Source organism: Apostichopus japonicus, chromosome 17 (assembly GCF_037975245.1).
Source record: "Apostichopus japonicus isolate 1M-3 chromosome 17, ASM3797524v1, whole genome shotgun sequence".
NCBI classification, from domain to species: Eukaryota; Metazoa; Echinodermata; class Holothuroidea; order Aspidochirotida; family Stichopodidae; genus Apostichopus; species Apostichopus japonicus.
Genome location: NC_092577.1, coordinates 18,222,138 through 18,366,316, shown reverse-complemented (window position 1 = coordinate 18,366,316; position 144,179 = coordinate 18,222,138). Strand labels below are relative to the sequence as shown.

The 144,179-nt window shown below is 41.8% G+C and overlaps 9 protein-coding genes and 1 pseudogene across 16 annotated transcripts in view; 6 read left to right on the top strand and 4 right to left on the bottom strand.

The window, feature by feature from the left end:
- LOC139954690 (uncharacterized) overlaps window positions 1-212 on the top strand; it is an 8,916-nt gene extending 8,704 nt beyond the window's left edge. The window contains exon 5 of the mRNA XM_071954609.1: window positions 1-212. This exon is cut by the window's left edge and continues 964 nt beyond it. The gene's annotated coding sequence lies outside the window, so the exon portion shown is untranslated.
- A 15,309-nt stretch (window positions 213-15,521) lies between these two features.
- LOC139954799 (uncharacterized) lies at window positions 15,522-18,406 on the top strand. Its single transcript, XM_071954735.1, has 3 exons — window positions 15,522-16,771; window positions 17,128-17,739; window positions 17,868-18,406. The coding sequence occupies exons 1-3, from the start codon at window positions 16,410-16,412 to the stop codon at window positions 18,232-18,234; spliced, it is 1,341 nt and encodes a 446-aa protein (XP_071810836.1). The 5' UTR covers window positions 15,522-16,409; the 3' UTR covers window positions 18,235-18,406.
- An 18-nt stretch (window positions 18,407-18,424) lies between these two features.
- On the bottom strand, window positions 18,425-23,294 carry LOC139954798 (uncharacterized). Of its 5 annotated transcripts, XM_071954734.1 has the most exons (6): window positions 23,108-23,294; window positions 21,505-21,652; window positions 21,111-21,289; window positions 20,528-20,906; window positions 19,973-20,362; window positions 18,425-19,665 (listed from the first exon to the last, which is right to left on the bottom strand). In XM_071954734.1, exons 2-4 carry the CDS (start codon window positions 21,602-21,604, stop codon window positions 20,673-20,675), a joined length of 513 nt encoding a protein of 170 aa, XP_071810835.1. In that variant the 5' UTR covers window positions 21,605-21,652; window positions 23,108-23,294; the 3' UTR covers window positions 18,425-19,665; window positions 19,973-20,362; window positions 20,528-20,672. The 5 variants fall into 5 exon arrangements, with proteins under 5 accessions (XP_071810835.1, XP_071810830.1, XP_071810834.1 ...); XM_071954729.1 differs by having other exon boundaries at window positions 21,111-21,652; XM_071954733.1 differs by lacking the exon at window positions 23,108-23,294 and having other exon boundaries at window positions 21,505-22,210.
- Window positions 23,295-27,064: 3,770 nt separating this feature from the next.
- LOC139954689 (uncharacterized) lies at window positions 27,065-28,955 on the top strand. Its single transcript, XM_071954608.1, has 3 exons — window positions 27,065-28,171; window positions 28,514-28,591; window positions 28,680-28,955. The coding sequence occupies exons 1-3, from the start codon at window positions 28,028-28,030 to the stop codon at window positions 28,953-28,955; spliced, it is 498 nt and encodes a 165-aa protein (XP_071810709.1). The 5' UTR covers window positions 27,065-28,027.
- A 16,625-nt stretch (window positions 28,956-45,580) lies between these two features.
- Window positions 45,581-57,580, bottom strand: LOC139954676 (uncharacterized). Of its 3 annotated transcripts, XM_071954593.1 has the most exons (10): window positions 57,235-57,580; window positions 55,320-55,429; window positions 52,303-52,536; window positions 51,702-51,844; window positions 50,566-50,650; window positions 49,982-50,132; window positions 48,949-49,130; window positions 48,531-48,675; window positions 47,977-48,102; window positions 45,581-47,424 (listed from the first exon to the last, which is right to left on the bottom strand). In XM_071954593.1, coding segments are annotated over exons 1-10 (1,248 nt in total). In that variant the 5' UTR covers window positions 57,305-57,580; the 3' UTR covers window positions 45,581-47,422. The 3 variants fall into 3 exon arrangements, with proteins under 3 accessions (XP_071810694.1, XP_071810695.1, XP_071810693.1); XM_071954594.1 differs by lacking the exon at window positions 45,581-47,424 and having other exon boundaries at window positions 47,531-48,102; window positions 56,893-57,580; XM_071954592.1 differs by lacking the exon at window positions 45,581-47,424 and having other exon boundaries at window positions 47,531-48,102.
- Window positions 57,581-72,244: 14,664 nt separating this feature from the next.
- On the top strand, window positions 72,245-79,353 carry LOC139954615 (uncharacterized). 2 transcript variants are annotated; one of them, XM_071954512.1, is made up of 4 exons: window positions 72,245-73,968; window positions 74,286-74,505; window positions 74,740-75,033; window positions 75,182-75,308. In XM_071954512.1, exons 1-4 carry the CDS (start codon window positions 73,862-73,864, stop codon window positions 75,197-75,199), a joined length of 639 nt encoding a protein of 212 aa, XP_071810613.1. In that variant the 5' UTR covers window positions 72,245-73,861; the 3' UTR covers window positions 75,200-75,308. The 2 variants fall into 2 exon arrangements, with proteins under 2 accessions (XP_071810613.1, XP_071810612.1); XM_071954511.1 differs by lacking the exons at window positions 72,245-73,968; window positions 74,286-74,505 and having other exon boundaries at window positions 74,911-75,033; window positions 75,187-79,353.
- Window positions 79,354-83,817: 4,464 nt separating this feature from the next.
- Window positions 83,818-85,152, top strand: LOC139954688 (uncharacterized protein F54H12.2-like). The gene has a single exon (XM_071954606.1). The coding sequence runs from the start codon at window positions 83,818-83,820 to the stop codon at window positions 85,150-85,152; it is 1,335 nt and encodes a 444-aa protein (XP_071810707.1).
- A 669-nt stretch (window positions 85,153-85,821) lies between these two features.
- On the bottom strand, window positions 85,822-87,979 carry LOC139954616 (uncharacterized). The gene has a single exon (XM_071954513.1). The coding sequence runs from the start codon at window positions 87,121-87,123 to the stop codon at window positions 85,894-85,896; it is 1,230 nt and encodes a 409-aa protein (XP_071810614.1). The 5' UTR covers window positions 87,124-87,979; the 3' UTR covers window positions 85,822-85,893.
- A 13,020-nt stretch (window positions 87,980-100,999) lies between these two features.
- On the bottom strand, window positions 101,000-102,269 carry LOC139984280 (uncharacterized). The gene is made up of 2 exons (XM_071998123.1): window positions 101,824-102,269; window positions 101,000-101,646 (listed from the first exon to the last, which is right to left on the bottom strand). Exons 1-2 carry the CDS (start codon window positions 102,263-102,265, stop codon window positions 101,279-101,281), a joined length of 810 nt encoding a protein of 269 aa, XP_071854224.1. The 5' UTR covers window positions 102,266-102,269; the 3' UTR covers window positions 101,000-101,278.
- Window positions 102,270-113,780: 11,511 nt separating this feature from the next.
- LOC139957858 (U2 spliceosomal RNA) lies at window positions 113,781-113,993 on the top strand (annotated as a pseudogene).
- The last annotated feature ends 30,186 nt before the right edge of the window (window positions 113,994-144,179 follow it).

Here is a 144,179-nt window from a genome sequence, read left to right as displayed (position 1 = left end):
AACCATTTCCTGGAGGTGTTGGAAGAGGTCCTGCCAGGGTAGGGCAAAAACCAAAAATGTCGAAATCGTTCATGGAGCGCAACCTACCGTCATAGAGGTAAATAACACTTCAGTAAACTGAATTTAATAATTTTGACTTAAATATATAAAACGATGACGTTTTCTAGGCCCTATATGAAACGTGAACATTAATACACTGGCATCGCCCAAAGTAAAATCTAGGTTCACTTTTAGGCGCCTATTTGGGGGGGGGGGGGGGGGGTTCAGACGGTCTGCACTTGGCATCAAGTTTCCTTAAAATCAGGATTATCAGGTGGTACACTAAACTACACTGAAGCATTTTGGGCTAAATTTGTGCGGCCAAACAGTATTGGTGGACGAGTCTTTCTTCCCAATGGACACTGCATTGACCCTATTCGCAATTATGGAGGTGTTTCCTCGACTGGGGCCCCTACAACAACATGTTTCCGTATTATAGCGTATACTCATGGGCGTCCGCAAGGAGGAGCAAGGGTTAGGGCACTTCTGCCCCCACCACCCCCGAAAATAAAACAAAATGAACAAAGTCAAGCATTAAAAGAATTATTTAAAGTCAAAATTTGAAGCCATGATATTCAAAATTACCGATGTGTAGATGCAACTTGAAGCGCCAGGGAAGTTTCTTTTCTGACGACCTAGGAGTATTATTTTGGCCACGAATTCTCGGCAGCTGATGGTGGTGATCCGCTTAGATAGCGGAAATCAATATTCGTTACATAATACCACTTAAAATTGATACATTTTGTAGCCGACATTTTTTTTTTCTGCTTTTCGGCGATGTCATAGGTATTTCTTTCGAGACATACTCTTAGCTTCAATCTTAAGTGGCGCTACCATATTAGGGGCAAGGATTGGAAATTTCGGGCAAAGCAGGTTATGCCCCCTCCCTAAAGTGAAATGCTCCCGTAGGCATATGAGCCTCCCCTTGCCCCCTCCTGACAAAACATTGTGTGCCTACGCATACAGAAACGTATTCGAGCGTATACACACATTTAAGCACACATACATAAGCGCACATACGGTAGGATATTTCATTTGTTAATTCCAATATCAATTTACAGACAAATTTATAAATAGGATAAAACAGGTTACAACATATAAAAGTTTATGAGATTAAGTTAATAATGAAACATAAAAAGCGTTACAAAAGTTATCCAAATTCTCAAGAAGCTACAACAAAGGATCTAAGAAGCTAGCTGTCTTTACCAGTTTACAAAAAGGGGCTGCTCTGTACATAAAACGAGTTCTTAAAGAGTAAAAATTGTAAAACATTATCAAGAAGCTACAATAAATAACACACAAATATAAGCACACATGCGTAAGCACACACATAAAGGCACTTACATAAGCACATAAGGGTACATATGCACTGTATATACACATCAATATAGCCCTAGGTACACACATAGGCACTAACTTTCGTAGGTAGGCCTATATAACAATTTGCAAATTGCACTTTTAATACAACTTGTGGCAACTATTACAAACTTCTTTTTTTTTACAATTGGGCAGAACAGGGTGTTCCCCTTACCTTATTGGTCGGTTATTTTTTATGGGAAAGAAAAAGACAGAAGTTTCTTGTGGGAAAATGTAAGGGACATTTTAGCCTACGAAGTATGGACTAGAGTCTTAAGGGATCTTTTACAACACTGGCTTCTTTGATATTGATGATTAATGATTACTGGACTATTCGATTGCAGCCCGTGTTTTTGCGCCTCCTCTTTCCAGGTTACCATTAAACATGACCATGAAGAAGATAATGAACTTGTTTCTAGAGAAGCTGCCTTCCAAGAAATCGAGGTAGGACCACAGAAAACCTCTGAAAAGACTGTACAACGAGGTAGCAGACCGAGGAGAAGACGGGCCTGCATATACTAGCGTCCGAACGAGAATGCATCGAGTGCGCCAAGAAAACATGCCACCAATTCCAAGGCGAGTTGAGGACGTGAGAGTGGAAGATGAATGGGCCAGAACATGGAACGGACGTCATTTTCTTTCCCTGAGAGACAATGTTGCTGGAGTGCTCATTTTCATCACCGTTACCCGCCTTGACATGCTTAGCGGGGTAACAATTCCACAGTGCAAAAACAGATTAGTCTATCAGGAAACTTATCAGCTGGTAAGTAGCACGTTTTCTATAAGAAAACTTGGCCACCTAGTCAACTTTGCAATTGACAGGATACACTTTATTGAACACCCCATTGCACATTGACCAGCTCACCGCGTGGGGTCCACTTAGTTCATTCACCTGTTACCAGTCGTGACAGAAAGAAATTGTAGAAAACAGGTACTTTCAGCGATCGAATGAAGCATAAAAATGGCAGTACATTTTTTTTAGATAGGCTATATCCGTGTTTAAGCTTTCGATAAGAGAGAGTGACATCGTTTACAAGCATGGAAAAGGAGACGTTTGAGTCAGACTGGAACCCTTCAATAAGGGTCACTCTGTAAATTGCCGATCTCGAGACCAGTTCACTACAGTATTATGGTATTAATATTGGTATCATTATTATCATCATTATCATTATTACTATTATGTAATTAGACTAGTATTATTATTGTTGTAGACTTGTAGTCATGTGATCTACATTTATATAATTCATTTGTGTAGTTATCGATATCAGTCATTTATCAGTTATTTCATTCGTTCCTGAAATCATTTTATAGCAAACATTCTTTCACAAATCTTACAACAGATTGAACGTCTGTAAAATAAATTAATAAATAAATATCGGTTACCACTAATTATTGAAAGGGCTCACTAAAATAAATGTTACATTAGTTTCTCTCACCTAATTTTTATCCCTTTTTAATTCATTCTCTTTAGATCAACACGGTTTCAAGTCCACCCCGCGCCCTTCTCTCAACTAGTAACTTTACATGGACGCTTCCACGTAAATGTGCTAACCCTGGCATACATTTTGATGACGGGCAAGCGCCTTGACCAGTATAGAAGAGTACTCCAACATCTGAAGGACGAGGTAGCCGCTCATGGAGGCGTTTTTTCTCCAACCCACGTTATATCAGATTTTGAAGTTTCCATCCGTTCAGCATTCATCAACGAATTCCCAGGAATACACGTTCGTGGCTGCTATTTTCACCTAACGCAGTCGTTATGGAGAAAGGTTCAGGAACTGGGATTAGTCGTAACAACCCCAGAGTACAGAGTCTTATCAGGAAAGTGTTCGCTATTGGGTATCTTCCGGTGGCTGTGGTGAGGAACAACTTCATATTACTCAGAAACAGCCAACAGGCCGCTCGAGCTAACGCAGAGTATCCTGCCATTACTGACTTCCTCGCGTTAATGTACGATACATACATCGTTGGTCTATTTCCAGTTATCTTTGAGAGGAGGATGGAATTTCGTACAACGAATGTTGTCGAAGGTATTTCTTCATTGGCAACAGGGTATATTTGAACGTGCCCTGGAGCAAGCCAGTACTCCAAGGTGATTAACATGTTGTTGCCTCCACGTCGTTTGAAAACCTGATAGGAAATGTAATGAAAGACAAACATCAGATGTTTTATGAATATGGCACTTGCTTGCAAGATTCATGTGTCTTTATTTTCCTTTGTGTTACAAAAGTCCACTTATATCTTAATTTGTAAAATATGAACTTAAGTATGGATAACCAATGCTGAAACGAAGGATCCTGTTTGCAGCTTCACTCTAAACTAATTGGTAACTATGGGGATCCTTCTGAAACCGGATCATAATACGACAACACGCAAGCATTACCTCTGGATAGGTACTACTGTTAATACATGACCATTACTAGCATATTAGTAAATACAATAATAACTGCTGTAGAATATAAACAATACATGGCATGACAGTTCGATTCGAGTTGCATAAAAACAATTAAATTTATGTGTTCCTTTTTGCCTGTTACCATATAGGATTTAACATTACTCCTACAGTGCACAGCGTCACACTGTCTTTATTTTCCTTTGTGTTACAAAAGTCCACTTATCTCTTAATTTGTAAAATATGAACTTAAGTATGGATAACCAATGCTGAAACGAAGGATCCTGTTTGCAGCTTCACTCTAAACTAAGTAGTAACTATGGGGATCCTTCTGAAACCGGATCATAATACGACAACACGCAAGCATTACCTCTGGATAGGTACTACTGTTAATACATGACCATTACTAGCATATTAGTGAATACAATAATAACTGCTGTAGAATATAAACAATACATGGCATGACAGTTCGATTCGAGTTGCATAAAAACAATTAAATTTATGTGTTACTTTTTGCCTGTTACCATATAGGATTTAACATTACTCCTACAGTGCACAGCGTCACACTGTTAAAGTTAAGATACATTTACAAAAGATAATGTACTTGATGACACTTCACCATGAGGATGAACTTCCCCAAGCTAGTACTAGTGACCTTCATCACTTTTAACTGGTACGAACATTAAGGTTAATTGACTCAATTCACCGCATGACGATGGTCTAGTTACCGTAATGTCATTTCAAAGCAACATATTTATGTGCTGTTTTCAATTTCCGTGCAACTGATCGAGGGAGGGGCTAAATTTATCACAGAATGATGAATTAGGAGTTGGTAATCACAAATTGCTTTATCCCCACGCATGGTTGTGGTTAAGCGAGAAAAAAATTCATGGAAAAGGGAGTTACATTGCCATACTTAAACCCATATACCAGTTCCACTACTACTGTTTTACTGAAGTGAGAAAGTACACTAACACTGCAAGTTTCATGGGAGTTCACAATTTTTTTTCCACACCTTGAATGAAATCATAAATGAATTGTGACTGCTAAAATATGTTACCTAATTAACCAATTGGTTAATTACATTAATTACTTAAAACATTGTTAACTAGTTAATTATCTAAAAAGCATTAATTATTAAAAATGCTACTAATTAATTCGCCAGTTAATTAATTAAGAGCATTTTAATCATTTGAAAGGATTGGGTATATATGGTAGAGAACAAAAAGGAAGGAAATTTCAAATAATCTTCAAAACTTCATCCACATCTTTGTTTGTAAAGAAAAGTTGCACTGAGTACGTTGTAACATGGACTTGGTTTAAATAAAGATTTTAAAAATGCTTTGATGTCAGTTATTTGGTGCTTCCATAAATAAATTATAAATACATGAATTTATTAGGATTTGTTTCATTTGGTTACTCTCATGTTACATTAATGTTATTTGAAGGTTTGTGTAATGATTTAAGCAGATGCAAAACTTTGCAAGGGAAGTCACATAATTTTAGTTCCCTAATACACTTATAAAGAGAACAGATCGTGGTGTGCAGTGGTGTGGAATGCGGTGGGGCTGTGCACTACCCCCCCCCCCATAACTTTGAATGTTATCATTAGCTTTATGAAATTTTCAGATGAAAATGGAGTTCTGCCCTGCAAAATTAAACATCTTCCTATGCTGCTGTTGGTGTGAATTGATTTCATTTTATAGCAGATGGTACATATTCAATCAATTTCAATTCAAATAACTTTTGATAACAAACAACATTTAACATAGTTAACAAGAAAGCAATTCTGCTGCAACTGTTCACTAACAATAAAATACCATGTATAAGCAGGTTTTATTCATACAAAAAAAGTCATGGTAGATTTGCTCTTTTTTAACTGAATTAAACAAGTTCACTTGACACATAGTTAAGGCAGTTCACTTAGACACATAGTTAAGGTAAAAGGATCTTAACAATTGTTTTTAAGCCGCCTTGTGGCCTAAGGTGTGAATCATAGTGAAGATGGCTGACATAACACCACCCGTTCACTGTCCGAGCACTTTGTTCATTCAAAAGTAAAATACTTTTCCAAGCCTGATGACTCAAAAGACAGATGCTTATCCACTCTATTCGAGGTGCAAGAAGATGACAGATTAAACCTCCCCTGGACGACACGATACCATTCCTAGTTAACTCCAAGCATTGCTAAAATAAGACTCCCTTTCATCAATTTTCCTGAAAGAATGCTTTACATCCTTCTAAATACAATATTCACTATTAAATACCCAAAAATACTACCACACTCCTGGGTGGGGACTGATACAGCACTCGAAGTAAAATACTAAATTTTCCTGAAATATGGCCACATCATCCCCAAATACATTTTTTTGTAGTAATTTACAACAACAAAAACTTCCAATCTCTGACCATGACCCATTTCCTTCATTCGGACAAATTATATCCTTTCCCATCCTGATGACTGCCAAGGCTGATTGTTCACCACACAAAGTGAAATTATACTGAAAAAGGAAATTTGCTTGTTCTGTTTTATTTCGTTGCTCATCTCGGGGCGTAGAGTGACCCAAGGTGAAAACAATTTCCAAAAAGTTGACCGGAAGTGAGCAAAAATTTTTGTTATGTAATAGGTGCCTAGGTCCCGACCGTCCATTTCCAGGTCCCGAGTGTCCATTTTTTGGGTCCATTTCCAAAAGTGGGGGTCACAGGGGGCCGATATTTGGTGAAAGGGCTGAACTGTTGTCACTGTACACCCACCAACACTTTCGGTCAGTTTGGGTCACAAGACTTTTCTTTACAGCCGAAAAATTCAAGTTAGTTGGTATACTACCTCTGGATTTTATTTGGGTAGATGACCACCCCTGGGGTTATGGTCGAAAATCGTAAACTTTGACCTTTGACCTTCAAATTTCTTGTGGATGTTAAGGGTCAATAGAGCACTGACATATGCAAAGGGCAAGTATATGTCACTTCCGGTTCATGTCTTATGGGGGGTGAAAGGTTAAAAATGTCGTTCCTTCAAATAAATCTCCGAAATCGTGAGAGTGACCGATTTCCACGAAACTTCCAACAATGACGTGTGAGGTCATAAGGAATGGTGACCGGAAAAATTTCGGCCATGAGGTCATCGGGTGAAAGATCAATCACAGGTAAAAAATTTAGTTCAGCACTTTTGAATTTTTTTTTATTGGATATGATAAGTCGGACGACCAATCCAAGATGGCTGCCACTCAAAGTTAACCCCAACCCCTAGGGTTAGCTAGGGTTAGCTAGGGTTAGCTTGGGGTTACCATATTGGACTCCTGTGTGTGCACGATGTGGTTTTTCGGGACACAACTTGGTGTCTTCATGTGTCTCGATGCGTACTATCACGTGATTATCTGAAACTTGTTTCAAGTCGTTTACTTTCTGAATGAGGGCGCTTTAAAGTTTTACCTAGGGATCCGTTTCTGAGACGGGAGGAATGAGCTATCGACCTGTAACTCACACCGAAGACTTATCATTTCAGTCTGTACAAAATAAGTTCCGGTTTTGACCCTTTTTTATTCTGACCGGAAGTGACGTCACCAAACGCAATATTTATTACAAAACCACATAATTGATTGCATTTTAAATAACAGCAAAAATATGTCAGGACATGTTCTATTGATTCTGTGAATTAACCAAATTTTCATCTATGTTTGACAAAATGGCTGCCAAAATAAAATATTAATGAGAAAATATGTAAACAAATATCAGCACAAAAATAAAGACCGGAATTGAATGAAACGACGTTTATATTATTTCTAATTATTAGTTCTACCTTAATCTGAAATTTCGAGCAAATTGGGTGAATTTGAATTTTCGCAGAAAATAGCGCCACCACCCGATGACGTCAGGAATTAAAAATCGCGCGAAATACATGTAAATATTGTTTCCGAATGTTTCGTTGTTGAGATATGGGTAGAGACATGTCGAAAAGTGGGTCGATGTGACGTCACGCTACATCAAAACCGGGGATCCGGTGGGAATGGGACATCCGGTGATAAAAGGTCTCATCCGGTGATAAAAGGTGATAAAAGGGACATCCGGTGATAAAAGGCTATCTATCGCTTATAACTTTGGCTAATTTCGTTTGACCTAAGGTGGTAAAAAAACCTACTCAAATGTTGACGTCGGCGCTGGCGTCCTTGTTAAGGGTTATCATAGCTACTACCGGTGAAAAACACCTATTTTTGGGGGGAGGGGTGTCCAAAACGTATAGACTATACCCCCTTCTCGAAGTTTAATGCTACCGTATCAGTTATCTACACGTAGCTACGACTCTCGTCTCCCAGATAACAAAAAATCAGCCCTGTCACATGTCCTCGGTGGAAAGGAAGGGGTACCGAAAAGAGGTACTTTTTTTACTTTTCAAGACAAAAACATCTATTTTTGGCGCAAATAGAAATCATATAGACAAAAGACCTTTCCGGTCAGATAATAACACGGAATTAATGTATCAGAAAGACGGGGTGTCTTCTACTCCACGTCTAATTTTGATGACGATGGGTGTTTCAGAAAGGACGAGAGAGGGGTGCTGAAAATAGGGGTTTTTGCAACTTTTGCACTTATGAAGAACAGCTCATTCCATCGGCTACTCTGGGACCACGTATCTCCCGAACGAAAGCAGATATTGACCTGGGAGTTGCAGATTTGGGCTCCTTGGCATCGATTACCCCATGTGACGTAATTTTGACGAAATCCATTTTTGCCCAATTTCGGCCAAAACCGTATGGTTTTTTGGGGTGCAAATAATTTTTGTCGCAAAGACGGGCAGTGTGTATCTTTTCTGGTTGTTCTCGACACGCTGATTACGAATCTGAAGTTAATTTTGGAATTGGGTGTTGTGTGGGGGCATGAGGGCCAAACCCATTCGAAGGGGGGCACGAGCCCAAGTGGGTGTCTCCATAAACGAACGAAATACACCTGTTCAGGTGCTTCTTGGGGCGCTGATGATGAATCTGAGATTATTTTGGCGGTTCGGAGACGTGGGGGTTGGTGGGGGAATTTAGTGCCTTCCGGCACTAACAGTTCTGAGAGTTCAGTTCAGTTCTCGTGGAGTGCGGACGTGTTTTCGGCTGCTCTCCACTTTTCGTTGGCCTTTTCTTAGTTTGCAGTTTGTGTTACTGTAGTTTGTGTGTTTTGGGTTTGCTTCGTTTTGGTTTTTGTATAGGTGCGTGGCTTTGCCACACCCCTAGCTGTCATGGCGGCTCGCCGTGACAGCAAAATCGTATTGTTGAGTTTTTCGGGGGAGGCTAAGGTCGTCCCCCGACAATTTGTTTTTTCAGTTTTGCGTTCTGTTGGTTTAAAAGTCCCTGGAGAGGTTGACGCGCTTCAGCGTAAACCTCTCCGGGGTATGTTGTTTTGATGTTCGTTTTACCTCGGAGGCTGCCCGCGTCCGAGGCGTCCATGTGTTGGAGGGAGTCGAGGGACTGAAGGTCACACCGTACGACAGTTCGGTGTGGGTGACAGTCCTCCATCTCCCTCTGGACATGTCTGAACAGATTGTTGTGCGGACACTGGGGCGTTTTTGGAAAGTAACCGGCTACGACGAGCCGGAATTCCTTGAATGTAAGGGTGTAAAGACCGGGACCAGACGAGTTAGATTACAACTCAAGTCCGATATCCCCTCTACCTTGTGGGCTAATGGGCACAGGGCCCACGTGCTTTTTACGTGACCCGCCATGCGGGATACAAAACGTCACGGCCAAACGGCACTACCGAACCATCCCATTCTGACAAACGAAACTAAGGTCTAGCGAGCCAAAAAAACATGCGCCCGCCGACCTGCAGAGACAAAACGCCCAACCCCCCCCCCTGAAACATTCAAAAACGTACAGAAGGACGACCCGCACGCAGCGAAACGAAAAACCCCTCCCCAGCACACCAGCGTCCAAAAAAGGCAGCCCCAGATAAACGGCGAAAATCGCCTTCAATCTGAAGGCGAATGTCGGACTTCACCGACTCCAGGACTGCCTGCCAACTGGCAAATTTCCCCCTAAAAACCAAATTACACCTATTCCGCCAAACATGTTTTTTTACAATAGAGCAAACAAAAATGATGCGGTGCAACACAGCTACCGAACAAACTGGAGGGTCTACCCCATATAAAATAAAGCCCTGCCCTACCGACCATGAACGGTCTCCCGTAACACGGTCGGTCCAGGTCTGGAACCACTCCCATAAGTTTACTACAAAGTAACAATGCCAAAAAACATGAGCAGTACTCTCTAAGCTGTCACAGCCGGTCCTAGGGCACAGTCCATCACCCAATCGCCAATGATATCTTTTTAGGTTGGTCACCAAGGCACCGTGTGCAACTCTCCATGCGAGATCACGGAGCCTGTAACCATTCAGCTTTGAATGCACCGAACGCCATACTTCGGCAGAATGACGTCCCTGGACAAAAGTTGCATTCAAGGCCTTATCCCTCAACGAACTGTGAACGAGGGCCGGCTGTGACAGGTCAACAGGGGGCAACTCAATCAGAGCGGAGCAGATGACACGCACCACCCTGTTTGGAGTACTACTATGCGGTTCTCTGTTGCTAAACAGCGCCGGGACCCATCGACGCAGGTGCAAACCGCCCCAAAAACGTAGAAAATATGAACAAGGCAACCCTGGGTCAGTTACCGCTACAAACAACTGCTTAAATAACAAAAAGGTCAATTTACTTCCCAGATGAACCACCCCTAGTCCCCCCTTCTCCAGTTTTTGGTACAATACCGCCCTCTTGACAAGCTCTGTACCCCCAGACCATATGAATGAAAAAATCGCCCTCTCCAACCGTACCAGGACGCGACGCGGAATAGGGTACACCGCGCCCGGGTACCACAAGATGGGCGAAACGAAACGATTAATAACAGTGACTTTCCCCAAGATCGAAAGCCAGCGGGTGCCAAAGGTTTCGAGTCTGCTCTGAAATACCTCAGCCCTCTCGTTCCAGGTGACATCACAAGGTGCATCGTAGCCGAACCATATACCATTAATTTTGATATTCTGATCCGACCACGACGCACCGAATGGTAAGTCTCTGTATCTCCAGCTACCAAGACGAAGGCCCTTTGTCTTTTCTGGATTCAACTTCGCCCCGGTAGCTCTCTCAAAAATAGATAGATCCTGCGAGAGTGCGCGAAAGGAGCCCAGACTCGAAACAATACATGTCACGTCATCTGCATATTGAGCGCATTTCACTTTGGCACCCCCTGGCACAACGAATGGAACAAGTTTGGAGTCCCTTTCCAAAAGACGAGAGAGGGACTCGCTAAACAAAACATAAAGTAATGGAGACAGAGGGCACCCCTGGCGCACCCCCCTCTCTACGTTAAAAACCTCCGAACAAAACCCATTTACGATAACAGAACTGAAACTTTGTTCATACAAAACAGAAATCCATTTACGAAAATTTGGGTGCAACTGAAACGTCTCCACTACATTCATTAAAAAACCGCGATCCACCATGTCAAAGGCCTTCTGCGTTGCATACCCGGGCCAGCCTCTCACTTGTTGGAGGTGTGGGCTGGAAGGGCATGAGGCCAGGTTGTGCCCGAACAAGCGGTGTAGCCGCTGTTTACAGGTTGGGCATACCCTGGCCGAGTGTAAAGGGGATCTCGTATGTAACTCGTGTGGGAAAACGGGCCATCTCGCTCGTTTATGCCCAGACCGCTCATACGCCGCGAGAGTGGCTACGGGCGTGGTTGAAGCGGTCCCCGTCCCGGCCTTTCAAACCGTATCACCTGATGCTCCTCTCATCGCCCCAGTGTCCGACACTAGCGCCCCGGTGGAGGTTTTCAACTCCCCTTCGTGTTCCACCTCGTCCCTGGAGGAAGTTGCCGCTCCGGCCGAGACTGCCAGCCTGCCCACTAAGGCGGAGCAGGACAAAACGGCGGAGATGGTATTAGCGGAGTGGCATGCGGAGCAGGATGCCGCTTGTACTGGTTCACCGGTAGCTACGCCCGCTATCGGTGACACTAGTCGGCCCTCGAGTCAACCGGCCCAAGAGACATTAAGTGGCCCAGATTCGGACTCGCCAATGGAGGACTGTGCTTCCGCCTTAGTAGTTGTGGCTAAGGAGTCCTCCGATTGGTTTGATGAGACAAAACACGCCACTGATCTCACTGACTCGAGCGGCCCTTCCACCCTGCCCGCAGTCGCTTCCACTATACCGGACACGATGGTCGCTAGTGGACCTCCTGTTCCTTGTGACGAGGAGCTAAGAGGTCTGCTAGGTCGTAGGAAAAGGGGAAACACCGCTAAGGGCCTGAAAAGAGCCGTATTGGGAAAACATCGCAGGTTATGACACCAGACACCTTATCCCTCGTCACCCTTAATGTGAATGGGATGAGGGGTACCCCAAAAAAGGCGACGGATTTTACAGTTCTGCAAGTTGCTCCAAGTGGATGTGGTCCTTTTGCAAGAGACCCACATATCTTGTGAGAGTGATGTTCATCTTTGGTCCTTGGAGTGGGGAGGAGGCCTTTATGCTTCCTTTGGATCAGGGGCATCTTGCGGGACTGTAATTTTGGTGTCCCCAAAACTGTGTCATTGTGTGGGAAAAGTGGAGAAAGACCATGAAGGTCGGGTGGTGTGCATACACTTAAGGCTCACGCGGGGTGAGTTGGTGGTTTGCAATGTGTATGCCCCCAACCGGCCAGCATGTAGGAAAAATTTCTTGACGGTGTTGCCATCCTTTGTACCGGGTAAGGCAAATTGTATCCTTGGGGGGGACTTTAACTGTGTCCCTCACTCTGCGTTAGATAGACGTTCGAGGAAAGAGTCCCCCAATTGTACCACCGGCATGATTGAGCTAGGCTTGTTTGTCAAGCACCGAGATCTTGTGGATGTTTGGAGGTCCCAAAATCCCCAGGTGGTTGCTTTTACGTGGCATAAACCAGATGGAACAGTTTCATCCAGACTCGATGTCCTTTATCTGACCATCACGCTCTTGTTTTGCGCTTGCAGCTGCCGGAGTCCTTTCATGTGGAGAAGGGACTTTGGCGGCTGACCACGGAAATTGTTAAAGAGCAAAACTTCAAGGAGCAATTTGTCGAGAGTACAGAGGATGGCAGTCCCTCAAGCCTGCTTTTCCCAATGCGTTAGTCTGGTGGGACGAGGTCAAGTCCCTCATCAAGCAGTTCGCAATCAGGTATTGTGTTGAGAGAGCTCACCAACGGAGATTCAAGTTCCATTCCTTGTGCAATAGAGCAAGGGATGGTTCATCGTCTGATCTGCATGCACTTGGAGTGTTTCTCGATGAGAAACTGCACGGAGCCAGAGTGCGTGCCAGAATCCAGTTTGTTGAGGCGGACGAGAAGCCCACTATTCGTTTTTACCGGGACGACACCAAGTCTGTGGTTGACCGCAGAATAAGGGCAGTGTGTCATCCTGGTGGGGTCGTCGTGGAGAGCCCGCAGGCAGTCCTAGAGGTATTTGGGTCGTTCTTTTCGAACCTGTACTCCAGGGCTGCTGTTAGCGAGGATCTCCAGGACGACTTGTTGTCTGGTATAGACAAGCCCCCCCCCCCTGAGAGTAAAAATAATAGCTTGGGCTCGAATCTCTCCGTTGGTGAGCTCTGGGCAGCGGTAGCAGCGATGAAGAAGGGAAAGTCCCCCGGTCCCGATGGCCTCCCGGCAGAGTTCTATAGGACCTTCTGGGAGGTCCTCGGTGGGGACTTGAGAGATGTCTTCGCTACCGCTTTCCAGTTGAATTACATGAGCCAAACACATCGGGTTGGAAATATCGTTCTCCTCCCAAAGTCGGGAGACCCTTTGGACCCTAGAAATAGGCGTCCAATAACGCTGTTAAATGTGGACTACAAAATCCTTGCCAAAGCATTAGGAAATCGCTTATCGGACGTGATGCCGGATATTGTAGGTCCTCTCCAGACTTGTGCTGTGCGAGGCAAGTGTATTCAACATAACCTCTGGTTGATGACAGACTTGATCGAGTTTCTTAAAGTTCGTGATTTGCCATGTGCACTGGTCTCACTGGACCAGGAAAAGGCCTTTGACATGGTAGATCACGACTTCCTGTTCAGAACCTTAGAGTCCTTCGGATTGAACTCCGTATATATTCGTTGGGTCTCGTTACTATACAAGGACGTCACGAGCATTGTCACTGTTAACGGATTAATTCTGGTCCCTTCCCGGTTCGAAGAGGAGTCCGTCAGGGTTGTCCCCTCTCCCCGTTGTTGTATGTTCTCTTCAGCGAAACGCTCAGTACCTCGCTGGACAGATGCTTTGGATTTCGACCCTTCAACGTACCGGGTGGGGCTAGAGTTAAATGCGTGCAGTATGCCGATGACGTCACTTGTATTGTGTCGGACCTCGCCTCCTTCAAGCCTTTATCGAAGGTTTTGACCACCTTCCAAGAGGCTACTGGTGCCAGACTGAACAAGTCCAAGACCAAAGGGCTGCGATTGGGAGGTTGGCGCGGCCAATCCCTCCCGTTCGATGCTACTTGGTCGGATGTCATGATCAAGGTAAATGGCATCTGGCTAGGTTATGGTGTCCCGGAGGCCACCACTTGGGCCGAGAAGGCTGATCAGGTGGAGGCAAGGCTCGACACATTCAGTCACAGGTGGCTCTCCCTCCCTGGGAAGGTTACAGTTGTAAATAGGTTTATTGTTCCTCTCCTTTGGTATCCTGGTACGGTGATCGCCGCACCGGATCATGCCTTGGTGCGACTGGAGAGGATCATTTTTGATTTCATTTGGGGAAAGCGCAAACCAAACCTTGTCTAAAGGACCGTTCTGTATAAGACCCCCTTGAGCGGTGGGCTTGGTTTGGTCCACCTACCATCTAAACTGCGTTTTCTCCTCTTGAAAGGTGTTTTTGTTGCTCTTGAAAATCCTTCGTTTCCCATTGCTTTTTTTGTTAGGTACTGGGGTGGGTTTCTTTTTCGACACCACTGGCCCGGATCCTTTTCCAATAACCGGCCAAAGGCGACACGCCCTTCTGGGGTCTATACTCAGATTGGTGACTCTCTTCGTAGAATCAAAGAAGAGGGTGGGCCACATGTTCTGCTGAACGTGGCCCCCTCTGTGTTATACCCAGCATTGTTTCGTTCAATGCTCGCGCCTGTGTGCCCGTCGGCTTGCCGGACCGCCATCTCTCCAGATGTGTGGCGGTCTGTGTGTTGCAAGTCACAAGATAGCCGTCTCAGGGACTTGGCGTGGAGGATTGCACATGGGGTCCTCATCACTAACCATTTTCGCCTAGTCAGGTGGCGATTAAGTGATGGGATTTGTCCCCGTGTGGGCTGTAAAGCCATCGAGACTATGCAACACCTTTTGCTGGAGTGTCCCTTTGTCCGGTTGGTGTGGGATTGGTTTCACGCCTTCGTTATTGGTGTTATTGGTTGCACACAGTGGGCCATTAGTAGTGATTTTGTTTTGTATGGTTTGTTGCCCCCTGTGTGCCCAACCTGGGTTAGGGATCTGCTGTTGTTGTTTGCCGCTGTCATCAGGAGACACATCTGGAACAGCAGATGCCGCCTAGTTTTCGACGGGGACGTCTGGAGGGCAGAGGATATTGTCCCCCTCGTGCAGAGTGACATCAGGTTGCGCATGGAGGCGGACCATGCACGGCTTCCCGACACTGCCTTTCGCAGACGCTGGCGCAAGCCCGTCGTCTACTATCGGGACGGCGTTCCCCGGATGAAATTTGGAGTGAGTTAGTTGGTAGGTGTGGGGGCTGTGTGGTCGTTACATATTATAGGTTGGTTTAATTTTTCTCTTTGTGGTTTGGGGTTGGGTTTTTGGGGCCTGTTTGTAGTGTTTTATTTGTTTTGCTTCTGTTGGCCTTTGGGTCCGTGCCCTTTTCGCGTCACGTTAAACGCTGCGTTAGTGAGAGATTGATGGGTTTCAGTTGTTGCTTTACAGACTGGGTTTGTTTTTGGTTTTGTTGACCTTTGGTCCGTGTCCGTTTCTTAGCACGTAAAAAGCACAGTGCCTTCCGGGCGTTACATGGCGCACGCTACGGAGAGTTTTTTGCTGACTGTTTGTACTTTTTCTCAAAATGACCCCCCTTCCACCCCGGAGAAGTGACACACCTAGGAGTTTCATTGTTTTTTTGGAAAGGAGACACCCTAGCGGTGGTACCCTAAAAAGATGGCCGTAACCGGTCAACCCCAGTAACCATGGTAATGGTGCAGTCCCAGTGGCGATCTCGGGAACTCGACCGACGCGACCCCACAAACTACTTGGCCTGTCTCGACCTGGGGGATATCTCGACCTGAGCCGACCTCATAACGACCTCACAACGACCTATAACGACCTTAGTTCGATTTTAGTTCGACGTAGTCGACCTGTCTCGACTCAGGTCGGCCAAGTTGGATAGACCTGTACTCGACCTATACTCGACCAACTCGACCTGTTTCTCGACCTAATTTCGACCAAATCTCGATTTAAACTCGACCTATATCGACCTAAGTCGACCGACCCGACCTCTACTCGACCCGAGCTCGACCCGGGCGACTGGTTCGCGACGGAAATTCGATTTGTCTGCCGAGAATCCCCTTGGTTTCCAAATTGTATAAATTACAGCGGCAATTTTCACCAGGTACCCATTAAATTTGGGGACTGCAAAGTAGTAACATCACCATCATGAACCTTGACGTAAACCTGTTGAGCCCAGAGAAGCGCAGACTGCTTACAATGTGGGTGCAGACTGCCTGGCACCTGCTTGAACTGGCGGATGAACTTGAGCATGCCAACCCTCCTCCTCAGCCGCAAGCACATCATTCCCAGCAGGGCCGCCGACGTCGGAGGGCCAGGAGGCGAAGACTTGTGGTCAGAGACTGGCTGGCCAGACGACCCCTCTTTGGGCAGTACGAGCATCTATTGGTCGAGCTCAACAGAGAGGACTCCAGATGTTACCGTAATTTCCTGAGAGTAGATGCTGACACGTTTGGGTACATACTCGACAGGATATCTCTAGCTATCACCAAGAAGACCACCAACTTTATGTGAGTACAAAAACCAACCATACTTATGCATGTTGTTTGTTTAAATAGATGTTATGAAATGTTGTATGGAATTGTTACTTGTGATTGTTATCAGATTTGTAGTGAGTCCGTACTCGAGTACACATGCAACGAAGTAATGCTGTACTCATACTCGTGAATTTTAAAATGTTCCCGTACTCGTACTCAGGATTTTTGGAACTTGACGCTAGTGCAACTCGTACTCGTATTCTGGGCTATGTACTCGTATTCGTACTCACGATCAGCAAATAGGTCCTGTACTCGTACTCAGCTATTGTACTCACACTACAAGTCTGATTGTTATTCAGGATGTTTATTAAAATTATCTGTATTTGTAGGTTTCCTTTGGAGCCTGGACTGAAGCTGGCGGTAACGCTACGTCACTTGGCAACAGGGGCATCACACGCTGACTTGCAGTACGGGTTCAGAGTCGCCAGAAACACCATTTGTACATTCATCCCCGGGGTGCTACAGGCCATCATCGACGCCTTCAAAGATGAGTATCTGTCAGATGAGTGGGATCAGAACAGATGGGATGCTGTAGCCCGTGCTTTCGAGGAGAGGTGGCAATTCCCACATTGCCTGGGAGCGCTTGATGGCAAACACATACGCATCAAGAAGCCACCCAAGAGCGGATCCCTCTTCTACAACTACAAGAACTTCTTCTCCATTGTCTTGCTAGCACTTGTGGATGCTGACTACAAGTTCCTGTGGGTCAATGTCGGGGCTGAAGGGTCAGCATCAGACGCCCAGATCTTCAACCATTCACAGCTGCGAGACCTCATCGAGGGCGATGACCTCGGATTCCCCCGTCCCTGCCCACTTCCTGGAGGTGATGTTGACGTGAAAAACTTCATCATCGGCGACGATGCCTTCCCGCTCCGCCCTTGGATGATGAAACCCTTTTCCAGGCGTCAGATGGCCCCCGATCAGCAGATCTTCAACTACAGGTAAATGTTCTTTTCCATAACTAAATCCTAATAAAACTTACTATCTAGGTAAAGATAATATTATGTCAAAGTAAATGTTTTTGAATTTATGCATTTGACTTAAAATGTTTACTTTGTGAATTTTGCAGACTATCAAGGGCACGACGAGTGGTGGAGAACGCCTTCGGGATTATGGCTATGAAGTTCCAGATCATCCTCGGCTTCCTCAATACCACTCCAGACAGAGCTGAACAGATAACCCTGGCCTGCGTCACTTTACACAACATACTGAGGACAAGAAACCGGGACGGCCAGATGAACCTCATAGACCAGGAGAATGAGGACTCTTCATTCACCCCAGGGGAGTGGCGCTTCTGCACGCAGCTGCTTGATGGGGATCACCGGGGTGCAAGGAACGTTACTACACTAGATGGCGCCAACCAAAGAAACTATTTGAAGGACTATTTCATTGGCCCAGGAGCTGTCCCATGGCAAGAGAAGATGATATTCAAGTGACCTTAAAGGGTACTCTAATATTAAGGGCTACTTCACTTACTATATTCATGGGACTTGTGCGTGTCTTAATTATAATGCATTACTTGTATTTATTAGATGTATGTTTAATAAAGCGGAATTCAATGCAACACTTTAACATACTATCCATTGATTTTTGTCTCCAGATGAAACATAATAAGTCATAATTTTCTTTTCCATCTGTTTTCTTTGGTTTTCGTTTTTTCCCCTTACTATTTTTTCTTTATTGGTTCTCCTTTCCTCTGACACAAGTTTATTTAGTGTTATTATAAAAGGACAGTTGTAAATAGTGTTCATAAAATAATAAAGAGAAAAGAACAAATAAAGAGGGAAAAGAAGAATATAAGATTTCATATAAAATATCATGGCAACTAGGTTTTAATTACCTTCTTATTTTCAATCCATACTTTTGCCTTTTTTCTATTTATTTCTTCATTTCTCTTCATTGTTTTGTTTGTTATTTTATTTGCACTATTTACAATGGGCACATGCGACAAAAACCACAATGTAAACTATATACATAATGAACAAAACAAACTTTATAACAACCGTGCAAGATGAAGTTGCATTGACACTTGGCAATGCATGTTAAGAAAAAAAAAATATATAAGATAAAAACAATAATAAAGCCTAAAAACGTTTCCAACTTATTCAAATAAAACAACTGTCTAATCTGAAAGTAAAAATTAACAACAATACAAAGTAGTCATGACAAAATGCATAATGTTCTACTGCCCATTTTCACAGTCCTTGCTGAGAGTCCTAAACATGCGACTGATCTTCTGAGGTGTGTGTAGGGTCCAAGAGGCCGCTTGGCAGACTGAAAGACATACCTGCTGCAGCACTGGAGTCAAAGCTAGGTGTGGGAGTGCTCAGGGCGGACCTCTGGGTGGCGGCAGCAGGTTGGTGTGGAGAGGCAATCCTAGTAGTGGGAGAGGGAATAGGCACAAGCAAGTTACGACTGTTATCACTGTTACCACTGTCACCAACAGCCTGTCTGGTACGTGTGCCCTGAGGCGGAAAGAAGAGAGAATTGCCATCGTCCGTCACTGGTGGCACATTGGGTGGCTGAAAGCTCCTCCAAGGGTAGTAGTTATCACCGACAGGACGGTTGGTGGATGCTAACTGCTGCGCCAAGATGTGGTCCTAAATTTCTTGCCTTTCTTGGACGTTACGGGGCGCAGGCGAGTAGGCTGCCAGTGGTGCTCCAATTGCTTCTGTAGAGGAAACGGGTGCAGGTACACTTCGTGTAGGCTGTCTGAAGGTGCTGCTGTCGGTGCTTGGTGGTAGCGTTGCAAGCTGTGATGTTGACAGCTGTGATGTTGACACCGACGGGATACCGGACTGGTTGAGTACACCCAAGTCTGTTCCTGGCTGTGGTGCTGGCTGTTGAGCTGGTCGCTGCTGTGTGGTCTGTTTGGGTTGAAAAGAGAAACTCTACATTAAATATTTATGCAATTTTACCATGTTCATGTATAAAACGTTAACACTTTTCTAGTTTTGACAAAATTATTTATGCAATTATATTATATATACATATTAAGAATTTTTCTTTTGGCTTTGCACTCTAGTGGTTATGAATTCAACACTTTTCTAAACACTTTTCTGCTACCACTTTGGAAACACTTTGGTGTAAAATTCCTAAACGAGTTAAAACGTGTTTCCAAAGTGGTAGCAAAAAGGTGTTTAATTCCTAAACTCATTTTTAGAGTGTACTCACCATATCCAGACCCATGCTGAGGTACTTGACAACAACTCCTTGTATCTCCTGGCGGCATGCACCGCGCAGATGGGCTGGCATGGACCTGATGGAGGACTTTACAAACTGGGATAACTCTGACCACTCATCTTCATGAGTTACAAGGGCATCCGTCAACCTGTGAAGGTGCTCCTGTACAGCCTTCCGTATGTTGTCAGAAGTGGAGGGGGTGGCTGTGGTGGGGGTGGCTGTGGCAACTGCAGCAGAAGTGGAAGTGGACCCGACAGAACCAGTGAAACTGCTGGATCCTGCAGGAACTGTGGCGGGTGAAGTGAGTGGGTCAACCACATCATCTATGGCCATCTGCTCTGTTTCTGTTTCTGTCTCTGTTTCTGTCTGAGACCGAGTCCCCTAACAAAATGGAACATTTATACCAGTTACTAACATCAGTTTATATGTTTTATATATTTTACTAAGTACACACCAAAGTTTGTACATAATAAGTTTATAAATTGCAAGAATTATTACAAATATTTATGGGTTATTATAGTAAAGAAGTTAAGTTTAAGTGCCTACCTTCAGCTCGGAGCCTCTGCCAATCCTAATGTTATGAAGGTGGGGTGACAGGAACTGGAATTTGTCTATAATCCATTGACGTCGGGCCGTCATCAGAGCCTGTCCTGAACCACTCTTGACTTGCTAAAAAATCAAGTGACATTCATTAAGTTTTATGATAAAGACATTTGAATATAATATTGTTAGTACTTACAAGGTCGCCGGGGTTGAGGCCGCCCAGTTCCTCCTCCTTGTCAGCCCACATCTTCTGTTTCTGGTTGGTCATTTTGAAGCGCTCTGAAGTCTTGTCGTACAAGAACTCATTCTGCTTGAGCCATTCGACCATATGGTCTTCCTCCTCGGGCGTCAGTCTCCTTTTCATCCTGTTCATGGCCCGCTTCTGTGGAAAAGAAATAAGCATTGTAAATATAAAAATCAATAATTATGATAAAACGGATGCCCATCATGATTACATTACATACCAAGCGTAGTGATGTTTTCGTCATGTACAACGTAAAGGTATCATTGGAATATTCATTCAGTTTTTTTCGTAGTGTTCTAAGCGCGTATAAAAAATAAAACCCCTTTTCTACACCATAATCACCTCATTTAAGTCTGGCATGGGAGGAGTTGTGCGTCTGTCTGCAAACTCTGGGTCGTCCAGATCAACAACTGTATCTATGCTCTCGTCATCACTGTATGTTGGAGTTGCAGCTGGACTAGCAGCTATTGTGGCAGATGGAGCGTCGTGCACATCAACCTGCACCTGCTGCTGGCTCTGGGCTTGTGAAAAACGAACGGTTCATTACAAAAACGTTAAAGGAAATTTAAACATTTGTGAGTCTTTTCAAAATATTGTTCAGATTTTTTTTTTACTTTTCACACAATTATAACACACATTCCACATTCCACATGATACTTAGCATAAACATTTTTACAAAATTCCATAGTATACATTCATGGTATCTACATAAAAACAAATAATCTAAATAACATACCATCTGCGGGAAAGGTACGCTTTTTGCGTGACTTCCTGGTGCCCCGCCTGGGTGGAGCTTTCCCCTTGCCCTTGCCGATGTCACCTTGTCCCTTCGGCATTCTGGATGATTCTGAATGTATCTGCTATGGATGTTAACTCTCTAGAGCCTGTTGTTTCAAGAAGAAAAAAAGTTATTTTCGAAACAAAAGGGAATGTTTGACTCTGATGAAGCAGTTGGGAAGTTGACAATCATTTATGCGGTCGGCGCGGACTCGATTAGGTCGAGTTGAGGTCGAGATACGTCGGCTTCAGGTCGAGTTGGTGGACTTCTGGTCGAGCCCAGGTCGAGTTAAGGTCGAGAACAAGTCTGTACAGATCGATTCAGAGGCGAACACAGATCGGCATGTCAGGCCAGCTCGACCTCGAACCCGACCTCTAATCGACCTACCTCGAACCTATTCTCGACCTACCTCGACCTATTCTCGACCTGGTCTCGACCCCATCTCCGACACAAGGTCGATGAGGAAATCGGCCAAAATTTTTGACATGTCAAAAATTTTTCAAAAACTTAGTAGACTTGACTAGACCTAACTCGACCTAACTCGATCTCAAACTCGACCAACTCGTCCTTCAGGTCGAGTAGGTCGAGTAGCGCAAGGTCGGCACTGGGACCGCACCATAACGCTCCCGAGTAGAAGGGTCTTGATTTTCCCGTACATAGTAACACTAATTATTATGACCTTTTCGGATTTTGTCCAAAATGACCCCCCTACCACCCCGGAGAAGAGATGCACCTACGAGTTTCATCCTATTTTGGAAAGGGGACACCCTAGCGGTGGTACCCCAAAAAGATGGCCGTAGTCGGATCACCCCAGTAACCATGGTAACGCTCCAAATTAGAAGGGTCTTGATTTTCCCGTACATAGTAACACTAATTATTATGACCTTTTCGGATTTTTTTCAAAATGACCCCTACCACCCCAGAGAAGAGACCCACCTACAAGTTGTATTCAAATGTGGGAAGGGGACACCCTAGCGGTGGTACCCTCAAAAGATGGCCGTAATCGGACCACCCCAGTAACCATGGTAACGCTCCAGAGTAGAAGGGTCGGGATTTTCCCGTGCATAATAACACTAATTATTATGACCTATTCGGAATTAATTCAAATGACCCCCCTACCACCCCGGAGAAGTGACAAACCTAGGAGTTTTATTCTAATATTGGAAAGGGGACACCCTAGCGGTGGTACACTGAAAAGATTGGGTAATTCGGACTGACCTAGTAACCATGGTAACGCTCAAAATTAGGAGGATAGGAATTTTTTGGATTTATTTTTTCAAAATGACCCCCCTATCACCCGGAGAAGAAACGCACGTAGAAGTTTCATCGTATTTTAGAAAGAGGACACCCTAGCGGTGGTAACCTGAAAAGATGGCCATAATCGGACTACCCAAGTAACCATGGTAACGCTCCAAGGTAGAAAGTCGGAATTTTTAGGATTTTGTTCAAAATGACCCCCCTATCACCCCGGGGAAGAAACGCACCTACAAGTTTCATAATATTTTAGAAAGAAGACACCCCAGCGGTGGTACCCTGAATAGATGGGATAAATCGGACTGACCTTGTAACCATGGTAACGCCCCAAAGTATAAAAGTAGGTATTTCCAGAATTTAGTGTTGTAGGTGCCTGAGTCCCGAGTGTCCATTTCCAGGTCCCGAGTGTCCATTTTTTGGGGTCTATCTCCAAAAGTGGGGGTTACAGGGAGCCGATATTTCGTCAAAGGGCTGAACTGTTGTCACTGTACACCCACCAACACTTCCGGTCAGTTTGGGTCACATGACTTTTTATTAAAGCCATAAAATTCAAGTGATTTACTATACTAATTTACTACTTTTGAAAAATCACTACCCCTAGGGTTCAGGTCGAAAATCGTAAACTTTCACCTCTGTGATTGTTAAGGGTCAATAAGGCACTGACATATGCAAAGGGCAAGTATATGTCACTTCCGGTTCATGTGTTATAAAGGGTGAAAGGTCAAAACTGTCGTTCCTTCCACAAAAGGTCAAAGATCGCGAGAGCGACCGATTTCCACGAAACTTGCAACGATGACGTGTGAGGTCATAAGGAATGGTCACCTGAAAAATTTCGGTCAAAGGTCAAAAATTCAAATCATAAATTTTTGATATTTTTTATTGGATATGGTTAGTCGCACCACCAAAAATGGTCATAAAGATTTTTTTAACCTAAGGTCATACCAATCCAAGATGGCTGCCGCTCAAAGTTAACCCAAACCCCTGGGGTTAGCTTAGGGTTAGCATATTCGACTCCTGTGTGTACACGATATAATTTTTCGGGACACACATTGGTGTCGTGATGTAACTCGATGTGGACTGTCACGTGATTATCTTAAACTTGTTTCAGGTCGTTTACTTTCTGAATGAGGGCGCTTTAAAGTTTTACCTAGGGGTCCGTTTCTGAGACGGGAGGAATGAGCTATGAACATGTAACTCACACCGAAGACTTATCACTTGATTCTGTACAAAATAAGTTCCGGTTCTGACTCTTTTTTATTCTGACCGGAAGTGACGTCACCAAACGCAATATCGTCGATTATTGCAAAACTAGATAACCGAGTGCCATTTTGAATAGCAGCAAAAATATGTCAGGACATGTTCTATCGATTGTGTGAATTTAAAAAAATTCATCAATGTTTGACAAAATGGCTGCCAAAATAAAATATTAATGAGAAAATAATTTAAAAAAATCTAAAAAACTAATCAAAGACCGGAATTGATTGAAACGACGTTTATATAATGTATAATTTATTAGTTCTACCTAAATCTGAAATTTTGAGCATATTGGGTGAATTTCAATTTTTCCCCGAAAATAGCGCCATCACCGATGACGTCAGAACTTAGAAAACTTGGAAACGATCGGATGTTCTGTTCTTGAGATATGGGTACAGATGAGTCGAAAAAGTGGGTCGATGTGACGTCACGCTACATCCAAAGCGGGGGACCCGGTGGGAATGGGACATCCGGTGATAAAAAAAGTCACAGATAGGGCTATCCATCGATTATAACTTTGCCTGATTTCCATTTGACCTAAGGTGGTAAAAAAGCTGCTCAAATGTTGACGTCGGTGCTGGCGTCCTTCTTTAGGGTTATCATAGCTACTACCGGTGAAAACACCAATTTTTTCTTTGTTTTGCTTTCTTGCAGGACACCGACAAGCAATCGACGACGACAGACGGGACGGAAAGCAGTCGGATGTGGACTGGCATTAGGCATAGGACAGAAAAGACCCCTGAGGACGAGACAGTTTGGACACACAATGACGAGACTACTGCGACTTCTTTTTTGCAATTTTTTTGCCTCGAAGTCGACCCCGACGACCAGACAGGTGAACGAGACTTTGGACGAGCACGCGACCACTAAGTTCGTGTTCCTAAAAAACGACAGTGGACGGAATCCGCCAAACACTTGTATATCGAATTAATAAGCTAAAGTAAACAACATGATACTTTTTATGAGACAGCATTGGGGACGGGGGAGGGGGGAGTGGGGATGGGTGAGCGAGGACATTCAAGTTTTTACAGGGGGGTGTGGGGAGTAAAGTTTTAACAGGGGGTGTGTGGGGAGTAGTTTTTACATGGGGGGTGTGGGGAGTACAGTTTTTACAGGGGGTGTGGGGAGTTAACGAGTTACATTTCATTTCAGTCTTTCGTAGTTGAATAGAAGAAGTAACTTCAACATTTCTGTTTCTGTCTTCTTTCAAATGTTGACGTCGGCTCGTCCTTGATTAGGGTTATCATAGCTACTACCGGTGAAAAACAGCTATTTGGGGGGGGGGGAGGACCTCAAAAACGTATAGAATATACCCCCTTCCCGAAAATTAATGCTACCGTATGAGTTGTCTACACGTAGCTACGACTCTCGTCTCCCGCATAACCAAAATTCACCCCCGTCACATACCCTCGGTGGAAAGGTAGGGGTACCGAAAAGAGGTACTTTAACTTTTCAAGACAAAAACACCTATTTTTGACGCAAGTACAAATCATATAGACAAAGAGCCTTTTCCGGTCAGATAATTACACGAAATTGATGTATGACGAAGACGGGGGTGTCTTCTACTACACGTCAAAATTTCATATCGATGGGTTCTTCAGAGAGGACAGGAGGGGGGGTTGACAAGAGGGGGTTTTCCAACTTTTGCACGTATGAAGAACACGTATTTCTATCGGGTCCTCTGGGACCACGTATCTCCCGAACGGAAGCAGATGTGGACCTGGGAGTTGCAGATTTGGGCTCCTGGGCATCGATTACCCCTGTGAGGTAATTTTGACGAAATCCATTTTTGGGCAATTTCGGTAAAAACCGTAAGGGGTTATGGTTTTTTGGGGTGAAACTAATTTTTTTCGCAAAGACGGGCAATGTATATCTTTTCTGGTTGTTCTCGACCCGCTGATCACGAATCTGAAGTTAATTTTGGAATTGGGTGTTGTGTGGGGGCGTGGGGGCCAAAAACCATTGGGAGGGGGGCAGGAGCCCAAGGGGGTGGGGAACGGAAGCAGATAGGGAGCTGGGAGTTGCAGATTTGGGATCCTTGGCATCGATTACCCCCTGTGACGAAATCCATTTTTCGGGCCCTTTAGCGTGAGTAAATTATGTCCATTCAAGGCCACCATTGAAGCAAACACCTCGCTATCAACCACGCGCAGATTAAAACCATCCAGAAAACATTCAATCACCCTTGCTTTGAACCGGAACTTCTGTAGATTTAGGTAGGTACTAGTATAGTTGAAAACAAAGAGATCATTTTTCACTATTTAAACGGAGGATTAATGGTCACGTTCAGTTAGGGATAGGGTAAAGGTTAGGTTAGGTTTTAGGTTTACTGACTAACACACGAGGTCATTAACCTGTAACGTGGTCACGTGACGAGTCTACGGAGCATTTTAACAACCATTTTGTTTTGATCACCGTTTACATATTAGGCACAAATAGCCGATTTAAATACAATTAACATAAAATTAAATACAATTTAATTATCATAAAAAACATAGTTTTGTGGATTCATTTTTTCCAACATTTTCTACACAGAATGTCTGATTCATCTGTAGAGGATGCAGGGAGGCCGGAGAGGCTCAATAGGAATCCCACCGCAAAGGAGTGCCCCATCTGCCAGAAGTCATTTGTCAAGTTACCGAGGCATATTCGCCAGGCCCACAAAATAAACAAAATACTAGAAACGATATGGTTGCGGTGCAGAAGGAGAAAGAGGCACGGGATTTCCACAACCAGGTCGGATTGAAGCAATGCCCAATCTGCCTGGTGTACAGAGGGGACGTGACAAAACATATGTATAGGGTCCACCAACATGCACCAAAGAAAGAGCGCAAGAGGATTCGCCGCAGGATGAAAGACCTGCCGGTGACCTCATCTGATGACTCAGGAGGAGGAGGAGATGGACGAGGAGGAGACTGTGGAGATTGTGGAGGAGAAAGGGGACGACAAGGAGTACGAGGACGAGGATAACGAAGAGCCGGAGAAAGGAGGGAGCAAAGGGGGCATGATACGTACTCACACCTCAAAATACAAGAAATGGCTCCGGGGCGAGGCGACTCGTTAGATGCCGAAAACTCCGCCGAGCACGTGAGGAAAGTCACACGAATGGATCAATTCGGTGATGGGACGATTGCCCAGTTTTTACAAAGGAAACACATAAACGAGATTTTCGCCAAGATGCCGGAGCAACGAGCCTAGCAGCCGGGTACCGTTGCTGCCTACATTTTTTCATTCCTGAAGGTTGCCAAGTGGCTGCGGCTGGAGAAAATATTTGAAAGTGACACATTCGAAGAGGCAGAGAATTGCCTTGCTGGGATCAAGTCCTCTGTGTATAAAAAGAGGAAGATGAGAGAGGGTCGGATGGAGGCGGAGGAGCTTCTAACAGATAGCTCAGACATCGCTCTAAGTAATAAAAGAGGGGAGAATATTACTTATCGATGTCTTCGATCTCACACAATCGAATGCGAATAAAATTTATTTCTAATTTACCTTCCGTTTTATTTTACAGACGTTCAATAAATCCGCCTATCGCAAAACCGTTCAGGCGCAGCTGCGAATCACTGACAGAGAGGGAGAGATAGATCAGAACGTCCACAACGAGGTCAGAAATTATTTAATGCAGGAGGTGGTCCTGGCGAACAGGCAGAGGGCGTCAGCCGTTGCAAACATGACGGCTGAAAACCTCATCCGGGCTCGGCGTCAGAGGAATTCAATGGGAGACGACGTGTGGACGATGTTGGTGTCTGATCATAAGACCGCCACCACATACGGGGCAGCAACCCTCGCTCTCAAGAGCGAGTTGTACATGGACCTTACTTTTTACGTGGAGGAGATAAGGTAAAGCCATGTCCTATTGTAATATGTCATCGGCACCACAATTTGCAAGCTTCGTAACAAACTAAGCACCGTTTTTTTCTTTTTGCTTGAATTCTCCCACAGAGGTAGAATACCCATAAACCAGTTCGAGAAGGTCATGGGACCGAAGTGGTTGTCCTACACCACCGGCGCCCCGATTTTATCAAAGAGGGTAACCAAATGCATAAGTTCGTGTTGGTTGAACGCTGGCCTTAAAAGCCACATTTCAACCACACTGCTGAAAAAAACGATAGTCTCCAAGGTAGGAAAAAATGATGTATTGAAATAGAAAACTTTTTTTTGTATTATATTTCTTTCTTAGCGTTAACATTCTAAACCGGTGTTAATGGCTTTATGTGACTTATTTTTCAGTGCTTTGAAGAACAACCAGAGTCACTGAAAACATTGGCCTCTCACATGACCCACACAGAAAAAGTAAAAAAATATATTATCTGGTGAGCCAGAACGCCGTCGCGGCTGCCGAGGTCATAAGATGCGTGACTGAGAAGGTACGAGTTATAACCTAAAATTTCGTTTTCAACCACACAGAAGGTACCATAATCAAACGTGTTAAACGTGTTTTTTTTTCTTTGTTATTGCACAGAGCAAGACGCCGACATACGGGCCAGGACCCAGTGGCGTTAAGTTTCCACGCGCGGGAACTATGACAAAGACTGACCAGGTAAATAACCCTTCATAAGAAACGGCAACGAGGAAGAGGAATCAGAGATCTTATGGTTATGTTTTTTCTTTGTTTTGCTTTCTTGCAGGACACCGACATGCAATCGACGACGACAGACGGGACGGAAAGCAGTCGGATGTGGACTGGCATTAGGCATAGGACAGAAAAGACCCCTGAGGACGAGACAGTTTGGACACACAATGACGAGACTACTGCGACTTCTTTTTTGCATTTTTTGGCCTCGAAGTCGACCCCGACGACCAGACAGGTGAACGAGACTTTGGACGAGCACGCGACCACTAAGTTCGTGTTCCTAAAAAACGACAGTGGACGGAATCCGCCAAAAACTTGTATATCGAATTAATAAGCTAAAGTAAACAACATGATACTTTTTATGAGACAGCATTGGGGACGGGGGAGGGGGGGAGTGGGGATGGGTGAGCGAGGACATTAAAGTTTTTACAGGGGGTGTGGGGAGTAAAGTTTTTACATGGGGTGTGTGTGGAGTAAAGTTTTAACAGGGGGTGTGTGGGGAGTACAGTTTTTACATGGGGGGTGTGGGCAGTACAGTTTTTACAGGGGGTGTGGGGAGTTAACGAGTTACATTTCATTTCAGTCTTTCGTAGTTGAATAGAAGAAGTAACTTCAACATTTCTGTTTCTGTCTTCTTTCAAATGTTGACGTCGGCTCTGGCGTCCTTGAATAGGGTTATCATAGCTACTACCGGTGAAAAACAGCTATATGGGGGGGGGGACTCAAAAACGTATAGACTATATCCCCTTGCCGAAGATTAATGCTACCGCATGAGTTGTATACACGTAGCTACGACTCTCGTCTCCCACATAACAAAAATTAAACGAGCCCAAGTGGGTGTCTCCAAAAACGAACGAAATACACCTGTTCCGGTCTTTCTTGTGTCGCTGATGATAAATCTGAGATTATTTTGGCGGTTCGGAGGCGTGGGGAGTGGTGGGGGAATTTAATGCCTTCCGGGCGTTCCATGGCGCACGCTACGGATTTTTTTGCTGACTGTTTGTACTTTTTCTCAAAATTACCCCCCTACCCCCCCCCCGGAGAAGTGACACACCTATGAGTTTTATTCTATTTTGGAAAGGGGACACCCTGGCGGTGGTACCCAGCAAAGATGGCCGTAGTCGGACCACCCCAGTAACCAAGGTAACGCTCCAAAGTAGAAGGGTCGGGGTTTTCCCGTACGTAGTAACACTAATTATTATGACCGTTTTTAGATTTTTTTTAAAAATTACCCCCTACCACCCCGGGGATGTATCGCTCCTATAAGTTTCATCCTATTTTGGACAGGTTACACCCTAGCGGTGGTACCATGAAAAGATGAGGGAATTTGGACTGACCCAGTATCCATGGTAACGTTCCAAAGTATAAAAGTCGGTATTTTCCCGTATATAGAGTAATTGAGTTTTAGGCAGATAGGTTAATGATTTTTAATTAATTAACCGAATATGCAAATGAGCTGAAATTTTTATGACGTCATCAATAGGATGTAACGGAAGGGTAAACAGTTTGAAGATGCCCCCAAGTTTTGCACTTGGGGAGGGGTCCCCCACCCCCAAAATTCACCCCCTCCAATTTTTACCAAAATGGCGCCAATTTGTGAAGGGGTTGCAGGGGTAGCTAAAAATATTAATTTCGACACCCCCACCCACGGGGAAGCATTTTTTTATAATATTTTGTCAAGTCCCGACCGTCCATTTTCAAGTCCCGACCGTCCATTTCTAGGTCCCGAGTGTCCAAGTGTCTGAACCTATATATATCCTGACAGCAGGGCATATTTTAACTGGGTTCGCATCGCAGTTTGCGAGTCGAAATAGCCTGTTTACGAATCATTTCCCTACTTGATTCGCAAGTTCTACGAATCAAGAATCGCTACGTTTTTCCATCACCAATATAGCCTAACTGGAAATCGCAATCAAGTTGCTAATGCATGTTTTACACAGCGCCGTAGTATGTACTATATCTATGACAGTCGTAGTCCGCGAACGGGCGCTAGGTATGTGCGGGCAGTAGAAATTACCAGAAGTATGGTCATTGATACATCCGTACTGTACCACTATGATACGGACCATCGCGTAACTGATATTGCTAATGATATATGTTGTGGGATGTGGGCGCTGTTCAAGTATCGGTGCGGAGCTAGGGCAGATGCTTCTTCCAGTAGTTTATACCTCTTTGGGTTATGACGTAACTCAACGTTTGTTGTTGTCACGTACGCCAATCGCATGCTTGGCAGCCACGCGCAGTGCACACAGTTATCATTTTGGTGAACATTGCAATACCATTACCAGTGGCCCACATTGCAATGTGGGCTACTGGTGCTGGCTATAGGCTAACATTACAATAATAATATTGCACTGTGTGTAGTACTGTAGTTTCACTAGCGGCCAGAATGTAATCGGATTATCGGATTTATCGCCATCGGTTGAACAGAAATGACATTGTTACAGAATCAGAAGTTCAGGATTTGTGATCGCGCAGTCTCCACAGATTCCGTTTTGTAATTTACTTCCGAATACTTCGTCATGGCAGTTAAAGGTTTAAAGGAGGAAACGGCTAACAAATGGATTTCGGAGAACAATTGGTCGTGGCTGGAATATCACTTGACTCCCGACGCGAGTAGGTTAGTTGAGCGACTGCGGTGTCGTGTGTGTTCTGATGAGAAGGAGAGGGTCAGGGCCCTACGGAACTATTCCAACTCTTTTGTCGAAGGGATCACAGGATCCGCAATGAAAAAAGACAATGTGAAAAAGCACAGCAGGACGGAGATGCACGTAAAGGCAATTGCCCTTTCAAGAGGAGTCAAGAGAACCCTGTCAGAAATATACAGCTCGACACCATTGGGCAAAGCCTTCAAGAAATCCAATTCGGATGAGGAATCTCGCGTGAGTAAACTCCTTGAAATCTCATATATGCTCGCCAAAGAGGAGCTTCCATTCTCTAAATTCCCTAGTGTATGCAAAACTGAAAAACGACATAAGCACGGTGCCTCTTGGGACGAAATACATAAATGAGGAAAAGTGTAGTGAGTTGACCACATGCATCGGACAGGCATTTGAGGATGAACTAGTGAAGAGCTCAATCAGTCACCGTACATCACAATTCTGACCGACGAATGAACCGATGCAAGTGTTATAGAAAAGGAAGTAATCTATGTTCTATATTTGACGGAATCAGGTGAAACTGCATGTAGATTCTTCAAACTGTCTGATGCACATGATGCTACAGGACAAGGCTTGAAACAGACTATAATTGATGCATTCCAGGAACTTGGTGTGAAAAACATGCAAAATAAGCTTGTTGGATTATGCTGTGATGGTGCTAGTGTGAACATGGGGAGGAATCGTGGACTGGCAGCATTACTCAGACAAGACTCACCTTGGTTAGTCACAATGCACTGTATGAATCGTCGTCAGAGAAAGCGTCTTTCATGGCAAGCTCCAGACGACGATTCATACAGTGCATTGTGACTAACCAAGGTCATATGTTGAACAGATCATTGACATACTAACTGCAATTCACTCCACATATGGGAGAAGTCCCAAGAGGCTTCGGGACTTGAGAACCCTGGCAGAAATTCGGGGGAGGCTGTTGTAAGACTTGTTCGTGTCAGTGGTACAAGGTGGGCACAACACAAAAGCAGAGCATGTGATGCCCTGATCAGGTCTTAAAGTGTGAGTTTCCCATCTGGAGAACCTTGTCACTGAGAGTAATGCCATTGACACAGCAACATTCAGAGGCTACCTCAAGAAGTTGAAGAGCTATAGGTTTGTCCTGAATTTGCTATTTTTTTCGAGAACTTCTGCAGCCTGTCACTCGTTTGTCCTGTAATCTGCAAGGTCATGTGTGTGACCTTCCTTTCGCAAAGGCTGGGGTTGAGGCTCTGCTTGGTAATCTTGACGATATCGTGAATGGAGGTGCAGCAGGTGTGAGCAAATCATCTGGGTTCGCAAAGTTCCTGAGTGAATCTGAAGTCTCATTTCAAGCAGAGCCAAACAATGTTTGTTTCAAAGGTGTACGCCTAACGGATGTAGAGGCTAGCCTACGGACAATTGAGGAGGATGTTAGGGGATATGCTGCCAGCCTCAAACATTGTATTGAGCAGAGGTTCGAAGACGTACAGAATGAGAGGATCTTCAAGGGCCTGGTGCTATTGGACCCTGCTCTCTGGCCCAAGAATAAAGAGTCTCTAACAGAGTTTGGGAAGGAAGAACTCTTACAGGTGAAGACACATTTTGATGGCCTGTTCCAGCTTCAGTGTCAGGACTGATGCATTAGAAAGTGAGTTCACTGAGATAAAGCTGATCTGGTACAGTAACCTGTCCCATCTCAGCAGGGCTGACTTCTGGTCAGCTGGCTACAGCATCTTGAAGACACAATATCCCAATCTACTGCATGTGTTCATTGTGCTGAAACTTCTGCCTGTATCAAACGCCAAAATAGAGCGGGCATTCTCATTCATGAGGAGAGTGAAAAGTGACTGGAGAAATAGCCTCAGCGAGAGCACCCTGAACCATCTCCTCCGCATCGATATAGATGGGCCTGATTTCGATGACTTTGATCCATCTGCTTCAATTAACATGTTCTTCTCTGATAAAGTCAGGAGGAGTGGACCTGCTGGACCATCCACAAGCTAATTACTCACTGTAGAAGACTGTAGTTGTAGAAGGATGGTAGTTGTGGTAAGTACATCAAGTTATCAACCATGATACCAATCATACCACCTTGAGTTCAAATTTGAAAGAAATGAGAAACGGATACCACCTGCATTTTCACACAAGGAATTTATTTATATGTCCTCCTTTTGATGCATACTTTGTGGAATGATAGCATCAGGCGTATCTAGGCTACAGTACATACATTTGTACATAAATGAGAAATGAAGATTACTAGATTCACAAATTTCTCAATGCTAATCGATTTTTATGCAGTGCTAATGAAAATGGCAGTTGGTTAGCAAAACGTGCTAATCAATTAATTTCGCTTCAAATATGCCCTGCCTGACAGTCGACATGCCAGACGGACGGAATCTCAAATTATGTACACCAGGGGGCTTCTAAAGGAAGAACTGTCTAGAAACTAAAATGGTTTGATGATGGGAAATCCTATTGATTTAAAACAGAAGTTTGTAGGGGTGCCTGCTTTATGAGAAATGAAAAGGCGCGCCCTGAGAAAACTGCCATATGAAATTGGAACATAAAAATCCCACTTAATAGGTTTGCCCCTCCAGATACCAGATCATGGGAGCTGATGCGTACTTCTTAACAGGGTTTGATATGATTGGCCAATAGTTTCTTTATGGTTTTTATGTGTGTTATTCTTATAGGAGTCTAGATAAGGAATACTGGATAGCCAATAAAATAAATTCCGGTTAAAATGCTGCGCGCATCGCCCTGGCCTTTAACCTCGACAAATGTGAAAAACAAATACAATGCACATTCCGGTATATTTCCCTTAGTTTCGAAAAGAACGACACCGCCGCGGCTTTCTATTGCATGTTGTACACACGTGTATGTGAAAGTCAAATGTCCCCAAAATCAAAAAGCCTGGTTTATCAGTCGATGATCCAGAATGATTGGTATGCTATTTTATCACTAGAAAACCTTGCAATAATGGTCCGGAATCCCGGAATGTCACAGATAAAGAAGAATATGGATGATAATATTGGATTATCAATTGATGGTCCTGTGTTTTCTCGAAAATATGTCTTGATTATTATTACAAACCATCATTATCAGTCGAGAATCATGGATTGTAGGCGATATTCCCAGGGTTGTCGCTCTGAACACATTGATTATCAGCCGATAAATTTGGAGTATCAACCCCTTTTAGTTACTGCAGGGAATTTTGCTTACCAAATACGCACATCGGTGAATGTTTCTAGTTGGGGTTGTATATGTTCCACGCCGGAAGCCAATGTTGTTCTAAAAAATGCGAAGTGAACTAAAACATACTTATCCTATACTGTTATACTATTCTATGATACATCGTTGCTGCATCTCTCCAGCCCAGACTGCTTCATTAACTGTGTATTACACAAAATGTACCATATGGATGTACCAAAGGACGTAACATTAAATTATTTTTCTGTCTGAAAATAGGAAAATATATCGGGGGGCCGTTTTGAAAACTTCGGTTCAGTTGCATTTCATTTTTTTGGATACAGAAAATATTGTTGTTGATTTTTCCAAGAGCTTTAAGGTTGTTACAAAGGGAACATATAGATATTGTTACGAGAAAGCAACCTACTTTTCTCGTGTGTATGTATTTTCTATCTTGTCTGTTTTACCGTTGTAAAATGTTTCTTACTTTAATGTTGAAGCTGGGAGGTCCCTAGCATGTGTAATTTAAACATCAGTTTATTGCTGGCTGCGAGAGTTGGTTATTGCTTCTGGGCTTTATGTAACATGTCCGGTGGACAAGGCCTCCTTTGTTCTTAGTATACGGGGAACTACTGGGGGTGCATAGACAGTGAGGCGGGGTTAGCTCATATACGTATTTGATGTATATAAGACAGAATGACAAAAATTTCACTCTTACTGGGAGACTAGTCTACTTATTTTGGGTATAATGCAAAAGTTTAGTAGTTACTGTAGAATGTTTAATGTACAGAATATAAGGTTTACAGACTAGCTTTGCTCTCTCAGGTGCATTTAATCCTGTAAATTTAGTAACCCATAGTGAGGGCGTGCTTTATTTTGGACTGGTACGACCCTATGCCAGTGCAACGTACACGATTTACTCAAATTAACAATCTTGGAGGCGTCTATATTCTCCCATCATGTCTACTTACAATGGCAATATTTTACCGTCAATTTAACTGCTTGCAAGAGTTCATTTCTTCTTTAATTTATTTTTCTTACATCCTTCTGGGGGCTGCAGGTTTTCACAATAAATGGAATCGTGACGTTGGAGTTCATCACCCATCTTTGTGGCACTTTGTAAGATGTCTTAAGGATGACGAGAGAAATGAAAGAGTGAAGATCCGGCAGGCACGCAGAGGAGAGCTGGTACCCATTAGACGCCGGAAGTGGAGGCGACTGGAAAAGAGAATTACGAGGCAAAAGGACCTGTATAATGATGGGCAGATTGGACTCATCGAATACTGGCGGGCAATTACATATGCTATCAGAACATACCACTAGAATGGGCTACTAGACTGGCTACCAATTATCAGATCACAGGCTCCTCGTCCATCACTTGGCACTTTCCTGTCTGTCAGAAGTCCATCCGTGCGTCAAATTGGTTTCGCTAACAATTGTTACCCACTTGTCGTTTCCTATTACAACTTTAGCTCTGTCCCTAAATTCACACTGTAGATTGCATCCTTTTCACCTTTTCACATCCCAGGTCGTACCTCGAAGTGTGGGGAAAAGTGTCACAAGTAAAAGTGTGTTACCGTCCGTCCCATCGTTCGACATCATCAGGTTACTGTCCGCCCGTCATGTGTTTCTATCACCTGTAAATATTCTTCACGTATGTTCTTTGTAGGTGCTAAATAAACAATTATTGGGTCTCAAAAGTGTGATTTTTTTCTTACAGATATGATGAGCATTCTCTATTTCAACTTTGTTTGTGATCTATTGTGAAACCAACATAACTTTTTTTTTCTGTCAATTATAACTTGAGAAGATGTGCAACCTTTTCCTATGCATCGGTTCACCCGGCTCATTTAAAATGAACCTGTTCTTCGTGTATTTAGTTTGATTGAAGTAGGCTACAATGAAATAATTTTTTAAGAGAAACTATGAAATTTGAGTGGTCACACTCTTGGTGATTTAAGTGACATAGACCAGTTACTATAGGACTTGGACAAGTAGCGTTACTAACAAGGTATATTCTGATTGGACCTACTGTTAGTGATTACAGGTAAAGAATTTCTTGTTATCCAGTGCGCATCGCCCCGACTTTGAACTTTGGGTGTTGATTCTTACTTTCATTACGATTGCACTGATTGTCATTTTCCCGAATTAACATAGTTGTTTCAAAATATTGTTTGTTTATTTTAAAGGTTAACATTAACCATATGTTGTTTGGTATATGAAAGATACACCCTATTTTATTTCCTACATACCAAAAGCAACGTGATCATCAACATATGTGAAGAAGAGATTTTTGTTGGCTTTTAAGATCCACCTTAAATATACCGCATGGGTTTTCTTACTGTTTCAATCCTTAATGAAAGGGTAGCCTACGTTATGCTAAAAGTTACATATGAATTTTGCTCATGTTTTTGGGTCCTCACACGGACGTAACATTAAATTATTTTTCTGTCTGAAAATAGGAAAATATATCGGGTCCCCGTTTTGAAAACTTGGATCGAAAACAAACGGTTCAGTTGCATTTAATTTTTTTGGATACAGAATATATTGTTGTTGATTTTTCCAAGAGCTTTAGGTTGTTACAAAGGGAACATATAGATATTGTTACGAGGAAGCAACCTACTTTTCTCGTGTGTATGTATTTTCTATCTGTATTGTACACAGTCACGGAGTTACAATGTAACGAAAACGACTGTATTCATTAATTTTGTGTTTTACTCTTCTTTTTTGTTTGAATCAACGGCTGTGGAGCTTATCGTACGCCTTGCGACATTTCATGACACAGCCACGCTCTTCGGTCGTTGATTCACACCTGTTTTCACTGTTGGCATTTTCCATGGAAACTTTCCATATATGCTTATGTTAAGAAAAGCCATGTGCTGGCAGTCGACCAGAAGAACAGCAGCCGGGTAGGTCGTATTTCATGTAAGTAGGCTGATTTGATAAAAGGAACCCCTTATTTTTAGCTTAATTCTGTGCCCAAATTTATCTCTGATATATAGGAAGCAAATCTGAAACATGTTTGTTAGCCCAAGAAACGTTAATTGATATCTCGGAGGTATTTTTGATTGTTCAATTGGCAAAGTAAGATTTTCCCGTAACGTAAACTTTAGAACTGAAACGTACGTTGTCTAGGCTTGTTATGATGTGGTAGGCTGCAACGTCAAAGTATACGGTGTTAGTTTGAGAGCCTTGTGGAAATAATTACAGAGATACTCATTTGTAACTTTGATATATAACGTTATTCGTGGTAATAACTAGATATTTTATGAACAGATATCAGACAGCGGGATTATTTAAAGAATGATAATCGTTCTTAGGGCATTTCGATTACTTTAGTCTAAAGCAACTTCTACGGAATTCCCTGTACTAGGCTACGTTGGAGAAAGAGAAGTTGTGTTATTTAATCCCGACATTCTATGTGCTATCATTTTCTTCTAGATTGACCAATCAGCGTCTTGTAAATTGTTATATGAATCATTATTTTTAGCCTAACGTCACCAATAGTACATTGTTTCTCAATCGAGTAAATTGTAGCCTATTAGACTACGCATTGTGCAGTTAACTGATTTACCTGTAGTGCTAATTCACCGTTTTCTCACGAGAAACCTTCTGACGAGAAATTACTCTTTCACCGTTTTCTCACGAAAAACCTCACGAGAAATTACTCATTCACCGTTTTCTCACGAGAAACCTTCTCACGAGAAATTACTCATTCACAGCTTTCTCACGAGAAACCTTCTGACGAGAAATTACTCATTTACACTTTTCTCACGAGAGACCTCATTATAAATTTACTCAGTCAATAGTGTTGTTGTACGAGCAGCTTTCATGCTCGTGAGTAATATTAATAGTAAGAAGTGTTTTGTAAAACCGCGCTGCTGTTCTTCCGGCTCACCGATCAACCGTAATCACTTGTAAATGACGGATGAATAAACTGATTCAAGAAAATGAATACTACCTCTCTTCATCATTTTGATTGACTGTGCTCTTCACTGAGTAGTGGACCAAGTTCGGCGCTACAATAATGTCGTGCGAGGAGCGTTTTTAGGCAATAAGTTGGGGTATATTTAGTTGAGGTAAATATTTAGTATATTTAGTAAATATTTAGTATATATAGTATATTTAGTTGAGGTATATTGAGTTGGTAGGCAGAATCTATGCCGGTCTTGAGACATGGTGGGGGAGGGTGGTTTAGCAAGGGGGCATGACGTTCTTTGCCCAAAATGTCCAAAACCTTGCCCGAAAAATGGAAGCATAGGTTGACGCTACGGGTGTTTCTTGAAAACAAAAAATACCTGTCACATTGCCGAAAACCACAAGCATTTTTGTGTGTTTGTGCTACAAAATGTACAAATGTTCGGAAGTTAAATGATTTTCAAATTTATTATGAGGAAATTGTGTCAACTGTTACGGGCTAGAGGTTAAAAGTTGACCCCTAAGTGACTTCGGTCTCGCGGAACTTCGGTCTCGCGGAACTTCGGTCTCGCGGAACTTCGGTCTCGCGGAACTTCGGTCTCGCGGAACTTCGGTCTCGCGGAACTTCGGTCTCGCGGAACTTCGGTCTCGCGGAACTTCGGTCTCGCGGAACTTCGGTCTCGCGGAACTTCGGTCTCGCGGAACTTCGGTCTCGCGGAACTTCGGTCTCGCGGAACTTCGGTCTCGCGGAACTTCGGTCTCGCGGAACTTCGGTCTCGCGGAACTTCGGTCTCGCGGAACTTCGGTCTCGCGGAACTTCGGTCTCGCGGAACTTCGGTCTCGCGGAACTTCGGTCTCGCGGAACTTCGGTCTCGCGGAACTTCGGTCTCGCGGAACTTCGGTCTCGCGGAACTTCGGTCTCGCGGAACTTCGGTCTCGCGGAACTTCGGTCTCGCGGAACTTCGGTCTCGCGGAACTTCGGTCTCGCGGAACTTCGGTCTCGCGGAACTTCGGTCTCGCGGAACTTCGGTCTCGCGGAACTTCGGTCTCGCGGAACTTCGGTCTCGCGGAACTTCGGTCTCGCGGAACTTCGGTCTCGCGGAACTTCGGTCTCGCGGAACTTCGGTCTCGCGGAACTTCGGTCTCGCGGAACTTCGGTCTCGCGGAACTTCGGTCTCGCGGAACTTCGGTCTCGCGGAACTTCGGTCTCGCGGAACTTCGGTCTCGCGGAACTTCGGTCTCGCGGAACTTCGGTCTCGCGGAACTTCGGTCTCGCGGAACTTCGGTCTCGCGGAACTTCGGTCTCGCGGAACTTCGGTCTCGCGGAACTTCGGTCTCGCGGAACTTCGGTCTCGCGGAACTTCGGTCTCGCGGAACTTCGGTCTCGCGGAACTTCGGTCTCGCGGAACTTCGGTCTCGCGGAACTTCGGTCTCGCGGAACTTCGGTCTCGCGGAACTTCGGTCTCGCGGAACTTCGGTCTCGCGGAACTTCGGTCTCGCGGAACTTCGGTCTCGCGGAACTTCGGTCTCGCGGAACTTCGGTCTCGCGGAACTTCGGTCTCGCGGAACTTCGGTCTCGCGGACCTTTTTTTATTTTCGGTCTCGCGGACCTTCGGTCTCGTGGACTGTAATCGGTTCATACACGGAAGCTCGTAAGTAGCTTTGCACGTACAGATACATCGTACAACTTACAATAAAACGTTAGCTAACAAAATCTTCAATACACTGGAATAAGTGGAGCGAATCCGTGAGTCGTTACAATTCTTGACGGTGTGGATTTCGTGGCACGGTAATGAGACACAATGTGAAGTGTCATTTGTTAGAGCTTCCGTGTACCAAGCATACTCCTGTATGTATTATATGAAACACTCGTCATTTAACAATAAAGCGTAATGTGCGAAATGAAAAAAATTAAATATAAACAAAAGAATGGGAAAGGAAAAATTTCAAGGACGGCCGGGTTGCTCCAAAAATTCAAATAGGCATATCATCATCACATCATCAATATCAACTTCGATGCTGTTGGCCAAAGGCCATTTCATAACTCCACAGAAAATTCAACTCCACAAATTAAACTCCACAAGTTGAAAATCAAACACTCCAGGTTTATCCTTCCAGAATGAATGAAGCCTCGATTTTAAACAGTTCAAAGAGGGAGAATTAACATGTTCTGGCAAAGAATTCCAATAACTAATAGATGTCTGCGTAAAATTCTGACGAAGCGAAGTGTTCACTCTATGTTTAACTTGTAGAAGTGACCCCTCGTAACTGATCCATGTGATCTTATGAACAGGTCATGGGTACAAATTATTAATCCATTCAGATACTTATATACAAACACCATATCACCTCTCAAACGTCTATGTGACAAGGAAAAAAGGTTCAGTTCTCGGAGTGTCTGTTCATAGGGCAGACTACATAATCCTGGCACTAATTTAGTTGCTATGCGTTGCACAGATTCTATAGCCTCTGTTTCCCGACGATAAATAGGTGACCAAGCTGGCTGACCATACTCCAAAACTGTTCTCACTAAGGCCTTATAAAGAAGCAACACGGTGTCTATATATAAATACCTAAGGTCCGTCTGATTACTCCTAGAATGCTGTTGGCTTTGGAAACAATTGACGCAACATGCTCCCTAAAATTAAGGCCATTGTCAACAACCACACTAAGGTCCCGCTCTGAATTCACGACTTCTAAACTTTGGCTACCTCCATCATACTTTGGCATAGTGTAATGATATTCCAGATAAGAACTACCAACTCGAAGAACATGACAGTTCCTTAACGAGTGCACAGCTTTATATAGTTTGGTATCATCCGGACAAATTTTCACACTACACCCAGCAACGCTACATGGCAGATTAATATACAGAAGGAACAGGATACGACCAAGTACACTACCCTGAGGGATTCCACTTGTAATGTCAGCCCAGTCGGAAAGACTCCCTTCAACGCACACTCTCTGTTTACGCCTATATAAAAATTGTGTAATCCACTGTAGCAAATCACCTGTATTTCCATATGACCTCACCTTTGCCAGCAATCGCTCATGTGGGACCTTGTCGAATGCTTTCATAAAGTCTGTGTAAACAACATCAATACCGCTGCCATCATCCAGGGATTTGGTCCAATCATCCAAAACATCAATGAGTTGTGTGACACATGATTTGCCAGATATAAAACCATATTGCCCCTTAGAAAAGAAATCATTCCTGTTCATATGTGCCACAACACTGTCCCTGAACAACGACTGACAAACTTTGAAGACAACTGACATAAGACTTACAGGGCGGTAGTTACCTGGTGACGACCTACTGCCTTTCTTGAACAGCGGTGCAACATATGCAACCTTCCAGTCACTGGGTAAGGAATGATAACTCAATGACATCTTAAAAAATTTAGCAAGCGTTGGTGCAACCTCCTCGCGTAGCTCATACAGAATACGTGGATGAATTCCGTCCGGTCCCTGGGCCTTTGTAATCTTCAAGTTACGTAACTTTTGGAGGACCATATCAACAGTTATTTCAACATTAACAAGAATGTTAGCATAATTCTGCTTGTCCACATGTGGAATCGAAGCCAAGTCCTCACTGGTATATACACTCCAAAAGAACTCATTCAATGCATCTGCTTTGCCTTTAGCACTGGTTACTTTAGCATTGCTGCTCTCTACTAGTAGGTCATGAACTGGCTGGCGAACAATTGTTTTACTTCTAGTATAACTCCAAAAAGCTTTCGGATTCTTTTTAACTTCTGATGCTATTTTCTTTTCAAAGTCACTCTTAGCTCTTCTCGTCTACCATCTAGCCTGATTCCTTAACTTAGCATACCTTCTATAATCCATATTACCCTGAGTTTTCAAGTACTTCCCTCCATGCTTGCCTCTTATCTTTGCAACCGCCCTCCCAGTCATCCAAACAGGCTTCCTCCGTCTACGAGATCCAAATGACTTAGGAATATTCACCTCCATTGCAGTCAAAAGGTGACTTGTGAAAATATTCCATGAATCATCCCCACATTGATCCCCCAATTCGACATCCCAGTTGATGTCAAAATTTGTCCTAAAGGACTATCCAAAATGGTGTAGCAATCTGTTAATTGGGTCAGACAAAATGGTTTACGTTGATTATCTTTTTCAACATTTTATTAGCTGAATAATGTGCAAAATGACACCAATCAAAGGGGACATGGACATGGACAAGCAAAACCACTATCAAGGACGGATTGCTCCAGCACTTCCAATGTATCAGTTTGTTCCTTAGGGACTCCTCTATTATACTAGTTTTGGAAAATGGTGGAACAATCCGTGCATTGGGTCGAAAAACGTGGTTTTGTCCAGCGTTTTTCCCTTCATATTTAAGGTACTATGCGCATGCATACCTATTGCGCGAAGCAATGGATTGATATTACAACTCCTGATTATAGTTTACTGCAGGATTAAATATTTTGAGCCGAGTCAGTATGTATTGTAGGACTAATGATATATGTTGTGAAATCTGTAGCATCCCGTATTATCAGGATGCACCCTCTAGTTCAGCTGATGACAGTAAACAACGTTGCACTTAAATCCATCTCGTTTCCGTCATTCTCATCTGAAATACCCAAAATGTTACGATATGACAGGCATTCGTAAGGTACTTATATTCTCTTGGTTTTTCACAAGGCATGAAATGTTGACAGCGATTTGGTCAAGTGGTTAATGTATCCAGTCAAGTCTGCAGATTAAGGATGTCATTTTCTATAAATCTTCAAACCTTTCTTAAAACTGATTCTGACTCACGTTGTGTCTAAGAAGCGTTGGAGGCCCCAGAGCCATCCTTTCAAGAAGCATACAAAAAGGTTTTCCGTACAGAATTTTAGATGATGCCATTCAATTTTATTGTGCTATGTGTTGCCTCCCTTTGCATGTGTACAGTACAAATTTATACAAACGCAGCAAGATTTCCCATGTTACTGTTGATGGTTTTACACTGATACGATCAGATCGGACTGAACAATCGGAAAGGAAAAGGGTGGTGGTGTCTGTGTTTATGTGAATAATAAATGGTGTCATGGCAATAACATAACAATCAAGCACACGTCATGCTCTCCGAACGCTGAAATTCTCATACTTGGACTCCGGCCATATTATCTACCACGAGAATTTTCACATATCATAGTCACTACAGTATATGTAGCGAGCAGTTCTGTTGCTAAGCATGCCGCTCTTGAAATCAGTCAGGCTTTACAAGATATTGAATCGACATCCCCGGATGCATTGTTCTCGATCAATGGAGATTTTAACCACTGTAAGCTACTGAGAGGGGCGGTGTTCAATACTACCAACACGTTACCTGCCCCACTCGTGGTACAGCGACCCTGGACTATTGTTACTCCAGCGTTAAGGAGGCTTATTCAGCTATCCAGCTACCATCTTTAGGACAGGCTGACCACAATCTCGTATTTCTTCGACCGAAGTATTGTCCCATTGTGCAGCGAGAGAAACCTCGAGTTATCCAGGTGAAAAAGTGGACTGCAGAAGCATCGAATAATCTTTAGAGTGCCTTTGATTGTACCGACTGGAATGTTTTCATTGATTCTAGTGCGGATATCAATGAATTGACTGAGACGACTGTGGATTACGTTCATTTCTGTGCAGAACTCATTATTCCCACAAAGGAGGTTAAGATCTACTCCAAGAACAAACCATGGATTACCAAACATTGCAAAGGTATTATCAACCGTAAGAAGCAGGTGTTTGCCTGTGGTGACGATGATTTAGTACAAATACAAAAGGAATTAAAGCGAGCCATTCGGAAGGAACGTATTAATTACAAACGGAAAATTGAATCACACTTCAAGGATAACAATATCAAGAAAAGTTTGGCAGGGTATGAAACTGATGAGTGGGTACGCCGGGAAAAACTCAAACTCTGACCAGGCTTTGTTGAATCCGACCATGAACATTTTACTTGCACTGAAGAGGTTCGCCTTGAGTTTCGCAAGCTTGTCCCATGTAAGTCTTCAGGGCCGGACAACCTTTCACCACGACTACTAGCATTGTGCGCCGATCAGTTATGCGGTATTTTTAGTATCATTTTTAACTACTCATTGATTAATCTGACTGTCCCGGACATATGGAAACAATCATGTATTATTCCGATTCCAAAGAAACCAAAGGTTACATGCATGAACGACCTTCGCCCTGTAGCCTTGACCTCAGTTGCCTTCAAAGCATGTGAACGTTTGGTTTTACCACAATTGAAAAGCCGAGCGAAAGATTTGACTGATCATTTCCAGTTTGCATACAGGAGTGATAGGAGCTGTGAAGACGATATTTTAAAGGCACACTTTCAGCTAGGAAATTGCTTATCTTGTCCCAACGTATTCCCCGATTAAAAAATAAAAACAATGCTGCCCTCTTCTCACAGCGGCAACATATTAATTTCTGTAATATGGCATTGTTATCCTTAGCTATAAACAGCATACGCAAATGGGTATCGCTACCGCGAAGGTATCAGGTTTCGGAGATTCGCCGCTCACAGTGTTGCGTAACCTATAGGCATACTGTGTAATTGTACTGTGTGCTAGCTATGCGAGTTTCTTTCCACTTGTTATGTACGCAATTTTTCGATTGGCTATATGGAACAGTGCATATTGTACTGCTGGGAAAACGCTATACCAGCTCGTAGAAGCAGGTAGTTGTTACGGAAGGAGTCATATGGGCCGTATGATCCCGTGCTGCCGATTTTTGTTGGAGAAATTGCTGTAGAAATAAAATGCGAATAGTTTCGTCGTGTAATTCTCTATAAACATGTGACTGACTTATGTACTTTTATTTGACGAAACGACTTGCTTCTGGCCTAACGTTCTTCCATACTTGAGTTCAAAATAAAATAAAACTGAGCAAACAGCTTATCCACTAGAGAGCCTGTGTAGAAAAAACACGCACATAATACAGACAGGTTACACGCTAAGAACGATGTAGCAAAAATTGCCCAACATTGAAGAATATAATTACTAGAAATTGGGGAAACATAGCACGTGAAACTTTTTTAGCATTCTTTGCTTAACTGTGTTTAGCACAGGTTTTTCCTAAACTTTTGGGTAACATTTTTCTTAAAAATTGGGCAAAACTTGAGTTGCTAAACTATGGGCAATGTCACATTTACCCAATATTTATGAAAATTTTTACCAAAAAGTTTAGGAAAAACCTGTGCTAAACACAGTTCAGCAAAAAGTGCTAATCATTCTTACGTGCTATGTTTCCCCAATTTCTAGCACTATTATATTCTCCAATGTTGGTCACTTTTTGCTACAGTTGATTTTTAGATTATACAACAATAACAAACATGCAAATCAAATCACAGAATAGACCAAAGTAAGTTTCTGATTCGCAAACTGCTTTATTTTTCACTTTCTCTTAAGCACATTTGGCAATTTATACAATTTCTCTTGCAGTTACTTATTCTTTTGTTTTCTATCTTGTGATATAAGTTTTAAGTTTATCTGCACATATATAATATGATTACATAAACATTCCCCAAAAGAATTTATCACTTGGGTTTAAATTGAACAGGCAAAAGTGTGATACCAAAAAAATAGAAATTGTTATCATACCGTACTGTAAAATATAGCCTGTAAATTTTGTAGAGTTTGCAAGTAAACCAGGCCTGAAATCTTGACTAACATGGCAAGAGGTTGATGATTTTAATGAAATTCCTGTTCAAAGTGAGGTAATCCCTTTCACTACTCTATTTAATTGAAAAAGCTAATATAAACCCTATAATATCGTTGTTGTTCTTATTATTATAACTGTTTGTTTTTCAGGGGGTGGTAGATGGTAAGTCACAGTTTTAACAAACATATCTTAATCGTTCCAATTAAATTTTCATTGCATGCTAAGTCAGGAAAATCTCAGGGCCTGGAACACAATACATGGAGGGCTTTTGAGATTGAGCTATATATCCAAATGCTTCTTGACTTTGCAATCCCTTCATGTACAGGCAGAGTACCAAAGTTTTTATACCCTCTGCTGATGTCATATGACTTATGATATACTGTATACGTCATATAAAGTATCTATGCCTAAATATAGAATTCATCAAAATGACAAGTTTATCAATACCACTCTATCTGAGGACAAAAAACCTAACAACAATATGATTTCACACCATACTAATTAAGAAACCAATCAAATAAACAACAATGTTGACCAACAAAACCCACCATATTACTGATGGTCAAAGACTTGAATCACTCATGTAGTTAAACAAATAAATCATTATATGGTAATTACATGTTATATTGATCTAACTTACAATGAATAACCCATGAAATATCTTTATGCTAACTGTTGATCAAGCTAATCAATTGTAATTAACTATCATATTATTTGTGATGTCAAACTAGTCAGTCATGTAGCTTACATAATAAATCAGTACCAACAAGGCAATGGTAACCAAACCAATCAGTCATAAACAATGTTACATAATATCACAATCAAGCTATTCAATCATAATCAACTGCTATATTAATGATAATATTCAGGTAAACAATTCAAGCTTAACCATCAAACTAGTCAAATCATGTTGGATGAAAGTGATCAACTAACACATAATATTCATGAAAAGTGAACTTAATCATTACAGCAAACAAAAGTCCATTATATAACTTACAACAGAAAAGTTACAACCAACACAGTAGAACAGGGTTATCAATGCAGGCAGTTACACGTAATAGCAGCTGGTGGTAAAATATCTTACATTAAGTTGTAATAGGCACGGAAAGCCTTCACAGAGCTTATTTCCTTTGTGATAGCTGTGTTCAACTCATAAATAATGCTTTGCAGAAATTGCCATGATACCTCACAGTCAGGCTGATACTCAATATCGAACACAAAGTGCATCTTGAAGCATGTGTCAATGGCTTTCAGCAGTGAGGTTGCAGGAAGAGGCTTTCTCTCAATCAGCACAAAAAATTGACGAGACTTCTGCTTTAAGTCCCAAAGAACTACAGTAAATGGCTGTGGATGTACCGTTTCATCTATATCTCCAGAAAAGGACTTGATGTTTGTCACGTTCTGTAATGATAAAGGATGTATAAATCATTCACATAAATGCTGACTGAAAGAGAGACACAGCTGATCAACAGACAGATGGACAAACAGACTTATGGCAGATATAAGGATGGAAAAAGGGTTGGCCAATAATTTATTTCACAATATCTATAATAAAGTTTTGTTATTAGCATAAATGAATGCATATCAGACAAATTGCTTACTGATATTGGCAACTGAGTAGACATCACTGTAAAGAAAAACATTGACAATACTAAACATTTTTTGACACCAAAATTCATGATATCCCCTGTTGACCGATGATACCATCAAAGATCTGAAAAAGCTTGTGATGTTGACTTTGACATATCAATATCTACTAACTGTGTAATAACAAATAATGCTATAAATATTGTGGGTATGGGATATACTGGACCAGTCTGAAGATAAATCTTGGTTTAACAACATTTTGTGGCATATCACAAGTGTAGGTTCATATGGTCATAGGGTGCCAACAGATATGTATAAATATCCAGCCTACATCATCTATGAACTGAATGAATATTCAATACTTACAGATCGGATGTCTATGAATGCCTTTACACCGGCAGACACTGACATAGATCCTTTGCCCTTCTTTCTCTTGTGCCGACTCTGAAATACATATGGCAGAGCAAAAAATCCCAAGTTCCTCTTCTGTCACTGTCGAAACGCAGAAAATAAATATGTACATTAAGACTGTTATACAAACTTGCAGGGTTTTAAAAATAGTTGCATAAACCCCTCGTGAGTGCACTGCCCTAAATCATGGGTTGCCATTTCCATTTTACTGCAGGGATGGGATACCTAAAATTTTAGGGGTGAAAAATATATGCTGAAACAGAAGTCAAAGGCAGTTGATTAAGGGAATTGCTCAATGTGTGTGTCTCCTGTCTGTGTCATATGAACCTTGAATTTACCAAGGTTTTACAATTGGTAATATAGACATTATTAAAATCACATCCTTCTTCTCACACACATACACACACATACTTCATACTATTAGTCAAAAGCTGTTTGTCTAAATTTTTCTCCTTTGGTAACATAACACAAAACTGTTTTACTGGTTTGTGATGCTTAATCCAACTTACAAAGTTTGCAGTCCCAAGGAAGTTCTTTCATCCATCCTGGAAAGTTCTTTTCTGTATATGATAAAATAACCGGGCAGACAGCTGGCCACTTCTCATACAATTTTTCTGCTGACTCTGGTTGAAGTACCTGGAAATCTTGTTCAATCTGTATATACATTAAAAAGGGAGAGTAAAGAAAACTATTCACTAAAGGAGAGCATTTGGAGAATGGAATGGGAAATAATTTGGTAAATCACTGATTGCACTGACGTAATGCTGAGGTTAGTGCAATGTCAATCACACAAAACCACTAGAAAGACCCAATGCAAAAAGGCATTGAGAAACAAGATCAATAAAGATAAGCTGCAGAGGTAGAAATTAATGAACAAATCCATTCATCCTAGTAACATTTACAATATGCTGATTTTTCAATACTTACCATGCCTGGAAGTAGTATCTTTGGATACTCCACAAGAGCTTCTTTGAAGCCTCTTGATTTGATCAACCTCTGTCTTCTCTTTGCTGTCTTTAGCATGTACTCTTCCATAGTAGCACGTGGCTGCTCATTATGTTCAAGCCACGTCTTCATCTTTTGGGTGTCCTCCTCAGACACAGAATCAGCTGAAATCAGAATGCAAAAATGCATAGCAGTTTCAATTAGGTAATAATAGGGTTCTATGGTCCACCTACAACTAAACATTAGATCTGATAGCTTCTACTCTTGAGCACATACACACATGCATATACTCAAGCATACACACACACGCACACTTAAGCCACTATGAATGCATATGCTTCTTTTTACTTCGAACCTATAAAACTAAGTTGTGATGAAACTTAATGTAAGCACCGAAATTGACAGATACTATTGGTTGAGGAAAGCATTTCTTATTGTCACTCTACTTTTTGAAGACAGCAATGTGATCTGAATGTAGTGAAATTCAATGCACAAACTTTTTCTTGTATTAACACCCCACTACCAGGTTACTCCTATTTGCTCATTCATCCGGGCTTTTTCCAAACATTAATGGAGTGCCAACATTCAAATCCCCAAGTCCACTTTGAACCCTTCCACCCCACCCTTACGCATCAACATCAGGATTAAAAAACTGTGTTGGTGTGAAACATTATTCTTGAAGCACAATGAATCTTTCCTTACATATCAACAAGTTCACTAAAAATTGACCAGCCAATTGGAACCCCCCTCCATCTACCAAGAGAATAAAAACAAAACATTTAGAAAATGTTCAACTGCCTAGTGCGGGTGAATTTTCTCATTCTCTACACTCCCTAACAGCTCCTATAGCCCAAGGGGTTCAAAACCTTTCATAAACCTATGGAACTTCCCAAGTTTGCTACACAATGATGCTTTCTTGTCAAGGTTCTTTCTTTATTCCCCCACCCCTACCCTCCACTGGTGAGGGGCCCTTCAATTCATTGTTGACTAAGTTACTCAAGTGTTTCACACTCACCAGTGTCTTCATCAGTATCATGCTTGCCTTCTGGTGATGTTGCTTCTTCAGTTGTGCTGTATTTCTTCACTCGTTTTCTACTGTATTTAAGATGCTCTTCCAACCAACCGCTCGCTGGTCTCCCACTGGTGCCTTTAGTGTAAAATGCCTCCTGCAAAATGAAATACCACCAATTTCACAATTAACTGTCCCAATCCCTTCAAAAAGTTAAACATTCTGCAATAATGTGTTTACTACAATAATTCCCTTTTTACTTGACACTGGTTATCAAATATTACTTGATGTTTTGTAAGTATGCTCACATTTGGTGCAAAATTTGAGTCTATTTGGATATTTCCTATGGCAAATCCAGCACAGGGGGTACAATATGCACCAACAGATAGTGGCACTCTCCTAACTACTGCCCCCCACACACACACATCCATTGGCCCCCCTCAGTCAACTCAGATGAAAATGTCTGATCACAACAATGGATTTTTCATTAGTCTTCAAGGGAATGAAAATCCATTCACCAGTACAAAAATAAGGCACTACCAACAGTTATTCAGATAGTAAAAATATGAAGATAAAATACTGGCACTAACATGTCCTCTGCCTCTTGAGTCCTTCAAGCATGGAAATGCAACCACTACTGCCTTTGCCAGAGACTCCTTCTGGAATGATGATGGCCTGTATATTTAAAACAACATAGTTACATAAAAATAGTTGAGATGCTTGGACCTGTTTTTCACCATGTAGGAATATAGACGTAAGTGATTGGTGTTCGAGGTATTGCCCCATGGGAACGGTGTATGTTTCAAAGCCCTAGCCCAGAGCAAATTTCACCAGCCTAAGCTGCTCTTCTTTTTATCGTTTCTGCTGTACATGCTGAAGGCCTATAATCATGAGGTGACAGTTGTTTGGAGAATACTTCAAAGGCATTGGAATTAATAACGACATAGACTCTAATAAAGCATGCAATAAAGCCACTAAAGCAAAATCCTCTTACCTCTTAAAAAGGACAAATAACTTTGGATGTGATCAGATTCCCTAGTGCCTGACAAATGCCCCCGAATCACACTTAAGGCAAAATACTGTTTAAACTGTATGTTGTACATTGAGCCCAGTAGATCCAAGTCCACGTCCAGTTCAAGTCCGAATCAAGAAGTCCCAGTCCAAGACTTTTCGAATCAGAGTTTAAGTCTAAGTCCACAGAAAATTAAATCAAGTCCAGAATCATATCTGAGTTAAGCTTAACTATTCTACTAGGCAACTTCTTCTGGAAGTTAAGGCATTCATATCTACTAGTTAAAGCATTCATATCTACTACGTCTTTTGCACTTACACGTAGTCACGTATAGCTATAATTCCAAAATAAACGAGTTCACCATCTTCATTGTTTAACACTGATTTGTTAATTGTCACACCATGCTCCTGCCTCAGTTTTACCAAGTTGACTAATCTCATCCAGGTCAATTTGGTTTCTCCTTCTGAGTTACAAGTAACTGATTTGTTGAAGTCACAGCGGTCTGAAATCAGGCTTATCTAGCTGCAGATATGAGTTACTCGACACTGGTTAACCATGACATTCATTGAGGTCTGAGACTCAGACCTGCACAAGGAAAATTAAGACCCAGACCATGCAGATCTTGTCTTGAGGCAGGTACTAGTCTTGGGTGCTAAAATTAACATTACATTGTAACGACATCAAATTGTATGAAAATGTATGGATAATACTTACTTGTGACCAAAACGAAGCACCAGCTCAGCTACACAGGAAGCCACAAGAATTCTCCTGTTGCTTGGGGTAAGCAATCCATCTTTTCTAATACTTGTTATCACTGACTGACCCCTTGCACTCAGCTTTAATATGTTTATTACATCCTGAAATGATAAGACATACACCATTAAAGTTTTGGCCTATAAAAAAGATCTGAACAGTACCATATTGCAGAAGTTGAAATGGCTATCTGACAGACTTTTTGAACAATTTGAAGTAAGGATGTTAAATATATTCATGAATCAGCATGAATGAATTACGTGGCAAATGAAGCATGACCCAATCAATGACAATCTTAGTTACAACCTAGACATCACCTAAGTCATTGAACATTCAATTGTCAACAATTACAAGAGAACAATCACTACTGAGTACCATTTTCATTGTCTCATTTTAAAAAACAGCTTGGTTGTCCCAACGAGCTTTTTGTTGGTGAGATTATTGACACTTTGCTAAACATTGGCCAAATTGAAAAGGCACTGATCATGTTTACCAAGTATGATTTGGCAAGAGTAAAGACACAGCATGCAATAATGCAGAACTGCTCAATTTTATAACTTACAAAGTATATTCGTGGCTGGAATCCATCTGATGAAGCAGAACTTGAAGACTCTCCTGAAGGACTTTCTTCACTGGATACAGGATCTGTTGTTCTAGATCCTGGGGAATGCAGAACTTTTGTACCATCAGGCATTGAAGTACTTGGGGGTCCCATTTCAATTGTGATATCATCTTCACTGCTAGGTTTCACATAGAAAGCTGCATTACAGTCATTACTAGTCGTGTTTGAATCCACCTGTGTACAGCAGTGAAGTTAACCCATCAATTGACCCACGTGAATGAATTAATACTGTAGGGTTGGATACTACTGTAGGACAACCAAAGCCAGTAGGATGGCCAAAGTCAACCAAGATTATGAAGTCACTGAGCAACGATCTGCAGTGGTTTTCATTTAATGAAATTGAAATCACAATCATATGTATTCTACAACCTATTTACAACAGCTTATTGCTACTATGATGTGTAATGATTCTAAAGCATATAAAATTAACTAAAATTGTTTGAACGGGTTATGATGTAATACAAGTTGTCTCCAACTTTGTTAGATTTTGAAACATGTAATGGCCTTTGTGACCTTACTTTGTCAAACTCCATTACTTTTTGCTCAGTTGACGGAAGCACTGCATAGGCATGGTAATGCCTATAAAAGTATTGTGTTTCCCAAATATCTAGCAATAATACAACCTTTCCTTCCAAAACAAACAATTTGTCAATTTGAGCAAATTCAGGCTCAGAGTCTTTTACACCAGTCACAATAATGACACCTTTCCTGAATTCATAGCTATGAAATGCAACACAATTAACAGACAACAGCAAATGGTTATCACCATTGCTTGGAATACCCAACATTTTCTGCAAATAGTCCCCATTTTCACACAAGTCTAAATCAACAACAGATTGACCATAAATTGCCATACTCTGAGTATCCCTGATATGCGGCTTTAACAAAAGGCTGAAACCATGCGCAACCTGGTACTTGTAGGCTAACGTTTTAGCAATATTTCTAAAGTTATTTGAACCTTAGCAAATAGTTTCAGTTGCTTATGTTTAGCTTCAAAGCGCATTGAACTGTACTGTTGGAGAGGGCCAAGGAGCCTAATGCAGTGTGGATAGTGCAAAAGAAAATGATGTTTCGGGATTAAATGCCTATCTGGAACTAACAGTTCTTGACATTACTAATTTTATAATATCAAGAAGCATCAGCAATAATTCCCACACATCACTATCCACCATAACCTTGTCACCAATAATAAGAGGTAAGGTAAACACAAGGCACATCATTTGTGATGCAGTTTGACCACTTGATCCGCTGGGATTTCTGAGAGAATTTTGGTGAATTAAAGTTGGCTGATTTCTTTTATCGGTGGAGCCATAACTGAAAGAGGATATTCTTTCATTGATTTCTTCAAGAGTGAAAGAACCATTGTCAATAAGTTGCTTGAGAATCAGCTTAACTTCGAGAGGAGCAATTCCCTCAAAAATGTCATGCATAACATCTACAGATGCATTTTCCAATACATGATAATAAGGTAGTTCATTTAAAACTGAAGATCTAGACAGTCCAGTTGTACTTAAGTTGTTCTCTGCTATGTCTGTTTCATAACTAATCTTGTTTCTGAGAAGATTGCATTCTTCTTGTAACAGAATTTCAGCTCTCATACGGTGAACTTTACAAAATCTGCAGTAATAGTTCGCGGAAAAACTACCAGCAAAACCAAGCATGTTATGGAGTCCAAGATTATCACCAATTACCTGAAATAATTTGGGTTTAACAATACCTGCATAGTCAGGACAATTCAATTCTAAACCATGCTCATATAGAACATGGAGATCTTCCTTGATTTGGTACAATACTGTATCCATTCCATATTCAGAAAGAATGGCTGATTTTACAAGAGCAAGTAAGTGTATATTGTTCAGATTACATTGGAGATCCTGTGGCAAGTTCAAAATGTTTATGTAGAAGGCACAAAGTTTATGCATGCATTTTTTAGATCCAAGAGGATTAGCAGTTTCGAACTCATCACTATACAAAAGCAATTTGATTTGAGGGCAATTATTGTCCCCAATGGGTGGTTGCTTCTTCACCAATTTGCCATCTAGGAAGGTTGCTATTTCCCCTGGTATGGGGGTAATGCACTGCTGTAAAATCAAAGGCATTACACCTGGTTGCTCCAAAGTTCTTTTAAGTAGCTTTGAAAGAGGAACATATTGGTATGTGTCATTTTTTAGTACTTGCATGGCCACTCCATCATTCCTATTGACTTCAGATTGAAAATTTTGGCCAATTATTTTCTCTTCTCGCAGCACTAGTGCATTCTTCAATTTCAAATATTTAATTTGCTTGTACTCGGAAGAAAGTTCTGCAAATAGATCCATGCCTTGAAAACAATTCAGTATTTCTTGGACTTGGTTGTCTTTCCATCCTAACTCAGTTTGAAGTGCTTTAAGTTTTTTTCTGTTTTCTTTTTAAGTGTCATCACAACTGTTTTCAACAACTCTCTAACTTGATTCACTATTTCATTTGATGCAGAGTAGGGAATGCTATTGTATGATTTAAGTGTTGCAATAAAGGTAATTATTGCATCACTAATAACATCAACATCCATGTCTTCTTCAATCTGCTCATCAAGATCCATGTCACCTATATCATTATCCCCACCTGAACTGTCCTCAATGTAGCAAACAGCAGGCATTTCTGGTTGACCAGTACCAGCAACGATTGCATGTACTTCACCATGACAATTTGAAACATTTGTCTCTTCTCTGCAATGAATTTCTAAAAGATGCCTTTTGAAGCAAAATACTTTGTTACAAGTTGCATAGCAGTTGTCCTGCATGCACACTAGTTTTGTTCCAGTTCCGGAATGAATGCCATGTATGTATTTTAAATGACCAAGCAGAGCTTCTACACTTGCCACTTGTAATGTAGCCAGACACTTGAAGCATACTAATAACATGATAGTAACTATAAGTAGTAAAGTAATTTTATGCAGAAACAGTGGTCATAATACTAACATAGCTTTTCAATCTGTAGGCAAACTTGACACGGAGCCCAACTTTTGGAATCAGCTCTTTCAGTGAAGTTTCATCAAGAAGTTTGAATGATTCAAGGTCGATCTCATTGTCTGAAAGAAACAACAAACAAGTAAAAAACAATTATTACTTTAAAAGCTATTTATATTTATGTGAATATTGTGATCAAAACAATTTGAGAAAACTACTGACCAATGTTTGAAATTGGTAACCTAGGTGGCTTTAAAAGACCAACTGAATGCAAATTAAAGAAAACATAGACCACCATTCCTGTAAATACTAACAGAGCACAAGCCAACTCCTGAATAAAAAATCAAAACAAGCAAACTTGTCAGCTGTCGATTTTTTTTCTAGAGATGTGCCCCTGTCGGGCGGCTCCACCCAGCCCTAGTAATTTCCGCCTGGCAATAATTAAAAAATCCCGCCCGGCGCTTTATTCATTTCATTCATTTATTTTTCCATTTTCTCACAATGTTTATAAAATAATAGGACTGTGAAGACAATACCATGCAAAGAAAATAATAAGTAGTAATTCAAATAAAAGAAAAATAATGGAAATTACGGAGAGAAAATGGTGGAAGGGCTTGGAAGCCGTAGCTTGTACAAGAAGCCCACCAAGAATAAAGGTAACAAGTATATCTTATATCCATTTGGTGCGGGCAAATCTCTACCGTAGAGGCCTATTCCTGATAGAAAATTCAAAATTCTACTTTTAATAGTTTCTTATAATTTTCCAAAAACCAATCTTATTATCATGATAGTCATGCAAACTACAATAACAAACTTTCATAATGCATCGGTTCATATAGTTAGCCTACATAGGCCTACAATCGCCAACATACTTTGCGCGTAACCAACCTACAGCTATTGTAGTATTGTACGTGTTACTATTTGCCGCACAGCAGATTCATAACAATGAAACAGAGCAGTCTCAGTTTAATATGCAAGTTCTATTTGATTACACTGTACCTATTGTGCTGCGCTTTTGAGGCTAGATGTACAACAGCGAAACTGCTGTACATAGTAGGTATCAATGTAATCTAAACACTATATTTGTGCTGCTAATTAGATAGTTTAATAAAGAAATGTTTACATCAAATCGAGGAACAGACTAGGCCATACAGGATGAAAACTGATTGGGAATTGAAATACTGTAGCAACTCACAATACTTAACGGTTTTCAAATAAGTACATGATTTATTTTTAAACTTACAGATTTTCCTTAAAGAACTCGAAGAACGGTTAATTGTCCTTTTCATTCACACAATGTCGGCCTAGGTGAAATGTTATACAGGCTTGAGCTTTACAAAGTGGTCGTGCATGGGACACCCCCTCCCCAATAATTAAGACTAGAGGGAAATAGCTAAACCATAACTGAGTGGTGGATATAGCATAATTGCGGTAGGCTGGGCTAAGGCCTGGTCCTATGTTGGACCTCCAGTAATCCAGCATAGCTAGTCTATTACAGGTCTCAATTGCAACCTAGGCCTAAGCAACATTTCAACTGGTAAAAACTCTGTAACTAGGCCTAGGCTAATCATGGTGTTAGGCTCACCAAATCATCACTATCACAAAGAATGAGTTCGAAATGTCTGGCCAAGACTAGGCCCTTGGTGCATACTTTCGGTGGAGCGTGACCACAGTTTCTGTGTACTAGCCTAGCCCATTATCATATTCATAACATAAGACTTCACATTACATCTTAACACTAATAATACCTACTTGCTAAGCTAAAATTTAAAACGTTACTGTTACTACTTCTAGGCTAACGTATATGCCTACAACAAATAGTAACGGCGACCTAGCCTCGCGTTAGGCCAACGGACGGAAGTTAAAATCGTGTATGCCGCACATGCATAGTTTTACGGTTTTGGCGAAGGAAATTACAAATAACTACCTTCAAAAGTCTCTATTAGCTCATCCATTCCCCATCTGGTGAGAATTGATTTGACTTCAGGCTCTGACATGATGAATTACGGCCATAGAGCAAGTATTACGACAAATCACCGTTTGCTTTTCGGAGCTTGAGACTGCGCACAGGTACGGTATGGCGCGATTGCAGTGCAGAACAATGAAGGCCAAACGAATTTGTTGCACGCAACACTCTTTGTGCTCAACTATTTGGCACAAACCCTTTGCTAAGTGCATGAAGCAACATTTTGCTTACAAACATAGTAATTGACTCTCAGGAGTTGGGCAATTTTTGCCCAAAAAATTATTACCCAACTAAATTTGCCCAACAGTTCTTAGTGTGTAATGAGCATGGTGAACACAAAGAGATAGATGTAAGGGGATTAGTAGACAAGGGATGGGGGGAAGAGGAGAGGTAGGAGATAAACAGTGGAGGACAGAGAGAGGATTAAGGGAAGGGGTAGGGAATAAACTGGAGAAGCACAAAGACAGAAAGGTGTGGAGAAAAAAAAAGATGGAAAAAGCTCTGAGAAGATGGGGGGAGGGGGCAAGGGGAGACGGAGGGGGAAAGAAGAACAGTTAGTCATGTCCTTCCTGAATGTTGAGCCCATGAGGTTGAATGGTGCGAAGGCGTAGCATCCACAACCTCTCTTTGCTGATTCGCACTAGCTCAGGATGGCTACCTAAGGATGCAATCCCCTATAGAGACATGTCGTTAATGGTATGGTTGCATAGCTCCCAACCTTGAGAAGGCAAATGCTGGTCCATGCCACGAATTATATGGGGAGGGGGTGTCCCCCCTTCCCTTTTGATTTTTTTTGTGGAATCCTGGTGGTGCCTACATGTAAAATGGTGGCACCTAAAAAGGGTTTTATGACCGAAAATTTTCTCACAAATATGCATTTTTTGGTGTGTAACATAAATAAATTGAATAGTAGGTGATAATTCATTCTTGCCCGTGGCATGAAAATGTTCGCTGCTCGCCCCAATGAAATGAAATATAGCCTAATTTGAGGTTGAAATGATGCTGTAAAGGTTTAAACTCCATTATGCTAAATGCTAAAGAAATGATGGTTGCTAAGTCAAAATTAGATGCAATTTTTGTTGGTATACTTGCGCGGGTCAGCGGGTTTATGTGTAAGAATGCGGGTCCAACCCGCGAATTGCAGGTCAGTTGGGAGGTCTGTGGTTAGGAAGGTTAAAGTGTTCTCCAAAAAAAAAAAAAAAAAATGAATGACCTTCGGCACAGGGGTAAACTGGACTCCTCCGGCTGCCTTTGTAGTTATGTGCATTACTACAAACATATGGTGGCTTCCACGGCAACTCTCGACCACAGTATGCTGTATTGGCCCTAAATAAAGCAGATATTCAAATATGGTTATCTTTGGTGAAAGTTTTGAAACTGGTTTTATTACCACCTTCAGGAAATTTACCTCACTGGGACATTCAGGCATCTTATGCTTTCAATTAGAATGCCTTAGAACAATTTGGAAAGTAAAGACCTCTAGGAACATTCTTTTTTGAAATATTCTAGCAATAATAGCATGCTAAATTGGGGCCAATACTACATAGCCTACCTTTAAAATATCCTATAACCTACTATGGATAAACACTATCTAATATGGAAGAAATGCTTTGGTTAAAGTATGGATATGGTCACTTTAACATTAAGAAATGCAAGTGAGATAGTGGTCAGTTTTCCCTGCTCAAGGTTATTGTAGTTGAACTGAATGTATAGAACTGTACAGATGCAATCAATGTGTTAAAAATAAAAACATGTTACAATACTGACTTAACTAACTTTAGAAGCAATACAAACAATAGTAGGGCAGTGTTCCAAATACGGAATGCAAGAACATATACCCAAATAAGGCTCGGAGACGCCATGCCTCCATTGTGGAACTTCTCCATGATAAGTATAGCAGCCTTACATGCAAAAGAAAGTTTGCCAAAACTTCAAAAGACCCTATAATGTCCCCTGCATTTCAAACATCTCCATCTGCCGCTATCTCCATCTGCCACTGGGGTTATCATGAGAGCACTGAATGAACTGTTTTATCACTACTAGCTGCAAGTTAGAGTACCTCTTCAACACTCTATGACATCACAATATATATTATGTTAAATTGATCTCACACAATACAAAATCAAGACAAGTTATTCTGTACCAACAATAAATAACCCAAGATCAATGTCACATTAGAACTACTGGTATGACTGAACAAACTACAGTACGTAAACAGATCAGATATTGCTATCATGGAAAGCCAAATAGTGTAAATAAAGTATGTAGTGAAACAAATATTCAATCATTTAGTTGATTATATAATATGACACAGTTGTAACTTTGATGACATCAATTATGTAGTTTTACTTACACTATGAATGATCATGCAAATCAATGCTAAATACTACAGAAAGGAGAAGGATACATAACGCACTGAATACAACAATCAATGTTTAACACCATAGAGAAGATAAATTCTTATGATACATTGCACTAGCTTAGTAACTTCATTTTACTGAGACACCAAGTTTGTTGTTATCTGTTATGGTACAGTGTGCTTTTTACGTGACCCGTCATACGGGATACAAAACGTCACGGCCAAACGGCACTACCAAACCATCCCATTCTTACAAACGAACCTCAGGTCAAGCGAGCCAAAAAAAGTACATACGCTCACCGACCTGTACAGACAAAACGCCCAACCCCCCACTGAAATATTAAAAAACTACAAAAGGACGACCAGCACGCAGCGAAACAAAACACCCTTCCCCAGCACACCACCGTCCAAAAAAGGCAGCCCTAGATAAACGGCGAAAATCGCCTTCAACCTGAAGGCGAATGTCAGACTTCACCGCCTCCAGGACTGCCTGCCAACTGGCAAATTTCCCCCTAAAAACAACATCACAAGTTTTTTTACAACAGAACAAACATAAATAATACGCTGCAACACAGCAACGGAACAAACTGGAGGATCTAATCCATATAAAACAAAACCCTGTCCTACCGACCAGGAACGGTCTCCCGTTAAACGGTCGGTCCAGGACTGAAACCACTCCCACAAGTTCAAAACAAAGGGGCAATGCCAAAAAACATGGGCAGTACTCTCTAAGCTGTCACAGCCGGTCCTCGGGCACAGTCCATCACCCAATCGCCAGTGATACCTTTTCAAATTGGTCACCAAGGCACCGTGTGCAATTCTCCATGCAAGATCACGGAGCCTGCAACCATTCAGCCTTGAATGCACCGAACGCCATATTTCGACAGGATGACGTCCCTGTACAAAAATTGCATTCAAGGCCCTATCCCGCAAGGAACTGAGAACGAGGGCCGGCCGTGACAGGTCAACAGGGGGCAACTCAATAAGAGCGGAGCAAATGACACGCACCACTCTGCTTGGTGTGCTACTATGCGGTTCTCTGTTGCTAAACAGCGCCGGAACCCATTGACGCAAGTGCAACCCGCCCCAAAAACGTTCAAAATATGAAGAAGGCAACCCTGGGTCAGTTACGGCTACAAACAATTACTTAAATAACAAACAAGTTAACTTACTTCCCAGATGAACCACCCCTAGTCCCCCCTTCTCCAGTTTTTGGTACAATATCGCCCTCTTGACCAGCTCTGTACCAACAGACCATATGAATGAAAAATTGGCCCTCTCAAACCGCACCAGGACGCGACGCGGAATTGGGTACACCGCGCCCGGGTACCACAAGATGGGCGAAACGAAACGATTAATAACGGTGACTTTCCCCAAGATCGAAAGCCAGCGGGTGCCAAAGGTTTCGAGTCTGCTCTCAAATACCTCAGCCCTCTCGCTCCAGGTGACATCACAAGGTGCATCGTAGCCGAACCATATACCATTAATTTTGATATTCTGATCCGACCACGACGCACCGAATGGTAAGTCTCTGTATCTCCAGCTACCAAGACGAAGGCCCTTTGTCTTTTCTGGATTCAACTTCGCCCGGTAGCTCTCTCAAAAAATAGATAAATCCTGCGAGAGTGCGCGAAAGGAGCCCAGACTCGAAACAACACATGTCACGTCATCTGCATATTGAGCGCATTTCACTTTGGCACCCCCTGGCACAACGAATGGAACAAGTCTGGAGTCCCTTTCCAAAAGACGAGAGAAGGACTGGCTAAACAAAACATAAAGTAATGGAGACAGAGGGCACCCCTGGCGCACCCCCCTCTCTACGTTAAAAACCTCCGAACAAAACCCATTTACGGTAACAGAACTGAAACTTTCTTGATACAAAACAGAAATCCATTTACGAAAATTTGGGTGCAACTGAAACGTCTCCAATACATTCATTACAAAACCGCGATCCACCATGTCAAAGGCCTTCTGCTGGTCCAGAGACACCAATGCACATGGCAGATCACGCTCAATAACAAAGTCGGTCAAGTCGCGCATCAAGCACAAGTTCTGCTGGATGCAATGACCCTTCACTGCACAAGTCTGGAGATCACCCACAAGATGCGGCATAGCCAGTGCAAGGCGGTTGCACAAAGCCTTAGCCAGCAACTTGTAGTCCACATTTAACAAGGTGATCGGACGCTTGTTACGGGGGATCCAAGGGGTCCCCAGACTTGGGCTGCAAAGTAATCAAGCCCAGACGTTGACTTTGGTTTAACAGTCCGTTTTGGAAGGCGTCCTCGAAGACGGCTCTGATGTCGGGTCCTATTATTGCCCAGAAGGTTCGGTAGAACTCCCTCGGAAGCCCGTCCGAACTTGGGGACTTGCCATTCTTCATCTTCGAAAGCGCCTTCCAAAGCTCAACAGTGGTTATTTCGCCCCCCCCCCAAAAAATATCATTGACATCGTGGGGAACGGTTTTTGTGATTCCCCTCAATAAATCAGCCTGTGCCGACAAGTCGACATTGCCACGCGTAAACAAACTCGAATAATACTCTTTATATACGCGGACAATGCCGTGAGGGTCACTAACCACGGTCCCATCAGTAGCGCGCACAGACGAGACGCGTCTGTCACCTGCCGATGAGCTAACGGACTGGTAAAACCTCAGTGAAGGGCGCTCCTCGGCTTCCACCGCTTCGACACGGGCCCTGACGCGGGCACCGTGGTACTTTTCATCGAGATAAGTCTGCAAAGCGATGACAGCCAAAGGGTCGCTAAACTTCACCTCCGCGCACAGCTTCGAGAATTTTTCTCTTCGACGCCGTGCGCGGGTCACGCAATACTGAATTGCGTAGCGTTTCATGCGCAACTTGACATCATCCCACCATTGGGATGTAGAAGCAAAGGCCGGCTTCAATGTTTGCCATCCTTTGTACCTGGTCTCGAAACCCTGGCGGAACTCTGCCTCGCCAAGAATCCGACAGTTAAGCTTCCATACGCCCCGCCCGATGGGGAAAATGGAAGGCAAAACAAAACGTGCTACTACAGTGTCATGGTCAGAGAGCGGACAGCTGAGCGTCTCGCAACCCGAAAATGTAAAACTCACGGGCGCATACACTCGATCTATCCTGGAGGCATCTTCTCCGTTAGGCCTCACCCACGTATACACCGTACTACACGGGTGCATATGCCTCCAGACATCGGCTAAAAGGTGTGCCGAAGTGAATCTGTCCAATTCTGTGATCCAAGCGTCGGGACTAGCAAACACAGAAGCCCCGAGTCTGTCAAGACCCGAGTCTGGGACACAGTTAAAGTCTCCGACCATGACACATGGAGCACTACCAGGAACAACGGAAGGCAGTGTGTTAACAAATTCTCGTCTAGCAGAAGGCCGATTGGGAGCATACACATTGCAGAGGGAGATGTTACCCTGTGGATACTTGAAAAGAATGCAAACCAATCGGCCCTCGTGATCCGTCTCCACTCTAGTGGCACAACCCGCCTGACGAGGTGACAGAAGGATGACAGTGCCACAGGATGAAGACGAACCAAACGAAGCATGCAGCCCACCACCCTACTCATAAGCCCATAGAGGGACATCTTCCAAAATATGTGTTTCTTGCAGGCAAACGCAGTCGACCTCCATTGACCTCCAATATTGGAAAATGCGACTGCGCTTGCGATGATCCCTCATGCCATTCACGTTGAAAGTGGCAACTGAAAATGTATGGGCCATGAGAGGGCAATGGGGCAAAACTACGCCGACGACGATTCTGTAAGCTTCAAGCGCGCTCTAGACGACATATCGTCGTCCGAGTCGTCACTTGAGGCCGACCTTTTTAGAGAGGGTTCCCCCATCTCGTCGTACCAGCTCGTCCCAGTGGCACGTTTCGGCTCGACGATCACCGAGCCTCCGGAGTCGCTGTCAGACATAGCCTCCGGAGACCCGACGACCTCGTCGTCGTCAGACAGAGTCTCCGGATCTGGCGATACCGGCGGCGGACTTGGGATGGAACTGGACAGGTTGATGGGGGAAGCTGGTGGAGACCCCGTGTCCGCTTCGCTGTGTGGTGGAGACGGTGCGGGCACGGGGGTGATGGGGGAAGCTGGTGGAGACTTTCTCGGTGCGGGCACGGGGTTGGGGTCTGCAACTACGGGGGAGGGTGAACCAGGTGCGGGAGGTGAACCCTCACCCGGTTTCCCCTCCTTGCGTGGAGCTTCCTCCGAGGCAGTAGGTGCGCCACAACTTGGCGCCTTTGCTTGACCCCCACTCTTTGTCATAAAGACATAAGAGGACAAGCGCGAAAAACATGCCCCTCCTTCCCACAGAGTGAGCACACAACTTCGCTTGGGCAAGCAGAGGTATCATGCCCAAGACGAAGGCAGCGCCCTCACTTTTTGTTTGGGCATCCCTTGGCTTCGTGCCCGGTCTCCCCACACCTGAAGCAGGTACGGGGCTGACCGGGGTAACGCACGTGAGCTTTATGCCCAGCAATAAAAAGGAAGGAGGGAATGTCCTGCTTGAGGTCGATCCGAACCTGTCGGTGCCCGTTCAACACCCCAGGGGCCTGTGCGTAGGAGCACATTTTGATGGCCTTGACAGCCCCAAACCGACCTAAAACAGTTGCAACCGACCTAAAACAAGTTCCTGACGCACCTCTAGTCCTACGTGGATGACAGTTACCCATACTCGTATGGAGTAACTGTCAAACCTTCAACCCCACTCATCAACGTGACACCCTTCTGCCGGGTCACGTCACTGGTAAAACGTACATCATAAGTATTACGACCCTGGAGAGCTTGCAACGCATCAACCTCTCCAGGCACAACAACACCCTTACTCTTTAAAATACTAAAAACTTGCACCGGTGGAACCGCTTGTTCACCGGTGAAGGTTAACTTAACAATTTTGGAATCAAACTGAAAACGATATACGATAACTATATACGACAAACGCACACACCCGCCTGGCGGGAAGTACAGCACAGTACAGTAAGGTAAGAAAGTAGCTGTATCAGATGCGAGAGCGAAAAACACGTCTGCACTCCACGAAAGCCGTATATCGTGGTACAGTTTCTTCAATTGTCTTGAAGCCTTGTGATATCTTCATTCTGGATACTTGTTACTCCCATTGTCCACTCTTGTGTCCTTGATGTATGGTATTTAAATAGGCTGAGAAACTGCTTTGACATCAGGTATTTCAAAATTGTCCGTATCCATGTTAACGACGTTCACTATGCAAATCCATGGCTTTCACTAGAGAACAAGAAATAAGACAATCATCTTACTTAAAGTAGAGAAGCACACATATATTAATGAAACAATCCAACACAAATACTTCCAGTTCCAACCCTTATATCTGCTTGCAAAACATCCATCATGCCATAACGCTATGCTGTGCTGTACTGTTCCTCTAAAGGATGTTCTGTACATCTGTAATGTGAAATGAAAATGGGAAAAAGACATATTTATGGCATTGTGTGAGGACAGAAGTGTCAGAAAGATATACCTGTTCAAATGATTTTCCAAGATATGATTTATTTGATTTTAATTGCAAAAGAGACATTCAGGCTAACAGCCAAGGTAACTGGGTTGGAGCCAGCATAAATGTTATGTTTGTTTATTCACCGAGATTGTAACTTCCACTCATTGTAATAACTAAAAATTATTGTCCAAATCTGGGTGAAATTAGACCCCTTAATGATGCCCCTAACATGTTAAACTAGAAATATAGCTCACACTCAAAATTTGCCAAAAATGTCAATGTCTTTGCTGATATGAAACTATATGCACATGACAACCTGACCAGATGACAACTACAGTATAGGCAGTTAAGAGTAACTATCTTTAAGCAGTGCACAAGTACTGTATGTACAAATGATGCCACATCATCATGAAACATAAAAAGAAAACATAAGAAAAGAATAAATGTGCAATTTTTGAACACAAACTGCTTAAGACAGGTAGGTAGCACATTGATAAATGTCTTTATTTTTCAGAGATAAGGAAAAATACTACAGGTACTGTTATCATTAACTTGTGGGGTTGGAACATTTTTGGCTCCCTCACATTTACAGACCTCCAGTGAGTCCAGTGGCTTTATTAGCACCATATTTAGCACTACAAGACCTACAGACCTAGTTAAAATGTAGACTTATTTACAGTATGGAATGGTTACAGTATGTACATCAACAAATTACCACTGGGGTATAGCTGCTGGAGTGCATTGCTGCATCAGCCTCTGTTGGGCATAGCCTTTTGTTGAGGAACTGGTGTTATCTTTTCTGGTTGACCAGTTTGGATACCAACCTCTCGAGTTTCTTAATTGAGCACACACCTTCACCTGAAAAAGACAAATAATACCGGGATGTGCAAAGTTAATAATATATCAGAATGCAATACTGTACACATAGCAGGGAAGTGCTCATGAATATTTGAGTGCCAGGCAGATTGGGCGGTAGTGTGATCCACACCCTGGGAGAGGGATTTCATGGGTGGGGTACCCCCCCAATGGACAAATTTTGCACATGAGGTATGCTTAGGTGGTGCTATATTCATATTCTGAGCCATATATTCTCCCAGATTTTGGTTCTGGTAAAACTTCTTAAATTATCATCAAAAAGTGCTGGGCGAAAAAGGTTAAATACTGTTTGTGCGGGGCGGCATTCAGAACTGCTGGGCGCAGCTGCCCAGTGTGAGCAAATCCATGACATAGTGAATTATATAACTTCCAATATAAATTACTGAATACCACATTTTGCCCTTCACTAAATAATCAACAATTGAAATCAATTTTGCAAGCACAGAACAGTAATTACACTACTAGTTAATACAGAACTTTGCTATTGGCAGCATAAATTCATCACATCTGCTTTATGATTTACAGTATGTTTAGTGTCAACTCTGCAAGTATTCAGGAATGGTTCATTTACTAATCTAGTGCAAACCTAAACTAGTGATGTGCAACAATTTCTATGATATTTCTTATTTCTATGTTAGTAGTATACACCTGGAGTATTATAACTCATCTACTAATACCTTACATACACTAAATGTCATAACGTTTGATGTTACAATGGCAATGTCCCAGTAGGCTTGCTCATACACTAATATGTCACCAAATTTCATCATGTTCAGGGATGCATAATTGCTTTCAAAAATATAGCTAGGTTTTGCTTATTTCCAAGACTGAAAATTATGGAATATTCTACAGGTGTGCCCTAAACAATGAAGTGTTTAAAAGATACTATAGAAACATGATATGGTATATTATGGGCGACCATTCTAGTTCTCTCTCAAATCAGTAGTATCATTTTCATTTTGTATAATTTTTGGAACTGCATGATCAGATTATGTGTAGAGCTATGAAGCCTATGATGTTGTTATATTTTGGCAAATGTCTTTAATTTCTATATCATGATGAAATTATCAATTATTGTAAGACGGACTCAACGACCCCCCGGAATGGTGCGTCATGTCCGATGAAGCGCATATTTGGTGCGTTATTACAACTACAATATGTGCGTCAGTGTGCCATGCATGGTGTATCCTTTAAATTAAATGTAATAAATTTTGTCGAACATAAAATGGTGGCATTCACAATTATTGGTCACATTGATTTGTTTATGTTGTCCTTCATTTTATGATTAAAGAACGATGATAGCAAACTATCATGTTATGAATGCAGAAATATGTGAACAGTATCCTTCACTAATTCAACAAAGGAGCCTGTAGAGCTAGTGTAGCTTCTTTCTGAGAAGGCTTTTGAGTTTTGAATTAATTTGGAAAACTTAGTTATCACTTTACATAGTTACAGTTACCAGGAAAAGCCGCTACCGTTTTTTAAGTTACTATACCAAGTCGGGAGTATTATAGGCAATACTCTAATTTGGGATAGAAAGAGTTTTAATGAATGCGTACATTTTTTCTTTGCAAGTGGAGAATCATCCACAGCTAAAGTGGCTATGCGGATTGACAAACAAGTGAAGCAAAGTAAAAACCCTAGCCTATGCATATTAGACTTAAAAAAGTAAAAGAACCCAATGCCTTAGTAACTTCATTCATCTTGGAGTTGCTCAGCAGATTCGAGGGTATTTCACTACTTAAGAACCCATTCTCAGACCCCCCAAAAAAAGAGAAAACTGAAATGGCTACATAAACTAGTAGTCTATAACTGAGAATGAGCGTGCATGCAAATATGCAGTAAATTTTCAAGTTGTCAGACTTATTTATTTGTTGCTAAGAACTCTATAATTGTGCTGGTAAACTAGAGTAGGAAATGAAAACAGTTACTTTATTGCGTATAGGCCCATGTCCCTCACGTATCTCATTGCATACTAGACTTACAGTTACAAAATAAATATGCCCATATCAAAAATGCCCTTGACAGGTAATCACCACCAAATTGAGGTAGGCCCTCCATGGTGCATAATTTATAAATCTGGGCCTGGAGCTAGGCTATAGTAGTCCTACTTTTGCTATTGCTCCGCTCATGAGAAGTTGCCTTTCTTTCGATTAAAATTTTCTTGTGGGGAGATCTCCCTACCAAATCCATATTACACTTATGTAGGCTAAGTCCTATTCATATTTGCAAAGCTAGCGAAATCATAAACCAAACACATGATACCGCAAACTTCCATACTGATCATGCTTAGTAGACGAAGTAGAAAAGCATAAATAACACTTCATGAAATCTTCGGCCTAGGCCACAGTTTGTACAGCAGCCTGCACTGCAGTAGCATGGACACTGCGGAGTTCGGACACCTACGCCTTAAAACACCCCAAAACTATATCTCATGGTATAAATCACCTGAAACTATACTTGATATGGTTGGGTCATTTTGGAGAGAAAATAACTGTAGCTTCTTAGTTTTTCGTGCAATTGGCTCTTGCTGTAGGTTGTCTCATCGTGAAATCGTGTATTTCTTAGGGGTGTCCGAACTTCGCAGTGTTCCAAACTTCGCAAACTTCTCGGTGTATTAGTTGCCTTAGTTTGTAGTACTAGTAGTAGTAGGCCTAGCTAGCATGATCTATTGAACAATATCAAGGAAGCCTACGGTAGACCCAAAAACTTCGGCCGGAAAACAGTATACTGTAGCCTAAATAGTAAATATATAACGTTAGTCGTTAGCATAATTTGCTGCACACCTTCTTGTATGATGCCATGCCAGTAAATGCTCCGCGAAGGTAACATTGGTCATTTTGTCGATCCCCGATCTCTGTTCCAGTAGATCGTTTTTGGAGACCCTGTCCACGTTCGTAGCACCAGCTGAAGTACACTTTTCATTTCATGTCCGTTTTGTCGCTCACTGCTTTTGTCATCGGGACCCACAATAAAGCAACCTGTGTCTTCCACCTCAACAGCGCGGCCGTAATATACACGTTACGTGTGTTATGCTACCACTGCATGAAACTGTGCTATACATTACGTGTTTACACTGTACACTGGTAGTATATTACAAATACCGTGTCACGTGAGCAACGGTGAACCGTCGAAACCTAGGAAATTGGCCCGCCCTCTAAAAATTTCATAGCTGAGAGTATGCTTTTAACAATTATTGACAGTGTAGCTTCCCACGTAGACCCTAAAGCAGTTTCTCATAAAAATAAGTCAAAGGGGGTGAGCGGAAAAAGTAGTAACTCGGCAAGAATAATGTTCTTTGACTTTTCATCGGCTTTCAACACAATCCAGCCGCATTTGTTGGCAAACAAGCTATTGACCATAGATGTTACTGGGCCTATGATCTTCTGGATTCTGGACTACCTTACAACGCGTTCCCAGTTTGTGCGGGTGCAATCAATATCTTCCAACACTGAGTTCAAGTACAGGTGCACCCCAACGCCTTTTCTGATCACCCTATATACATCTGACTGTAGACCCGAAGCTGATTCGTGCCCGATTGTCAAGTTTGCTGATGACACTGCAATGGTTGGTCTGATAACTGATGATGACTCTTCACAGTATGTTCTCGAACTGAACGTTAGTAAAACAAAGGAGTTACACTGAAATCAATAAGTATTTCCGATCCTATTATAATTTCTGACTCTCCAGTTGAACGGGTTCATACTTATAAATACTTAGGGGTTGTTGTTAATGACAAACTTAGCTGGTCAGATAATATATCTTATTATGTGAAAGTCAAATTCTCGTCTATACTGTTTGAGGAAATTGAAATCATTTCATGTTGAACTTATCCTTCTGTCATTATTCTACCGTTCCGTCATTACCAGCATTTTCACTTATTGTATTGTGTGTTGGGCTGGAAATGTGAACGTCTGATTGGGAATCATCAGCAGCCGCTCGATTCTTTCTATAATTCCTGCCTTGAACGTAAGCTCCGCACCGTGCTTGATGACACCGATGACCGTTACACAGTGATCTCGTTGGACGATTCATTGGGCGGAGTGGTAGGATGAGGCTCCCAGCTGCTGGTACAAACCGCTACAAACACACCTTCGTTCCGATGGCTGTCACACATTTTAATAATACTTACACCAGATAGGCAGCGTTTCGTTAGGGTTGAATGTGGAATATTCCTAATTACGATTCTTATGTTTGATTATTTCATTGTTTTTAAACTAGGCTTTGTGCAATGTTTTTATGATCACCTTTTAGCGTACTAGGCTATAGTCTCTTTTCTCTTATGCATATTATCTTTATTTTTATCTGTTTAGGAGCAGTATGTTGCTTTTTAGGTGCCTTTTAAAGTTTGTTTTCTAAATTTAATTTTGATCCTTTCGTTTTTGATCTGTTAGACTGTCGTATAGGTTTTTAAATTTTTCATTTTTAGGTTTCAATTCCTATTTGTTTCGATTCTTATAGTTTGACCATTTTCGAGAGTTTGGTTTCCTATTCCTTCAATCAGTTGCGATTCTTTTTTTTCTTAATAGTTTGAATTCTTATTATCCTATTAAATTAATATATGCAATTCATAGTATGGTATCCTTTTTGTGTATTTTCATGTATACTATTTGTATTATTCTTATTCCATGTTATCATTGTATTGTCTTATTGCGAGCATTTAATTGGGCATTTTTGGTGCTTAATAAAGTTTATTTGAATTTGAAATTTGGATAAACAGTCATTGAATGTCGCTATATTGACTCAGTGTGGATTTACACCACCATTAATGTTCATGACAACTGTATGGAAGTATGGAAACTGCTTGCCAAACCAACAACCAAATTGTCCAGCATCGTTGCACATGCCCGCAGCAACCTATTCGTGGAGCGTGTCCCCTCCTCAAATTCGACTCAATAGTTTATTAATTTCTTCTGGATGTTTTTCAACCCTTTCCTCTCCACTCTCTTTAATTTACCTTCTGACACAAGCAGAACTTGAAGTTTTACATAGCTGGCTGCCTCAAACATGGCCCACACAAGAGAATAAAAAGGACTCTTAGCCCCTACCTCCTTGTTAAGAGTATGGTGCCACCCTGTAAAGAAAGAAGTCTGCAACAAGTTCAGATATTAATTTACTTTGGGTAATATGACTGTTAAAACAATACAGTTCAAAAAATTACTTCAAAGGATATAAATTGTCAACTTCTATCAATCAATTACCTTCTACATCATTGTTGGTCACGATGGATCTCCGATACATGCATCAGGTGCCCACAGTCCATTGCCCATCCGGGTCTCCGTGCAGAGGGGAGTTCATTTCATCCGACGCTGCCTCCCCGCCAGAACATCAAATTGGGATCGGATTTGTCCCACTGGCAGCATGGGCAGAGCCATCATCTTTCTTATGAAGGACTGTCAGCCACTGTCAGTAAGGTATGCCGTCCGTAAGCCTAAATTTTACACCTAAAATGGAAAGGTTGATAGCTTGATGACAATACAATAACATATAACAAAACATATAAAAGACATATATATCTATAACCACAACTTACACAAGAAAACCTTTCCAATGAAATGATGAAATTTTCTTTCTTAACCTTCCTCCACACTGCTTGGCGCCAGTGAAAATGACACCCCAGAATGCTGACATTCGTGAAGATGAATTGAGCTCCTCTCCACATTGCTGCCTCAAAATCCATTACCATTCGCTTCACTTTTGGTTCCGTAGGGAGGGCATCCTTCACTGCCTTCATCACTTTTCTGTAGTCCTTTCTTCTTCTGCGAGCCATGACAGCCAGGGCAATTCCGTGGATCGCCTTCCGGAAGGTGTGCACTTAGTGCCTGGCTAACCAATCGACTTGGTTTCTCCTTTGGATGGTTCAGTGCAGAATCCTATTAAATGATAAAAAGAGTAATGAAATCGGAACTGAACTAACTGACTGGGAGAAATATGAAGAGGAGTGTTTCAATCCCATTTTAGCCTCAATTTCTTTGCACTTCGCAAATGAGAAAAATGACAGTAACCGTGTATGGGTAAGGACTAATGCCCAAAACATATCTATACATAATTATATCCAACAGCTATGTACCTTGATTTCCTCTCTTATTCTTGCCACACTTTCTGACCCCTGCATTGCCTCGTGTAGGTGACCCTTCTGACTCCTGGTGAATGTATCTCCAGTTTGTTTCACACTGGCAGGGCAGTAGGGTATGTCCTTCGAACGAACAGGGCATCTCCATGCAATTGATCCATCTGAAAACAAACATTTATTTCATAATGTAAGTAGTATAGAGGGCCCCGGATTGCACCGGTGCAATCCCAATTTTGGATGTATCTTGATTGTCATAATAGATGTACCCCCTAAGATCACACCCGTGCAATCCCAACTTGTGATGTACCCCGGAAAGATGTAGCCATTATGATGGTACCCGTACAATCCCAACTTGTGATGTACCCCCGGTAAGATGTAGCAACTTTGATCGCACACAGTACAATCCCAATGTGTTATCGATTGAGATTGCCTGTCACTGAGATGTATCCATCAATGATCACACACACAGTACAATCCAAATTTGTTATCAGTTGAGATTTAGTACAATCCCAATGTGTTATCAGTTGAGATTTTCTATCACTGAGATGTGGCCACCAATGATCGCACCCGTGCAATCCCAATTTTTTATCACTTCAGATTTTCTGTCACTGAGATGTAGCCATCAATGATCACACCCGTGCAATCCTACTTTGTAACGGACCCAAATTCCCGATAACTGAGATGTGGCCACCAATGATCGCACCCGTGCAATCCCAATTTTTTATCACTTCAGATTTTCTATCACTGAGATGTAGCCATCAATGATCACACCCGTGCAATCCTACTTTGTAACGGACCCAAATTCCCGATAACTGAGATGTAGCCACCAAAGATCGCCCACAGTCCTGGGTCATTCCCGACCATGATTGGATTGATGATGATATCTATTGATATATGTATATATGTATTGATCGCCCACCAGTACGGTACTTATATGAGATCGCATGATAGTACCTTAAGCAGGTTTATTTGAAATCATATTCTTGATAGTTTTCAGCAATGAGACAGGGAAGAAATTCGTAAATCGAGAGGTAAATTAGTATAGGCCCACAGTTTCGGTATATTAATAGAATATTATATTTGGATATTCGAATCGTTTAAGACTTGTTCAATATATTATAATATATATTCGTGGAGTGAACGAATGTGAAATTCTTTGTCTCCTATAACTCAGTCAACGCGTTTTAAGAACGAGCAACATTTTCCCATTATATTCCATGAACCAGCATATTATTGGAAACTTTTAAGTGATATTCCGGTAAGATTAATTGAGAGGGAGGAAGAAGGTCTAAGTGTTTAAACCGATTAACTTAATGTCTTCCTGTTGAACAAAGCCTGCGTGAAATTTCCACGTACATAATGGGCACTTGAGTACCGGTAACGAATAAAGAAAAGAAACAGCCAGCATGTATCTGTATGTTTAATGGAACTCGATAACATGGATTACGAATAAGCCTTCGCTCATTAAGAAAATAATAATTATGACTGGTAGGTAGATGTCTAATTGTAATACCCTTTTTGTTCATGATCACAAAGAGACCAGCGTATATTTAATACTATCCTGGACACGCCTTATGTATAACAAAGACGTCGTTAGTTAACGAACTGAGTTGATCTTTGTTCACTGTCCATCAAGATGATTTGTTTAAGCTAAAGATAAAGTAAAACAAGTATACCTGCAAGTCGCTCAGAAAGTCCGTCCGTCCGTCCGTATAGCTGTTTAAAAATTAGCCGTAATTTTGTTGAAACTTCATTCGACCACTTCACTGTCGAGCCGAAAACTATCGAAGACCTGAATAACAAGCGGACTATGGAGAATTTATCAGAACATGAAGAAACCCTGATGGTAGCTGCCTTGGAGAGAGCAGAGCGGGTAGAGAGAGCCCGTATTCAACGAGAGGAATTTTTGAAAAGATGGTGAGTCTTAAAATTCATTATAACATTATTCCTGGTTTAAATTATACCCATAATAACGAATAACCTTACTTAAATGTAATAAACATTTTGAAATAGTATGACCATAATAATACAGCAAAATAATGACCGTTCTAGATTTGTTGCACAGTGATATTTACAATTTCAAATTTCATCATCATTTGTGCATCATCGCAGATATTTAGAGAAAATAATAACTCATTTAGGTCATCAGTTTAGGGTAACCGTCACTAGTAGGCCTACGCGATTACTTTTGGATAGGATTTAATTCTTTTATTCATTCATTTATTTTTACTTAGGGCAAATCGACAATCGACGGATAAATCCGTCGAACACCCGTCAACAAGCAACGATTCTCCGGTTACTCAACCACCACCACCGATCGACCCAATCGTCGTCATACGACCGGCACCGATCCATCGTTCACCGCATGGTCTGGCTAAGATTACACCTCTGACTTCCCCGACTGAAAATCCAAACACACCACAGAACCGCCTAACGGCAATTGAAAACAAACAGGTACGTTACGTTTCATGTTATTATAACTTTTCTGTAAAATATATTGACATTTTTTTTTTTTTTCCATTATCGAAACTGCCTACTCTGTTGAGCATAATAAGCAAACTTTTTCTTTTAACAGTGTATCAGGAACCGATATACAAACTACGCCAAGTGTTCAACTGATTGGAGATATTTTTGATTCGTTCAATCATTAAAATATTATAACGTTCTTTTCCTTTCTCTCTTGCACAGTTCGAGTGTAAAAACAGGTGCGGAAAATATTTTTCCACCCGGAGAAAAATGATGCGCCACGTGAAGGCCGTACATGTCCCGCACGCCCTCACATGTGAACGGTGTAAGACCAAATTTAAAACTAGGTCAAATCTGAATCGGCACCATCGCCAACGCCGGGGATTTTGCAATGCTAAGAAGGAGGAAACCTTGCAAACAGCCACCACCGATACGCCTCGAAAATCTAACGATGCCGACGAAGGTAGGAGAATATTGCGGTATGACGGCGAAGAGGAGGAGGAGAATGCCCAAGAGGTGATTAACTTTTATATTTCTGTTTTTATGGCCCTTTTTTTTTCGAATGTCTCTCTCCACCTCTCTCTCTCCGCCCATGGACTAATTTTTGACATACTAGGTAACTTGCACACTGTTTAATAAATTATGCAATCATTTTTCTTCCTAGCATAGCCAAGACTTATAGAGATGGAGGGAGACGGTGATCTGCTCGCAGAGGACCCAATGACGGTCCCCGACTCCGTTCGACAGGAGAGGATGGAGACGGAAATGCTGACCATATATGAGAACAACTGGACCTCTATCAGGACCCATCACAGAAGGGGACAGCGAGTACAAGATATGTATAATTTTAGATTAAGTTCATTTGACACACCTTATATATCAAGTTTAGTCAATGCCGTACATATAGACCAAACTATTCAGTTTAAAATGAATATGTCTGCTGGTTTTGTGTTGAGGGATAACGTAACCCGTGAATTGCGTTATTTTCACACCTCGCACAACAATCACGTACTGTTCGAACACCCTATTGTCATAGCAAACAATAGAGACATGGATAATTTCTTGAATCAATTAAACTGTAGCGACATCGCGAAAGCATTAGCAAACCAGAAACCACCAAACATCACTAATTTAACTATCTATGTCACTAAATTAGGAATGAATCCGATTGTAGGGGGGCCCCCCAATACTTTACCAAACTATATTAAACATAACAAGCAACTGGTGAACCGTATAAAGACAATCTGTGTTTCTTCAGGTGCCTAAGCTATCACATAAAATCGGACCTCACCAACCAAAATAAAACGCCCAAATATCTCTTTGATAAATATCAAGCCGCCGTAGGAGGTAAAGCTACAGTCCGTAATTTCAAAGGGGTTTCGTTCCAAGAACTGGGTGAACTAGAAAAACAGTTCCAATGTAATATTTATGTGTATCGTTTAAGGCCTAAATCATCAGAAGAGAATGTAGAAAACTCGGGTGGTGAGGACAATTGTGACGTACAAAACTCTGATGAAATTGTCGCAGAGTTACTTCGTCGATCCCCATGCAGATTTGCCGATACAATGTATCTTAACTATTTTGAAGACCCCTTCTCATATATAACTAATATCAGTCAGTATTCTAGGGCATTTAATTGTGTTAGATGTCGACGAATTTTTAAAAATAGCAAACAATTACAGAGACACATACCACATTGTAAACAACATGTGACGTATAACTTTCCCGGTGGTATTTACCAATTACCACAATCCATTTTTGATAGATTAGAGTCGATTGACTTACACATTCCACAGACAGAAAGATTTTACCCGTACAGAATTACATATGATATTGAAACCTATATCGATAAATCCGATATAATTCAGTCACGGGGTCCCAAACTCCAGTTTGTCGGACAACATAAACTCCTTAGTATTAGCGTTTGTTCGAACGTTCCTGGTTATACCACACCTCAATGTTTCGTTTCTGATGGGGATACTTCTAAACTTATGAACAACTTTGTAACATACTGCATCGAAATTAGTAAAAGTGCATTTCTAGCTCTTACTACTGGTGGCTTATTTCTTTCGGTTATAACAAGTCTAAAACAAAAAATTGCGGCGGAAGAAATAGAGTTAAAAAATCAAAACGGGGAGGTTGGTGATAAGAACCTACTTATAAATTTAAAATCATTACTTGAGTCCTTTATGAATTACTGTAGGCAAATTCCAGTGATCGGGTTTAATTCGGGTAAATATGACATTAACGTAATAAAAGGTTTATTGTACCAGAGCGTCCATGACATGCGTGATGAGGATGACTCTCAACCCGGTATTCGGCGCCTTATTAAACGCTGCAATGATTATATGTCGGTTTCATGTAAATGGTTCACGTTTCTAGATATTAAGAACTACTTGGCCCCAGGGTGTAGTTACGCGCAATTTCTAGCTGCCTATAAGTGTAAAGAGGAAAAGGGTTTCTTTCCATACGATTGGGTGGATGATCTGGACAAATTATCTAAAACGTCGCTCCCACCCCACGAGGCTTTTTTCAATACTTTGAAGAATACAAATATCTCTATTGGAGAATATCAATACTGTCAACAGGTTTGGGTCGAAAATAACATGAAAACATTTCAGGATTTTTTAGTATGGTACAATAATAAGGATGTTGTCCCGTTCATAGAAGCCCTTGCAAAAATGTTCGCATTTTACCAGGACAAAGAAATTGACATGTTCAAACAGGGAATCTCCGTGCCGGGGTTAACCCTCAGGTATTTATTCAAGGGTGTTAAAGGGGATTTCTTTTGCTTATTTCCAAAACAACACCAAGATCTATATAGTTTATTTAAGAGCAATGTTGTTGGGGGGCCCTCGATTATATTCAATAGATATCAAGAAAAAAATAAAACTAAAATAAGAGGTGACAAATTATGTAAGAAAATTTTAGGTTTTGATGCTAACGCTCTCTATCTTTGGGCAATAATGCAAGACATGCCAACGGGATTCATACTAAGACGTAGAGCGGAAACCGGTTTTAAAGGGGAATATACTCATTACATGCAACGAATGGCTGTGGGGTGGTTGGAGTGGGAGGGTAAGATGAGGGGGGTTCATATTAAACACAATCTTAACGGGAAGGAAGTGCGTTTGGGCAGACGACAACTTCCCGTTGATGGATTTAGCCACGATGGAGTGAAGCCAACAATTTTCCAGTTTCACGGTTGTTACTGGCATGGCCACCCGTGCGAGTTGAATAAGAATAAAACACATAATGAGGTTAGAGATATCCCGTTATCTGAATTGTATAACGAAACGATCGCCAAAAATCAATACTTAAAATCTTTAGGCTACAATTTCATTCAAAAATGGGAGTGTGAATGGAAACTAGAACAGAAAGAAACCCCTGAGATTAAATCATTTCTAGATGCACTATTCCCATACCCCTTAAAAGATAAATGGACAATTACGGAGGGTGAGATTATAACCTACATTAAGGCTGGCACAATATTCGGGGCAGTCGAGTGCGATATTACAGTACCTGATAGTCTAAAGTCACACTTTGCCGAAATGCCCCCCATTTTTAAGAATATAGAAGTAAGTATCGGGGATATCGGAGAGGAAATGGCTAACTTTGCTGAATCGAACGGTTTACTTAAACATCCACGCCGAACTCTAATTGGTAGCATGAGTGGTAAGAATATACTAATAGCTACCCCATTATTACGGTGGTATCTCGAGCACGGACTAGTTGTTACCAAAATACATCAAATTACACAGTTCATTCCAAAAGCTGTTTTCAAAGAGTTCGGTGAGGAAGTCAGCAATGCGAGGAGGGAGGGTGACAAAGACCCTTCTAAGAGTATTATCTCCGACACCAAAAAGTTAATGGGAAATTCGGCCTACGGAAAAACCGTGACCAATAAAGAAAAACATCTTAATGTGAGCATTTGCGACGAAAATAATGTTTTTCAAAAAGTTAATGACCCATTCTTTAGACGGTTGACTCAACTCACATCAAATATTTATGAAGTTGAGCAATATGTACGTAAAGTCAAATTAGATTTACCGATACAAATAGGATACTTTGTATATCAGTATGCCAAATTAAGAATGTTACAGTTTTATTATGATTTTATGCTCAAATTCGTTGATGTTAGAGATTTTGAATATTGTGAGATGGACACCGATTCAGCATACTTAGCCATTTCCGGGGATTCGTTGGAGTCCGTTATTAAACCAGGAATGCGTTCCGAGTTTGAACGGGATAAATATAAATGGTTCCCTCGAACCGACACCCCCGAAAACAAGGCATATGACAAGCGTACTCCAGGGTTATTTAAGCTAGAGTGGGAGGGCGATGGGATTATTTCTCTTTCGAGTAAATGTTATTACTGTTTTGGATCTAGCAAAGATAAAGTTAGCTGCAAAGGTATCAATCGAAATACAGGTGATCTAACGAAAGAAAATTATTTACGCGTTTTGGATACAAAATCATCAATCCAAATGAAAAATAGGGGGTTCAGACTGTATGGTAATAAAATGCAAACATATGTTCAGCAAAAGACGGCCCTCTCCTATTTGTACATAAAACGCAAGGTACTCAAAGACGGCATATCGACCGAACCATTAGATGTATAAATGTGTCAAATGAACTACGTCAAAATTATACATATATTTGCAGCAGATCACCGAAGAATATGTCTCATTTTCTATTTATAATATTGTTATATTTGAGTGCGATATTTGAATATTTCGAATTTGTATATAAATAATTGTTTATGTTATCTGCATCTACAATTTGGTGGTTGGTGTACATAATCTGTTGCAATGCGAGACGTTAATAATTTCACACGATCATGATCATGTTGTGTGTGTTTTCTCTACGATTCTTAATTACAAAGATCATGGTCCAAGGGTGATAGACTGAGGAAATAATATAATCGATAGATTTCATATTCGATTTTATATTTCAATATTTTAGATTGCTTTTCAATCTTCCGACTCAAAGGTGCGTTTGTATGGTATATTTTCATATGACATAAAACCAAAAGTGATATCTCCGTAAGGCACACTCTTAAATATGGATCCACGACTACAACACCCGTACACGTGTAATATAGTTGGACCAACTCAGTGTGGAAAAACATTCTTTCTAACTCAATTATTAATTCAAGCTAAGGAATTGATTCATGAACCACCGAATAAAATTTTATGGTTTTATGGTGAATATCAACCTCTTTACGAGAAACTCGTAGTTACGTTAGGTGACTCTATTCAATTTATAGAAGGCGTACCACAATCCTTTGATGATTACCTCGATAAATCCAAACGAAATCTGATTATACTCGATGATTTAATGAGTGAAACTGCCAATGATAAGAAAATAAGCAATTTGTTTACAAAAGGGAGTCATCATAAGAACCTATCAGTGATTTTAGTCAGTCAAAACTTATTTAATCAAGGTAGAGAAAGTAGAACGATAAGTTTGAATTGTCACTATCTCATATTGTTTAAAAATCCTAGAGATGCATCGCAAATTTCATACCTAGCACGTCAAATGTTTCCCGAGAACCCAAAATATTTACAAGAAGCTTACAAAGACGCAACGAGTAAACCCCATGGTTATCTCTTCATCGATCTCAAGAGTGGTACTTCGGAACAATTCCGTTTGAGAACTCAAATATTCCCTAGCGAAATTCAGTATGCGTACGTCAAAAAATAGTTAAAAAGAAGAGACGTAAAAGGCTCTGATCATTTTGTCATCATGCGTCGGTGGAAAAAGCACGGACCATATTTGCAAGTATTGGCAAAAGGTTCTCCAAAACAAAGACAGGGCCTCATCCACGGAGCTTCTAAAGACTTGATTAACTGTATTTGTGAGGGGGCCCTCAATACATTGAACGGAAACGTCCCTCTCAAGAGACACGAGAAGAAGCGACTATTAAAACATCGCAACCAATTGCGATCACTTTCAAAAAAGCGCGTTTCAGTAGCTTCTAAAAAGAAAATCTTGTTGCAGCGAGGTGGGTCATTACTAGCTGCATTATTACCACCTCTAATCGGCGTTCTCGGAAGTATCTTATTCAAGAAATGAGAATAAAATGGAACACACGAAGAAACTTGTTCTAGTTTCACCCGATTATCTTAATCGTATACAATCGACTCCAACGCCGGCACCGGAAAGATCTAAAATGCAGCTACTCGAAGAAAATCTATCCTCGGTGTTGACAGATAAAAACCTCGATGATACAGCTAAAATGAAACGGTACAGTGATTTATTACAACGTTACATGACATACGACGCAAAGGCTAACACACCACCAACAGTCCGCGTGATTCCCGAACAATCGGAAACTTCCCCTGAAAGGAGTGCGCCAAACACTCTTGAACAAGATGTGCTAGAGAGTATCCCTAAAGGTTTAAAAAATAAAGCAGAACAACTAATGAAGAAGATTATGTCTAACGATAACATACTTAGCTGGAACAATAAAGGGGAGTTAGTTATTGACAATCGAACTATAAAAGGGTCGAATATGATTGATTTAATGAATGAAGTGTTGCGGAAGAGAAAATCTTTATCCCCAACTATCGGTATCGTTGATTTTTCTAAAGCTTTAGCCGAACTTAATATCCCCCACGAACTCATTGGTAACCCAGGTCGTTGGCGGGAAATTACTCAATGGATGAGTAAAGAAGATCAACATACACTCCGTCGAAGACAGCCCTCACCCCCTGAACACTCAGAAGCTATCAACGATGAGAATGCGTTATACAGTTCGGCGTACCATTTACCCTATAAAAGGCAAAAATCCTCTCCTCTGAAAAATCGGAAAAAAAGGAAACAATGGGAAAGGTATTAAAGGAAATGAAACATTACCCTCTTTTTAGTTTTGTTTGAACCTTCATCATGGGTTGTTGGCCAGGGAGTGGGATATCATTGACATTATCGCTACACAAAGTGTTCTGTCCGTCGGCGTGTTGTGGGAGCTCGGTTCGCGTCATCGATGCGACAGATGGAGGAGTATCTAGAAAATCTATATTACGATCCTTCTCATCCCGCTGCTTTCGGTGGTGTTGGTGCAATTCAGCAAGCCGCGAAGAATGATGGTCGGAAAATCAGGGCGTCAGATATCAAAGAGTGGTTGAGTAGCCGAGATACATACACTTTACACAAGCCCTCCCGAAAAAAAATTCAGACGTAATCGAGTTATCGTATCCGGAATAGACAGTCAATGGCAGGCAGATTTAGTCGACGTTTCCTCCTTCGCAAAGCATAATAAAGGTTCCAGATATATTCTAACCTGTATAGATATCTTCTCGAAATTTGCATGGGCTAGACCACTGCAAACTAAAACGGGGAAAAGCATCGCCCATGCGTTCCGATCAATATTTGACGAGCAGCATCGCAAACCCGTCACATTACAAACGGATAAGGGAAGTGAATTCACAAACCAGCACTTTCAAAGATTTCTTCGTGCTAATAAAGTTCGTTTTTTTACAACCAACAACGAGACCAAAGCTTCGATAGTAGAACGATTCAATCGCACTCTGAAAACAAAAATGTGGAGATACTTTACCGCAAACGGTACACGCGTTTTTGTTAATGTATTGGACAAGTTCCTCGAAGGTTACAATGGACGCATTCATCGTAGTATAGGTATTGCTCCACTAGATGTAAATCGTAACAATCAGGAAAAAGTTTGGCAAAAATTATACGGGCTGAACGAAGATATATCGAAAGAAAGCTTCAGATTCAATGTTGAGGACCCAGTTCGCATCAGTATGACAACGCAGCCTTTCCGTAAAAGTTACTTACCTCAGTGGACGGAAGAAGTGTTCACCGTACCGGAAAGAATTCCACGTAACCCCCCAGTATATAGAATCAAGGATTATGACGGAGAACCCATCAAAGGTACTTTTTATGAACACGAATTACAAAAGGTGTCGAAAAAAGATCATATATATCGCATCGAAAAAATAATAAGACGTCGCACTAGAAAGGGTGTGAAGGAATTTTTTGTAAAGTGGCAAGGGTACCCTTCTAAGTTCAATAGTTGGGTAAAAGATGTCTACAAATTTGAGAATATTTAAAGGTAATGATTTTGTTTGAACTGATCATTTTGCTACGAAGTTAATGAGAGTAACATGGCTTCTTTTTATGTAACGTTACCGAGCAACAGCTCACCGACTGTGTACCCAAACAATACATTGACGAATTACCGCGTGAAACTTCCACAGCCGATTTCTTTAGAAGGAGAATGGGAAGTGGGATTAGCAGAAATGATATATCCGCATCAATGGTATAACATCGATAAATTCATCAAATATTCTTATACTGTTAATGGCCACCAGTGGTGGAGCAAAACAATCGACCCGGGTTTTTATGAGGACACAGCATCACTAGTTGCAGCATTGGCAACTAATTACCCCAGAAAAATTCGATATATCTATAACGGGAAAACTAGGAGATTACGCATTGAACTCGATGAGAACTGTCAAGTGAGATTTCGAGGAAGACTTGCGGAAATCCTAGGGTTCAAAACGACGACTACGGTTTCGGAGAGCCTCACGATAGACAACCCCCTAGATATGAAACACATTCATAATTTGTACGTTTATTGTGATATTGTAGAACCTCACGCCGTGGGTCATTCAAAAGTAGCCCTGCTCCGCGTAATCAATGTCACTGGCAAATTTGGAGATGATGTAAGTTCGATTTTCAGTAATATTTACTATCATCCTATCAAACAGAAATATATCGATACTATAGAACTCGATATAAGGGATAACACAGGTCGAAATATACCATTCGTACGAGGTAATGTCATCGTGACACTACATTTCAGACTACGTAGAGCACCTCAATTTATTTGAAAAATTAAATTTCATCATGCCTAGATCGCAATTTCACAGTAGTCCACGTGACTACGAACACTATTATCTTAATCAGGTGGGCAATGGTTTACCAGTCTTTCACGGCGCAAGAGCTCAAAGAGGACATGGCCTTGGTAACATACTGGGCGGTTTATTTCGATCAGCGGTACCCCTTCTTAAAAGGGGGGCTACAGCGTTAGGAAAAGAAGCATTGCGCACAGGTGTTGAAATTGCTGGTGATGTTCTGGACGGAAGATCGGTGAGACAATCTGCGAGGACCAGAGGTATCGCAGCCGGAAAGAGAGTAGCTAAAAAAACCGTCTCCCGTGTGAGTGGTTCATTAGCAGTTAAAAAGCGCAAGCGGTCGTCATCATCAGTCAGAAACAAACAAACCAAGGTAGCGAAGAGGTCTCGAGATATTTTTGATTAGACACAAAGCACTATGTCGCTGCTACATGATCATTCCTGTGAGTGTACGAAGTCAGAATTGGACTTGTTTGTCCTACCTCCCACGCAGACAAGTATCGAGAAGGGGCAATGGATAGAGTATCACCCAATTGCAAATATTACAGATAATGGAGCGCTCGAATTTAACATATCAGGGTCGGGAGAGGAGTATATCGATTTGGCACAAACGCAGCTGTACGTCAAGGCTAAAATAACTCAAGCAAATGGTGATGATCTTGCGAATACATCATCAGTTGGCCCAGTCAATCTGTTTATACAATCTTTATTTAGTCAAGTTGACGTGTCACTAAACGAGCGGTTAATCTCAACATCCACCCCGACATATCCTTATCGGGCAATGATCGAAACTTTATTGAGTTATGGATCAGAGGCGAAACAAAGTTATTTGACTTCGGGTCTATTCTATAAAGATACCGCGGGGAGGATGGATGAACCAAGCCCATTAGCAACCGATGACGTCGTGAACTTCGGATTGAAAAAACGACACTCTTTCATTAATGAGAGTAAGACGGTTGATATGCTCGGATGTATCCACAGCGATATCTTCTTTCAAGAAAAATATTTATTAAATGGCGTTACTATGAAACTAAAACTGATTAGGAGCAAAGATGAATTTTGTCTGATGTCTGGGGATGCCGACGAGAAATATAAAGTCATTATCATAGATGCGTCTTTGTTTGTTCGGAAAGTGAAGTTGAACCCCGCTGTCTCTCTTGGACACGAACGGGCCCTTGAGAAATCTACCGCTAAATACCCCGTAAGACGGGTTGTAACCAAAATGTTATCGGTCCCAGTCGGGAATATGTCGTTTGTGCAAGATCACATTTTCTTAGGACAGTTACCTAAGAGAGTGATTGTCGGTTGCGTCCGTAACACGGCGTTCAATGGCTCGTATCAGCAAAACCCCTTCAATTTTAACCACTTTGGAGCAAACTTCTTAGCCGTTTACTTGGATGGCGAACAAATCCCACATAAACCACTGAAACCAAACTTTGGAGCAGCTTCTGATGGGACCTATATCAGAGCATACCACACCCTGTTTTCAGGGACAGATAAAGCCAATCACGACGAAGGAAACGCAATCAGTCGAGAAGAATACTCCAAAGGTTACACACTGTACGCATTCGACCTAACTCCAGACTTGTCCTCCGGAGGACATTTTAATCTCGTAAAGCAAGGAAACCTTCGTATGGAATTACAGTTTAACAAACCTTTGACAACCACGATAAATGTTATTGTTTACGCGGAGCTTGATAATATCATAGAGATAGACCGAGCGCGTAATGTTTTGTTCGATTACAGTAGTTAAGATTCCAAGCGATGGATTCTAATCAAATCGCACACGCTTTGCGTATTGATACATTTTCCAACCCTTATTTCCAAGGAGTTTTCCCTTCCGACCACTTGAACGATTTTGAACCAAACCTCCCATGTGCAATAGTGGTTAATACAGATCCGAGTTATCTGCCAGGAGCTCATTGGGTTGCTATTTTCATTTCAAAGGATAACCATGGCGAATATTTTGATTCATACGGGCTACCACCTTTAACGCCGGAAATACAAACGTTTTTAGATCGAAACTGTTACAACCAACGTTTTAATGATAAAAGTCTACAGGGTTTATATTCTACGGTTTGTGGACAATACGTTATTTTCTATTTGTTACACAAAAGCAGAGGTCTGAGTATGGAGAATATTACCTCGTGGTTTACCCCACGATCTGAAATCAACGATACGATGGTGTACGGATTCATTGATCGACATTTTCCGTGTATAGAATATCCAATGCATAGGACTTCAAAAGGCTGTCAGACGGCGACCTCTGGACTCAAATGACATTTAACTAACTTGATATTAATTTTTACGGTGATGGTTTTAACAATCTTAGCAGTTGGTATTCGGGATACATATGAATCGTGATAATATATAGAAATAAAATGAAAACAAAAATGTAATATATTTTTCTTCTTCTTTATATTTAAAGTGTTATTTTGTCAATTCAAATTGGTAATGTCAATTAAACCCAAACACCATACTTTGATATAACTTATTACAATGTATACGATATTTCTATAGAATTATAATCAACTTGACCCAACCACCTCGCAACAAAGTCCGTTTGCAGTTTATCTCGGACAATTTCTTCCAGCTTGGACTTCTCCATTGCATCGCACGCCAGTTGTGGTGTACACCCCCACTGTTTGCGAATATTTTCAACCGTCGTCTTCAACGTGTTGACATCGATGGTATTGTTCAGGTATTCTCGCGCAGCTCCAACGACCCATTCGTCTTGTATTAGGTGATGAAAATCTTTGAAGTAGGCGTCATTGAGATTTTCGATATATCCGTAATTTAGGCAGGCATGGTCCAGTTGTGAGGGATAATTTTCTAAACAACCTTCACAATTTTCCTTCAGGCAACCATTGACAATAGCATCGAGCATTGCGGCGAAAATAAATTCTACAACGTTTTTCATCGTATCAATTTGTGTATGACCATCCTTTTTCTTTGGTCGCTTCAAAGTCTCTACGGCAGATTTTATGAGTTCCATCTGTTTGTATAATCTTATCCATTCATCTTCCCTGAGAGTAATTCCTTTCTTTCCGGGTAGGAGTTGTTTTTGCTTATCACCGCCGTGACTGTAATATTCTCTAATGTTAACGTATGGAGACCCTCGGAAACATTTAATTACAACTCGCCGCTTACCTCCGATGGAGAAACATATCTCAGATTCACCCATAGGGCGTTGTTCGGGTTTTCCAAAAGCATTGCGAATCTTAACGTCCTTCAGTTTTCTTATCGAATCATGAATGAGATCCTTTTGTTCGTATAATTGTCTCCATTCCTCTGTACGTAAATTAATCCCTTTCTTTCCCGACAAAAGTTTATTTTTAGTCCCGTCGCAGTGGTATTCCCGTATATTGATATATGGAACCCCCTTGAATAGTTTAACCACAACGTGTCGCTTACCGACTAATGGAAACCGGTTCTCAAATTCAATAATTGGCCGTTGGTCTGGTTTCCCTAATTTTCGGCTATCGTCTTGTAGGGTAGGCTCGGGTGGTTTATTCTCCGGTGAATATTGCGTTGTTTGAGCTTCCGTGTCTTCAAAAGACTCTCCGAGTATGGTAGATTCTTCGACGATGGGTATGTCCCACTTTGATTCCTTCGTCTGTATATTGAAAAAGTATGGTCGGTTTTCCTTCAAGCTGAAATGAGAACGCCAGCCGACACTGTATGCTTCATCCGATAACTTTGGTAAGACCTGACTGTCGTCCATAACGATATGTATAAGTATACACCGGGTTAATACAGTTGATGGAATGATTAAGTTGATTTGTAGTCTTGATATTTTTATAGGCGATAACTACCCTCATAATCAACATGTCCGGACACGTTTAAAGTCGGAATATTTCTAAACACTTGAATGAAGATGCTGGCCCCCCTTTCAATATAAGAGCAATTACGTTTGTATATAATTACGTAACTAGTCCCGCAACTTCGTATGTTCCCTTCACGGTCCAATTAGCCGTATGTTTCAAGCCAATGTCCTTGAGAAAAATATGGGTCATTAGCCTAGTCAAATAAAATATACTATCAAATTTCTCTAGCCCAACTATCCCAATCGCAATGTCCTATATGATTCGGTACAAGAACCGGAAACCATGATCGATAATTAGTGGCATCCAAACGACTCCTATGTACTTCCACTTCGATAGCGTAATATAGACATATTACTATATGTGTCGGTGAATTATCTCGCTGAACTGTCTCGTATAAAGCATCCATGTTATCAGTATGAGGTCCCGCTAAAAGCCAGGGCCATGAAGCTTCTTGTTTCACCATCTCAGCAACGCATATTGCTTTCTGCACAATATAATCGCTTTTACCAATATCTTGATATATCCCCAATCGATGGCGCACTAGACTCAAATAGATTCTTTTCATCGTTTTACTTCTTGAAAATCCCCGTTGATTGACCGTCAACGTTGTATCATTATCCATTGCATAAAAATTAAAATAGGTTCGTAACCAACAATAAACATATCCGATGACTTTTATCGACCACAACAACATATTTGTTTTAGTATGTTAGGTTTGTGTGTGTGTGCAAACTACGGTGACCTCAAAACATTCTCTTTATATCAACACGACTGAATTACAAATGTATCTATCTATCTATTTACCTATCTATAAATATATATATATAAATATATATCTATAAATATATGTATATAAATATATATCTATAAATATATATATATCACATTGCCAAGCAATGCATGTAAATATATCCCATAACATGAAAGACGATCCTTCTTACTCAGTACTTATGGCGAACATTGATGGCTACATCTCAGTGATAGAAAATCTCAACTGATAAAAAATTGGGATTGCACGGGTGCGATCATTGGTGGCCACATCTCAGTTATCGGGAATTTGGGTCCGTTACAAAGTAGGATTACACGGGTGTGATCATTGATGGCTACATCTCAGTGACAGAAAATCTGAACTGATAAAAAATTGGGATTGCACGGGTGCGATCATTGGTGGCCACATCTCAGTGATAGAAAATCTCAACTGATAACACATTGGGATTGTACTAAATCTCAACTGATAACAAATTGGGATTGTACTGTGTGTGTGATCATCTCAGTGACAGGCAATCTCAATCGATAACACATTGGGATTGTACTGTGTGCGATCAAAGTTGCTACATCTTACCGGGGGTACATCACAAGTTGGGATTGTACGGGTACCATCATAATGGCTACATCTTTCCGGGGTACATCACAAGTTGGGATTGCACGGGTGTGATCTTAGGGGGTACATCTATTATGACAATCAAGATACATCCAAAATTGGGATTGCACCGGTGCAATCCGGGGCCCTCTATACTACTAATGTACCCTCGTATTAAGAAGTTTGGTAGCCTTTTAGATTTTCCAATGATCTGAATTGCAGAAAAGGCAAACATTGCATGTTAAAAAATAGGTAAACGCATAAAAATGGTGCACTTCATGTGAATTTAGCCTACCTTACTTATATTCCTCAAATTTTAGGAGTAACCCAGGCTGTCGAATACTTTCTTCTTGCCTCTTATTGAGCCGCCTTCTAGGAATGTGTACCTAATTGGAGTGTCCAAGGCAACGTCCGAAGTAGGGTCTGGTTGTTCCTGTGTATGAAATTGAAAGATATATTTAAAGCATTGAAATATATGTGTAAAGCATTGAAATTATGTTGTGATCTTGTGATTTTAGTTTGGTATATAAATATCACACTACAACTGACCTGTACATCCAAATGACTCTCGTCGTTACTTGTCATAGGCTCAACATCCTCCCCAACAGCCTCTCTCAACTGGACGGCATCACATTGTTCTTCCTTCCAGGGAGCACATGTCCAGTAAAAGTTTCGCTGGGACCGAATCAATGCTAAATCCCTGCGACCCATTACTGAAGTATATAGTGGAAAAAAAGAAGAAAGTGAAACGGTACGGAGGAGCTTCCCCAAAATTAACCAAACAAACAGAAGAAGAAATAACCTGTTAAACATTGTTGCATAATAACATGATTTACACAAGTTGATTGACGTTGCTGTACATCTCCAATTGTACCCAAAGCTATTATTGGTTACACTCATGACAAGCATTGTTACTTAATTGTGCACTATTCATTGCCGTACTCCGATCATACTTGGCTATTGCGCTTTTGTTCAAGGATTAGCAGGGGGTTCACAGAAAAGTATAAACAGTGGAAGATTAAGGATGGTCTCCGAAATACAAGCCAATATACTTTTTGAACAATATCTTGTTAAAGAAAGTAATATATGTGTCGTTGCGACATGACGGTAAAATCAATAAAGATACCGCCTTTAAAAAAAATAAAATAAACCATCATTACGCGGACCGCAGTCTGAATACTTTATTAGATACTCAATCCTTCATAACGCGGGCGTCCCTTTGCCCTTTTATCCGCCGACCGCCTCATACTTCGTAAATAATCCCTAATAACAAACACCCCAAGCCTCCTGTAAATAATAAAGCACCTTAACTGTTCTGACATGAACTCAGTCTAATCATCCTTTATCGACGTTCTTTGATACTTTCTCATGTTATTTTCATCATCCTGCCTGAATTTGGTATCCTAAAATTGATGAAAAATATAGTGTACAGGTTAGTTAAAAAAAGGGTTGTTTTCCGCACAAGAATTTGTTCAGCGGAAAGTAACCTGTGTGGAAAACAGCTGAACCCGGGGCCCCAGAGCCATCCTTTCAAGAAGCAAACAAAAAGTTTTTCCGTACACAATTTTAGATGATGCCATTAATTTTATTGTGCTATGTGTTAGCTCCCTTTGAATGTGTTCAGTACAAATGTATACACACGCAGCAACATAAATAGTCATTTACTGTAGCTATATTGACTCAGTCTGGATTTGGCCCACCATTAATGTTCATGACAATTGTATGGAAGTATGGAAACTGCTTGCCAAACTTTGATGATGTAACGGATTATTTAGAGCGGCAACTCGAAAGATTTATTTACACATGCAACATGACACCAATCCTGGCAATAACCTTCAAAAAATGCCACTTTTCTGTGCTTTTTACGTGACCCGCCATGCGTGATACAAAACGTCACGGCCAAACGGCACTACCGAACCATCCCATTCTGACAAACGAAAGTCAGGTCAGGCGAGCCAATAAAACATACGCCCGCCGACATGCAGAGACAAAACGCCCAACCCCCCACTGAAACATTGAAAAAACTACAAAAGGACGACCAGCACGCAGCGAAACGAAAAACCCCTCCTCAGCACAACACCGTCCAAAAAAGGCAGCCCCAGATAAACGGCGAAAATCGCCTTCAATTTCAAGGCGAATGTTAGACTTCACCGCCTCCAGGATGGCAGGCGCCTGCCAACTGGCAAATTTCCCCCTAAAAACCACATCACATCTATTCCGCCAAACATGTTTTTTCACAATAGAGCAAACAAAAATAATGCGGTGCAACACAGCAACCGAAGAAACTGGAGGGTCTACCCCATATAAAATAAAGCCGTCCTACCTACCATGAGCGGTCTCCCGTAACACGTTCGGTCCAGGTCTGGAACCACTCCCATAAGTTTACTACAAAGCAACAACGCCAAAAAACATGAGCGGTACTCTCTGTCACACAGCCGGTCCTTGGGCACAGTCCATCACCCAATCGCCAATCATATCTTTTTAGGTTGGTCACCAAGGCACCGTGTGCAATTCTCCATGCAAGATCACGGAGCCTGCAGCCATTCAGCCTTGAATGCACCGAACGCCATACTTCGGCAGAATGACGTCCCTGGACAAAAATTGCATTCAAGGCCCTATGCCGTAACGAACTGTGAACGAGGGCCGGCTGTGACAGGTCAACAGGGGGCAACTCAATCAGAGCGGAACAAATGACACGCACCACCCTGTTTGGAGTACTACTATGCGGTTCTCTGTTGCTAAACAGCGTCGGGACCCATCGACGCAGGTGCAAACCGCCCCAAAAACGTACAAAATATGAAGAAGGCAACCCTGGGTCAATAACCGCTACTAACAAGTGCTTAAATAACAAAAAGGTCAATTTACTTCCCAGGTGAACCACCCCTAACCCACCCTTCTCCAGTTTTTGATACATTACCGCCCTTCTGACAAGCTCTGTACCACCCGACCAAAGAAATGAAAATATCGCTCTCTCCAACCGCACCAGGACGCGACGCGGAATTGGATACACCGCGCCCGGGTACCACAAGATGGGCGAAACAAAACGATTAATTACGGTGACTTTCCCTAGGATCGAAAGCCAGCGGGTGGCAAAGGTTTCGAGCCTGCTCTCAAGTACCTCAGTCCTCTCGTTCCAGGTGACATCACAAGGTGCATCGCAGCCGAACCATATACCATTTATTTTGATCCGACCACGATGCACCGAATGGCAAGTCTCTGTATCTCCAGCTACCAAGGCGAAGGCCCTTTGTCTTTTCCGGATTCAACTTCGCCCCGGTAGCTCTCTCAAAGATACATAAATCCTGCGAGAGGGCACGCAAGGAGACCAGACTCGAAACAACACACGTGACGTCATCCTGCATATTGAACGCATTTCTCTTTGGCACCCCCTGGCACAACGAATGGAAGTCTTGAGTCCCTTTCCAAAAGACGAGAGAGGGACTCGCTAAACAAAACATAAAGTAATGGAGACAGAGGGCACCCCTGGCGAACCCCCCTCCTCTCCACGTTAAAAACCTCCGAACAAAACCCATTTACGATAACAGAACTGAAACTTTCCTGATACAAAACAGAAATCAATTTACGAAAAACCGGGTGCAACTGAAACGTCTCCAATACATTCATTAAAAACCTTTAAAAACCTACATTCATTAAAAACCATCCACCATGTCAACGGCCTTCTGCTGGTGCAGAGACACCAATGCACACGCAGGGTTCTGCCCAGGGTGGATTGAGTGCCGGCAGGACTATCTAAGCGGAGCGCCACCATCGGTTGGCGCGGAGCGTAGAAGAAAATTTTGGGTTTTGGAAACCCCCCAGATGGCCGGAAACGGCCCTTCCAGAGTATTCTGAGCCACATGTAGACAGCTTTGAAATGAGATCTCATGTCTGGAATTTTTCATAATTAATGAAAAAAAGTTAGGACAAATATCTGGAGCACCAGAGTACAGACCAGCCGGTGGTGCCTATTAAATAAATCATTCAGGCTGAGATGATAATTTTAGATGCACAGTGAGTGAGAGTCCACTCCCAAATAAAGACGAATCATAATGAATTATGTATTCTCTCTCATTTATTCAGCATCGGGCCTATGGTACCTTGCCAAACAACTGTGAGCTCATCCCCTGTCTAACACCTGTTTGTTAACATTTTTTGGCTCGTTGCCAGGGAACTTTTCATGGAGTAAACTTTTCTCGTTCCACTCTATAATTAATTAGGTCAGTCAGTAAAGGATCAGTAAAGTTATGCGAAATGATATCTTAGACGTTCAAGAAAAGTAGGTAAAATATCCCCGTTACATTTAGGTAAGTAAACACACCTCAAGCCAACTGACTCCTCCGCATGCACACCCCATGAAACACGAGGCACAGTCCATACCATACACGCATAGCACGATATCAAGGCCCCTTGCTATGGCCATCTTTATGAAAGTTACCCTTGAAATCACATGTTTTAGGCCACTTGGCATGATTAATTCAATGCTAAATATTGTTTCCATGTTTTTGTAGAAAACGTAAACTCCGCAAAATACAATTAGTTGTGATTTTGTAGTTACGTGAGATCCGTTATAGCCGCCGAGGTGGTTAGGCTATTTGCTATACACTTTACTATGGTAGGATATTATTTTTTCGGTATTTTTGGGAATGCTAGAAAATACTTTTCCCCCAGCTTAACACCAGATGTGGCCTTACGGTATATTCATAAATGGATGCACTAGAGCCTTGTTTACATGACATTAGTTGCATTTAGTACGATATGCAAGTTTGGCGTGAATTTTTCGAAAGTGCTTTGCTCGATTTTTCGTAAAATTTGAAAGGTGTAGCCTACCACTTTTCCGTACACAATTGATTTTCAGTTTCTTTTCTCTATACGGTCAAGTGAATAAGTTGTACATTGAGTATAAACTCACCGCGAATGCAAAAAACGATGCGGGGATTTCCAGCAGACAAATGTTTTCTTTGCGGGATTACTGAGTCAGTTGAAGGGAATCCCGCACCTTAGTGGGAACACTGAACTGAAGTCAAATTCATACGAGAGAAAAACGTTTACTAACCAACATACAATACAAATATAAAAGAACGTGGAATGCCAATATTGTTCAAAACATTTCCCGCGAGGCTGATTTATTACAGCAACCTTCCCGCGCTGGGCCGTGGGTGTCCGTGTGACACGTATACCCGGAAGCTTGCGAAATAGCCATTGTAAGTGGGTTGTGACTAAAATTGCGCGCTCTCTGAACATTTTCCTTTTGTTTTTGAAACTTTTCTTGTGTATTTTTTTTTTTTTTTTTGGACTTTTTTTTGTACTTTTTTTGTCCTTTTTTGTCCGATTTTTTTTCTCGCCAGCCGGGCTGGATTTCCCGCGAGCATCGCGGATTTCCCGCGAACCTGGTTCGGGCGGTTCGCAAAGTTTTCCAGCCCTTGTCACTCGTGCCGAATGCAATATGATGTAAATTCACCAGCTACGAAGGTTAACGGCCGTATGTGTACTAGCTAGCTGGATAGTGCCTGTGTCTCGCGCGATAAAAATAGATATAAATTAAACCATCAAAAGTACGATCGGGAGTTGGAAACGGAAAACAGTTATTGGTCTGGAATGCGGAACTCTGGTAATTTTTACAAAGTATGACACTGTGATGTGTTTGATATTTTGAACAGTTATGAACTGGATTTTCCCTAGTCATCGACCCTCGCGGGCACCGTGGTACTTTTCGTCGAGATAGGACTGCAAAGCGATGACAGCCGAAGGGTCGCCAAACTTCACCTCCGCACACAGCTTCGAAAAATGTTCTCTTCGACGCCGTGCGCGGGTCACGCAATACTGAATTGCGAAGCGTTTGATGCGCAACTTGACATCATCCCACCATTGGGATGTAGAGGCAAAGGCCGGCTTCAATGTTTGCCATCCTTTGTACCTGGTCTCGAAACCTTGGCGGAACTCTGCCTCGCCAAGAATCCGACAGTTAAGCTTCCATAGGCCCCGCCCGATCGGGAAAAAGGAAGGCAAAACAAAACGTGCTACTACAGTGTCATGGTCAGAGAGCGGACAGCTGAGCGTCTCGCAACCCGAAAATGTAAAACTCACGGGCGCATACACTCGATCTATCCTGGAGGCATCTTCTCCGTTCGGCCTCACCCACGTATACGCCTTACTACACGGGTGCATATGCCTCCAGACATCGGCTAAAAGGTGTGCCGAAGTGAATCTGTCCAGCTCTGTGATCCCAGCGTCAGGACTAGCAGACACAGGAGCCCCGAGTCTGTCAAGACCCGAGTCTGGGACACAGTTAAAGTCTCCGACCATGACACATGGTGCACTACCAGGAACAAAGGAAGGTAGCGTGTTAAAAAATTCTCGTCTAGCAGAAGGCCGATTGGGAGCATACACATTGCAAAGGGAGATGTTACCCTGTGGATACTTGAATAGAATGCAAACCAATCGGCCCTCGTGATCCGTCTCCACCCTAGTGGCAAAACCCGCCTGACGAGGTGACAGAAGGATGACAGTGCCACAGGATGAAGACGAACCAAACGAAGCATGCAGCCCACCACCCCACTCATAAGCCCATAGAGGGACATCTTCTTCCAAAATATGTGTTTCTTGCAGGCAAACGCAGTCGACCTCCATTGAAATACAATATTGGAAAATGCGACTGCGCTTGCGATGATCCCTCATGCCATTCACGTTCAAAGTGGCAACTGAAAATGTATGGGCCATGAGAGGGCAATGAGGCAAAACTACGCCGACGACGATTCTGTAAGCTTCAAGCGAGCTCTAGACGACATATCGTCGTCTGAGTCGTCGCTTGAGGCCGACCTTTTTAGAGAGGGTTCCCCCATCTCGTCGTACCAGCTCGTCCCGGTGGCACGTTTCGGCTCTACGATCACCGAGTCTCCGGAGTCGCTGTCAGACAGAGCCTCCGGAGACCCGATGACTACCGAGTCCCCGGAGTCGCCGTCGGACAGAGTCTCCGGATCTGGCGATACCGGCGGCGGACTGGGGACGGAACTGGACGAGTTGATGGGGGAAGCTGGTGGAGACTTTCTCGGTGCGGGCACGGGGTTAGGGTCTGCAACTACAGGGGAGGGTGAACCAGGTGCGGAAGGTGAATCCTCCTCACCCGGTTCCCCCTCCTTGCGTGGAGCTTCCTCCGAGGCAGTAGGTGCGTCAGAACTGTGCGACTTTTCTTGACCCCTGCTCTTTGTCATAAATACATAAGAGGAGGGACAAGCGCGAAAAACATGTCCCTCCTTCCCACAGAGTGAGCACACAACTTCGCTTGGGCAAGCAGAGGCATCATGCCCAAGACGAAGGCAGCGCCCACACTTTTTGTTTGGGCAGCCCTTGGCTTCGTGCCCGGTCTCTCCACACCTGAAGCAGGTGCGGGGCTGACCGGGATAGCGCACGTGAGCTTTATGCCCTGCAATAAACAGGAAGGAGGGAATGTCCTGCTTTAGGTCGATCCGAACCTGTCGGTGCCCGTTCAGAACCCCAGGGGCTTGTGCGTAGGAGCACATTTTGGTAGCCTTGACAGCCCCAAACCGACCTAAAACAGTTGCGACAAGTTCCTGACGCACCTCTAGTCCTACGTGGATGACAGTTACCCATACGGAACGTTCGTATGGCGTAACTGTCAAACCATCGACATTACTCAGCAACGTGACACCCTTCTGCCGGGTCACGTCACTGGTGAACCGTAAGTCATACGTGTTACGACCCTGGAGAGCCTGCAAAGCGTCAACCTCTCCAGGAACCGCAACACCCTTACTCTTCAAAATACTGAACACTTGGACCGGTGGAACCGCTTGTTCACCGGTAAAAGTTAACTTAACAATACGGCTATCACGGCGCGACGCCATGATACCGCAAGGTGGCTAGGCCACGGAGGAGCAAGAAACGAACCAAAACAAAAGTAGTGACAGTAAAGTAAGAACAATATGTTGAAAACAAAACAACGCCTATAGCACGCACGCACGTACTAACAGAAAATACTACTCCCGCCTGGCGGGAAGCACAGTACAGTACAGTGCAAAACAGTATAGGTTAATATAGTAGAAGTGTAGTTTATGGAGAGCGAGAGCAAAAATCACGTCTGCACTCCACGAAAGCCAACAGACCTCTCAACAGACTGCTCCAGGTTGTCAGTGTCGACTTTTCCTTTCAAACGACTTAGGATGCTTGTGAACTTTTGATAACATTGACGATGATACCCATAGTTCATTTCAGGTGAATAATTGTTGGGCACCTGCTCACAAATATCTGATCTACGGTGTACTGAATGTGCAGGTTGAGCTAACCGCTGTCTGCAAAAGTCCTGGATTTTTTGGAACCGTTCTACTGGGTTGTTAAGTTCAGACAGAAGGGTAATGTTTTCTGATGTACAGTCGTCACTGTGGATAATACATGTAGGTACATCTGCTGCATCTGGAGGGCAGCCTAATTGACGCTTCTTACTTTGGCAGACTCATTGCCCCAATCGCAACCTGTAACATAAAAAACGAGAAAACAAAATCAAAAAACGGTTACGTCATCATGTCTTACATATATTAGTGTTTACATGGGTAGTCAGAATCAAGATCCGGGTACCCGATCCCTGTACCCGTCTGCAATTTCGAGTGTCCGGGCGTCTTTTTCAACCTTCGGCTTGTCCGGACACAATTTAATTTGACCCCCAGCTGCTATCAGTCAACATTGAAGATATAGACCTAGGCCTGTAAGAAACATATACCAGACTATAGGCCTAGGCCTGAAAGATGCACAGAACGTCAATGGGCCTTAACGTTATGCTAGGTTAGGCTATAGCATAGCCTTTGTCATCCCCAAAGGCTTCCAGGAAATTACCACTCTTTGAAGACTATTCCTGGACAAAAACTTTTCAGGCATCTTCTATAGCTATTTCGAATCAACATTTCGAAGTTAGAATCTAATTTTAAAACTATCCTCTTACCTGCACTCACTATCTGGAGCACCTCAGCAAAAGTCAAAGGGATTCTTCAAGTTAGAAAAGAACATTTTCAGAATAGGGGGCGGTAGTTAACAATCCAGTAATAAAAATTGTCTCAACCACAGAACAGAACAAAACAACATGGTCTGGAAGTTACACAGAGAGAGGTTCAAGATGCAGTACAAATGTATCTCTGATCACGCGATATGCCAGATACGTAAAGGATATGAACAACAAGGATTTTTCTTAAATTTCAAAATGGCTGCTACAGCGAAACGATCCAGTGTTAATGTTGTTATTCTTATTGGATTCCTTGACCCTGAAAACATGGGTATAGACACCAGAATTATAACTCTATGTGCCTTAGAAGCTGAGTTCTAGGTAAATAGTTCCGAATTGGTGGCCATTTTGAATATCAAAATAGCCGCTGCAGCGCAATGATCCAATGGTTATGTCTTTGTTCTTACTGGATTCCTTGACTCAGAAAACATGGGTATAAAGACCAAAATTATAACGCCGAGATATGGGTGAAAATAGTTCCAAATGGCGGCCATTTTGGAAAATGCCGGAAATGCAGAGTCGATCCCAACATTTTCAACGGTAACATGCAAAATATTGTTCGGACGGGTCCCCTCAACAAAATGATACCACTCGCGGAGAGTATGTGGGGGTGCTCGGGGGGTCCTGCTAGCCCATGGACTATAATGGTATGTTACAACAAGGTTATCAATGTAGATTCAAAAGCAGAAGAATTAAGACCTTGTGGTGAGATAATATACGTATATTGCAACTTTAAGTGTTCATGGAATGTAAGAGCTACAACCTTTTTTGTATTGGATCGAAATCCACATTTACTTTTAGAACTCCTTCTGCGACAACCCTGATGGTCTGCAATGCTTTGCTGGATGCATGCACTACTTTCTATCCCTGAAATGAGAAGGTTCCAAGGGGGGGGGGGGGAAGGTACCTCGATTCTCTTTCCTTTTGAGAAAAGTTGATCATGATCAGTGGTGTTAAATGCAACATGGTGTAATAAACAATAGTTATTGTTAATGGTGGGCCTGCTGGTTCTACCTTTATAGGTACAATGCATCCCTGGTGGGCTTGATATATTTAAACATCGGCCTGTAGGATGTAGGTTGTTAACCCCTGTTCTATGGTAGATGAATATCCCAAAGCTTCTGGGTATTTGTCCGAAACAAATTACGTTTGCCAAATTGTGAGAGGTAGTTTAAATACAATTTGATTGTATTCTTTGCAGAAGGAATCTATTCCATGTTGTTAATGTGTCTGTATATGAGTAGTGTTGTACATAGTATAAGAGGGGTTTGGGGGGGGGGCTAGATTTGTGATTCTCCTGTTTGATATGCGGGAGTGGTTTAAGGGGATAGGCAGTTATCCACATCTGAGTGTTTTTCCAGAATTGTTACAGAGGTGGGTCATCGGCTCAAGCCCCTCCACCCATTTGGGCATATTGCTTCATGTGACAATATCTTGTAATCCCAATACGATGCTCCAGACTTAAAAATTGCTTGAAGTTTAAACTTTCTTTGTACATTACCTGTTGTGAGTAGATGATACCTCTTCTGTGTTTGTTCATGTATGTCAAAATCTGAAACACATTGTGACCGTGATATCTCGAGAGAAAAATGGTTGCACTTCAAACTTGACATGTGCATTGCCTATATAGCAAGTGGAAGATTCTATATAGCAAGTACAAGACAAAGGGCCCTCGCCTTGGTAGCTGGAGATACATAGATTTACCATTCGGTGCGGCGTGGTCGGATCAGAATATCAAAATTAATGGTATATGGTTCGGCTACGATGCACCTTGTGATGTCACCTGGAACGAGAGGGCTGAGGTATTTGAGAGCAGGCTCGAAACTTTTGGCACCCGCTGGCTTTCGATCTTGGGGAAAGTCACCGTTATTAATCGTTTTGTTTCGCCAGTCTTGTGGTACCCGGGCGCGGTGTACCCAATTCCGCGTCGCGTCCTGGTGCGGTTGGAGAGAGCGATATTTTCATTCATTTGGTCGGGTGGTACAGAGCTGGTATTGTACCAAAAACTGGAGAAGGGGGTACTAGGGGTGGTTCATCTGGGAAGTAAATTAACCTCTTTGTTATTTAAACAATTGTTTGTAGCGGTGACTGACCCAGGGTTGCCTTGTTCATATTTTCTACGTTTTTGGGGCGGATTGCACCTGCGTCGATGGGTCCCGGCGCTGTTTAGCAACAGAGAACCGCATAGTAGTACTCCAAACAGGGTGGTGCGTGTCATTTGCTCCGCTCTGATTGAGCTGGGGAGGTTTGGCCGTCACGTCAGTTTACATCACCAATGTTCTGGATCCAGCTAATAGGATAGAATAATCTGATGGATATAAATATACCAGCTATGGGGATTTTGCCAGTGGGGAAAATTAACCCCGTTTTCTTCGGCATTTTTCCTGTGGGATTTTGAAAATTCCCAGGAGGAAAATTTCACGTGCATTATTCCCGTGGGGTATTTCCCCGTTATTACCCCATAGGAAATGGTCTTTCCCGTGTGCAAAAATCCGTCTTATGTTTTTTTTTTATAGGAAATTCAATTGTTTACTTTTGTAAGGGATGCTCCATAGACTATCGGTCTCGCGGATCATCGGTTTTCTAAAATTCGGTCTCGCGGGCCTTCAGAATTCACCGGAATTAATCGCGCTAAATTCCTCCTACTGCGGGAACCAATACGTGACGGCCAAACCTCCCCAGCCGACAGCGTTTTGAAATCCTTCAGTATGAAAGAACAGGGTGTTCTTGTTCATATCATTCACGGACGTGATTTCTCTAGCGATAGTTCCAATACGTTAATGTAAATATATACGGTAGTAAGTTTCCCGTTTAAAAGTACTAAATAGCGATAGGTAAAAACAAACACCGCTGCCACCATTTGTAGACGCTGGCCGGAGTTAAATTAAAGTTAATAGTAAACGAAATAATATAATAAAGACGACAAAGTCCGTGCGTTACTTTAACAAAATATATCCGTATGCTCTCGTGGTCTACACAGAAGTCCTTGCCTCAGTTTACAGAGGCAAGACTTTTACATAGTTCATTGCACAATGTGAATTGGGTATTAATAGTTGGCAAGCTATTAAAATAGTTAGTCAAATTAGCTAGTTGCCTTTAACCCAGTCGTTTATAATTGAATGCAGTTTTCAGTCGTTATTTGACTTTGTACATATGTAAACTGACCTTAGACTCCCCCGAAAAACTCAACAATACGATTTTGCTGTCTCGTCGAATCGCCATGACAGCTAGGGGTCTGGCAAGCCACGCACCTACGAAAACCAAAAATTACACTAAACAAACTACAAACTATTGAAAGGCCAACGTAAAAACACTTAGTGTGTGGTCAACGAAAAGTGGAGAGCAGCCGAAAACACGTCCGTACTCCACGAAAGCAAACTACAACTCACATTCGCATGAGGTAACGGGACAGACCAATAAAAGACGGAGGAGCATCAGCACATGGGGGAACAGAGCCCTTACTTCTGTTGACATTCCACGAAAAGCCAGTCTGGCTTCATGTATGGATGTGGCATTTGTTGTCTGTAGAAACATATCCAGCTGCGTCTTGAATGCTGTTGGGTTTAGATCTGACAGCTCTGGGTATTTCTTTACGATCACTTCGTCAACGTTTCCTATGAATAAGAAAACAAACAGTCTAAACAGTACTATCTGGAATACTTTTCTGACATAAATGGGCATATGTTATCTACCAGGTAAGTTTACATTCAAAATTCAAAAGAGGAAACGCACCTCTTGTAAGATTTTTTTGCAGATCATTGTAATCTGAAAGGCCAGCATTGGAAGAAATATCGAACCTCTCGTGAAGATTGCCAAGCATCCCATCAACAAGCTTATAATACTGTATCCTGTAGTATTCCTCAGCAGTTGTGGGTTGGTAGCTTGCAGCTGGCCCTGTAATCCGCTTTGGTGGTTGCCTCCGTCTTGGTATCTGAAGCGGGTGTAGGTCGTACTTGTCTGCTGCTAGACTCGTCTCTCCAAAGATTTCGTGAAATGCCTCAGCATTACGGAGCTCTTCGAGCTGTGCAGTGGTCTTAGCAACAGATGCCAGCATTCCTGATTTCAGAAAATGCAAAAAAAGTAAAGGAGTTTGAGTAACTTAAAATTGGTCAATTGAACTACATTGCCCATGAACATGTTTACCAACATATTCATTTCCAACATATTCATTTTACATGTCCCTGCCATTCAATGTTATTTTTTAATCCTATTAATAACGACCTAAACTCTCACCTGAAATGTTAGCAGACTTCGAATGAAGTCCACGGTTGAGTGTTTCCAGTGATGCTAGTGGTTTGTTTGCCACTTTCAAAGCAAGGGAAACCTCTGCTATCTGAAATCTATCAAGGAGGCCGTTTGCTTTGGCAGAGGTATCGGATATCCCGTGGGACATTTCTTCCAGGCTGGCCAGAATTGCTTCATAGTTTTGAATAACAGCGTCAACCGCAGCTTGACGACAAGAGTCACCGAGTTGGGCATTATGGTCTGATATTGGCTGAGCTGGTACCTCCCAACCCTTCAATATCTGCAGCGATGTCCTTGAATATGCCCTAAAAGATAAGTACAAAGAATATAGATAGAGGGCACTGTCTTTGGTACAACTGCTAAATGCATTGGTGAAGTTAATTTTCACTGAAGATTCAGATTTTCTGTCACTGTCCCTGTAATAGACCATCGGATCTCCAGCTTAAAGGGAAATTTAGGGATTCTCAGTGAATAGTATCTTCGCTATCACAAGGATGATGGGTCATTCTCAAAATGCTCAGAACAATGATAAGCGAAACCTTCCGAAGATGATGATAACGTCATAGCCACGTGGTTTTCTTTCACTTCCAATGAACACTGCATGGGGTCCTGCATTGTGGACTCAGTGGAGTACTGAAGCATTGATGATCTAGGCAAGCCTAAGGACGGCCACAGCTCCTACATTCCTAAGTAAGGTCATAGCATAATGTTGGCATTAGTAAAGATCCACAAATTCTTAAAACTATAACTTTGCAATTGAATTTGACTGTGTCATTCTGCTGTGTTACTCTCTATGCTTTATAATTGAGAGAATGATATCATGCATATTCATAATGATAACAAATTTGACATACCTTCTATTTGCCTGATCTCCTGTAGAGAACACCAAGTTCATGGACCCACTGTAGGGCATCACGCACCAGAGTACACTCTGTAACAGCATCCTTCATGGCTAAGTTGGAGACATGTGAGCTGCAGTGAAAGTACATCGCTAGTGGCTGCTTCTCTTTTATCTTAGCTTGGCACCCTCTGTACTTGCACGTAACTTCTCGACTGAACGGCCAAGACGAGCGATTACATCCAGTATCATAATGGAGATAGCCTCACCGGTGGAAGATGCCATTTCATACAAACCTATGAAATCTTCTCTGACATTAAGCTCATCATCAACGGATCTGAAACAAAGACTCTTGTTCAGTTCCATTAATGTCCTGCATACCATCCACCATTACCGCGAATACCACATGACCACGTATGTCCTTAACAATATCACGGATAATGCTGTGGCTTAGCATCTGCATAATCTCTTCCTGGGCTTGATGGGAGGTGAAGTTAGTATCACGGGAAAGGTATGGATCCAAGTGCGGATCATCCTCACTTCGCAACTTGACAGTTGACAAAAATTTACGTTTTCCTCGTCATGTCCTCGAAATGCCATGCCTTGGCGTACAAGGTATCTTACTGAAGTAAATACCCTTACAAGATTTCTTCTGTGGATTTCTTGCTGTTTTGCAGAATGAGAGTCTATTAGTGCTCTCACAGTTTTAGCCTCCTGTGCTTTCAACTGGCTGAGTGCAAAATTGTGTGTAGATGACAATTGGTGTTGCTGAAATCGGTCCAGTGCCTTCTTGCCACGTCCCATGACTTTTTGAAAATTTTGGAATCCAGTAGTGATGAACGCAAGGCCTTTCTGATATGCGTCATGACAGGAAAAACACAGCACACCTTCTTTTTCATGGTCGTAGTGTAGCCATGAGTACATACTAAACCATTTAGCTTGAAAATGGAACTGCTGTTTTGCAACTTTTGGTGGGATACATGATGTATCTTCTGGGTGGTATGGAGAATCAGGCAGATTTCGTCTCCTAGGAATTCCGGTCATGATATCTATCGGCCCATCAGAAGGCCCCATGTGTTGACTGCTTGCCTTTGCATTGGTAGATTCCTCAGTGGCAATTTCCTCATCGCTGCTAATAGTTTGTTGAACATGGTGTATAGCAGTAGCACCACCCGACGCGTTGTTGTTATTGCTCCTGTTGGGGTGTTCAGGGGGAGCAGGTGTTACAACAGATCGTGTTTCTCCTGGTTCCTCTTGATTTGGCTTGAAGCAATTTGTTATCTTGTTCTGTTTGTTTCTTGGGAATCTTAGAGGACCGTCGATCTGCCATGATGCCTACATATACAGTTATACATAGTAGAAAGGTGCTTTTACGTGATCCGCCATGCGGGATACAAAAGGTCACGGCCAAACGGCACTACCGAACCATCCCATTCTGAAAAACGAAACTCAGGTCAAGCGAGCCAAAAAACAACATACGCCCGCCGACCTGCAGCGACAAAAAACGACCAACACCCCCCCCCCCCACAGAAACATTCCAAAAACTACAAAAGGACGACCCGCACGCAGCGAAACGAAAAACCCCTCCCCAGCACACCACTGTCCAAAAAAGGCAGCCCCAGATAAACGGCGAAAATCGCCTTCAACCTGAAGGCGAATGTCAGACTTCACCGCCTCCAGGACTGCCTGCCAACTGGCAACCTTCCCCCTAAAAACCACATCACATCTATTCCGCCAAACATGTCTTTTCACAATAGAGCAAACAAAAATAATGCGATGCAATACAGCAACCGAACAAACTGGAGGGTCTACCCCATATAATATAAGGCCCTGTCCTAGCGACCATGAACGCTCTCCCGTTACACGGTCGGTCCAGGTCTGGAACCACTCCCATAAGTTTAAAACAAAGCAACAATGCCAAAAAAAAACATGAGCGGTACTCTCTAAGCTGTCACAGCCGGTCCTTGGGCATAGTCCATCACCCAATCGCCAATGATACCTTTTAAGGTTGGTCACCAAGGCACCGTGTGCAATTCTCCATGCAAGATCACGGAGCCTGCAACCATTCTGCCTCGAATGCACCGAACGCCATACTTCGGCAGAATGACGTCCTTGTACAAAAATTGCATTCAAGGCCCTATCCCGTAACGAACTGTGAACGAGGGCCGACTGTGACAGGTCAACAGGGGGCAATTCAATCAGAGCGGAGCAAGTGACACGCACCACCCTGTTTGGAGTACTACTATGCGGTTCTCTGTTGCTAAACAGCGCCGGGACCCATCGACGCAGGTGCAAACCGCCCCAAAAACGTAGAAAATATGAAGAAGGTAACCCTGGGTCAGTTACCGCTACAAACAATTGCTTAAATAACAAAAAGGTCAATTTACTTCCCAGATGAACCACCCCTAACCCACCCTTCTCCAGTTTTTGGTACATTACCGCCCTATTGACAAGCTCTGTACCACCCGACCAAATAAATGAAAATATCGCTCTCCAACCGCAACAGGACGCGACGCGGAATTGGATACACCGCGCCCGGGTACCACAAGATGGGCGAAACAAAACGATTAACTACGGTGACTTTCCCTACGATCGAAAGCCAGCGGGTGCCAAAGGTTTCGAGCCTGCTCTCAAGCACCTCGGCCCTCTCGTTCCAGGTTACATCACAAGGTGCATCGTAGCCGAACCATATACCATTAATTTTGATATTTTGATCCGACCACGATGCACCGAATGGTAAGTCTCTGTATCTCCAGCTACCAAGGCGAAGGCCCTTTGTCTTTTCCGGATTCAACTTCGCCCCGGTAGCTCTCTCAAAGATAGATAAATCCTGCGAGAGGGCACGAAAGGAGCCCAGACTCGAAATAACACACGTGACGTCATCCGCATATTGAACGCACTTCACTTTGGCACCCCCCTGGCACAACGAATGGAACAAGTCTTGAGTCCCCTTCCAAAAGACGAGACAGGGGCTCGCTAAACAAAACAAAGTAATGGAGACAGAGGGCACCCCTGGCGCACCCCCCTCTCCACGTTAAAAACCTCCGAACAAGACCCATTAACGATAACAGAACTGAAACTGTCCTGATACAAAACAGAACATGTGAGAATCCGCCCTTTAGTAGCACGGACGTTCACTGATGGACACTGGCCGTTTCTGCACCATTCAAGGTTATTAGTTTGGAAAGTCAGCTTGTATATTACGTAACTATTTCCCTCTCAAGTAGCGTGATTCACCTTAGCCATGCACGCAAATTAAACATAATTTTTACGTTTGATGATTAACCAATTGGTTAATTAACAAATTGATTAACCAAGTGGTCGAATTAACCAATTTGATGCAGTATTCATCAAAATAGGTCAGTCTGAGAAGTTTAATTCTGATCTGAACGTTCAAATTGTGCCGATCTCTCAGCGTGCACCCTCCCTAGAAGAAAAACCCGCGTATTTCAGTTCCGGCGAGACCAGCGAAACCCGGCGATCGTGAATCTGATGCACTACAGCGTTGTAAACACTTTGCCTTGGTCTAAAGATTTGGTCGCTATCAAGTTAAAATTGGAATTAAATGCCCTTATTTGTGTCTCGGCCCTTTGATCAAGTACAATGGTACAGAAAAGACTTTGATTGAAGAGGTGAGTACTACGCTATGTAGCCTAGAACTTCTACTTTCTAGTTAGAACTATGCTACGCTATCTAGCGTAGACCAGGGAGCTGCTACTCTAACCGTTATGTAGGTGTATAGTATATAAACACGGAGATTATATACTATACACTACACACACATAACGTTACGAGTGCCTGTGGCCTAGGCTTGCCCTGTATCACAATCACATCACTCCAATCCTTGTTTCGTTTCGTCAAATGCTAAGGAAGCTTAGATATAGGCTAGGTTCTATGCCTTTGTTTATGTTTTGCATCCTCGAAATTTGTAGCCATGCGCATCACAGTATTTTTGTGTATTATAGCATAGGCCTAGCCTAATACTAATAGTTATACTACTGAGAACACTAGCCGAGGCCTACTTGTAGTTGTATTGCAAGAACTACAGTACAAGCTTAGTCTAGAACTACAAGTAGTGTGAATGAGTTAAACAATGTTTGGACAAGTATATACTTTAGGCCGTGGCTATTCTTACGACTAGTCGTAACAATTATTTATTAACTATTCTTACGACAAAGGCGAATTCAAGCGCAGTAAAGTAAATAAAGCAACTGCGCATGTAGTAGGGGTTACCCTAACCCTGAACATAACCCTAAACCTCAATCCTAACCCTGACTGGAAATTGTTACGCCTCGTCGTAAAAATAGTACTCCTGGCCATAAAATAGCAACTGCGCATGCGTAGTCAGAAATTATTCTTACGACTAGTCGTAAGAATAGCCACTTTGTATACTTTAAGTATTATAATCGGTTCTGATCTTTTGTGCCTTCAGGGTTTTATCTATGCCATAGGGTCATTGATGTGTATTTGACTGTCCCTCCTGATGCTTTCTTTTCTACTATTATTAGTTTATTACAAGTTAAAGAAAAACCTTATCTAAACCTAAGAGGCTAGGTCGTGTCTTACTAGCCATGACCTAGCCAAGGTGGAGCCTACTTTTCAATTGTTCTCAGTTATTATCAATGAACAATCACGGTGACTGATGTCTAGAGCTGAGGTAAATTGACCAAAGGTGTCCATATTTGAATATCTGGCATATATAGGGCCAACGCCATTTTGATGCATGCACAAAATGAGTGCATCCATCCTAGTAAACTCTAGGCTCTGACTAGGCTAAGCCTAGTTCCATGTGCCAGGTCAGTTTTTAGTCTTTATGGCTTGTAAGACCGTTTGTAAAGACCTACAGGAAAAAGCACTTTGCTTATCATAAGAGTTTAAGTTGGGCTGACATATTTTTTACCTAACGATAATTAGTAGTTGTTCTGAAGTCCCTACTGTATATTCTGGTGGTACTGCCTGCCACATTGCAGATAAACTAATTGTTCTGTTTAATAACAAAATACCAAGATCTCTTGCTTTATGGTATACTTTATGGCAAGGGGCACAATTCTCAAGAGTAAACAGCCACCAACAAGTGTTTAACAAATGAGCTAAATGATTAATTTACAGGAGGAGGAGGCTTGTGACTACCACTGTACTCTATTGTACCGTGTATAATTTTAAATTTTGGGCTCAAATCCCTTTCAATTAATGCATGATGTCGCACACCCCACCTCTCCATTCTCCACTTTTGAAAAAGGATTGTATCTTGTGACCATAGGTGCAGCAGGACAGGTGGATTACAAGGGGGGGGGGGGAATATTTCAATGAAAACATGGGCAATGTATTGTTATCTCTGGTAGGGTCAAATAGAACCCATTCATTAATGAGACACCATATTGACTTTTACTTTTCACATGGCATAGTTGAGAACTACACAGTTGGCACAGTTGAGTACCACAAAAATCTTCAGGCAAATCATTACGACCCCACCCCTACCATCCTAATTGAATTGGGCCCATACAAGAGAAAACTTTGAAACTAAAAGCCAAGTCACAGATTATGATCTTTGCACACTGTTCATTTATTGCTTGTTTGTCTTGTAGAACTAACTGTTGACCTTGAGAAGAATAGAGAAGGAGAAAGTAAAAAAGCAGCAAAGCTAAGCAAATCAAGAAACAAAGTAGACGCTCCGCTTCTGAAGAAGTGAGTTGTGACAGAAAAGTTCTGTCATGGATGGCAGAAAACTACTTGGAAGAATGTCCTGTCGTTCTCCATTTCCCGGTAGTAGCCAGAGCTTGAAAGGCCAACAAAGTGGTTGGAAGGCTTCAACTACCAGCGCATAAACTGCCTGACAAAAGTACAGGTGATGGCAATCCTTCAAATACCAGGTGCAGATGTAATATTAAAAAAGAAAACAACATTGAGGATAAACTTTTGGATGGGTTTATGGAGTCGAGGAAACTAATATTTTCATTTTTATGTGACCCATTTTATTGAGACAATGAAGATAGTACCTACCATCTCGTGCAGTGTGAGGATCATGGCTTTCATTTTATTTGCCAGCAGTCAACCACCAACACCTTTCCTCTTAAGTTTAAATACCCTAAGAATAGGCTGCTTTAGTGTTATTGGACTATACAACTATTGGCAGGTCTAATATAAAATTCAAATGTCGTTTGCATAAGGAGACTGTTATGTGTGAGAGCTTTGAGGCAGCACAAACCACATGGTCACATGCTTTTCGTTTTTGCAGTCAATCGCTGAATACTGTATCATTGTGAAGTAGGTCTGGTTGCCCTTTTTCACACTGAAGGTATGGCAATTCTCCAAGTGAAGTCAATTTGCCCCAACCCTCCCCAAACCCACAAACCCATAGCTACAGTACAAGTATGTTATCAATACTAGTCTACAGTGAGTCTCATTGAATGACACTAATGTCTCTAGGTTTATCCCAAGATAGGTCTATGTATGTATAGTAGTTAAGTTAATATGGTTTGCCTAAGGTATTGTCAGGCAACTGGAATAATTGAGAGTGTGAAGGCAGCACACACCATGTTGCTTGGTGTGAAGCTTTGCCACATACTCTTTACTGTTTCTGTTAGTGGATTAAACTTTGTAATACTTAAGGTTTACACTGGGGGAATATATCTAATAGATCATTAGACTATATTGTATATGATAGGCAATTGGCCTAAGGTATTGTCATGCAACTGGAATAAGTGAGAGTGTGAAGGCAGCACACACCATATTGCTTGGTGTGAAGCTTTGCCACATACTCTTTACTGTTTCTGTAAGTGGCTTAATAATACTTTGTAATACCATAGGTCTACACTGGGGGCATATATCTAATAGATCAGTAGACTATACTGTATATGATAGGCAATTGGCCTAAGGTATTGTCATGCAACTGGAATAAGTGAGAGTGTGAAGGCAGCACACACCATATTGCTTGGTGTGAAGCTTTGCCACATACTCCTTACTGTTTCTGTTAGTGGCTTAATAATACTTTGTAATACGTAAGGTCTACACTGGGGGCATATATTTAATAGATCAGTAGACTATACTGTATATGATAGGCAATTGGCCTAAGGTATTGTCATGCAACTGGAATAAGTGAGAGTGTGAAGGCAGCACACACCATATTACTTGGTGTGAAGCTTTGCCACATACTCTTTACTGTTAGTGGCTGAATAATACTTGAGGTCTACACTGGGGGCATATATCTAATAGATCAGTAGACTATACTGTATATGATATCTATATGATACAATATAGGTTTCTCTTAGTTATGAGAGTGTTAGTATATTTCAAGATATTACTAGTGTGTAGAGTAAGCAATAAACCACCCATCCCCCCCCCCCCCCCAACCCAGAACAGGCTCTTGTACAGCAGGTTCATCAAATGGTACAAATGTCATTAGGCCTACACAAAGAATAGCGTAGGACATTTTAATGTGGTATGCAATATCAGGTGACTTATTGGTGAGAGTGTGAAGGTAGCACATACGGTCTAGTTATGCTTCAAGCTTAGCCACATGCTTTTCATTTTGCAGTCAATGGCTGAAATATTGTATCATTGTGTAGATTTTGCACCACAGTATGTTGCCCTTTTTTCACATTGAAGGTATACATGTCAATATGTTACATTTTCCTGTTGTGCAGTTTCCTTCCAAATGATCTATCCTTTTCTCCCCCTAAAAATTAAATTAAAAGCTGCCTCAGTTGTTGAAATGTTCTCCAGATAATTTCTGTATTGATAGAAATATCAGTTTTTGGTTCAAATGATAATTTGTAGTCATGCAGGTGGATGAGTGATGTGTTTGTGATGCCTTGCTTTTAAACTTGATATCTCAAGAAAGGAAGCTTGGACCAATTTCTTATTAAAAACGTTGTTGTGACACGCTGAGTTCAAGAATCAAGAGACTTATTGTTTTTGGTGGTCAAAGGTCATGTGTAGTCAGAATGTGAGAACCTTGCAAACCATATCTATATGCTGAGCACAAGAAGACAATAATTTTGGTCATCAGCTGCCGATGTGAGTATTAATTGTCACGTCTCAATACTCTTTGCTAATTGGTCTATTGCAAGCGGTGGCAACATTTGGGATCAATTAAAGCAAAAGAAGGTACACGTTTTCATGCACTTAATCAACAGTCTTTCTCCAACATGGAGAAGATTGTAATGAACTTGGTTCCTTGCTGTGGAAATTTTCTCTTCAGGTATTTATTTTATTTTATTATTTATTTATTTCATTTATTTGTTTTTTCTCAATATACGGTACATTGTATGTCATACAAACGTTTACAGATATGAAATTGAGTATAAAGAGAAAGGAAGTGATCTAAAAACCTGAAAGGCTTATCGAGTAGAGCCACTCCCTAAAGAAGGAAAATAATTAAGTTATCAGAGTTAACGATATAAACAAAGAAAGATTTCTAAAAAGCATTATGGATCAATAATCACTTATGTAAACCTCGCTTAATTGACTTTTAAAGGAACGTGGTGACTGAGAATCATTTTGTATATGATCATGATGATTAAGTAGATAAGTGTGTGACTTGTCTTTCTCTTTGTTTTTAATTAGCTGTACAGGTTTTTCCTCACAGAAATTACTCATTCTCAGCAGTTGTGTTAACAAGGCAATGGTCATCTGATGTCAGTAGAATGTGATTTCAAATCCATGTGAACATGATATTATTAAATGGACTGGATTTTTTTTTTTCATTTGAATATTCTTGTCAGAATCAATACATGAAATCATAACAAAAGGTGAAAGTATATTTCTGAACAATGCTGCTAGTAATTATTGTTTACTCTGTGAGCCTATAATATGCAGTTTTTAGTAGTTGTCATTGTTAAACATAGATTTCCCAAAATCGTGTAAAATCCATATCAGAACAATTCAGAACTTTTGGTATTTACTGTACATAAGTGCAGTGAATGTGTTTACATCTAGAGGCTCTCACACAGAGCAACAATTTGAGTTCCAGTGACCTATCAAATGGAAAGTTTAAAAATCGCTACAAAAGATGTCAATGATGCCATCTGTGATCTTTCAAAGCAACGCTAGAGTCAATCAGACCCCCCCCCCCCATGAACAAATCCTACCCAAAGGAAGCTTGATGTTTATGCTGAAAACCTTTATACCTTGCCTTCTTCTGCTGTTCACTGTGATAGGACACAATAAAAAGAACCTAACAATGATAAAATCTTGTTTGTTATCCTTTTCTTTGTGCTTTTCATTATTTTGCCTGTACCAAACAGTGTCCCTCTCCACCCCACCCTGACTGCATGTAAGAGGGAACTAATGACACTGTTAAGTTTTATCACATACTACTAGTCAGAGCCTGACAATGTTCCACTCACCCCACCCCCCCTCCACCCCCATGTTTTCATGTGGGACTTATTAATTGTGTATATTTTTGACCTTTCACATGACATTTCCAGTCACAGGCCCTTTTAATTTTTTCCATTGTCTCCCTTCTCCTACTCAAACAAAGACCAGATGTGCTTCTGTAATCGACTTCTACAAGCTTCCTAGGAGACAATAGTAAATAATTTGAAGAAAAAAAAAACAATCCTTCTAGAAGCAACAATACCCCTCCCCAAAGCTGGTATTTAAAAATCCAGTGAACCCACTTACTAACAAAGAATAATTTTTTGGTAAAATCAATTGCTGATTTCTACATATTTATTTGACATTATTACAGTACAATCATGGTGAGATTGAATATCTGGGATGATGGCCTAAAGCAAAAAAGCATGATGGGCGATGTATGGATAAAATTATTGTTGCTGTACATAATAATAGGATCATTTCAGCAAGCAAACCCTCTTATTGTAGCATGAAATAGATCATTTTATTAAATCTATGGCTGATGCTATAATATTACTAGTGACTTAGTTCAAGCAAAGTGTCTGTACAACTAGCCTATAATGATAATTTAGGGAAAAAATGCAACATCAAGCATCAACTTATGCTATATATTAAATGATAGAAGTTTTCGCCTTTGAGCCACACTTCGCAAATCACGATAGGGGTATATCGTTGCACAGTATGGTTCATGGATAGGTATGGGTTCCACTATTTCTGCTAACGCAAGTTAGCTCTATAGATTTTCCCCGCTGACGTACGAAAGTTCTGTACAATATGATGTAACATTTTTGGCATGTTCGATGTTGATAAACAATGGGGAGAGTGGTTTTTAGATAATCCTTTTATTAACTGTAATGCGTTTAAATCATTACATATATTAATGTAAATCACTTATAAATCATTATTAATAATTAAAAAAGGGGAGCTTAGAATCATATCAATCTCTTCAATGGCTTTGTCATATTTCAATTAATAACAATGTATATTCTCAACACCAAAAGATAATGGTACAGTCCAAGTTGAAACGGACGAGATTCAAGCCAAAATAAAGATGGGGAGGAAGTTTGCCGTGAAGAATATGTCTTGAATTGTAAACCGGATTACGAGTTTTCGTGAAAAATGCTTTATAGACGACTATTTTTTAGTTTTAAGGGTGCAATTTCGTACTAAATCGTTCGAGCATTTCAAATTTTGGCATCCTAAATACCAAAATCGAGTTTCGTCTGTCGGATAGAAAAGGAATGAAGCATAGACAATAGCCACGGAAGATCAAATTTCCCGCGAATACCGCAAGAATGCTCGAGGCAGCAAAAATCCTTATGTCCGTACCACTAAAGGGCGGATTTTCAAATGAATCCATTTACGAAAAACCGGGTGCAACTGAAACGTCTCCAATACATTCATTAAAAACCCCCGATCCACCATATCAAAGGCCTTCTGCTGGTCCAGAGACACCAATGCACATGGCAGATCTCGTTCAATAACAAAGTCGGTCAAGTCGCGCAACAACCACAAGTTTTGCTGGATGCAATGACCCTTCACTGCACAAGTCTGGAGATCACCCACAAGATGCGGCATAGCCAGTGCAAGGCGGTTGCACAAAGCCTTAGCCAACAACTTGTAGTCTACATTTAACAAGTCTACATTTAACAAGTCTACATTTAACAAGTCTACATTTAACAAGGACGCTTGTTATGAGGGTCCAAGACTTGGTCCCAGACTTGGGCAGCAAAGAAATCATGCCCAAACGTTGACTTCTCGGCCTTTTGGCTAAGATCATGTGTAGTATCTGTTCCCTTCGGGAATGGTGATACACACCTGACGATGATCACACAGTCACAGTCCCGATGCAAGGGGACTGGGGCTGAGAGCGGATCAGTCGTTTGGTAGTTTGGTTTTCGTGCCCAGGTTCTTTCCTGGGTGACTTTTTCTTAAAAAGTAACTTTGGTTTAAAAGTCCGTTTTGAAAGGCGTCCTCGAAGACGGCTCTGAGGTCGGGTCCTATTAATGCCCAGAAGGTTCATCCCTCGGAAGCCCGTCCGAACCCCGGGGACTTGCCATTCTTCATCTTCGAAAGCGCCTTCCAAAGCTCAACAGTGGTTATTCCGCCCCCAAAAATATCATTGACATCGTGGGGAACAGTTTTTGAGATTCCCCTCAATAAATCAGCCTGTGCCGACTGTGCCACGCGTAAACAAACTCAAATAATAATCCTTGTATACGCGGACAATGCCGTGAGGGTCACTAACCACGGTCCCATCAGTAGCGCGCACAGATGGGACGCGTCTGTCACACGCCGACGAGCTTACGGACTGGTAAAACCTCAGTGAAGGGGTTCCTCGGCTTCCACCGCTTCGACACGGGCCCTGACCAGTGTTCGACTTATGGCCAAAAAATTGCATAGCAACAAATTTCGACAATTGCTATACAATATTTTTGTTGCATAGCAGTTCCCCAATATTGAATAGCAGTTTTGAAATTACCACAAAACAAACCAAATGTTGGCGATCAATGTATTAACTAGAAAATGTTTGTTTATTATTTATACTAGTGTTGCTACGATAATCGTTTTCAATATCGGTATCGGCCGATATTTGCAATATCGGCAGCATATCGGTATCGGTAAAATTTTGCCTTTTTAACAGCAGAGCTACCTGTACTTATTTATACTTGCAATGATTTGTTAATCTGCCCAAGACGATCCATTTCTTTAGCGTCAGTTAAACTCAGATTCATTTTCCATGGAAACCTGACTCTCCGTAACATCTAAAAACACGTCTACGGCGCGCGAATATAACCAATGACCTTCGTGAACCTTGGCCTACACACAGCATTAGTGCAGCATATATACACTGTACTAACCATTCATATCCTCAAAGGCCTCCGTGAAAACCTTGAACATGATGCATACAGTAACTGCACAGTTCAGCAGTGTTGGAAAACCTTGTTCAATTTCCCGCGAACACACTGCCGATTTCCCGCCGGTGTTCGCCTGCCTAGCACGTGCGAGCATAAAGGCGTGGTGTCCAGGGGCCCGTCTTAGGGCTATGGTGGGGTCATGGGGTAGAACCCCTCGTGGGGATCCTGGGGGCGAAAGCCCCTGAAAATTGTTGTCATTTTTTGCGATGTCTGGCGATGAAAAAAATCGCAGTTGAGGATGCAAAATACTGACAACTTTTATTTAAATTGTCACGAAACTGATGAAAATTTTAAAATGACAAGTTAAAGTAGCTATATTATGTTATAAAATGAAAAGAGATTTAATCTGTCTTTCAATCTGTAAAAAGTGCAACTTACCAAACTTCCGATATTAAGAAACAAACAACGTTCAGCAAAGCCCCGTTTCTAGACTGCCTAACAATGAATAGCGTGCACTATGCGTACATTTTTATAACTGCAGTGTTTAACCCTATACCCAACTACTGTACCACGGTACATGTGCTGCGAATTTGCCCAGGTACCTTCCCAACAACTGTGAGCTCATCCCCTCATTCCCCTGTGTAACACCTGTTTGTTAACATTTTTTGGCACGTTGCCAGGGAACCTTTCGGTTACGTGAGATCCGTAACCGCCGAGGTGGTAGGCTATTTGCTTTACACTTAACTATGGTAGGATATTATTTTTTCAGTTTTTTTTTTTTTGCTATACGGTGAAGTGAATAAGTTGTACATTGAGTATAAACTCAATAAATTATAACTTCTACATTGTGATCGACAGTTCGTAAGTTAAGGTTTGAGTGTTTGCTCCCAAATCTGACTAGGAATTTGTATCGCACACATCGGCACAATGTGCGATGCTGATTTGGAAACGTCTCGCAAGTTTGTCGTTTTGGATCGCATTTTGCGATGCGATACCGGAAAAATCGAACACTGGCCCTGACGCGGGCACCGTGGTACTTTTCATCGAGATAGGTCTGCAAAGCGATGACAGCCGAAGGGTCGCCAAACTTCATTTCCGCGCACAGCTTCGAAAAATTTTCTCTTCGACGCCGTGCGCGGGTCACGCAATACTGAATTGCGAAGCGTTTGATGCGCAACTTGACATCATCCCACCATTGGGATGTAGAGGCAATGGCCGGCTTGCGTTTTTTTTTTTCCCTGGACGAACGTGGGTTTCAGGTTTTTCAGGAATTTACAAATTCCTTTGAAATCAGAGTTAGGATTTAGAATGTGGGTTAAGGATACAGTTTCTATGAAATTGCAGGATTGTCGTTCATAATCTGGGGTCAAAACTAGGAAAAAAGATTCAGAACATGTTTTTGGAAAAAGCGTCACATGTTTGGAATCCAGGGATTTGATTGGCCGATGCCCACGTTCGTCCTGGGAAAAAAAATACGCGGCCGGCTTCAATGTTTGCCATCCTTTGTACCTGGTCTCGAAACCTTGGCGGAACTCTGCCTCACCAAGAATCAGACAGTTAAGCTTCCATTGGCCCCGCCCGATCGGGAAAAAGGAAGCCAAAACAACACGTGCTACTACAGTGTCATGGTCAGAGATGCAAGAGTAGGTAGGTTGAGCCGTTGAAGACGGATTATGAATCCGCTTAAGAAGCCGAATATGCTTATTTATGGTGTGCATGTCGACGGTGTGCTGCAAAAATTGGGTCAATTAGGCCTTCCAGGAGCAGCGTACTAAAAATTTGCACCGTTCAGTAGCGAGGCTTGTTACTTTTTGATACTGATATTGTGTTAACATTACAAACTCCCCCGCCCCCCTCCCAAAATAAAGTTCTCGTGGTAACATTTTTTCCAAAAGCGTCTGGTGTCTGCAGCACTACTATTCTTTATTGGAGATTGTATGTCCCGTCAGACGGCTGGAGTTTCAATTCCCGGTTTAGTTTTAACATAGACATGTGTCCCGTCAGGCGGGTGAAACTATCAGAAATAAGAGAACGCTTAAAGCACAGGAATAAGAAATGACACTTCACATTGTGTCTCATAACCGTGCCACGAAATCCACACCGTGAAGAATTCTAACGACTGACGGATTCGCTCCACTGATTCAAGTGTATTGAAGATTTTGTTAGTTAACGTTCAACGAAAAGTTACAGCATATTAATAGTGAGTGGTGCCCTACTGTAAGTTGTACGATTATCTGTACGTGCAAAGCTACTTACGAGCTTCCGTGTACAAACCATACTCTTGTCAGATGTACGGTGGGTATGTGTTATATGAAAGACTCGTCTTGAGTTACCTTGAGTGCTTTTTACGTGACCCGCCATGCGGGATACAAAACGGAACGGCCAAACGGCACTACCGAACAAGGGCGGCGGAACCGGGGGGAGGGGGGCACAGGGAGCACGAGCCCCCCACTTTTCCTCAGGATAAAAATATGCCCTTTTTTCTACATAAAAATTGTACTCTTGATCACCTTATTAGGTCAGCGATATTTCAGTAAGAGATCTGATCCTAATTTAGAAATATTGAGTTTCTGTGGATCAACTGAAATGTTTACTACCACAAGGTTTCTAACATTCTGGTGAGTGCCATTCATAGGCGTAGGAGCCCAGTTTGATTAGGGGGGGGGGGGGCTTGCCCGGAAAATATAAGCAAAATTTTTCGCGCGCTCCGCTCGCGTTCAACATGTTAATGTGAATATCATATAGGCATGCATCGGTTATTACATCAATTACGCCAAAAACATACAATCGTTTGCCGTGTTATTACCCTTCCATATTGGTTCGAATTATTGGGGAAGTCGTTACAATAATAATTATCATAATAATATGAGGTTAACCATCGAAAAACACATTGCAAATTAGTTTTCTTTCAGTAGGTGCCCGAAAAATTATCAGCATATTCCCAGAACCCTTATCAAAATTCCTCACGAGAACCTCGCGAGAAACTCTTCGTGAGATTTTGGGCACATGAGAAATGTAAATTCTCATGAGAAAATGTTGCGAGAAACTTCTCGCGAGTAGTAACTCATGAGAGACAGCACTTCTCGCGAGAAATTTCTCATGAGAAACAGAACTTCTTGCGAGAATTTGGATACATGGGAAAAAAATCATCAGAAAAAGCTGTAAAATATCTTGGATTCTCTGAGAGATTTGTTGTTATACCCTACCTTAAAATCACAGTTTCCTACCACTAATTGTCATAACAATAATATATTTACATTCCGACTGGGGCTCACCGATGAAGCTTTGCATTTGATAAAAAAAAATGTGATCCTAAAATATCTAATAAGCCTTATCTTTATTTTTTTTTAATTGTCTCCCTTACAAAAAAATCCAACATAAAACCCATAGGAAATCGGTCATTTCCTATAAGAATAAGCAAAATTCTGTGGGATTTACAAGTGTATGTGGGGTTTTTAGGAAAATTCCTATGGGTTATTTACAAATCCCACATGACTTTTAAATTTATGTGTGATTTTCAGGAAAGTTTGTGTTTTTTTTTTCTACAAATCCCACATGGTTTTGTTATATTCCTATAGGATTGCAAGATTATGTGGGATTTAACCGAAATTCATGTTTTTTTTTTTTACAAATCCCACATTATTTTGCAGTTGATGTGGAAATTCCTGGAATATTCATGTGGGTTATCATAAATCCAACATTAATTTCATTAAATTATGTGGGATTTAAAGTTTACATGTGATTTTCAGCACACTCATGTGGGTTTTTCAGAAATCCATTATGATTTTGCAGTTTGTGTCGATTTTTTAGCTACAATGAAAAATTCCCAAATTTTATGAGAAATAACTTCTTATGAGATGGTTAAATCTGTATGCTGGACGTCTCTATGTTGCCAAAAAAGAAAAAATTGTTATCAAAATTTTTCGGACCCAATTTTTTCGGACGAACATTTTTTTGGACTCAAATTTTTGGAGCAACATTTTTGGGACCAACATGTTTTTCGGAATCGAATTGAAGGAGCAAAATTGAGTCCCCCAAAAAGTCAACTTCCTGAAAAATTTGCTCCGCAAAATTGTTGGTCCAAAATCATTTTGGTCCGGAAAAAATTGGTCCGAAATCATGTTGGTCCAAAAAAATTTGGGTCCAAAACAATTTTGGTCCGAAAAGTTTGGATCCGAAAAACATGTTGGTCCAAAGAAATTTGGGTCCAAAACAAATTATGAGTCAAAAATTATTTGGTATTGTCGGAAAATAAAGAATATAGGGATGTCACCCTTCCTCCGGTGATAGTATACGTAGCATACACCTGTATTATTTTTATGTGATTGAGACGGGCTCGCATCTATATTTAGATCAGTGATTCATAGTCTATGAAAGTAAGACGCATGTTGCCAAATCAAGATGAAGATAACAATAATTAATGTTTAAATTATATTATGATTCAATCCTTTCTTATTTATTGTTGTTAAAATGTTATCAAAAATAAATTGATTGTATTTACAATTTTCAGTGGCACGAAACTCTCAAATTGGAAGGCCTAAGACAATTTTCTCCATTTTTGATAATCAGATTTTGTACGAGGTTTAAGTTGAAGTTTGACTTCAACACCATATTCAATTTAGAAATAGTTTGTAAGACATATCTGCCCTGTCGTCTCCATCAACTTTCTTTGGAAATTTGCTCATTTTAGTGAACACCTCCTGTCGTGTTTACTCTAGTATCAAGGTTTATTGTTTCTGTCAACGGATCTAGTGTTTAAAACAGTTTGGATTCATTATTTCCAGTGATTTGCCCGAGTGCATTTTCCCAATTTCAACTGTTCTGATGTTGTATGTTGTTCTGATGCTGATTCAAATGTTGTAGTAGCCTATACTATAGCCTACCACTTGCAATTTACGTGGTTCAGTACATTAGTCATTTTCCTGCAAGAGAAGAAGTGTAAATATGTTGGAAGCTTGCTGGGGACCGAAGAAGATATTAACTGAATAATTGCTATAACTAACGGTGCTTTCAATTACACACTCAAGTATTTTCAAAAGCAAAAACATAAGCATTAACATTTGTGAAAATTCCTAAACAACTTTCAACTATAACTCACCCAAGAAGGTCTAACAAAGAATGGGAGTATTATTATTAACCACCATCATCGGCCTACCTGTTATTCCTTAAACTTGGAGGTAAGACTAACTTAATTGTTAGGCCACTGGCACTACTATTATGATTAGTGTTATGCTACGCAGTACGTGTAACCGTTGTTAGGCTGCATTTAGCAATACACAAGTACAATGACAGTGAGTAGCCTAAGCTTCTACTGGGTACTGCAGTGCATTCTCAACACCAAACTGTGCATTCTAAACACCAATTAACATTATGTTATGTGTGTATTGTACTAGATTGAACAGTGGAACATATTCTTCTAATTGATTCCAAACAAATGCTGGGACTAAGTCTCAGTAGTTTACTTGAAGCCTACACTCATTTGGTAAAGATTTCTTGAATTTCCCATGTGAATCTAAATGGGTAGGCTATGTGATATTGTTTAGATGCAGGCCTGGGAAGTGCCATTTCCAGCAATATGGGAGGCATTTTTGGCCAAACCCGCCAATGGTGGCACTTTGATAGTGTCTTAGATAGTACGTATGTGTCAAGCAAATGCCCCCCCCCCCCCCACCACACACTTTCAAAAGCACATCGACATCCTTGCATGTATTGATCCATAATGAAAGTATCCTGCCACTAAAAAGGCAATCATCCGGATGAACATGACAGAAAAACTAAAGGATGAGAGGAGAGCATATAACAGATAAGATTAATTAGAACTGTTAATGGCTTCTTTTTGGTTTCTTGCCATTGGTTTCTTGTACAGCCATAAAAAATAAAAAATAAATTGATTCTCATCACTGACTTCTGAAAAACCCTGTTGCCAGGTACTTTTTATGTTTTTTATTTTTTATCTCAAATCAACTTTTAGTGTGGTCTCACTGGGCCCAATCTGGTACTATAAATCGTGTATCCAGGATGTTCTTGTCAAGTTGACTTTCCATCGAGCATCAATTAGTCCGACACTCACTCAGCCATATTGATACGACATGATCTCGATTACGAGAGAACTGTTTTACTGTGGGATTTGGTCAGTGCTTTCAGGCAATATATTAATGCCGAAACCATAAAAACTATGTCAGAAATCAACTTTTCGGTTTTTTATGGAGCCCCACTTAGGTGTTGGTGAAAATTGGGTATATACTGTGTGTTCAAATAGGGGATAAATACGAGGGTAGCCGGTCACATATGTGATTTAGGACAGATGATGACGTCATCGCAGAGGCTAAGCGGACCAAGGCCAAGGTCACTGTGATGATGTCATAAATACAACTAAAAAAGTCTTTGAAGGAAGATTTTATTACATTTTTCAAAGATCAAGGAACTGTGACGTCATGTGACATATACACAATATATCGACTGTAGCACAATCAATTGCTGTTTGTGATCTTAATATCTCCAGGATTCCATTTCCCACGTTTCAACTGATAAACCCACAGGATTCATTTCCCACATGTCAATTGAAATTTGAAAAAAAGAGGCATGAGATGGAGATTTACCATGCAGCGTGAGGATCTCGACTTTGCGGACGATATTGCCTTGTTATCGGCAAAGCATGACCACATCCACAGAAAGTAGAAGAGATGGCAGGAAGAATCGGTTTGAATATGAATGTGAACAAATGTAAGCACATGAGAATGAATAACAGGGTTGATGCGCCACTGAAAATCAACAACATAGAAGTGGAAGACGTAGAAGAGTTTTGTATATCTGGGGGCCAAAGTCAGTAAAGATGGAGGAGGTACAGAAGACATCAAAAACATTAGGAAAGGCACGTGGTGCATTTAGAAACCTAAGAAGAATATGGACAAATGGTGCAATAGGCAGAAAGACAAAACTAACACTATTCAAAACGCTAGTAAGATCAGTGCTGTTATATGCAAGTGAAGCATGGAAAGTGACAAAGAGAGAGGAGCAAAAGTTGGATGCTTTTCAGTTCAAGTGCATACGAAGAATACTGAAGATACCTTGGACAGAACTAGTTAGCAATGACAGAATTGTGCAGCAAACAGGCATAAACAGAATAAGTGTAGAGGTACGGAGACGCAGATGGAATTGGATTGGTCATATTATGAGGAAGGAGAGGAAATCATGCAAGAGTAGCAATGGAATGGGCACCAGAAGGAAAGAGGAAGGTTGGCAGACCCAAGACGACTTGGAGAAGGACAGCAACTAAAGAGAGAGACAAGGATGGCTGGAGAAGCTGGTCCGATGTGAGAAGAGCTGCAGAAGATCGACAGGGGTGGAAAGAGAGCATCTTGACCTTATGTAACAGACGTTACGGAGAAGATTAAGATAAGACGTCATTTGAAAACCCACAAGATTCATTTAGCACATGTCAATTGAAAACCCACATGACTCATTTCCCACATCATTTGGAAACCCACATAATTTTATTTCCCACATGTATGCCGTGGGTTTTACTTCATTTCCCACGTGCCAAAATCCCATAGGATTCTACTCTTTACCCACGTGGGGAAATTCATGTGGGTATTTGTTGTGTGATTTTTTTGTAAGGGCTGATAAAATAGTTTAAGCCCATTTTCTTTATGAACACGTTCTATTGAACCTTACAATGTACATTCAGAGGAAACCACCACCATAAACTGAAAAGAAATGTATTTGAAGAAATCAGTATCCCTTGAAGGCCTTCTCATCTCTTTAACTTGGTAGACATCTTAAGTCGTATGGTAGAGACGTTTGCTCCAGGAAACTGTTTCTGACAATATGCTGTAGATAATCATAGCCTTGTTTGAAATAATCAATATGGCTATGTTAATGCAGTTAAATGTTTTGTTAGATTGTCTTTATGCATGTTCTTACAAGAGCTACATCGCAGGCTGTTTGAACGTTATGGGATTAACCTAGAGCCAGTTTTGTTGCTACTGGGACAAACAGTATGAATAACATTTTGTACCCTATTCCGCGTCGCGTCCTGGTGCGGGTTGGAGAGGGCGATTTTTAGCTCATACCAGCATGCTGGTGTGAGTTATTGTTACAGTGCGGCGTCTATCACTCTATCATTCTGTCACTCTATCCGTCAACAATTGGTAAAACCGCTCCCACTCGCACAGTGTTTGATGGAATTTCATGAAACTTGGACACAAGGACCATTGGGTATAGGGCCATCAGAAATGGTCTGAAATTTGGGGTCAAAGGTCACCTGTGGGCCGTAATGGGCCATTTTGTGGAAATACGCAAAATGCTTCTTCTCCTACAGATTCCATGGTACAATGTTGAGGGTTTGTCACGATAGTACTATGGAAGTTTTACCTTCAGGGTGTTCATGAATTTGAGATCAAAGATCAACTAGGGGTCTTTTGTGGCCCGGGCCGCGGCCCTATTATTTTCAAATTGCTCCTGTTCGTACAGTGTATGGCCAGTTATAATGAAACTTGGTGACAACGTTCCTCGGGATGAGAGTTACGAGGTGTGTTCGGAAAATTGAGGTCAAATGTCATTTAGGGGGTCATCGGGGTCATTCTTTGTAATATTTTCAAATATCTCAATCTCCTCAAGATTTTGATGGATCATATTCAAAGTTGAACTGATGATTGTTGGATTGTGTATGAATAAGGTGATGCGTAATAATTTTTGGTCAAAAGTTAATTAATTACAATTAATCCCCATTGTTGAAAAAAATCTGAGCCTTCACCTTTTGCCAAAGCTCCTTTAATTTGTCTCCCAATCTCTGCAGTGTTTGTTTACATTTGTGGTTAAGCTCTGCAGAGGCTGTTAGTGGAATTAAAGCAGGACTGGGAGTTGTTATTAACTGTTGAACTGTAAGCATGAGAACCCTATAGCCAATCAGCACTTGCCGATTCTTAGAAGTCTTTGAGCCTGAGGTATGTAGGCAGCCAGCCAAAATTTTGGCAAGGAGTGCTTCAGGTCTGCTCAGGTAAAGGGGGAGAAAGTTTAATAGGGTAGGTCAGTGGTATTGTTTGAGAGAGTGGGTAAAATAGGATTTAAAGGGGGAAAAATAGGAATTATAGCCAGTGGTGTGGCCAGGATTCTGCTAACGGAGGGGGGGGGGTTATCCCTCATGGGCCCAAAATTGGTGGAATGTGAAAAATGGCCTGAAATTTGATGGGCCATAAAATTTTGTGGCCCCTACATTTTTAAGCTCGAAAAGGTATGAGCTTCTGCACCATTGGTGCTCTAGTTCATTGATATGGTCTGGTGGTACTGTAATATTGTGACGAGCCAGGCTCCTCCGATAGTGATACTATATCGGGACTCGCGATAGAAAGGCACTGGGATATCTTCATGCCGTATTTATGCTTCTTCAGGAGATGTCTCGAACGGAAGAAAACAATGAGTTCACAGAAAAACAATTTGACGAGATAGGATTTGATTAATGATTCGGTATAATTTCTTCTCTGTCGATTCTCTTACAAATAAAACTAAATTACAATGATTTGACTTGACTCCGTCGCCAGTTCGTCATTGCTTCGTTACCATTTCATCACTCCTTCTAATTGCTTAATTGACGGAGTCAAGTCAAATCATTGTAATTTAGTTTTATTTGTAAAGAGAATCGACAGAGAAGAAATTATACGGAATCACTAATCAAATCCGATCTTGTGAAATTGTTTTTCTGTGAACTCATTGTTTTCGCCCGTTCGAGACATCTCCTGAAGAGGCATAAATACGGCATGAAGATAACCCCAGTACCTTTCTATCGCGAGTCCCGATATAGTATTACTATCGGAGGAGCCGGGCTCGTCACAATATTACAGTACAGAGCTGGTCAAGAGGGCGTTTGTTATTTAAGCAATGGTTTGTAGCGGTAACTGACCCAGGGTTGCCTTGTTCATATTTTGTAAGTTTTTGGTGCGGGTTGCACTTGCGTCGATGGGTTCCGGCGCTGTTTAGCAACAGAGAACCGCATAGTAGCACAACCAAGCAGAGTGGTGCGTGTCATTTGCTCCGCTCTTATTGAGTTGCCCCCTGTTGACCTGTCACGGCCGGCCCTCGGTCTCAGTTCCTTGCGGGATAGGGCCTTCAATGCAATTTTTGTACAGGGACGTCATCCTGTCGAAGTATGGCGTTCGGTGCATTCAAGGCTGAATGGTTGCAGGCTCCGTGATCTTGCGTGGAGAATTGCACACGCTGCCTTGGTGACCAATCTGAAAAGGTATCACTGGCGATTGGGTGATGGACTGTGCCCGAGGACCGGCTGTGACAGCTTAGAAAGTACTGCCCATGTGTTTTGGCATTGCCCCTTTGTTTTCAACTTGTGGGAGTGGTTTCAGTCCTGGACCGACCGTTTAACGGGAGACCGTTCCTGGTCGGTACGACAGGGCTTTGTTTTATATGGATTAGATCCTCCAGTTTGTTCTGTTGCTGTGTTGCAGCGTATGTTTGTTCTGTTTAAAAAAAAACTTATTTGGAGGAATAGATGTGATGTTGTCTTTAGGGAGAAATTTGCCAGTTGGCAGGCAGTCCTGGAGGCGGTGAAGTCTGACATTCGCCTTCAAGTTGAAGGCGATTTTCGCCGTTTATCTGGGGCTGCCTTTTTTGGACGGTGGTGTGCTTGGGAAGGCTGTTTTGTTTCGCTGCGTGCTGGTCGTCCTTTTGTGGTTTTTTGAATGTTTCAGTGGGTGGTTGGGCGTTTTGTCTCTACAGGTCGGTGGGCGTATGTACTTTTTTAGGGCTCGCTTGACCTGAGTTTCGTTTGTAAGAATGGGATGGTTTGGTAGTGCCGTTTGGCCGTGACGTTTTGTATCCCGTATGACGGGTCACGTAAAAAGCACATTTTGTATGTGGTAAATAAATGAATGCTACTGTTTGAGCCATAGCTCTTTCAAAATATTTGTGTAGTGTGTCGCTCAACAAACATCAGTCATCAGTGCCATGCGTTGTTGTAAAGTGATTAATCAAGTTATATGTCTGGCTTACCTTCATTCCCTCGTTAATGAACTTAGTACAATATTGATAAAAAATTATATACTCATACACTTACCAATAACAGCACTTTCTCCACAGGAAGATATTCTTTCCCATTTCTTCCAGAGAGACTTCTGCTTGCCATGTCTCTTCTCTGAAAAATGGCTGTCATTAACTTCTCAATGTTGTCATCGATGACAAAGTTTTCTGTGTACTACATAAACATAAACAGTACCAGTAAAGAAATGATTGATGGGTCAAACCACTTGCCTTATGGTTACAATTATCAACCTTTTTCTTCTTCTACACATCACTGCTAAAGTGCTGCTAAGCTGAAACTGCCTATGAACTCACAGTAGGTGGCTGAAATTATTTCCATCCAGGTGACACTTAATTACAAACAGTCAATACCATATACAAAAGAGTACTTGCATTTGACATCACACAACTTTTTGCAGCCCCCTCCCGGAGTGTAAACATGTAACACTGCATACGATGGTGTGTGACCCTGCATTGGTTTGCGTGTTACGTTAGCTTAGTTAGCTATAGTAGCACTAGCAGAAAACATGTACACGTGCATAGGGTCGTTATAAAGAAGACTTCTGACTGTTTTTTTTTTAGGAAAAACCAGATGATACAAACAGTGCTACAAGCACAATGTGTTTGCATATCACATTCAGTTTCAAAGAAGATTTTTTATACGAACCTTCCCAATGTCTTCTACTGTCCCAGGAGCTGACTGCAAGGTGGTGTCTGTACTGGCTGCAAGGTAGCTAAAGGTTGTCTAAGTTTGGTGATAGCTGATAGTGATGACGGCACTGGCACAGGAAACTCAATAGGCGAGGGTTGTTTTGGTGGGGAAGCAGTTGAAGGTGGCGGTGTTACTGGCACATGAAATGTGGACAAGGGCCGTCTTGGTGGGGTTGCTGGTGGTATTATTCTACACCTGTTTTGATTCAAAGATGCAATTGCATCTTTTAACTCTGTTAGCGTGTCTGGTAGCACTGAGAACAGGAAATGAAATAAAAATAAAGTTTGTACTGACCAAAACATTGACCGAATTGGTCCATTAAACTTGGAGCAGTCATATTAATATTTGGAACTGCATTCCTCCTTAAAGCACTACTTTAATTCCCATTCATTTAGATTCTTCTAAGTAAAATACCCATTTATGTCTCTCATTTTCCTAAAATGAATATAAAAAAGTAAAACACCGTATCGAAGTTTTCAGCCGAAGAGCATAGCACAGTTTGACAGACAGGCAATGTTAAGGGTTTGCAGAAGCAAATTCAACAAATTTTAGTGCCAGACATTGAATTACTGACAGTTATAACCTAAAAAAACAGCCTGTCTCAACAGTCGTAGGTCAGATTTCATATCAGATCAGTGGCTTAACATTTCTTTAATGCTGGTCTTCTTTCTGCAGGTGATGAAATGACCTTTTGCGATTGCAACAATCAATGACATAAAAGTTTGTGACTTTAAAAGGAACATGTTAACATATTAAGTTATTTACCAACAAACACTTACAGTTCTGTAGTAGGTTGTTCTGTTTTTCCAAATCCTCTATGCGTTTTCGTAAGCTTGCAACCTCAGACTTCAAGCTCGCAATCAAGCTGGCCTCTACAAAATTGTCACCAACCGCATCATCTTCTTCTGTATTTTGCATAACTTTTGCAATGATTCTGTCTCCAGCATCATCCCTTATTAATAGGAGCAAACCATAGGTTAAAGATCATAACATAGATCTCAAGGGAATTGATAAATCTCTGAATAAATAAGCAACTACCCAGGAAACTCATTGTGTACTGCCCTCACTCGCGTAGAATATGCTCGCTAGACAGCCAGCTAACCCAAAAAATGAGGCAAAGACAGATGTAACTTTCTGAATTTCCCCACTTGTATTTATGTGGTAAAACTGTGAAACAAGATAAATGATTCAAAATAATACTACAGCTTTACGAGATTAATTACTAACTTAAATAAGAAAATGATTGTTCTCAGATTGGTGACGTGCTGACAATGACGGTTATGATAAAATAACATAACTATTACTGAGTATGAAAAAGATGAGAATTAAGTAGGTTACCTCAAATAGCCCATCTACAAAAATGTACTTTCAGATTAATTACCTGATTAACAACGAACTAACCGATAACATCCATGAACTTGAAAATAGAAACTACAAAGGTTAAATAAGTAAATTAATTAGAACATGAAGTATACTGTTAGATACCTAACAAAGACTAGATACCCATGTGCTTTGAACGGTGAGCAAGCACGTAGCATGTAACTGTGCTCTAAAGGTACATACTTAGTTGCTGAAAGATAAGGTGAATAAGTAATTCATATAACTGGTCAATGTCCTAAACAATTGATGATACCTTGTTTAAAGGTAATTTCCAACAATCTAGAAAATAAACAAAACAGTACTTACGAACTATTAATTTGCCAGGACAAAAACTGTATACACAAAAGAGTGGCTGGTAGGCGGATAAAACAGTGTTGCCACCTATACACAAATATGAAACTGCAGTGAACAACCTGCTAAAACAAACTGTTAATAACAACTGAACTAATGTGAAAAATACAGGGATAGCTGAGGGAGAAAATCTAACATATGACCTTAGACAGCATTTTACGACCAAAGACAGAAAGTAATGTTACACAGTGGCCGTTCTAATGTGACCCCTGAGACCTTAAGGGCAGACCAGCTCTCCATCTATGGATGAAGGACACTTAATTACTAACAGGTGTGGCTAAATATATTAAAGGGCATGACACATTGGCTAATTACAATTGGTTATTACATCACAACAGAAGATTCACTGAACAAATTATATAGACAATATTCTTTCCCAGAGTACTGACATATTTACAAAGTATACATACAGGTACGTAGTTCGATGCAAACAGAAATAATTGCTTACCTGTGAAGGAGCTTTTGACGTAGACAAATGACAGTCTCCTTCCAAGAAATCTTCTCGTATCACCTTCCTAACCACACGATGTCCCCTTCCTTTTGGAGAGTCACTTGGAGGATGGTACACAGACTGCACAGCAGAAAGCCTCTCATTCATTTAATCCAAATCTTCGAAAATAAGAAAACAAAGAATGTCAGGGTGAACCAGTTACACTTCATAAATGATCTCAACAGTTTAAAATAACTAACAATCCAGCAGAGTATAGTGATCATTTCTAGCAAAAACACACTGCAGGAAAATAAAGGCTTTGTGTACCATATGTAATTATGAACCTACAAGTTTGCTTAATCAGTCTACCAAATTGTATAATTGAAGTAGCCACGGCTATAGTCCAACCATAGTAATAATTAAGTAATATACAGGAGGAATCGAGTTCCATTCCCCGTATGGACAGGCGGGCCTAGGAAGAGTGAAGCCAAAAATATACAGTGCATTTGTTGAAGATGAAACAGTATCAGCATAATTTTGACAATCACTTGAATTTGAACCATCAATTGTCCTAACAAAATAATCATTGTTCTGAGAGTTTCTTGTCACCACGAAATCACACGGCGCTCGATCGTGCTGGAACTAAAAGTACTGCATGCACTGTAGCCGTAGGCCTAGACAGGACATGATCACACTATAACTTAAGCTATAGCCTAACTAGCTGTTACAGGCTAGTATAGCTTATTAGGATCATAGTGCAGTCACAGTAATACTGTGAATTCTTGCCTATCCTACCGTGTTAGGCTCGATGGTTAGGCTTATGAATCCTAACTAGAAATCAAACGTTAGACTACGTATCGATTTGTTGGTGCGTTACGGCTAGTCTCTTAGGCATAATTTTCAGGCGAATGTTATTCACCAAACAGGTTGCATATAAACAATTATTGAAACTAAATCGAAAAATGCAAGATAAGTCGTATTAAACTGAGTATAAATTTTGATATCTTACCAAGTCCCATACTTGTAACTGTGCAAGATGTCCATCTAACAACTGCATACATGTTTTCCATATTTTAACTTATTTTGTATTAAACTGGTGAAATATAGATGAAAATAGTAGCGTTAGTTAGACTGCAAGTACTACAAAGACGCGGTTAAAAGTTCTAATATACCGGCCGCGGAGCTGTAGCATCCTATAGGCTTGGGGGGGGGGGGGGGACGCGACGCGATACATGCCTGTGGCATGAATCTGCATAAACATACGAAGGGATTTAAAAATATCAATTAAAAGTGAAGAAACATTTACATATTTGAGTCGGTAAAAATGCAATAATTTAATAGTCATTTGTATATATATTGAGCCTCAAACACATTTATAAAAAAAGGAACCGTTGATTGACTAAACCTTCATTAATTGTGTATATAATCTCCCGCTTATTTAGTAACATGGTATCATCATTAGACGCAACCAGTAATTGATGCAAAAGAAAATATTCTCGATCTTTTTTACCTACATGTGAAAATCCGCCCTTTAGTGGTACGGACATAAGGATTTTTGCTGCCTCGGGCATTCTTGCGATATTCGCGGAAAATTTGATCTTCCTTGATTGCCTATGCTCCATTCCTATTCTATCCGACAGACGAAACTCGATTTTGGTATTTAGGATGCCAAAATTTGGAATGTTCGAATGATTTAGTACGAAATTGCACCCGAAGAAATAGTCGTCTATAAAGCATTTTTCACGAAAACTTGTAATCCGGTTTACAATTCAAAACAGATATTCTTCACGGCAAACTTCCTCCCCATCTTTATTTTGGCTTCAATCTCGTCCGTTTCAACTTGGACTGTACCATTATCTTTTTGGTGTTGAGAATATACATTGTTATTAATTGAAATATGACAAAGCCATTGAAGAGATTGATATGATTCTCAGCTCCCCTTGTTTAATGATTAATTCGTTTATCAACATCGAACATGCCAAAAGTATATGTTACATCATATTGTACAGAACTTTCGTGCGTCAGCGGGGAAAATGTATAGAGCTAACTTGCGTAACAGTAATAGTAGAACCCATACCTATCCATGAATCATACCATACTGTGCAACGATATACCCCTATCGTGATTTGCGAAGTGTGGCTCAAAGGCGAAAACTTGTATCATAGCATAAGTGGATGCTTCATGTTGCATTTTTCCCTAAATTATCATAATAGGCTAGTTTGTACAGAAACTTTGCTTGAACTAAGTCACTAGTAATATTATAGCATCAGCCATAGATTTAATAAAATGATCTATTTCATGCTACAATAACAGGGTTTGCTTCCTTTAAATGATCCTATTATTATGTACAGCAACAATCATTTTATCGATACATCGCCCATCATGCTTTTTTGGTTCCTTCCTTTAGCAAAAGGAACCTATGCAGTCAGGTTGGCGTGTGTATGTGTGTGTGGGTGTGTGTGGGTGTGTGTGTGTGACACTTGCTTGGGTACGCTCTATCTCAATAAGGGAATGTTGGATTGAGGCCAAACTTGGACTATAGATCCGCCATATGGAGAAGGTGTGCCCTATTGTTTTTGGTGCCCACAAAGGTCAGTTATGGTCCAAAAACCGAAAATATTAAAACTGCAATAACTCCCAGTGCCAATGTGCGACAAGATTAATATTTTGGGACAAGTTGTGAACTGGTTAGGGGAGCATTTTCAAACTTAACGGTCATGTGATCCGAGGTCACCAAAGGTCAATTAATGATAAAAAACTAGTATTTTTGCAATAACTTGAACGAAATGTCTGTTAGGGTTGGGAGTTGCCTCAATGTAATCCAATTGTCGACCCGCATCTGGGTGACCCTTGACCTCAATTTGACCTCTGGTGACCTTTTCGTGTTTTGGGGATTTTTACAGTTTTGATGCTATTTTCAGATGTCAAAAGTACCTTCTGATCATAAATGTCAATAGGTTGACCCCGTGTGACCTTTATGTGCGAAGTTATATGGGGTCAAAGTTTTTCGGTCGCAGTTAGGATGGTTGTACAGACTTTTCGTTTTGTTTTTTGGAATCAGGAGATTAAACTACATCTGAAACCAAGGTCAAAAGGTCAAAGGTCACATTAGAAAAAATGTGCTTATTTTGGGAGGAAACAAGCAAAAAAGAAAAGGATATCAAAGGTACCTTCCGATCAAAAATGTCAATTGGTTGACACCCGTGTGACCTTCGTGTGCGAAGTTATACGAGGTCAAAGTTAATTTTCACACATTTAATGCAACAACTCCCAGTTCCAAGGTGTGACATGGTTGATTATTTTTGGACAAGTTGCAAATGGTATAGGGGAATATTTTCAAACTTAACGGTCATGTGATCCAAGGTCAGCTAATGTTAAAAAAGTAGTATTATGGGGGGAGAAAATGGGCAAAGAAAAAATGTTTGAATTTTTACAGTCATGCTCTATTTAAGTCTCACGGATCAAAAAAGTCAATTGGTTGACCTCCGGGTGACGTTTGTGTGTGAAGTTACATACAAGTTCAAAAGTAAATTTTTTGACATTTAATGCAATTAAATCTCAATGCCAAGGTGTGACATGGTTGATATTTTGGGACAAGTTGTGAATGGGGTGGTGGAACATTTTGAAACTTCAAGGTCATGTCATCTGAGGTCACCATTGTTATCATATCTGTTGACACGCTTGTAGGTCTCTTATATTTCTTACATTTTCGACGCCATATTTAGATCTCAAAAGTGGCTTTTGATAAAAAATCCGATCACATTTTGTGATCACAAAAGTGTTGGCTATAGTGTTGGTTACTTTATGGGAACATGTAGGACAATTACTTGGACTATTTCAGCCCAGTCTTGCTTGATAATATGATGTGTATTGTCATATACCCCAAGCAAGGAACCGCAGTGCCCTTGGGCTCTTGTTTCTTTAGGACATCATTCCAGATATTCAATCTCACCATGACTGTAATAATGTGAAATAAATATGTAGAAAATCAGCAATTGATTTTAAGCAAAAATTATTCTTTGTTAGTTAGTGGGTTCACTGGATTTTTAAATACCAGCTTGGGGAGGGGTATTGTTGCTTTTAGAAGGGGTGTTTTTTTTTTCAAATTATTTACTATTGTCTCCTAGGAAACTTGTAGAAGTCGATTACAAAAGCATATCTGGTCTTTGTTTGAGTAGGAGAAGGGAGACAATGGAAAAAATTAAAAGGGCCTGTGACTGGAAATGTCATGTCAAAGGCCAAAAATTATTTATATACACAATAAGTCCCACATGAAAACATGGGGGTGGGGGAGAGTGGAACATTGTCAGGCTCTGAATAGTAGTATGTGATGAACCTTAACAGTGTCATTAGTTCCCTCTTACATGCAGTCAGGGTGGGGTGGAGAGGGACACTGTTTGGTACAGGCAAAATAATGAAAAGCACAAAGAAAAGGATAACAAACAAGATTTTATCATTGTTATGTTCTTTTTTGTGTCCTGTCAGTGAACAGCAGAAGAAGGCAAGGTGTAAAGGTTTTCAGCATAAACATCAAGCTTCCTTTGGGTAGGATTTGTTCATGGGAGGGAGGGGCACAACTTTTATTATGGGGGGGGGGGGTCTGATTGACTCTAGCGTTGCTTTGAAAGATCACAGATGGCATCATTGACATCTTTTGTAGCGCTTTTTAAAACTGCTGGAGTGTTCATCAGTTTCCATTTGATAGGTCACTTGAACTCAAATTGTTGCTCTGTATGAGAGCCTCTAGATGTAAACACATTCACTGCACTTATTGTACAGTAAATACCAAAAGTTTGCAAAGCAAATTGTTCTGAGTCGATTTTACACGATTTTGGGAAATCTATGTTTAACAATGACAACTACTAAAAACTGCATATTATAGGCTCACAAAGTAAACAATATTCACTAGCAGCATTTCTTGTTCAGAAATATACTTTGACCTTTTGTTATGATTTCATGTATTGATTCTGACAAGAATATTCAAATGAAAAAAAAAATCCAGTCCAGTTAATAATATCATTTTGTTCACATGGATTTGAAATCAAATTCTACTGACATCAGATGACCATTGCCTCGTTAACACAACTGCAGAGAATGAGTAATTTCTTTGAGGAAAAACCTGTACAGCTTATTAAAAAAAAAAGAGAAAGACAAGTACCACACTTACCTGAAGAGAAAATTTCCACAGCAAGGAACCAAGTTCATTGTGTGCTTTTTACGTGCTAAGAAACGGACACGGACCAAAGGTCAACAAAACCAAAAACAAACCCAGTCTGTAAAGCAACAACTGAAACCCATCAATCTCTCACTAACGCAGCGTTTAACGTGACGCGAAAAGGGCACGGACCCAAAGGCCAACAGAAGCAAAACAAATAAAACACTACAAACAGGCCCCAAAAAGCCAACCCCAAACCACAAAGAGAAAAATTAAACGAACCTATAATATGTAACGACCACACAGCCCCCACACCTACCAACTAACTCACTCCAAATTTCATCCGGGGAACGCCGTCCCGATAGTAGACGACGGGCTGTCTACGAAAGGCAGTGTCGGGAAGCCGTACATGGTCCGCCTCCATGCGCAACCTGATGTCACTCTGCACGAGGGGGACAACATCCTCTGCCCTCCAGACGTCCCCGTCGAAAACTAGGCGGCATCTGCTGTTCCAGATGTGTCTTCTGATGACAGCGGCAAACAACAACAACAGATCCCTAACCCAGGTTGGGCACACAGGGGGCAACAAACCGTACAAAACAAAATCACTACTAATGGCCCACTGTGTGCAACCAATAACACCAATAACGAAGGCGTGAAACCAATCCCACACCAACCGGACAAAGGGACACTCCAGCAAAATGTGCTGCATAGTCTCGATGGCTTTACAGCCCACACGGGGACAAATCCCATCACCTAATCGCCACCTGACTAGGCGAAAATGGTTAGTGATGAGGACCCCATGTGCAATCCTCCACGCCAAGTCCCTGAGACGGCTATCTAGTGACTTGCAAAACACAGACCGCCACACATCTGGAGAGATGGCGGTCCGGCAAGCCGACGGGCACACAGGCGCGAGCATTGAACGAAACAATGGTGGATATAACACAGAGGGGGCCACGTTCAGCAGAACATGTGGCCCACCCTCTTCTTTGATTCTACGAAGAGAGTCACCAATCTGAGTATAGACCCCAGAAGGGCGTGTCGCCTTTGGCCGGTTATTGGAAAAGGATCCGGGCCAGTGGTGTCGAAAAAGAAACCCACCCCAGTACCTAACAAAAAAAGCAAAGGGAAACGAAGGATTTTCAAAAGCAACAAAAACACCTTTCAAGAGGAGAAAGCGCAGTTTAGATGGTAGGTGGACCAAACCAAGCCCACCGCTCAAGGGGGTCTTATACAGAACGGTCCTTTTGACAAGGTTTGGTTTGCGCTTTCCCCAAATGAAATCAAAAATGATCCTCTCCAGTCGCACCAAGGCATGATCCGGTGCGGCGATCACCGTACCAGGATACCAAAGGAGAGGAACAATAAACCTATTTACAACTGTAACCTTCCCAGGGAGGGAGAGCCACCTGTGACTGAATGTGTCGAGCCTTGCCTCCACCTGATCAGCCTTCTCGGCCCAAGTGGTGGCCTCCGGGGCACCATAACCTAGCCAGATGCCATTTACCTTGATCATGACATCTGACCAAGTAGCATCGAACGGGAGGGATTAGCCGCGCCAACCTCCCAATCGCAGCCCTTTGGTCTTGGACTTGTTCAGTCTGGCACCAGTAGCCTCTTGGAAGGTGGTCAAAACCTTCGATAAAGGCTTGAAGGAGGCGAGGTCCGACACAATACAAGTGACGTCATCGGCATACTGCACGCATTTAACTCTAGCCCCACCCGGTACGTTGAAGGGTCGAAATCCAAAGCATCTGTCCAGCGAGGTACTGAGCGTTTCGCTGAAGAGAACATACAACAACGGGGAGAGGGGACAACCCTGACGGACTCCTCTTCGAACCGGGAAGGGACCAGAAGTTAATCCGTTAACAGTGACAATGCTCGTGACGTCCTTGTATAGTAACGAGACCCAACGAATATATACGGAGTTCAATCCGAAGGACTCTAAGGTTCTGAACAGGAAGTCGTGATCTACCATGTTAAAGGCCTTTTCCTGGTCCAGTGAGACCAGTGCACATGGCAAATCACGAACTTTAAGAAACTCGATCAAGTCTGTCATCAACCAGAGGTTATGTTGAATACACTTGCCTCGCACAGCACAAGTCTGGAGAGGACCTACAATATCCGGCATCACGTCCGATAAGCGATTTCCTAATGCTTTGGCCAGGATTTTGTAGTCCACATTTAACAGCGTTATTGGACGCCTATTTCTAGGGTCCAAAGGGTCTCCTGACTTTGGGAGGAGAACAATATTTCCAACCCGCTGTGTTTGGCTCATGTAATTCAACTGAAAAGCGGTAGCGAACACATCTCTCAAGTCCCAACCGAGGACCTCCCAGAAGGTCCTATAGACCGGGGGACTTTCCCTTCTTCATCGCTGCTACCGCTGTCCAGAGCTCACCAATGGAGAGATTCGAGCCCAAGCTATCATTTTTACTCTCAAGGGGGGGGGGGGCCTTGTCTATACCAGACAACAAGTCCTCCTGGAGATCCTCGCTAACAGCAGCCCTGGAGTACAGGTTCGAAAAGAACGACCCAAATACCCCTAGGACTGCCTGCGGGCTCTCCACGACGACCCCACCAGGATGACACACTGCCCTTATTCTGCGGTCAACCACAGACTTGGTGTCGTCCCGGTAAAAACGAATAGTGGGCTTCTCGTCCGCCTCAACAAACTGGATTCTGGCACGCACTCGGGCTCCGTGCAGTTTCTCATCGAGAAACACTCCAAGCGCATGCAGATCAGACGATGAACCGTCCCTTGCTCTATTGCACAAGGAATGGAACTTGAATCTCCGTTGGTGAGCTCTCTCAACACAATACCTGATTGCGAACTGCTTGATGAGGGACTTGACCTCGTCCCACCAGACTAACGCATTGGGAAAAGCAGGCTTGAGGGACTGCCATCCTCTGTACTTCTCGACAGATTGCTCCTTGAAGTTTTGCTCTTTAACAATTTCCGTGTTCAGCCGCCAAAGTCCCTTCTCCACATGAAAGGACTCCGGCAGCTGCAAGCGCAAAACAACAGCGTCATGATCAGATAAAGGACATGAAATAATCGAGCACCGAGATTGAGGAAACTTGCGCGGGGCATAAAACCTGTCGAGTCTGGATGAAACTGTTCCATCTGGTTTATGCCACGTACAAGTAACCACCTGGGAATTTTGGGACCTCCAAACATCCACAAGATCTCGGTGCTTGACAAACAAGCCTAGCTCAATCATGCCGGTGGTACAATTGGGGGACTCTTTCCTCCAACGTCTATCTAACGCACAGTGAGGGACACAGTTAAAGTCCCCCCCCCCCCAAGGATACAATTTGCCTTACCCGGTACAAAGGATGGCAACACCGTGAAGAAATTTTTCCTACATGCTGGCCGGTTGGGGGCATACACATTGCAAACCACCAACTCACCCCGCGTGAGCCTTAAGTGTATGCACACCACCCGACCTTCATGGTCTTTCTCCACTGTTCCCACACAATGACACAGTTTTGGGGACACCAAAATGACAGTCCCGCAAAATGCCCCTGATCCAAAGGAGGCATAAAGGCCTCCTCCCCACTCCAAGGACCAAAGATGAACATCACTCTCACAAGATATGTGGGTCTCTTGCAAAAGGACCACATCTACTTGGAGCAACTTGCAGAACTGTAAAATCCGTCGCCTTTTTGGGGTACCCCTCATCCCATTCACATTAAGGGTGACTAGGGATAAGGTGTCTGGTGTCATAACCTGCGATGTTTTACCAATACGGCTCTTTTCAGGCCCTTAGCGGTGTTTCCCCTTTTCCTACGACCTAGCAGACCTCTTAGCTCCTCGTCACAAGGAACAGGAGGTCCACTAGCGACCATCGTGTCCGGTATAGTGGAAGCGACTGCGGGCAGGGTGGAAGGGCCGCTCGAGTCAGTGAGATCAGTGGCGTGTTTTGTCTCATCAAACCAATCGGAGGACTCCTTAGCCACAACTACTAAGGCGGAAGCACAGTCCTCCATTGGCGAGTCCGAATCTGGGCCACTTAATGTCTCTTGGGCCGGTTGACTCGAGGGCCGACTAGTGTCACCGATAGCGGGCGTAGCTACCGGTGAACCAGTACAAGCGGCATCCTGCTCCGCATGCCACTCCGCCGTTTTGTCCTGCTCCGCCTTAGTGGGCAGGCTGGCAGTCTCGGCCGGAGCAGCAACTTCCTCCAGGGACGAGGTGGAACACGAAGGGGAGTTGAAAACCTCCACTGGGGCGATGAGAGGAGCATCAGGTGATACGGTTTGAAAGGCCTGGACGGGGACCGCTTCAACCACGCCCGTAGCCACTCTCGCGGCGTATGAGCGGTCTGGGCATAAACGAGCGAGATGGCCCGTTTTCCCACACGAGTTACATACGATATCCCCTTTACACTCGGCCAGGGTATGCCCAACCTGTAAACAGCGGCTACACCGCTTGTTCGGGCACAACCTGGCCTCATGCCCTTCCAGCCCACACCTCCAACAAGTGCGAGGCTGGCCCGGGTATGCAACGTGGGCTCTGTGCCCATTCTCCCACAAGGTAGAGGGGATATCGGACTTGAGTTGTAATCTAACTCGTCTGGTCCCGGTCTTTACACCCTTACATTCAAGGAATTCCGGCTCCTCGTAGCCGGTTACTTTCCCAAAACGCCCCAGTGTCCGCACGACAATCTGTTCAGACATGTCCAGAGGGAGATGGAGGACTGTCACCCACACCGAACTGTCATACGGTGTGACCTTCAGTCCCTCGACTCCCTCCAACACATGGACGCCTCGGACGCGGGCAGCCTCCGAGGTAAAACGAACATCAAAACAATTCATACCCCGAAAAACTCAACAATACGATTTTCAAAAACCAAAACCAAGCAAACCCAAAACACACAAACTACACTAACACAAAGTGCAAAACTAAAGAAAGGCCAACGTAAAAACACAAACCAAGTTCATTACAATCTTCTCCATGTTGGAGAAAGACTGTTGATTAAGTGCATGAAAAAGTGTACCTTCTTTTGCTTTAAATTGATCGCAAATGTTGCTGCCGCTTCCATTAGACCAATTAGCAAAGAGTATTGAGACGTGACAATTAATACTCACATCGGCAGCTAATGACCCAAATTGTCTTCTTGTGCTCAGCATATACAGATATGCATTGCAAGGTTTTCACATTCTGACTACACATGACCTTTCACCACCAAAAACAATAGGTCTCTTCATTCTTGAGATATCAAGTTTAAAAGCAAGGCATCACAAACACATCACTCATCCACCTGCATGACTACAAATTATCACTGGAACCAAAAACTGATATTTCTATCAATACAGAAAATATCTGGGGAACATTTCAACAACTGAGGCAGCTCTTAATCAAATTTTTAGGGGGAGAAAAGGATAGATGATTTGGAAGGAAACTGCACAAGAAGAAAATGTAATATATTGACATACCTTCAATTTGAAAAAGGGCAACATACTGTGGTGCAAAATGAAAAGCATGTGGCTAAGCTTGAAGCCTACCTAGATCGTATGTGCTACCTTCACACTCCTCACGAATAAGTCACCTGATATTGCACACCACATTAAAATGTCCTATGTTATTCTTTGTGTAGGCCTGCTGACATTTGTACCATTTGATGAACCTACTGTACATATACAGTATAGTCTACTGATTTATTGGATATATGCCCCCAGTGTAGACTTTAGGTATTACAAAGTATTATTAAGCCACTAACAGAAACAGTAAAGAGTATGTGGCAAAGCTTCACACCACGCAATATGGTGTGTGCTGCCTTCACACTCTCACTTACTGCAGTTGCATGACAATACCTTAGGCCAACCGCCTATCATATACAGTATAGTCTACTGATCTTTTGATATATGCCCCCAGTGTAGACCGTAAGTATTACAAAGTATTATTAAGCCACTAACAGAAACAGTAAAGAGTATGTGGCAAAGCTTCACACCAAGCAATATGGTGTGTGCTGCCTTCACACTCTCACTTATTCCAGTTAACTACTACACATAGGTCTACTAGACCTATCTTGGGATAAACCTACAGACATTAGTGTCATTCAAAGAGATTCACTGTAGACTAGTCTTGATAACATACTTGTACTGTAGCTATGGGTTTGTGGGTTGGGGCAAATTGACTTGGAGAATTGCGATACCTTCAGTGTGAAAATGGGCAACCAGACCTACTTCACAATGATACAGTTTTCAGCGATTGACTGCAAAAACGAAAAGCATGTGACCATGTGGTTTGTGCTGCCTCAAAGCTCTCACACATAACAGTCTCCTTATGCAAACGACATCTGAATTTTCTATTAGACTGCCAATAGTTGTATAATCCAATAACACTAAAGCAGCCTATTCTTAGGGTTTGTTGGCCTTTCAAGCTCTGGCTACTACCGGGAAATGGAAAACGACAGTACATTCTTCCAAGTAGTTTTCTGCCATCCATGACACAACTCACTTCTTCAGAAGCGGAGCGTCTACTTTGCTTCTTGATTTGCTTAGCTTTGCTCCTTTTTTACTTTCTCCTTCTCTATTCCTCTCAAGGCCAACAGTTAGTTCTACAAGAAAAACAAGCAATAAATGAACAGTGGGTAAAGATCATAATCTGTGACTTGGCTTTTAGTTTCAAAGTTTTCTTTTGTATGGGCCCAATTCAATTAGGTTGGTAGGGGTGTGGCTGTAATGATTTGCCTGAAGAATTTTGTGGTACTCAACTGTGCCAACTGTAGTTCTCAACTGTGCCATGTGAAAAGTAAAAGTCAATATGGTGTCTCATTAATGAATGGGTTCTATTTGACCCTACCAGAGATAACAATACATTGCCCATGTTTTCATTGAAATATACAGTAGGGACTTCAGAACAACTACTAGTTATCGTTAGGTAAAAAATATGTCAGCCCAACTTAAACTCTTATGATAAGCAAAGTGCTTTTTCCTGTAGGTCTATACAAACGGTCTTACAAGCCATAAAGACTTAAAACTGACCTGGCACATGGAACTAGGCTTAGCCTAGTCAGAGCCTAGAGTTTACTAGGATGGATGCACTCATTTTGTGCATGCATCAAAATGGCATTGGCCCTATATATGCCAGATATTCAAATATGGTCACCTTGATTGTTCATTGATAATGACTGAGAACAATTGGAAAGTACCGAATTTGGAAAGTGAATACTGATTTTAATTAGGCTCCACCTTGGCTAGGTCACGGCTAGTAAGACCCGGCCTAGCCTCGTAAGTTTAGATAAGTTAATAATAGTAGAAAAGAAAGCATCAAGAGGGACAGTCAAATACACATCAATGACCCTATGGCCGAGAAAAAACCTGAAGGCACAAAAGATCAGAACCGATTATAATGCTAAAAGTAACTCATTGACACTACTTGTAGTTCTAGACTAAGCTCGTACTGTAGTTCTTGCAATACAACTACAAGTAGGCCTCGGCTAGTGTTCTCAGTAGTATTACTTTTAGTATTATGCTAGGTCTATGCTTATAATACACAAAAAATACTGTGATGCGCATGGCTACAAATTTCGCGGATGCAAAAAAATAAACAAAGGCATAGAACCCAGCCTATATCTAAGCTTCCTTAGCATTTGAATCGTTTAGGCCTAACGTTTCGACTATGCTTCGCCTAGTATTAGTAAGTTTGTCAAACCTGAAACGAAAGAAGGATTGGAGTGATGTGAACGTGATACAGGGCAAGGCTAGATAGCGTAGCGTAGTTCTAACTAGAAGTTCTACGCTACATTGCGTAGTACTCTGATTATCAATCAAAGTCTCTCCTGTACCATTGTACTTGATCAAAGGGCCGAGACACAAATAAGGGCATTTAATTCCAATTTTAACTTGATAGCGACCAAATCTTTAGACCAAGGCAAAGTGTTTACAACGCTGTAGTGCATCAGATTCACGATCGCCGGGTTTCGCTGGTCTCGCCGGAACTGAATTACGCTGGTTTTTCTTCTAGGGAGGGTGCACGTTGAGAGATCGGCACAATTTGAACGTTCAGATCAGAATTAAGCTTCTCAAACTGACCTATTTTGATGAATACTGCATCAAATTGGTTAATTCAACCACTAAATAGGGTATAAATGATCCAGCTAACACTCTTAAAATATTAAAACAATCATCAAACGTAAAAATTATGTTTAATTTGCGTGCATGGCTAAGGTGAATCACACTACTTGAGAGGGAAATAGTTATCACTTTTCAAACTAATAACCTTGAATGGTGCAGAGACGGTGTCCATCAGTGAACGTCCGTGCTGCTAAAGGGCGGATTCTCACATGATAAATGTTGCTTTATTTTCAACACTTTATAGTGATCAGCAAGCAGAATTTCAATTGTGTTTTCCGTTCAGAACTATATAGTTTCCTGTATTAGAGGAATTTATGTTTCCTTTACTGACTATAAATTGTTTGTAAAAATTTTCACCCCCAAAGGTAAAATTATTAGATCCTTAATATCTGCTAACATATGCATCTAAACAGGACGCCTCAAGCAGCGACACGGACGATCACGGAAGGTACGCGTCAGCGAAAATTTATACATCGTCAAATCTCATTTGCTTTGTCCCATATTGTATTTTCATGTGTACTCAAACTCATTAATACGCGAGATGGATGGAGAAGAACAAAACTATAAACGCCGGAAGCTTGTTCGAGGGAGTTATAAAAAGTAAGTTATGTATAATGTAATCAAGCATTCTTACCTACCGTTATATCATCCTATTCGCATACTCTAGACCAACGTTACTATACCTACCCTAACCTGTGCCAAACTATTAAGGAAATTATGTTCGGCAGAGGTAACCATGCCGTATGCACAGGCTTTATCTTGGTTGACTTTCTTTACATGGTTTCTGTGCGGAACAATCGTAACTAGGCAGCTCAGGACAAACCCGATGCTGTATGAAGTTAGCTAGCCTATGCTACGATAACTTCACGTTAGGCTACCGAGGCCTAACGTTATTGTTCCGCCGTAGAATTTTGCCACCCTTTAAAATACCAAAACGTTAAAAAAAAAAACTCAAAATATGTCCATAAGGTGGTTAAAGAATAAATATTCAGTGTCGCCTTAGGCTACGCTGGTTGACTCACCCTTATATAATTATATAATTATATCTAAGCTTAAACATTGATCTATCTTCTGTACTGTACATGTATGCTGGCCTAGCCTAGCTACTAAGAAAGTGCAGCTAAGGCCTAGGCATATTGCCTAGGCCATAGCCCAACCTACCAGTACGAAAGTCAAAGATTGAAACCTGATATTTTTTTGCATGTTGAATATGTTGGAATACCACGACAAACTACAAGCAGGTGGAAACGTGAAACTTTGGTGTCAGTGGTGAGTATTATGATTTAAAGTAATTGTAGTAAGAAATTTGTCAAATTAATGCACCTTTAATTTTGTGACGCACCATACATAGGAAATGTGCCTCCTTGTCCAAAATTTAGCTGGAAATTGAAAGCTCGTGACGCACCAGTGCATAATTAATTAATGGTGCTCACCAAGAGGATGTCATTCAATATCTGAAAATAATCTTTGTACATTTGCAGCGTTTCTTGTCTTAATATTAAATATCTCAGAACATGGAAAAAATAGTTCTGGGATAGATTCCCAAGCCTTAAAACCAACCCAAAAATTGCATGACAGTGTACATCTTCAGCCTTATATTAATAAATAGGAATATAGAGAATGGGTATCCATTTAGCCCAATGTTTAAAAGTGTAAAAGGGAGGGGGGGGGGGAGGAATATGCTAGTTCATGGTACCTCTCCAAAACCATCAACCCAGAATACAGGTTGGTTCAGTTTATGTATGTATCCATTATGCTTGCATATGAAGCTACTGATCGTATTTGCTTCATGTTGCCGAGTAAAAGCATGTTTCCATATGCCCACTTTTTAAAGATACATCCTTTTTCTCAGCCTTCAAAATGTAGCGTTTTTTTGTCTGTAAAGGTATGCTGTATTGGTCCCAAATATGCTACAATTTCAGACTCCTTTAAGAGTGTCTGAGAACAATGTGGAGAGTAAAGACGACCTTGAAATTTTGTTTTGAAAAACTTTTAGTAATTATAGCATGCTATAATTTGGGGCCTATACAGACTACCTTAAGGGCATTTTTTTCCTTCCAAAAAAAACAAAACACCTCAGAGTCGAGACCCCATCTATTTTCTTAGGAACATGGAAACACCTGTGTGGCTAATAGTATTAGAACCAA

Coding starts and splice junctions, on each gene's coding strand:
- LOC139954799 (XM_071954735.1), top strand. CDS start 16,410: ATGAACCTTGACGTAAACCTGTTGAGCCCAGAGAAGCGCAGACTGCTT. Junction 16,772..17,127: donor AAGAAGACCACCAACTTTAT/GTGAGTACAAAA, acceptor CTGTATTTGTAG/GTTTCCTTTGGAGCCTGGAC. Junction 17,740..17,867: donor CAGCAGATCTTCAACTACAG/GTAAATGTTCTT, acceptor TGAATTTTGCAG/ACTATCAAGGGCACGACGAG.
- LOC139954798 (XM_071954729.1), bottom strand. CDS start 20,620: ATGACGGCCCGACGTCAATGGATTATAGACAAATTCCAGTTCCTGTCA. Junction 20,363..20,527: donor GCAGAGGCTCCGAGCTGAAG/GTAGGCACTTAA, acceptor CCATTTTGTTAG/GGGACTCGGTCTCAGACAGA. Junction 19,666..19,972: donor TCAGCATGGGTCTGGATATG/GTGAGTACACTC, acceptor CAACCCAAACAG/ACCACACAGCAGCGACCAGC.
- LOC139954689 (XM_071954608.1), top strand. CDS start 28,028: ATGGGACCGAAGTGGTTGTCCTACACCACCGGCGCCCCGATTTTATCA. Junction 28,172..28,513: donor AAAAAACGATAGTCTCCAAG/GTAGGAAAAAAT, acceptor GTTATTGCACAG/AGCAAGACGCCGACATACGG. Junction 28,592..28,679: donor CTATGACAAAGACTGACCAG/GTAAATAACCCT, acceptor GCTTTCTTGCAG/GACACCGACATGCAATCGAC.
- LOC139954676 (XM_071954592.1), bottom strand. CDS start 57,304: ATGTCAGAGCCTGAAGTCAAATCAATTCTCACCAGATGGGGAATGGAT. Junction 50,651..51,701: donor GTGCTTCGTTTTGGTCACAA/GTAAGTATTATC, acceptor TTAAATATACAG/GCCATCATCATTCCAGAAGG. Junction 48,676..48,948: donor AGATACTACTTCCAGGCATG/GTAAGTATTGAA, acceptor ATGTATATACAG/ATTGAACAAGATTTCCAGGT.
- LOC139954615 (XM_071954511.1), top strand. CDS start 76,083: ATGTATCTTAACTATTTTGAAGACCCCTTCTCATATATAACTAATATC.
- LOC139954688 (XM_071954606.1), top strand. CDS start 83,818: ATGTCGCTGCTACATGATCATTCCTGTGAGTGTACGAAGTCAGAATTG.
- LOC139954616 (XM_071954513.1), bottom strand. CDS start 87,123: ATGGACGACAGTCAGGTCTTACCAAAGTTATCGGATGAAGCATACAGT.
- LOC139984280 (XM_071998123.1), bottom strand. CDS start 102,265: ATGGTCTATTACAGGGACAGTGACAGAAAATCTGAATCTTCAGTGAAA. Junction 101,647..101,823: donor GAAGTCTGCTAACATTTCAG/GTGAGAGTTTAG, acceptor TTCTGAAATCAG/GAATGCTGGCATCTGTTGCT.